At 36.7% G+C, this 144,179-nt stretch overlaps 3 protein-coding genes across 11 annotated transcripts in view; 1 reads left to right on the top strand and 2 right to left on the bottom strand.

Annotated features, from left to right (window-relative positions):
- The first annotated feature begins 22,585 nt into the window (after positions 1–22,585).
- Positions 22,586–84,910, top strand: LOC107499425 (integrator complex subunit 6-like). Of its 9 annotated transcripts, XM_016123560.2 has the most exons (18): positions 22,587–23,063; positions 23,199–23,276; positions 46,937–47,086; positions 47,874–47,963; positions 48,199–48,382; positions 48,633–48,761; positions 50,997–51,160; positions 53,298–53,450; positions 56,350–56,482; positions 70,017–70,111; positions 71,112–71,222; positions 73,466–73,684; positions 74,550–74,673; positions 75,663–75,805; positions 77,421–77,655; positions 82,249–82,620; positions 83,483–83,576; positions 83,952–84,910. In XM_016123560.2, exons 1-18 carry the CDS (start codon positions 22,953–22,955, stop codon positions 84,058–84,060), a joined length of 2,694 nt encoding a protein of 897 aa, XP_015979046.2. In that variant the 5' UTR covers positions 22,587–22,952; the 3' UTR covers positions 84,061–84,910. The 9 variants fall into 9 exon arrangements, with proteins under 9 accessions (XP_015979043.2, XP_015979050.2, XP_015979046.2 ...); XM_016123557.2 differs by having other exon boundaries at positions 22,586–23,276; XM_016123559.2 differs by having other exon boundaries at positions 22,587–23,276; positions 77,421–77,523.
- Positions 84,911–95,970: 11,060 nt separating this feature from the next.
- LOC118607752 (integrator complex subunit 6-like) lies at positions 95,971–98,466 on the bottom strand. Its single transcript, XM_036226563.1, has 4 exons — positions 98,296–98,466; positions 96,918–97,038; positions 96,449–96,542; positions 95,971–96,067 (listed from the first exon to the last, which is right to left on the bottom strand). Exons 1-4 carry the CDS (start codon positions 98,464–98,466, stop codon positions 95,971–95,973), a joined length of 483 nt encoding a protein of 160 aa, XP_036082456.1.
- Positions 98,467–137,604: 39,138 nt separating this feature from the next.
- Positions 137,605–144,179, bottom strand: part of MMGT1 (membrane magnesium transporter 1) — a 12,245-nt gene continuing 5,670 nt past the window's right edge. Inside the window, exons 3-4 of the mRNA XM_016127514.2 lie at positions 143,832–143,935; positions 137,605–142,111 (exon numbers count right to left, since the gene is read on the bottom strand). Of these exons, the coding sequence (XP_015983000.1) occupies positions 141,952–142,111; positions 143,832–143,935 (264 nt within the window). The 3' untranslated portion in view covers positions 137,605–141,951. The remainder of the gene's footprint in view (positions 142,112–143,831; positions 143,936–144,179) is intronic.

Here is a 144,179-nt window from a genome sequence, read left to right on the forward strand (position 1 = left end):
CCTCTGAAAGAGAAACTAATAGGTGGGAAGAAATGTTTCCTAGTTACAAGGAATAACTGCTTTAACTTTTAGCTGAACCAATGACATTAATGAATCTAAAGAAGTAATACCTATAGAAGACAATGGGTTAGGGGTGAGGGAGGGAGATAGGGAGAGGGAGAGGAAGAGGGAGAGGGGGAGGTACACATATGACAAACTCACACAAATCTGAAATAAAGCCTTCACAAACAATATTTTATAATCAGGGCCATTTTCCTAGGCATGTGACCTGTATGGTAGCACAGGGCTTTGTCTCTGGGCCTCTCGTTGTCTTGAAATTCTTAATAATTTTATCTTAGAACTTGTGTTTTATAAGTGAAGTCAGATGAAACAGTGGCACATGCTGTAGCAGATGAGATTGGGGCAATATATGTGTCTGCTGCCATTTTTTGCTGCTTCATTTGTATATATCATTTGTGATACCCCATGAACACAGGACTCCAACTCCAGTGGACTCACAATGTCTGGGCGTTCAACAAGACTCAAAGGGAGGACAAGGTCTGTGTGTGGCATTTACAATCGAGTGAGGTGGGGGTGGAGTTGGGGAGTGGTGGTGACAAACCAAAGAGGCTACACCTTTCCTTTCCAACCAGAACTTATTTCCAGTGCAGAAAGAATGCAATAGAGTTCTGAGAAACACGAAGACCACAGAACCCTATAATATCCTATTTTGTTACTTTCCTGTATTAGCTAACCACTTATGCTGAAAATGATGACATAGAAAGAAAGAGAATGATAAGCCAACTCTTTCCATTTTTTCTTTCCTTAATCATCAGTAAGCTAAAGGTAGAGAGTATTGATAGATTGCACATGTATGAAGAACAGAAATAAAAACAATTGAATCAGTTTTTGTGCAAAATGCTCACTGTTCTAGTAAAGAATTAAATATATAATATACATGCATGTATGAATTGCAAAATATGAATTATGTAATTTTGGTGATTTTGCATGTAAGTTAAATGCTGTTACATTTGCATTTCAAACTGGCATTGCAAAATATAAAGATGTATAGTAAATTCCTGCTAATTATCAATTTTTTTATTTAGGATGATAATAAATAGAAAATAAAAAATACTATGACAAATCAAGAGAGGAACTGCAGAAGAAAAGAAAAGCTTTACATTTGAATACCTTTAACAATACTTTACTTTCTACCTGCTTTTTGATCAAGGAGTCCCACATTTCCATTTTTCACTAGGCCCTGCAAATTCTGCAGCCGGTTCTGCTTATGATGTGTGAAGCCCTGTGATGCTTTCTACTCTGGTATTCTCTATTTGTTTAAATGTTGCTCATGATCCGCTAAATTGATTTCACGATCCTTAAAGTGTTGTGATAGTTGGAAGAGCCCTCCCTGCCTTAGAGGTTAGAGTACGTGGTTAACATTCCCCCAAATATTTTTCTCAACTAAAGCCAAGAGTCTAACAGCCAGGCCTGGAGTCAATCAGAGGTGGTATTATTCCCCCTGAGGGAGATAATCAGAGGTATCAGAAAAGTCCTGCCAGCACCTTCACAAGACTGCTTGATTAATTATTGCCATGGCTTTTAAAACCAATGAGATGGGTAATTTGGCCCCTCAAGGCCTTATACATATGACTCTTTGATCTTAACTCAGAAGTCTCTGTAATCCATCAAAGTATTGCTTCAATTAAGTTTATCCCAGTGCTATTCCAGGTATTAGGTCAAAAAGTCATCACCTCTTCTATTTCCCATCTAAAATCATGCATGACTCTGTTATCCTAATAAGGTCATCAGACAAGATTATACAATGTGTGCCAAATATTAAAATTCTGCAGAAGGAACTACATTTCTAACAACATTAATACTATGGTGGTTCAGAGCATAAGCTCAAGAGTCAATTAGACATTGATACCAATCCCAGTTCTGCCCCTCTTGGACATGTGGCTTAATCTTTCTGAGTTTTAATTTCCTAATCCATAAAATGGGAATATTAATATCTATCTCATATTGTTTCTGTGAAGATTAAATTAATGTTTGCAAAGTGCCTAGTAGCACTTAGTAAATGACAACTGTTATTGTCATTCACATTTCCAACAGAGAAATTTAAGTAGTTATCTACAAATACATCTCCTTCACCCAACTTTCATCCTGAATCATTCAGTACAGCCAAACAAATTTTTCTTTAGTGCTTGTCAAGTGGATCATATTCATGGGTGATTTTGCCCCGCCAGGTAATAATTGGCAATATCTGGAGACATCATTGGTTGTCACAATTGTCAGGGAGATGATACTGACATGTAGTGGGTAGAGGCCAGAGATGCCGCTAAACTTTCTACAATGCAAGGTACATCTCCCCATATACAAAAGAGAATGATCCAATGCAAATATTGATAGAGCCAGGGTTGAAAAACCTGTTTCAGTTGAAGCCTAGACTAGCATCTATAGGAAAGTACATAGTTCTTTCGACACCTCCAAAACTGAATTACTCAAGATTTCTACCAAAGTTCCCAGAGCTATCGCATTACATGGCACATGATATAGTTCAAAGAAGAACATCCATAGCTATCTGAAAAAGTTATTAAAATACTCCTCTTTTTCCCAAATACATATCTATGAGCCCTCATTCTTTTTGGCATCCAACTGAACACAGAAGCAGATAGAGACTCTAGCTGTCTTTTATTTTAGTAGACATTAAAGAGATTTTCAAAAATACCAAACAATGCCAATTTTCTCACATTTTTTTATTTTGAAAAATGTAAGGATTTTTAAAAAAATTACTTTACCAGTTTTGAGAAATGCCTATACTTAATATGAAATTAAAATTGCAAATAGGACACAGCCCTCACTACCTACCTGGATTACTATCACATCTGTGAATCATTGTTCCAGAAAGAAATATATTCTAAATAAAAATCTAACTGACTTTATCATCTGTTTTCTATGATTGGCAAAACTGGAATGAGATTATGAAGATTCCTGGAAAATGTATAACTGGAACTGTTTTGGATAAAAACAGAACAGTATACACATAGAAAAGGTTAAAAGATTCTAAGGAAGGGAGTTGATACATTGAAGGTAAATATGTAAGGCTGGGTGGAAATTTGAAGTAGAAAATGACAGGATAGGTCTAAAAAGTGAAAAGTGAACTGAAGCTGTATCTTAGCCTACTAATGAAACAGGAGTCATAGTGAAACTTAACCGAAGAGAAATTATTCAATGTCTACTAACAAGAGGCTAGATCAACAAATTGTGGTGTATTCATATAATGAAATGCTATTCAGCGATAGAAAGGAATGTGCTGCTAATACACACAACATCGGATGAATCTCAAGAACATTATGAATGAAAAAAGCCAGACACAAAAGAACATATACAGTATGATTGCATTTATGTAAAGTTAAAGAACAGGCAAAATAATTAATGGTGATATAATTCAGAACAGTGGATACCTATGAGGGTGAAGGGATTGACTGGAAGCAGACACAAGGAGACTTTCTGGGGTTACTTAGGTAATAGTAACATGGGTGTGTACATTTTTCAAAGATAAAATTGTACACTCAAGCTGTGTGCCTTTAACTGAATTAAGTTGTACCTCAATAAAAAATAAAAATAAGTTAGTGAACCAGTGGATCAATTGTGCTTTAAAAAAATCTGTCACTGATTTCACCTAAGATGCTTGGTTGTTTTCAATTGAAATGACTGAAGCAAGGCTGTCATCACCTGTGGTCTGTTCTGGTGTACTTGAGATAACCCCTCCCATCCCAGAGTATTTCTAGCCTTCTGTGTATGTGCCCCTGTGTCCTGACATAGTTCCTCATATGATTTCTCACTCTCAGAGTACAGACAAGGCCAGGATAGGAAAAAAGACTTGTTTTTCAGCAAAAACATCCTGAAACATCTACTTATCCCCACCCCCACTACTCTGCCAGGAGTACACGAGGAGCCTCCCATGTGGACTCCCTGCTTCCCATCCTGCCCTGCTACAACCCTTTTTCTACTTGGCAACTACGTCAATCAGATGATGCCATTTCCCTACAAAACGCGTCCAATGGCTTCCCACCACATTCAGTAAGAAATTCAAGCTCCTTCTTCTCTACTATAAAGCCTCACATAATCTGGTCCTGCCCTCCTCACCAGCCACTCTGCCATTAATTACTGTGTTCTGGCTACCCTGGCTTACTTTCAGCTCAAAAGCATCAAGTTCTTTCCTGGCTATGGACACTCATGCTGGCTGTTTCTTCTGCCTAGAAAGCTCTTCTCTGCCCCCTCTTCCACTGAAAAAGTCTCACACATTCTACAAATCTGTTGGAATGCCACTTTCTCAAGAGGCCTTCCCTGATTCTCCAGTCTGTTAGGTTCTCTTGTTATTCATTCTTTATAGCATATCCTGTATTTTTTTCATGAAACTTCTCAGGATTTATAGTTATATACTTATTAGTTTGTTCATTTTTTTTAATTGTCTGTTCCCCACTAGAATGGTGTTTCTCCAGGGTCTAGTGCTTATTCACCAATAAATATCTGGTGAATGAATGACTGAATGCTTTAATCCTGCTAACTGCCTTGAAAGGTTTTTATAATGATATAATGATAATATTTGGGGAAATGCTATGAAGACTGGCCTAACTAAAAATACAAGGGGACATTAGAACTACTCTGAACAGAATAAAGAGCAATAGTGCAATAACGAAGAGCGTTTGTTGTTTTAGAGTGTCCCAGGTAATTCTGAGACAGATGGTCCTCACGTGGGACTCATGCTTTAGTTGGTGCCACAAATATTTAATTAGCACTGGGTGCTGGTGATAAAGCAGAGGACGGGACAAGATAAACAGTTCTGCACTCACAGAGTTCACATTCTAGTGAAGCAAACCTTTAGCAGTGGCTCTACCTACTCTATCTCCACCCCCACAATTAGAAGCCTAGCAAGTACCAAAATGTACCACTCTGGCCTGATCATGTTGCTCCTCTTGCCTTTTCACTATTTAAAACTAAATCCCAATCAGGTCACTGCCGTTTCTATTTTCACCGTGTTTCCAATCTATAGTTTCACAATTGAATTGTCTGGAGAGTTTTAAAAAATATTGATACCCTGCGCTTCCTTCCCCTAGACATTTGGTTTTAATTGTGTTCTGGGCATATGGATTATTTAAAATTCCTAAAGTGATTCTAATGTGTAGACAAAGTTGAGATATTGCATTAGAAAGAATACTGCCAGACACACTAAGGCTTGGACACCTGTAATTTTCAACAAGTCTTTACCCTTGCCTAAATGCTTTGACCCTAACCATAGGTTCTCAATGTGTGGTCCTCTGAGTGCCTAAATCTGCTGGGGAGCTTGTGAAATGCAGACTTCTGGACTCTATCCCCAATTTTAAGATGAGGCCCATGGATCTGCATTGAAACAAGCATCCTTCATGGCTCTTAGTCACACTAAAGATCTGTGTATCCTAGAGATTGGACACTCCCATCAACTGGGGGATGCAAAGCCCTCTTCTAGGTGATGTGGTAGGTTACAAAAAGACCTCACAGCCTAGTAGACTACTTGGATATCAACAATTTTATATTTTCTACCTAAATATCTCTGCTATGTCATTTCCCTTACTTTCAGTTATTCATGTCCAGCTTTTCCCTCCCCTATGATGTTGTAATGCAAAAATACTCAAGAACATACTAGCAAGTAGAATCCAGCAATATATAACAATTCTATATCATAACCAAATGTGTTTTATTCCAGAGATGCAAAGCTAGTTTAGCAGTTTTTAAAAATGAATCAATAAAATCCACTTTAACAATCAAAACACCTATTTGTGATTATTATTTTATTGGGTATTTTTGCATCAAGTTCATGAAGGATATTAGTCTATAGTTGTCTTTTTTTGTAATGTCTTTCTTTGTCTGGTTTTGATGCCAGAGTAAAACTGGCCTCATAAAATGAATTTAAAAAGTGTTCCCTTCTATTTTCTGGAAAATATGGTAGATTATTAGTGTTAATTATTCATTAAATGTTTGGTGAAATTCTTTAGTGAAACCATCTAGGCCCATAGAGTCTTTTTAAGGATATTTAAAGTTATAAATTCAATTTTCTTTATTGTTACAGTGCTATTCAAATTATTCATTTCATATAGGATGAGTTTTGGTAGTTGGTACTTTTCAAGAATTGGTCCATTTTATCTCAGTTCTCAAATTTATGTGTGTAAAGTTGTTTGAACAATTTTCTTATTATCTTTTTAATGGTTATAGTCTGTAGTGATATCCTATTTCATTCCTGATATTAGTCATTTGTGTCATTTCTCTTTTTTCAGTCTGGTTAGAGGTTTGTTAATTCTATATACTTTTTCAAAGAACTGGCTTATTGTTTCATTGATTTTCTGTAATTTTTTTTCTATTCTCAATTTCATCTCTTTATTGTTTTCCATTCTTCTCCTTTCTTTGAGTTTACTTTGCTCTTTTTTTTCTGGGTTCTTAAAGTAGGAGCTTGGATTATTGATTTGATACTTTTATTAAAAAAACAAGAAACATAAACACTTTTGAAAAGATATAAGCACCTCTATGTTCATTGCAGCATTATTTACAATACTTTTCATCTTTTCTAATGTAAGCATTTAGTGCCATAAATTTACCCTTTAACACTGCTTGAGCTGGGTCTCTCAAATGATCATATGTTGTTTTTTTTTTCATTTTCACTCAGTTCAATGCATTTTTAAAAATTCCCTTGAGGCTTCTTTGATCTATGGATTATTTAGAAGTGTGCTCTGTAGTCGTCAAGTGTCTAGAAATTTTCCTGTTATCTTTCTCTTATTAATTTCCGGTTTGATCCCATTGTGATCAGAGAACAAATCCTGTATGCTTTCAATTCTTTTAATAGTTAAGGTTTGCTTTCTGTCCCAAGGAATGGTCTATCTTAGTGTTATGTTCTATGAGTGCTTAAAAAGTATGTGCATTCAGCTGTCACTTAATAGAGTATTCAATAAATGTTGATTAGATCCTTGGGTTGATGATATTGAATTCTTCTATATCTTTGCTGATTTCCTTCCTGGGAGTTGTTGACATTTCAACTATAAATATAGATCTATTTTTCCTTTCCATTCTATCAGATTTTGCTTCACAATTTCTCAGCTCTGCCATTTGGTGCATACACATTTAGGATTGTTATCAGATTGGCTCTTTTGTCATTATGTAATAGTCCTCCAGACCTGATACTTTTCTTTGTTTTACTGTTCTAATCTTCCTGCAAGTCATTTGAACATTTTTTAGAATTCTATTTTGAGTTATATAAATTGTTTTTATTGTATATATTCAGACAGCTTTTTAGTAGCTGTTCTAGCTGTTACATTACATATACGAACATAACTTATCACAGTCTACTGGCATCATCATTTTACCAGTTCAGGTGAATGTAGAAACTCTGTCTCCCTTTATGACCTTTGTACCTTCTCCCATTTATTATATAATTGTCTTAAATAATTGACCACCAGGTCAAAGTAGTGTTATAGTTCTTGCTTCAACCTTCAAACAATTTAGAAAACACAAAAAGAGACAAAAAGCTTCTTGTATTTATCCATATATTTGTTCATTCTGTTATTCTTCCTTCTTGATAATCTGAGACCCCTTTTATTATTTCCTGACTGTTTATAGAAGTCCCTGTAGTCATTGTTTTCTGCTGCCATCACATTCTATTACTTTGTTTCTATCTGAAAATGTCTTGCTTTCCCTGTCACTCCTGGAACATTTTTGCAGGATATAGAATTTTGGAGTGTGAGGTTTTTTCCAATAGTTGAAAATGTTGTCTCTTCTTTATGTCCACCATGGTTTTCGATGAGAAATCTTCTATTATTTGAATTGCTTTTTTCCCTATTAGTAAGGTATCATTTTATCTTTTTGATTTTAAGATTTTCTTTTTTATTTATTTTTCAGATTTTTTTTGGTGACTTATCTTGGCCTGAATTTCTTTGTATTTATCTTATTTGGAGTTTGTGCAACTTCTTGGAGTTGTAGGGTATTTTTTGCCAAATTTTGGGGATTTCACCCCCTTTTCTGAACACTTTTCAACCCCTCTTTCTTTCTCCTCTGCTGGAATTCTTTGGCATTACTGTTAGATCTTACGTTATAGTCCCCCATGTCTCTGTTATACAACTTTGTTTAAAAGGAAATTTTTATTGCTTAGTTTTTAACTTCAATGCTTCATTTCTATTTCCTGTCCATTCTGCTGACAGACCATCCATTGAATTTTTTATATTTGTTTTTGATTTTTCAATTTTAAAATTTCAATTTGCTGTTTTATATCTTTCATTTCTTTTCTTGGATTTTCTATTTTTATATATTTCAAATGTGTCCATAATTGCTCCTTAAAAAATTTTTATGACTCCTTTAAAGTTTTGTCAGCTTATTCTAACATCTCTATGATTTTTATGTTGGCGTCTACTCATTGTCTTTTTTATTGTTAAAGATCTCCCTGGTTCTTTGTATAACAAATGATTTTTATTGATACCTGGACATTTTTGTATGATGTTGCAAGACTCTGGCTCTTAGTTAAACCTTCTGGTATAGGTGATTTCTTCTGATACTGATTTAGCAGGGGAAGAGGAGACATCACCTCTTTACTGACCGGAGGAGGTAGAAGTTCCGGTTCTCTACTTGGGCTCCATTGACACCTGTGGTGGCTCATTACTATTATGCAGGGATGGTAGTTATGGCTACTCATATGGTTTCAGTGATATCTACTTAGCTAGGAGAGGTTGGAGCGTGTTATTTACTGCTCTCCCATGGCCTTCATTGGTGTTAGTCAAGTGTGGGTAGTGTGAGGTGTCCTATTTTTCACTGGGCAATGGTAAAGTCCTGACTCTTCACTAGGCATCCTCTGACCTCACCCTAGCAGGGGCATCAGGAAACCTAGTTACAACTTGTTGAGGGTGGAAGTCTAGGTTCCACAGTAGGACTTCACTACTGTGGACTTCAGTAGCATGGGTATGTTGTAGCCACAGTATTTTATGTGGGGTTTGGCTGGAGTACAGTAGTTATTATTTAAAAGGTTTCTATCTTGCTAAGCTTCTCCTCTCTGTCCTTTGACTAGAGAGAGCAGGCTTCCCTTGGGGGCTCTTCTCTCTGTGCCTTTTGACATTTTAGGTGCCAGCTTGTCCAGCACATAAGAGGCAAAAATAAAACAGAGAATTTACCATTGTTTATTCCCTTGTAGTCCTGAAGTTCCTACTCCAACTGCCTTCTCTCCACTCTTCAGTGTATTCTGGGCTTGTTTTATAAATAATATCCAGAGTTTTTAGCTTTACTTAGTGGGAGGAATAGGGGAGAGCACATCTACTCCATCTTTCTGAAAAAGGAAGTTCCCAAACATGTTTTGAAATTGAGAATTTGGGGGATTCTAAGATGATAATGTGATAGACAGTGGTTCTCAAACTTGAGTATGCGTCAGAATTGCCTGGAGAACTTGTTAAAGTACAGTTTGTTGGGTGCATCCCTCAGATATTATGATTGGGTATATGTGGGATGGGACTTGGAAATTTCTATTTCCAATATTGCTGGTTCAGGGACCACATTTTAAGATCGCTCCTTTAGAGATGTATAGCCCAGTGATTCTGAACTCTGGCTGTTCATTAGAACCACTTGGTAAAATTAATTTTAAAAAAGAATGTTTCATACCTATGGAACCCATAGCAATAATACATGTTCATTGTTATTTAAAGCCCTTAAGTTTTGGAATAACTTACTTTGTAGCAATAGATAACTAACAAATCTGTCTAGACACTGAGGTTATGATTTACCCTTCAAAATCAGCTCCTCTAGCTTCCCTATAAAGGTGAAAGGTATCTACAAGTTTTTTTTTTTCAGTGACCAAAGCTATTTTTACTCACCTTTATCACTCCACTTACATATAATTAGCTGTTAAGTCTTAAACAGTGTCTCTGCCATCTATCCTATTCTTTGGTGCTTGTCTCTTTCCACATCGAACTGGAAAAAGCCTAGCTCTAATCATTTTTATACTTCTGCTCTAAAACCATCAAATTTCACAAAAACACAATTTGCAGATGGAATTATATGTATGAATATATATATTCTAAATATGTACATATTTTAAATATATATATATTCACAGATTAATAGAACAATGAATTGCTTGTTCACTGTAATATAGATGGATAAAAAAAGTGAATGTCTCCCTCACCAGAAATAATCACTGTTAACATTTGTTACATCATATTTCAGGACTTTTTCTAGGTGTGTGTCTGTGTGTTTGTGATATCACACACAGAGCTACATATTATAGACACATATACAATAGATCAGAAGTCTCCAACCCCTGGGCCATGGACCGGCACAGGTCTGTGGCTTGTTAGTAACTGGGCCGCATGGTAGGAGGTGAGTGGCAGGCAAACAATGTTTCATCTCTATTTGCAGCTGTTCCTCAGCGTTAGCATCACCATCTTGGCTCTACCTCAGATTATCAGGCATCAGATTCTCATAGGAGTGTGAGCCCTACTGTGAACCGTGCATGCAAGGGATCTAGGTTGTGTGGTCCTTATGAGAATCTAATGCCTGATGATCCGAGGTGGAACCGAGGTGGTGATGCTAGTTCTGGGGAGTAGCTGCAAATACAGATTAACATTATCAGAGAGGTTTGACTACACAGAAGCCATAATAAATCAATTGATTACACACTCATATCAAAATCCTATCAGTTACAAAGAAGTGGAAAGATATTCCGTGTTCTTGGATTGGAACAATCAGCATAGTTAGAATGACCATATTACCTAAAGCATTATACAGATTTAATGCAATCCCTATCAAAATCTCATTGGCATATTTTAAGGAAATAGAATAAAAAATCATCAGATATTTATGGATGCACAAAAGATGCCAAATCGTCAAAGCCATCCTGAGAAAAAAGAACAAGGCTGGAGGCATCGCTCTGGCTGACTTCAAATTATTCTACAAAGCGACAGTAATCAAAACAGCATGGTATTGTCAGCAAAACAGACACATGAACCAGTGGAACAGAATCAAGAGTCCAGAAGTAAACCCATATTTATATGGGCAAATAATTTTTGACAAAAAGCCAAAAACATACAATGAATCCTCTTCAATAAATGGTGCTGGGAAAACTGGAAAGCCACTGGCAAAAGAATGAAACTAGATTGTTGTCTATCACCGCACACCAACATTAACTCAAAATGGATTAAGAACCTGAGTATAACACTTGAAACAATAAAAAGCATAGAAGAAAATATAGAAACTAAACTCAAGGACCTTGGACTTAAAGAGGATTTTATGAATTTGACCTCAAAGGCAAGGGAAATCAAAGCAAAAATAAATTAATGGGACTACATGAAACTAAAAAGCTTCTGTACAGCAAAAAGATACCATCAACAAGGTAAGAGACAACCATTTGAATGGGAAAATATATTTGCAAACAATGTCTACGATAAGGGTGTAATATCCAAAATATACAAAGAACTCATATGACTCAATAACAACAAAAAACCAAACGATCCAATCAAAAAATGAGCAGAGGACCTGAGCAGACACTTCTCCCTAGAGGACATACGAATGGCCAACAAATACATGAAAAAATACTCAACATCGCTAGCTATTAGGGAAATGCAAATCAAAACCATGAGATACCATGTCACACCTGTTAGAATAGCTATCATCAACAGGACAAGTAATAACAAATGTTGGAGAGGATGCGGAGAAAAAGCAACCCTCATACACTGCTGGTGGGACTGTAAATTGGTATAGCCACTATGGAAAACAATATGGAGGTTCCTCAAAAAACTAAGAATTGATCTACCATATGATCCAGCAATCCCTCTACTGGATATTTATACCAAAAAGACATCTGCACACTGATGTTCATAGCAGCATTATTCACAGTGGCAAGAGTATGGAAGCAACGGAAGTGTCCTACAATAGATGATTGGATACAGAAGCTGTGGTACATATATACAATGGGTTATTACTCAGCCATAAGAAGAGATGAAGTACTACCATTTGTGACAACATGAATGGACCTCAAGATAATCACGCTAAGCAAAATAAGCCAGACTGAAAAAGTAGAAAATCACATGATATCACTTATATGTGGGATATAAACCTAAAAGCAACAAATGAACAAGACAAACAGAGACTCAGGGACATTGGCAATGGACTAGTGGTTACTAGAGGGTAGGTGGTGGGAAAGGAGGGGAGAGGATGATGGGATAAATGGGGTCAAATATAGAGGGTAGTGTTAGGGTGAAGTGGGTAAAGGGGATCGAATATTTGGTAGCTGATGGAAACTGGACTTTGGGTGGTAATCACACAATAGAATATATAGATGTCAAATTATAATGTACACCTGAAAATTTTATAATTGTGTTAACCAATGTTATCCCAATAAACTTAATAAAAAAATAAAAATAAATAAAATAAAATAAAACCTAACCAAAAAACAAAAAAGAAAGAAAAAAATCCTATCGGTGAATAGCAAGTGACAATTAAGCTACATCTAGTGGCAGGCTTTATAGTGGAAAGTGAGTTGATGTACTTCAATTGTACAGCCGCAGCTGGTGGCAGGTTTTAAGTCAGAACACAACACTTATTTTAGTCTGTATTTGGCCCACCCATTATTTTATTTACCACTTCCATCCATGCCTTTTCCCCCACACTGTGCACTGTCTCAGGCACAGTTTTTGATAAGCCCACCAGCTAACCCTTGCCAAATGAGTAAAAAACAAACATCATCAGAGAGCTTCTTTGAAAAGGAGGAAAGACCCACTGATGAGACAGCAGAAGACTCTAAGACTTCCAACAAAAAGAAAGTTGCATTTAAAAGAAAATACCGAGTCCTACTTAAATTACAGATTCATTGCAATAGGTGATTCACATTCTCCAAGCCTGCTTTGTGGCGACCAGCTATCCAACAAAGCCATGAAACCTTCAAAATTGCCTCGCCACATGGAGACCAAAAACACTGCATTAAAACACAAGGTTTTAGAGTTTTTCAAAGGAAAAAAAATGTGAACACGAAGAACAGAAGCAATTATTGAAGGCCACCACTTCATCCAACATGTCTACACTAAGAGCATCATTCTTAGGGGCTAACTGCATTGCTAAACCTTAGAAGCCCTTTACTATTGGTGAAGAGTTGATCCTGCCCGCTGCTATGGACATTTGTTATGAACTTTTAGGAGAGGCTGCAGTTCCAAAGGTGGCACGTGTTCCTCTATCAGCTAGCACCATTACTAGATGAATTATTGAAATAGCAGAAGATATTGAAGCACAATTGTTAGAAAGGATTAGTGAGTCACTGAGTTATACAATCTAGGTTGATGAGGCTACTGATGTTTAAAACAAAGCAACAGCACTTGTTTTTGTGTGATCTATTTTTCAGGAGGATGTGCATGAGGATCTCATGTGCATTTTTGTTGCAATCCAACACCACGGCTGCAGAACTATTCACGTCTTTGAATGATTACATATCAGGAAAAGTTAATTGGTCACTTTGTGTCAGTATGGGCACGGACAGAGCAGCTGCCATGACTGGATGGCTTTCTGGTTACACTACTCAGATCAAAGAGGTCACTTCTGACTGTGAGTCTATGCACTGTGCCATCTATAGAGAAATGCCAGTTAGGCAGAAAATGTCACCTGAACTTAACAGTGTTTTGCAGGATGTGATTAAAATTATCAACCACATTAAAGTACATGTTCTTAACTCAGGTCTGTTCATGCACCACTGTGAGATGGACACAGAGCACACGCATCTTCTTTTATATACAGAAGTGAGAGGGCTTTCTACAGGTAGGTTGCTGGACAGCATTTTTGAGTTACGGGAGCTGCTCCAGAGATTTCTTTTAGAAAAACAGTCACCACTGGCAACACATTTCAGTGACACAGAATGGGTCACAAAACTTGCTTACTCGTGTGACATATTCAACTCAATCTGTCACTTCAGGGGAGAATGACAACTATGTTCAAGTCAGCAGATAAAGTGGCTGCATTCAAAGCCAAACAGGAATTATGGGGGCGATGAGTGAACATTGGGATCTTTGATATGTTTCAAAGAGTAGCAGAGATTTTGAAAGAGACTGAGCCAGGCCTTCTTTCTCCAAGCTGGTGCATCACCATCTATATCTGCTTTCAAAAGAGGTTAAGCATTACTTCCCAAGCAGAAAAGACACCCCAACCTGGGAAGGAATGGATCCATGACCCATTTGTGAATAAGCCAGGTGAATCAGCTTTGTTCATGCTAGAAGAGGATCAACAGCTTGAGATCTCAAATGATGGTGGCCTTAAAGTATGTTTTAGACAAATTTAAATCTCCCTATATCCTGGATTAAAGACAAAGTGGAATATCCTGAGATTGCCACAAAAGCACTGAAAAGTCTGTTTCCATTTCCAACATCCTATCTTTGGGAAGCAGGGTTTTCTGCAGTGACAGCAACCAAAATGAGATTACGGAGTAGACTGGGCATAAGCAACACCCTTTGGGTGTCACTGTCTCCCATCACCCCCAGATGGGACTGTCCAGTTGCAGGAAAACAAGCTCAGGGCTCTCACTAATTCTGTATTACGGTTAGCTGTATAATTATTTCATTATATGTTACAATGTAATAATAATAGAAATAATGTACACAATGTCATGTACTTGCATCATCCCAAAACCATCCCCTCGCCACACCAGTCCATGAAAAAATTGTCTTCCAAGAAACCAGTCCCTGGTGCCAAAAAGGTTGAGGACTGCTATAATACATACAAGAAACAATTTTTGTATTTTGTATATATATTAAGAACCAATTTTGTATTTTACCAAACATTAGTTCTTGGTTCTCTTTTCATGACAGCGATGCAGATCTACTTCGCTCATTTTAAAAGTTGCACAGTATGCGCCATAATTCGTTGAGCCATTTTCTTATTGAAAAACAGTTGGGTATTTCTACATCTTTGCTATCAAATAGTGCTGTGATGAGTGCTGTTGTACAAATGTTGTTATGCACTTATGTCACTTCTGTAGCTTAGAGTCCTAGAAATGTAACCTCTGGGTCATAGGGTGCAGACAATTTAAATGTTGATAGGGAATGCAAACTTGTTCTTCTAATGCGGTTGTACCAATTTTCACCTTCATGACAGTGTGTCACTGCCCATTTTCCCAAACTCTAGCCATAAGAGGGTACTGTTAACCTTTTTTAATTTTTGCAAAACTACTGGGCAAAAATGCTACTGCACTGTTGTTTTAATTTTCATTTTTTAATTAGTACAGTTACATAGCTTTTCATAAGTTTATACACCACTTATATTTCCATTCCCATGAATTGACTCAGGTCTTTCATTCATCTTCTTATTGAATTTTGAATGTTTATTAGTGTTTTCTATGTGCTTTTTATACAGTATGACTATTAATTCTATCGTGTATCGTACCTATTTAATCTAACCTGTTAATATGTGTTTTAACTTTGTTAATGGTGTCAGTTAAAAGTTTTCACTTTTCTACCCAGACAAGAAAAGGCTAAGGGAGTTCATTATTACCAACCAGACATGTTAAAGAGACTTCTTTAAGAAGAAAAAGATTAAAAAATATGAATAACAAAATGGCAATAACTACATATATATCAATTACTTTAAATGTAAATGGATTAAATGTTCCAATCAAAAGACATAGGATGCTGAATAAATAAGAAAATAAAATCCTTACATATGCTGCCTACAAGAGACTTACTTCAGATCAAAAGACACAAACAACTAAAGGTAAAAGGATAGAAAATAATATTTCATGAAAATGGAAACAAACAAACAAAACCTAGTGTAGCAATACTTACACCAGATAAAATAGACTTTTAAAAAAAGGCTATAAAAAGAGACAAAGAAGGACCCAGCAATTCCACTTCTGGGTATTTAAACAAAGAAATGCAAAACACGAATTTGAAAAGACATATGCCTCCATATGTTCATTCCATAACCAAGGTATGGAAGAAATCTAAGTGTCCATCAACAGATGAATGGATAAAGAAGAAGTGGTACTTGTATACAATGAAGTATTACTTGGCCATAAAACAGAATGAAATCTTACCATTTGCAACGACATGGATGAACCTAGAAGGTATTATGCTAAGTGAAATAAGTCAGACAAAGACAAATACCATATAATTTCACTTATGTGTGGAATCTAAAGAATGAAATAAATGAACAAACAAAACAGAAACAGACTCATAGGTACAGAGAAGAAACTGATGGTTGCCAGATGGGAGGGGCTTTGGAGGCCTGGGTGAATAAGTTGGAGGGATTACAAAATATAAATTGAAAATTATTAAATAGTCATGGAAACGTAAAGTACAGCATAGGAAATATAATATAGTCAAAAATATCATAATAATTTTGTATGATGTTAAGTGGATACTAGACTTATCAGGAGGATCACTTCATAAGTTATATAAATATCTCACCAGCACACTGTACACTTGAAACTAATATAGTATTAGATGTCAACTATAATTGAAAAAGAAAACTTTTTTTTAAAAAAAGAAGCCAGAATTATGAAATTGATACATTAGCAGTAATAGAAATCTTTCTTTTTTATTAGTGGAAATGGCTTGGTGTAAGAGCTGATGAAGAATTTTTCACAGCACTTCCTCCAAGAAGTTAAAAGGGAAACTAAAGGTAAGTCAGTATTATGGGCTAATTAAGATGCAAAGGGCCTACACCAAGAGAAAACGAGGGAGATTAATTTAAGTAAAATTTACTGGGTAAAACTCACCATCACTTGATGGTGGGTATGGAGGAGAATAGAGGCAAAGCATTCCAGATAGCTCGAGGCAGAAGTTCTGGTTATGGCCAGCACTGACTTCCCCACCACTGTGCTTGGAATCACTCTGTCAATGATGTGCACCTCTGGAGTTCCACAGAAGAGTGAGGATGCTTTTGCCTGGTCAGTTCCTGCCTGAAGGTCCATACCACAGGGGACATGGGGCAGTGACCTCAGGGCAGTGAAGTTGGAGGAGGGGAACAGTACAGAAAATATGGAAGGGAAAGATCAAGATTCCAAGACCTCAGTCCAGAGGCTCTTATGCCCTGACTGGTGACAGGAAGTTACCCAAGTGGCAAAACCCACCAGGGAGCTTGTCTGAGGGCGGCTCTGGGCCCAAGTTTCATCATCAGCTCTTTTTATTTTTAGCCTTTGCCACCTCTCAGAGTAACCAGTTCTATTAATGTCCATGCAGCTTAGTGCCTGGGCCCAGGGCAGAAGTGAGCAGCTAAAAAGGACTCTGTTAGGCCTTGCACTGGGCAATTTGCTGCACTTGATTGGCAGTTGCCTGGATCTCAGGTGCCCCAGGTTACCTGCTGGGGCACTTACCTCAATTATCCGGGGCATCGAATCATCGCCACCACCGTCACCAGCCCTCCTCCCATCATGTTTCAGAAAGAGGGGTTCCTAAGCACAGGTAAATCAACAGGTGTCTGTAGGCAGATCACAGCAGACCCAAGTCCCACACAACCCCACAAGGTGCACTATCCGAGGCCAATCTTTTAGGGAATGAGAGAGCAATATCCAGGCCTGTGGTACTGCTGTGGGCTGGTGGACTCACTCACATGCTTCTCTCTATTCTGGCCCCTCTACAGCCTGCTGGCGAGCTGGTTCCATGCTGACTACTTCTAATATGTGTTTGGGCTCTCAGGTACCAAGTATACACCCTGTCATTCTGGTATCGATCTTACAGAGTGGGGATGGAGAGGCTGGGCTCTGGCTTCATGCAGCTGATCAGCTGAAAAACAATTTTGTCCTGTGGCAAAATGGGAAGAAAAGTATTAGGCCTTACTTCATAGGACTGTTGCCCTGAGATAAGGTGTTCAACGTGCCAAGCCCCTTACCTTTCACATAGTGCTTAAGAAATGAAGCGTTCAAAACTTTAGTGTATTTCCCCAAAATCTGCCAGAGAGGGCAGATTCTCCCTACTCTGAGAGTTATTTTTATACTTCACCAAGCCAGCTTGTTCCTTATTACCACTATACAGATGATGGAGCGAAGCAGAGAGAGGTTAGGTAACTTGCCCAAGGTCACACAGCTAGTAAACTGCAGAGTTGGGATTTGAACCCCAAATTCAAACTCTTAATTGGTATTGTTTCTCTTGTTCACAAATGTATTCTCATTGCCTGTTATATAGAAGGTCCACCCAAGAAATGCTTGAATAAAAGAAAGAATGACTAAATGAATAAAGACAGTGAAAATAACAAAGTCATTTGTGGCAGCAGTGGGAAGAAAAGTGATAGCCACAGACTGAGACAGAGATTGAGTTTAGGAGTCAGAGAAGTTGAAAGCAAATAGTCCAAGGGATAAGGAAGATGCCAGAGGAAGTGGCAGGTAATGAAAGGCAAAATGGCAAGGGCAAGGGGAGCTCAGAAAGGCAAATGACAAATAACTCTGTAGCCAATAAAGGAAAATACAGACCATTGGATTTGGCCAGGAGCTGGCCCCTGGGGACCTTAGAGTAGTTTCCAGCAAGTGCTGGGGAACCCAGATTGCATGAGCTTGGGGAGGGAATCAGTGGTAGAAAGACCATACAGGGAGATTTTGGGAAGGGATAGTAATTAGGTTAAGTAAGGATTTTTGTCAAGATGTGGTGATTAGGCCCTGCTTGAAGGCAAGAGGTAACAAATCTTTGGATAATAAGAAGTCAAACCAGCTCTTACTAAAACAAAGAGTCTGCTGTATGGTGGTGGACTACGCCATGACCAACTACATGAAATGTAAACATGGACAAAGTATGTTAGTTTGTTGTGAAGGGAATGAAAGCCAGGAGAGCAGTACTTGGTAAGAATTCTTTCCTGAGAGATGTCTGCTAACCCTAGACATGAGATAGAAAAGTCTGGTATGTGGGAGTATGGTGACTTATTTAAAGGCTACTAGTTAAAGAAAAGCAGATAAATAGCAGAGACATGAAGAGGAAAAAGGAACTATTTTCAAGAGTTCAAAAAGCATGAGAAAGCCAGAAAGAAGACAGGATAGTTAGTGAAAGCCATAAAGCTACAATGAAAAAGAAAATTCTGTTAACTGACCAGAAGCCTGGTAGTTAAAATGGGCCTGACATTTGTGAGCAGTTGGGAAGAGGATTTGGCTGAGGAAGCCAAATAGTGAGCAATGGCCTAAAGAAGAGTCCTTTCAAAAGTAAAGTACAGGGATTCTGGAGGGGATCGTCAGCTAACTTGGCCTGAAGGAGCCTGCGAGGGCCCAAATCCAAAAGGCCCTGCATCCATAGAGGAAGGGAACTGAGCCTACTGCTCTCTTGGGTAGGGGATGGCAACATGGCCAACAGACAGGGCTGGGCAACCCGAGGAAAGGAGCACCTGGAAAGACAATGAAAGAATAGCAACCACAGCATACCTAATAATTGCTTTCAACAACTATTTATTGAGTGTGTACTTCATACCAGGCATTGGTTATAGGCTCTGCTTGCTCTCCAGGAGTTTACATTTCAGTAAGCAATACACCAAAAGCACTCTATTACACCAGGGAGCCGATGTTCTATAGGGCAGACAGATGTAGAAAGGGCTGTGGGGATTTTAACATTGATACATGCCAAGGAAACGCAATAAAGATGTCTGTACATGGTCTAGTTAATACAGGTTCTGCTTTCCTCCAGGAAGTAAAGAAGAGAGGATTCATGCTGAGGTCTTAGTGTTTGGTTTAATCTGAATAAACTCATAAATCCACCAGATGGTTGCTTTTTTATATTGTAATCTTTGTTGTTTTATGAGACAGATATTTTTCAGTTTATCTTTATATAATTTCAGTTCTATTTAAATTATGCCAAAAAGGAACAATAACATGTCCTGTTAGGAAAAAAAAATAAACAAATGCATTAAAAGGCATTCACCTGTCTGGGGAGCACATTCTAAGAGTGACCCTGTGAGGCCTGCATGCCCTCAACTTCTGGAGCACTGTGTGACTGAAATCATTTGTACTTCCTTAATACTAGTAAATCAGTTTTGAGAGCTTTTTCAATAGTATTGGCCTTGGAATAATTTTTTAATACTTTGTATGTATTTTTTAACATAACCTTTTTCCTGATTATAAAAGTAAGGCACACTCATTGTAGAAAAGTTTGGGAGAAAGTATATAGAAGATTTTTTATGTCATCTTAAAATACCATTCATGAACTGGGGCATATTACTGTCTATATATAAATACAATATACAATAGATAAAAAATAAATATATATTTCTTGACATATATTATGTCATAATTATAAACATAAATATATATTTATATTATCTATAATATGCTATATATCAATAAATATATTATATATAATGTTATGGATAAATTATGTATAAGCAAATATATTTATATTTATAATTATAAATATATATTTATATATTTAAATATACAAATAAGGACCATGATATGCCCTAGTTAATGTATAATAGTGTATATATAGAATAAGCTAATAGGAACTCTCATACTTCTTCAACCAAAGGATAGTCTAAGCTACCAGTCAACCCCATGCATTTAACTGGTAGGCTGAACGTGGAGTATAATTACTTGGAGTTGACTTTAGCGAGAACTATGAACTAGGCAAAGTTTGTTTCCAGGTATTAACCCCATCCCCACCTAATGTTAGGCAGAATTTTTAGACGGCTTTCATGATCTCCACCCTATAGTGTTATCTCTTTTAAAAACCTCTCTTCTAAGTGTGGATGAGACCTGTGATTTGTTTCTAGTCAATAGAATATGGCAAAGGTGATAACCGGCACTCTCATAATTAAGTTACATTACATAAGGCTTTGTCTTAGCAGATTGGAGTGAGCAAGTTCCCTGCTAACCCTGAAGAAACAAACAGCCATGCTATGAACAGCTTTTGAAGAGGGCCACAAGTGCAGGTAGACCTGAAGGTGTCCTCCAGCCAGCAGACAGCCACGGGAAGTAAATTCTGCCAGCACCCTGAATGAGCTTGGAAGATGATTGTTTCCCAGTCAAACCTCCAGATGAAAACACATCCTGGCCAACACCTTGATTATAGTCTTGTGTGACTGAGCAAAGAATCCAGCTACACCACACTCAGACCCTGACTCATGGTAACTGTGAAGTAATAAATGTGTTTATGTTGTTTTGAGCTGCTGAGTTTATGGTAATTTGTTACACAGAAACAGATAACTAACTAACATATCAGCCCCCGCCAGTCCTGTACTTTTTAGCACTGAAACCCATATAGGCATCTCCCTTTTCCAATAATATTTGTGTCAGAATGGAAATGGAGACATGTAGTGCCTTTTTAATACTTATTTCCCCATTAATTCCCACCAGGTGTATCTCGCCAGACTGACCTGAAATGCACCATGAATATTGCTATCACTGGCTGCATTTTCGTTTACACCATCCTTCCAACCCAGAATCCCTCCCCTCCTTCTTTTTGTCTTATCCATCTCATCCATGAAACCTTCTCAACTTCTAGACCATTGGACTATTTCTTCCATTGCACTTTTTATTTGCATCACTTCTTTGTTCTTGATTCATATACTGCCATATGGCCTCTTCTGTAATCTTATTTGTCTGAAAATGTTATTGAATGTGTATGTGTGTGTGTGTGTGTGTGTGTGTATCACAAAGAACATATAAAGGAGTATATAAAGTTATATATATGTATCTTTTGTCCTCAAAGAAATTATAAACTCATAGAAGTTCAAGATTCTACTTTGTGTATATCATACTGCTAAGAATACACAACTTCATATTTAAAAATTGTTACATAAAGTAGTCAGCCAAGCCTGGTTGGCCACTTACTGAGCCTCTCCATAGAGCCAGCCAGACTTGAGAGCATCCCTCATTGGTATCCTAATCTCGCTGAGCTGCATTTCCCTTTACTGAAAAACGCCGACTACTGTAATTATTTTAAGGATTAAATGAGGCTAACGCGGGTGCCTGGCACGTCATAGGTGTTCAACAAATGTGAATTGAATTAGAATCTAGGTTGACAAAACTCCCATGTGCAAAGGCTTCATAGACACAAGAGTGGGTGGAATTATCACAGGCGGGCCAATACTTCAAAGAGCACAGTGAAACTGAAGAAGCCTGTGCACACAAAAGGCCAGTTTAGGTAACTGTTTAAGCTTTAGTTTCCTTTCTAAGTAGATATATGTGGAATGCGAGGCCAGCAACTGACTTATAAATACTGATCAAGAGTGGGGAGAAATCTAAAGGAATGCGAGTAGGTCTTGCCAGGAAAGAAGTTTGCTGCTTCTGAAATGTTTTGGTCTTAACCACTGGCAGGATTGATGGATTGCAGTTAGAAAAGCATTTTCTGTGCAGCCTGTCCAAGCATCTGCTTCTGTACTTCTGTACAACTGTTGCTCAAATTCACTCTTCCTTTCGAAGAGCAACAGAAAAAAAATCCAGTCAATCACCCTAAGTATCCTAATACCTTCCAAGTCTTTTAAAGGAGGGTCTTTAACACTTTCCCTTACCCTGCCTGGGTTCAAACTTCAACTCCCAGGGTTCGGCCGAATCCCTCCCCTTGCCCTATGATCTAATTAATATGCAAATATCACATAATTGGCAGCCAATGGCGTGGGTTCTGGTCACATGGTGCCGGCGGTAGGTGAACGGACAGAAGTTGTGTGTCGGTGAACAGAGAGACAGCAATCAGTCTGGGGCTAGCGCTTTAGAGAGCGTGGACGGATGCTTGGGCAGTAGTTTCTGTGGCAGGGGCGGCGGCAGTAGTGGTGGCAGAAGAGAGGAAGGGGGAGGGCCCAAGGGCTACACACGCTCACACTTTCAAGTTCCCTTGGAGGGACAAGAGGTGGGGCTGCAGAGAGGGGAGACCAGGAGCAGTTCCATCCGTCCTGTCCCACCTTCCCCTCTACTCTGGCTCCCTGCACCTTGGCTCTGCGAGAGTTGGGGGTTCGGGTGGCAATACGCGGCATTGAGGGCAAGAGAGCTAGGAGAGTGGGGAGCAGACCCAGGGGTTCGGGGGAAGATGCCCATCTTGCTGTTCCTCATAGACACATCCGCCTCTATGAACCAGCGCACTGACCTGGGCACCTCCTATTTGGATATTGCCAAAGGCGCTGTGGAATTATTCTTGAAGGTAAAGACAGGGGAGAGAAGAGATGGCGAGAACTCCCAAGGGATGGGGGTGGATTTAGGTGTTTCTGTAACGTTTGTGTCGCCCCCTCCTCCCTTCTTCCCTTCGCGGCCCCCTCCATCATCCCTCGTCCCGCAGCTGCGCGCCCGGGACCCGGCCAGCCGCGGAGACAGGTACATGCTGGTCACCTATGACGAACACCCATACTGCATCAAGGTAAAGGGGCCATCAAGGAGGTGGGGAGGGAGGGAAGTGGGAGCCAGTCTGCTGGGGTGGCTTCCCCTATTTGCCCCCGTTAGAGAGGTCCTGTGTCGCCTGGTGGGGCATGAAGGGCGAGGAGGGGCACAGGGGGCGGGCAGAGCGGTGCGGTCCGCGGCTTCCGAGTCTCTGCGGCGCCCAGGGTCGGGGGTGGGGCAGCCCCGGGAAGAAACCGCACGGAAGCCGGGCTGGTGGCGGTGGCGACCGCAACAACTTAAGAAGATGGCGGACATTTTGCTTTTGTATAAGCCAGAGAGGGAGACTGAGGGCGCTGCTGAGATGGAAAGGAGGGAGGGAGGGGAGGGGAGGGGAAGAGGACTGAGACCCGCCCCTTTGGGGCACACCCCGCGTGGTTGCGACTGGCGGAGGGGCAGGGCGAGCCGGCGACTCCGCCCTAGGTGCTCTGGGCCCGACGCGGGCTTCGCTGGAGCCCCAGCTTCTCCTCTGGCCCCTCCTTCCTCCCCCTCCCGCTCCATGCTGCTTCTCCTTCCCCCCTCTTCCTCTCGCTCCCCTCCCCTTCCTGCTGAGAGCGTGGCAGCACCAGCCACCGGCCTTCAAAGATTAGACTACTGCTTTTGCACTTTTGCAGTCTTTAACCCACCCCCTCCCAAAGGGAAATCTGTGGGCTGAGAAAGTCTCCCAACCCCCAGACTGGAGAAACTTCGTTTCTTCTCCGGAATTGGTCCGACTAAACCCAGCTCTCGGTTACCTTAGCTACTGTTAGTGTTTCATTGGAGACATACCGAAGCTGCGATGGGGTAGGGCGGGGAGATGTCCCAGTTGGAACCCATAAGGGGTAGAGCTTTTTGGGACTTGGCCTACCTGTTTACATCATAAATTAGGATTGTTTTAGACATGTAGGGATTTATACAAGGCAAAGAAAGGAAGGAAGTGGAGGACTCGACTGCGCGCAATTACAGTAATCAAATTGGATGATTTGATCCACAGGATTCTGACCTACAAGAGAAAAGTAGGGAGGACTTCACCTCCGTGTGGTAGTTAATATATGTTACTAATGACGAGGAGATAAAGAACCGCTTTGTCTGCAGTGACTCGATAAAATAGAACTTAGAATATTAAATCAACCTGCATAAGAATCCTGCTTGCATATTGAACCTTACAAAATATAACCATAATCCTTGAGATCTTTCACTAGATGCCTTCTGTTTCTCGGAATTATCTTAATAGTGCTGGGGAGGCGCCGGCTGGATATGTTGTAATTTCAGCCAAGTGAGGTATTTGAAAGAATGGAACCTGCCAAACCGAATAGTTGGCTAAAGAGAGTGTTCCTTCAGAAAGAAAACCAAAGGGGGAAAAAAAGGAGGTTTTAATTCTGTAGCTTGTAGGTTTGGTGAACAGGTTGATTAGTAGGTTCCCCCTAAAACATCTGGTTTTGATATTTTGTTTTCGGTTTTTGGTTATCTAGAAAAATAGAGCGAGAAGACATCTTTCAAAGTGCTGTAATCTTTTTTAAAATGTCAGTTTCCCAAAAGGGTGTGACTATTTCTTCCACCTAGAAAGACAGATGTTTGTACATCCTAAGTCTGAAGGTCTACACCCTTTGAGTACTAATACAGATAAGAACCCACCATTTGTAATGTGGCCATTTGAAGTACTCCTTAACTGAAGTAGTAAGAAAAAGATAAACTCTAAAGCACTGTGACTTTTTTTAAAGGAATCACTTATTTAGCATTTTTTCTGAATGCCGTGACTCATAATTTAAAAATGGGTTTTGAACAAACAAACTCATACAGACTACAGAAAAATAATTATTAAAATATTAGTTTAAAAAAAGAACAAAAGAAAGATAACTGGTTAATTTATCATAGTTTCCCCATTTGATAAACTACAATAAGAATAAGTAAAAAAAATGGTTTTGATTTATAAAACTTCCATGGCAATATTTACAGAATCTTTGGAAAGGAAAAAGAAAGTCTCATTGTCCTTTTAACAACCATCGTTACATCTTTTTACCTAGCATCGTCATCACAGTGTCCATATTGCTTTGTATTCTGCTTGTTACACCTATAGTGTCTCATGAATTATTACACCCTGCCACATAGTCCCCACACTTAAAATTTTTAGTAGCTGTGTCACTTATCCATAGTATTTTAGAGGTTTGAGATAGTTATATGAAAAGAGGGGGAAAGTTAGATTTTGTATTTAGTGAAAATATAATCTGTTAGCACTTTTTATCCTGTCATCTTATATACTACATTTTTTCCCCTAAAGTAAAAAACAGTCTTCCAAGTTGAGTTTGATACTTATTCCTTGTGTAGGTCAGGTATGAAAAGATACTTTCTGTAATTTCTTTAACTACTAATCATTAGTTGTCTTCTTATTTAGTCTTATGCTTTTCCAGGTTATTCAGGTTTTTTATTTTAATCTTATATGATGACTACATGTGCTGGGAAATGGTTAATAATCTTAATGATGTTTTTGTATTGCTATCTGTACCTGAATTACTAATGATATGCCATAGTTTGGTAGCACTTTCTTTTTCTGAGTCTCTTTCAGCCACTCCCTCCTGCCTACTCCCAACCCTGTTCTCAGCATGTGGTAACTATTTGTTCTTTTGCTGTTAGGATCTAGCCATTTTGGAAGGTCTGAAATTTTAGAACAGCTGGTGAATTTTTCTTTAAATTTAGTTGAGTCTTTCACTTGCTAATAGCTGAGAGCCATAAATGTCTGTTTTTTTTGTCACACTGATTATCAAATAGGTCTTTCTTTGATTGTCAGCAGACATCTTAGTTCCTACTTAAAATTTCACTCTTCATTAGCAGTCTGAGGTCCTTTCAGCAAAGTGATGTTAGATAGAGTTTGATTTGTAGCTTATTTTTCTGCAGAGTAATGGGAAGTGTATTTTTCAATTCTGCTGTGGTTGGAGGGCCATTGTTCATCTCTTCTTAAAATAACTGCTTATTTCTCAGGTCTTCGTTATATCCAACTTTAAATACTACAAAACAATCTCTTTTTTTCCTACTAGAAGATTCTGTTCTATTGGTGTTATAATAGTCTTAAGTTGTGTATTTGATTGGGAGGTTTTTTTCCCATAATAGGCATGGAAATATTCCCAGTATATCCACTTACAAGCTCTGACAATAAATCTTGTTGTGAAAAGGTACTGTGACGAAACTTTTCACTAATGTATACTGTTGAGTATGTGAATATAGTATTTCACCTAAGACTTAGTAACTTACTGCACACTCCTTAGGACATGGCTATGTGTTCTTTTAAAATTAGTCATACCTGTTACTAGCACTCAGCTTTGCATGCATGGAATTAAGTTTGATTTGGGGACCATATAAAAAGCATATGAAATGCAAGCATTTTGTGCTACATTTGTTTCAAGTGTTGCTTTGCAGACAAGTTTTATACATCATGTCATAAGTGTTAACATTACATTTATACAATGGTATCTTTAGTGTACACAGCTAGGATGAAACACTAATATTTTAAAATTCCAAGTGCATTCTTATAAGACTAATACATGGTTTTTAAAGGTGTTTTTTTTGTATAGTTCTTAATAGTTTAGTCTGTGATTCTGCTGTCTTGTTTTGTTTAGCTACGAATCATAATTTCCTTTTATTCAGTGAATAGTAGAGGCAAGCTCGTCACAACTAGTAACTGAGAAAATTGAAGGCATCAAGAAGAAAATGAGCCAGGAGACTGGGGTATATAATCATAAAAAGATTCAAAATAGTTTGAGGTTTTAAGCTTTCTTAAAATGATTTTTTATTGAAGGAAATACTTTTAAATATAAAACCGAGTCACTTTTCTATAAATAGCCAAAATACATGTATAAATAGTGGACAGGTTTTTTTTATTATTAATTTTATTTATATATATATATATATATATATATATATATATATATATGAAGAGTTGTTTCAACAAAACATCCTGAGTCTGTAATTTGAGAACACAGAACATTTGAAAAAGTGAAATTTTCCCTTGAGTGTTGTGTTTTCACATCCCGTAGCTCCGTAGCTTAATTTTGCTTACTGGTATCTGCATACCTTTGTCAATGTGTATCAGTAAAAAACATTTTTTGGATTACAGATTTAAGAAGTAAACTTATGCTTTTTTAATGATCTGTTCCAAACATTTATTAGTATTTTAACTAAGGGAAAAATTTTTCATATGCCCATGAGTATATGTTATAAGCCTTATTTATTGGGAAAAGAAGCAATTTTTAGGGAAGCCTTTTAGGTCTGAAGATAAGTAAGAGCTTTTAGGTGAAACAGTTGCAACGTGACCTGTGAGAGCAACGTGAGACAATAGAAGGTGCATTTAAAACTCAAAAAGGCCACAAGGTGGTACATCAACTTTTATTATGAATTGTTTCTCCCCTGATATTGGACCCTTTTCATCTTTCCCATTGGCCACTTGAAATATGTGATGATAGTTATTTTGAGGTAATAAAAGGGGAGAGAAAATATCAACAAAATAAAAAGGCAACCTCCCTAATGGGAGAAAATATTTACAAATCATTTATCTGATAAGGTATTAATATCCAAAATATATAAAGAACTCATACAACTCAATAACGAAAAAATCTGATCAAAAAATGAGCAGAGAATCTGAATAGAAATTTTTCCAAAGAAGCATAGAGATGCCCAACAAGTACATGAAAAGATGCTCAACATCATTAATCATCAGAGAGGTGCAAATCAAAACCACAATGAGATATCACCACATACTTGTTAGAATGACTGTCATCAAAAAGACAAGAGATAAGTGTTGGCAAGGAAGTAGAGAAAAGGGAACCCTTGTGCACCGTTGGTGGAAATGTAAATTGTTCAGCACTATGGAAAACAGTATGGAGGTTCCTCAGAAAATTAAAAGTAGAACTACCATACAACCCAGCAATTCCACTTCTAGGTATTTATCTGAAGAAAACGAAGACGTTAACTTGAAAGAGACATGTACCCTTATGTTCACTGCATTATTTACAAAAGCCAAGATATGGAAAGAAGCTAAGTGTCCATTGACGGATGAGTCAATAAAGAAAATGTGTGTATAGCCACACACACACACACACACACACACACACACACACACACATGCACACACACACAATGGAATATTATTTGGCCATAAAAAAAGAAAATCTTGCTATTTGTGACAACGTGAATGGACCTTGAGGACACTATGCTAAGTGAAATAAGTCAGATGAAGAAAGAAAATATGATCGCACTTAAATGTGGAATCTAAAAATAATACTCATAGGTACAGAGAACAGGTTGGTGATTGCTAGAGGTGAGGGTTGGGGGTGGACAAAATTAATGAAGGAGTCAAAAGGTATAAACTTCCAGTTATAAAATAAATGTCACGGGGATATAATGTACAACATGGTGACTATAGTTAATAATGCTGTATTGCATATTTGAAAGTTTCTAAGAGAGTAAAAAAGGTCTCATAAAAATTTTGTTGCAAGTACGTACAGTGACAAATGTTAATTAGACTTATTGTGATGATCATTTTGCAATACGTAGAAATATCAAATCTATGTGTTGTACACTTGAAACTAATATATGTCAGTTATACCTAAATAAGTAAGTAAATGCTTACAGACATTTATCTAACCTATGAATTAAATATAGTTTACTAGAAAGAATTTTAGGAATGAGGTACTCTGACTAGTAGCTCTTTTCCTTTATATAGGAGTAGAATGTGGAGGAACTTTAGTGAAAGCTTAATACAAATAACCCTTCATCCCTCATGTATATACCACTCTCTCTGTGCTTTTGTTTGTTGTTTTGTTTTGCAGTGAATAAAATATTCCTGGTTTTATTATAAAAAAGAAAGAAAAGGGGAGATTTATTGTTAGAAGACTAGATCTTTGGACAAGAGAGTAATTACTATCTTCAGAATAGGTACCCACTGCAAGGTGATTGGGGAGCGCTGGCAAAATTATGGAGTCCTGTCTGTTCTGTACCCTAACCAGGGGTCCCCAACCTGGTACCAGTTCACGGCCAGTTAGGAACAGGGCTGCACAGCAGGAGGTGAGCAGCAGGCGAGCAAGCGAAGCTTCATCTGTATTTGCAGACACTTCCCAGTGCTGACATCATTGCCTGAGCTCCACCTCAGATCATCAGACATTAGAGTCTCATGGGAACACTGGTCCCTGGTGCCAAAAAGGCCCCCGCTGCCCTAAACTTCTCTTGTATCCATTCATTCTTTTTCCTCCCTTGCTTCAACCTACATCATTCCTCACTTGGACCATTGTTGCAACAACCAATCAGTTGGTCTCCCTACTTCAGATCTTGCTCTTCACTGATTTTTGCCCCTTATTGCCACTAGATTGATCATTCTTAAAATACAATAAAACAAAATAGAAAGTCATTCCCCTACAAAAAAAAAATCCTTCAGTGGCTCTCCATTACATTTCAGAATAAAATCCAACTCCTTAGCCTGGCCCCCATGGCCTTCATCATCTTCTGTCTTACCTTTCCAATACTGTCTCTCCATTCTCTTCTTTTCTGGATTTCAGGCTTCAACCACAGTGAGAAGGAATGAAGCCGTCTTCTCCAAACACTCTGTTTCTTGCTCCTGTATTGTTGCTTGCAGCTTGCTTCTTGTAGATATTGTTCCCTCTTCCCAGGACACATCAGTTGGCCTGATGTGCCTCAGCTCCTCTCTTTACATTCTCAGAAGTCATCCTCCTCCTCTGGCCTACGTCTACTCCAAACAGTGTAACAACTCCGACTGTGATCCCTTAACACTTTGTCAGATCTGAACTATAGCACTTAGTATGCTATATGGTGATTATCAGTGTTCATGTTGGCCTCCTTAATGTGAGCTCTTTAAGAGCACACATTTGAACTTCTGTATATTTGTACCCCACGTACACAAGGGAATGCTTAGATTTTAGTAGACATTTGATAAATGGAAAAAAGTATTTCAAGCAATATGTAAGTGTGAAACTACCCAGTCTCCTCCCCCCTCCCATTTCCACTACTCTTCTCCAGGGGTTGAAATCATTAACAATTTGATATGTTTAATGTTTATTACAGCTAGCATTTTCATTTAGATTCAGGTTTATAATATGGTAGAATCCTGTTTTTACAAGATCAATGTATATGTATCCCCTTTCTTTTGTTTATTGAAGTATAACTTATGTACAGTAAAATACATAAATCTTAATGACTCAATGCATTTTTACATCTTGATACATTCATGTAACCACTACCACAGGCCAAGATACAGAACATTTCCCTCAAGCCAGAAACTGCCTCTTGCTTATTTGTGCAGTCCCTTTCTCCCCTGCTGGTAACTGTTGGTCTTACTTTTATGACCAATGTAGTGATTTGATAAAAATGCTGTTTCTGGAAAATAAGTCTGACAGTGGATTGCTACTACAGCGCTTTACACATTCATTTACCATGTATTCAATGAGTACCCTCTCTGGACCAATCTTCGTTATATGTGGTGACACCAAGAAAGATCATCCCAAGGGGAGATCAGAATAGTAGACTGGTTCTACATTTCAAGGGACTTGAGTATAGTCATTGGAGAAAGGTGACTTGAGAATGTGGATTAAAGTGAGAGGTGTCAAGAACAGTGGACTCTTAACCAACAGATTGAAGGGCGTATGGGCAGGACATAGGGAAGAGTCAGCTTATCCAGTCCAGATTGTAACTAGTTGAGATTGGATCACAAAAGGGCTTTGAAACCTACAAGCTAGAGTTTATACATCTCTCCCGGGATAAAGAGCTATGATGTGGATTTGAAGAGAAATAGGTCAAGTCTTGTTGTCTGTGTGCTTGTTTGGTTATTATTACATAGAAGCATATGTTGAGGTGGGCTGGGGAGAGGGAAGAGTGAAAGGTGGGGGAGACCCAAAAGATGTAGTTGAAATTGCCTAGTTTTGCATTAGTGCTAGCCGCTTGAGAGCTTTTGGCCTTGAGTTTGAGATTGGGGTGGAAGGGATGACAGAAGGGCGGGTCACACATAAGGAAAGAACAAATATTGTCCTTTTCCATTTGCCTTTGCTTCAGAAAGATAATTAGAACTGCTCAGGAGACAGAGCGCTTTATTTCAGGGTGGCCAAACATGGCATCTATTCTACACACCAGGGAGAAATGTACTTTCCAGGGAAGGGCAGGATTGAAGGACCCTCTGTATGGGGAATAGGGAACAGGGATGAAGAAGGGAATCCAGTGATTTAAGTCCTTTAATGAAAAACTCTTAGTAAACATGGCCTCTAGTTCCCTTTCACTGAGAGTTTAAGTAAGAGATCCAGGCAGTCCCTTTGGGTGCCTGTTGGAACCTTGGAACACATTCTCTCCTGAGTACAATTTTCTAAACAATGATTAGGTTTCCAGACCTTCCTCCCCAGGAAAGTCTTTTAACCCTTAATGTCACTCATCCTTAGAACCATTGCGTTTGTGATTGTTTCTGCTGGGAAGTAAATTTGTTTTTAAGGTGATTTGTTAAAACCACATCCTTCCCCCCTTCTTGCTCACAGCTAGGGTGGGCTAGTGGTCCCAGTGAGCGGTAGGGATGTTATAAGGGCTCCATCCAAGAGTCAGAAGGGGTGAGGTGGAAATGAGGGTAGGCATGGCTCTTTAAATATACCAGTCATTCATATTTCAGATTTGCTGTATTTCTTCTGATTAGTACAGCATCCACTAGCCACATGTGATTATTGAGCACTTGAAAGGCAGCTAGTCTGAATCAAGATGTGCTGTAAGTGTAAATTAAACACTAAAGTTTGAAGACTTGGTACAAACATTTATAAAATGTCTCATTAACAATTTTTTATATCGATCACGAGTCTAAACAATATTTTTATATATTGAGCTAAATAAAATATATTATTAATTTTACCTTTTTTTAATGTGGCTACTTGAAAATATAAAATAACATGTGTGGCCTGCATTATATTTCTCTTTGACAGCAATGTTGGCCTGTATCCTTCCTTCAGATATTTATGAGGGTCATATCCTAGAAATTGCCTCTAAAGGAGGATCCTTTTTCTTGAAGTTCTATTTAAAATGAACATCACCATAATGGACTCATTTATGCATGAAAGGTTGTAACACAGTTCAGAGTTGATGGGTTGATAACCCTTGGTCCTAGAGCAAAATATGAAAGCATCTCATTCTTGTTTGTATTAAAAGGCAGTTTGGTTGCTTAGACTTTTGGATGTAATTGGTGATCCAACTGGTTGGGTTAGAAGATTTTTCCTGGGCTAAGTATAATAGAAGATATATATGAACTCCTAATATAACTACAGTAATTCAGAATTCTGTTTGTAATAGTTACTGACTAAATGGTCCATGCTTTTAGTGTTAATAGAAATATGTAATATATCCCTTATTAGATTTACAAAGCTACTTGGCTCAAGAATTCCCAGGAAGAGTATTCATCAAGACAAGGATAAAGGATAAATTCTCAAGCTTGGCATAATGTAAAACCTAGGAAACAAAGGGGAGTTTGTATCACTGCTCTTATTAAATGCTTTCTTGATATTCCATAGCAGAGCACTTGTCTTATATCATGGGAACTCATCAGTAGCATTAAAAGAAGGGAGAGGTCCAGGTCCACAGGACAGGAGGGCTCTCATGATTATTACTTTCTCTAAGCTCCGTTCTCCTAATGAGGATTACAGAAGTGACTGTGTTATTTTCTGTTACTGTAATGGCTTCCATTTAAGGAATAATACCAATGTTAAATTCTGAGGCTAAGTGAAAGTAGAAATGTGCTACTAAATAGCATATATAGGAATTGGAACCATTTTATAGCTCTAGTTTTGGATCCTCCTAAAACCCATCTTATAGTAAAGGTGTTATTTGGATTTTACAGATATGATTTATATCTACTTCTTTGTAGTAATGAACAATAATATAATAGCTTTCTAATGATAGCAGCTGATATTATTGAGTAATGCTTATGCACAGGGCAATGAATATAAAGTGCTTATTTCATTTATCTTTCCAACCAGCCTAAGTCTTATTATTATCCCCATTTAACAGATAAGGAAACCAGGAACCAGAGAAGTTAAGCAACACAGCTGAATAGTAACCCAGGTCTTTCTCTGTTCCAGAGCCTTAAGTAATGAGCCACTTCGTTTTTCCTATCAATCATAGTAGAACATTACTTTTAATAACTTCTCACTGGTATTTTCTCATTATGACATATGCCCTGGAGCCATGGTTTTTAGAACTGTCGTGCTGTTGTTTATCGTTGCTTTTGATATAACAGTGCTTGGTATTATAGCAGGCACTCAGTGAATGAAAATTATTACCTCCAGTGTTACCATTTTTATTATTTCTCTATTTCTAGGTGAATATCATGGTGCATTTGTTTGTGAAATACTTTGACCTTTGATGTCCCACAGTTATGTCCTTACTCAGGGACAGGTGTGGAGTTGCTGGGACTCTAAACTGATGGAACTTGAAATGGTATTTTTATGTTGGGGGTAGAGTTTGAGCACTGGGGATCTAAGCTGAGTGGGCCCTATAAGTTTAGTAGTAGGCTTGAAAGAGCAACAGGGTAGTCTTTGGCTATCTAGTAGTCTCCACAAACTGATTTGCCATCTTCACTTTATCAGTCTCCTGATAAATGTTTTTCTTATAAGGAAAAGACTTTCAATGAACTCCACAGTAATCATTTAGTTTCTCCTAATCCATGACCTGCAGGGGAGGCAGAAGTGGTTTTCTAAAAAGGCCTGAATGTACCATACCACCTTTGCAGAGTTTTATGTATCAGCCTCCCTTAACAGTGCAGTCTTTATTTCATCCAGATCTCCCATTCTTCTTGAGCCATACCACTGCCATAACCAGATAGCTTTTTTTTTTCTTCTTGCTTAGGTTGGTAAGGGATGGATTTCAGAGATGGAATGGAGATTCCACCAAATCAGCCACTAGGGGCTTAACCAGAAGAAGTTAGATATAAGACTTTTGTGTTGATGTGCCAGGTATTTGTAGAAAAAATAGAGTTCTATATTTTAAACCATATTCACCTGATTAGTTGTACCCTGCCCTGTAGATTGAGTAGTTTAGTAATACTCAATAGTACCAAAAGCCAAACTCAACTTGAATGCTATTGAACAAGAGACTTGAAACATTTACGTGTGTACAAGTAAGGGATAGTACTAGTAAGAAAAATATGATTTATTAAGGTCTTAGGATTTACTATATAGCTACTTGGGCCAATTTACTAATGTTTATTTTCTTTTCCCTTGACTATATTTGAAACCGTTAATACTCATTCCTTCCAGAAACTCATTACCTCCTCTATTCTGTTTCTCCACTCCTCTCTGTGATAATTTTTCCCTGTCTTTAAAATTCTTTCCCTTCACGAATACTCCTACCTCATTCATGGTTTCAAATAGTCCTCTTACACTGATGCCTGTCCATCTTCAGCTTCTCATCCAGGCATCTCTAGCTGACTATAAAACATCTTTCCCTGACTATCCGTCCTGACATCAGCTCATAGATAGCATGTCAAGACATCCTTATGGCTCTAAAGCTTATCACCTTTTCCATATTCCCCATCTTTTCATCACCCAGTATTGAAAACTAGGCATTATATAGCATTGATCCTGTCCTTTCATATTCTTTTAAAGGCCCATCTCTCATCCCTTTGAAATGTCTCTTACATATGTTCCTTCAACTCAATTTCTGCTGTCATCACTTGAGTCCAGGTCCTGACCTTTTATGCTTTGACCACTATAACAACCTTCTATGTGGGCTCCCAAGTGCCTCCCAAATTTCGACTCTTTTCCCATACCAACTGTTAATTTTCTTAAAAGAAACCTGATTTCATCATATTACTCCCCCTTCCCAAACCTTCAAAGACTCTCCATGCCGATGAATGCTATTCCGAGTTCTCTGGGATCTGTTCCTTGTATCTATATAAACTTATTTCCCATTATTTCTTCATAGGAGCCCTGAGCTTCACCCAGACCTGTCTCTTCCACCCCGAGTTTGTCTTTCCATTTTTCTTGCCTGCCCTCAGAACATCAGTTGACCAAAGGAAGGGGAGATATAGAGCCAAGAGAGCTGGGGGCCCTGGGGAAGGAGGGCAAGGGAACTGAAAGCATTCCGTTAATGGTGTGATTTGAGAGGAAGGCTGCCACAGAAGGTGCTTTAGAGTGCTATGTTAACGATGAGAAGTTGCAGAAGGAAGGGGGAGGGAGGTGCAATGTAACTTTGAGTGGTTGATTAGCCTGAACTAGACCAAACGTATTGATTTAGATTGGCCTGGAGTTGCTATTTAATCAGAAGCCCCAGTCTCTCTTTGCATTTGTTTCTGCAGAAGTAAGCTCACATAACTAGACAGTAGAAAGAAGATTCTAAGAAGAATAACTAGGCTTTAATACAGCAATGGCATTGGAAAGTTAGGAGTCTCTCTTGTTTTATTTCTTGTAGGAGAATGCTGAAGATATGTGGAGCAATGCTCTCCATTTTTCTTAAAAGCTTATATATGTATAGACATTGTTAACTCCATTTCATAATGATGTTTGTGAGCTGTACATTAGAAGTCTAAGTCTAGGTACTTTTATAAAAATCAGATTTTAAAAATTTATTTACTTTCGTATTCACGAATATTTATTTTTATAAATTATAAGTATCACTATCCTAATATAATTTTTAATTTTTTTATTTAAAAAATTTTTATTGTGGTGACATTAGTTAATGAAATCCAGTAAGTTTCCAGTGTACAATTCAACAGTAAGGCATATGTGTGTGTGTGTGTGTGTGTGTGTTGCATTGTGTGTTCACCACCCATAGTTAGATTTCTTTCTGTTACCACATGTTTGACCCCTTTTACCCCATCTACCTCCCTCCTCCCCCCACCCTCTGGTAACCACTGGTCTATCGTCCATGTCCATGAGTCTCTGCTTGTTTGTCTTATTCATTTGTTGCTTTTAGGTTTATTTCCCACATATAAGTGATATCATGTGATTTTCAACTTTTTCTGTCTGGCTTATTTCACTTTGTATGATTATCTCGAGGTCCATCCATGTTGTTGCAAATGGCAGTATTTCATCTCTTCTTATGGCTGAGTAATACTATATTGTATATATGTACCACAGCTTCTGTATCCAATCATCTATTGTAGGACACTTCCGTTGCTTCCATATTCTTGCCACTGTGAATAATGCTGCTATGAACGTCAGTGTGCAAATATCTTTTCAGATATATGTTTTCAAGTCTTTGGGGTAAATACCCAGTAGAAGGATTGCTGGATCATATGGTAGATCAATTCTTAGTTTTTTGAGGAACCTCCATACTGATTTTAAAAAGCGGTTATAGTACAGCTTGTCTGGTAGATCACACCATCCACTGTCATGTAAATCTTGCAAGATTTGTCACTTCAGCAGGTCTGTAAAGAGCGCTGGGCTAGAAAGCAGGAGACCAATGTTCTTAGCCACAATCTGCTACTGATCAAGTAGATACATGACCCTGGGCAAGTCACTTAACACTTCTCAGATGTCAGTTTTCTTATCTATAAAATGAAGGAATTAGACTATATTATTAACGTTGTTTCTTCTGAAAAAGTACAAAGGAAAATTGTGTAACCAAAAGGCAAGCAGTGGAATAATTGAGGCATGGAATTCAGGGTGATTTCAAAATTGCTTTAAATTTTAGAAAAAACAGTTCCTGTACATGCTTAATGTGCTATATCACACACTTATTGGTTAAATCAGTAAATGCCACTCCAATTTATTGGTGTTGTTTCTTTTTACTGCCAACAGTTCAGGACAGAGTCCTAGCAATGTTTGTTTACCTCTGAAGAGTGGAACTGAGAGTTTGGTGAAGAGAGACCAAACTTGTATTTTTGTTGAGATTTTTAACAATGAATGTGTGCTACTTTTATGATTTTTTGAGAGAATTGTTTTTAAAAATTCGTTGGGAGGAAAGAGATGCTATATAATCTTTAGAAAGTAATAAATGGCCTTTCTTTTACCTATCCACTTCAATGCTTTCTGTAATATTTGAGTGGCTTAATCTCACTCCTATCCTTGTATATTTTTCCAAGGCCACGTTTTAAAATTTTTATTTTGTGTATGTGCTCATAAAAAATGTCTCCTATCTAAATAATTGAACATGTTATCTGCACAATAGCATTTCTGGTCGTAGGTATTGGTCAATAGCTACCATTGAAATGGTCTGAAAATGAGAGAGAAAACAACATTTTTATCTGAGCAAGTTTCTCAAATTCTTTGCAACTCTAAGATGGTGTTTCTTCAGTAGCAGTGCAATTGATTCCTGAACAAAGGAGAAGAGTTTCTAAAATTCAGTTTCCACAATATATTTTGATCTTATGTTTCCAACTGAACTCTTGGAGGTTTGCTACTTCATAATTTTATCCTAATTCCCTAGGGTAGGAATTGAAAGCTCATAAATGCATTTTGCAGATATTTTAGACTAATTCTTACAATTGTTTATCCACAAAAAAAATCATATTAGGTATTCTAAAGAAACTGGTAACACAAAATGGTGAACTTTGTGTAAGTAGAATTAAACTTTGAATCATTTATTTGCCTAGTTTATATTATTTTTAAATTTATTTTTCAATTACAGTTGACATAAAATATTATATTAGTTTCAGGTTGCCCAGTTTATTTTAAAATACGTGGTCATGAGAATCTTTAGCCATCTGCTGAAGAAACAATTCACCAGGCCACAGACTGTCAAATAAGTTTTTGCAATATATTAGGGGATCAATTTCTTAAGAACTTTTTTAAAAAGTAAAAGACTCAAGTAGGTTAGAATTCTTTCATGGGTTTTGATTGGTAGCATTTCCCAAAGTGTGTTCATGAAAATTGGTGGACCGAACCACAGAATGGTAGCAGTTCATGACACTAAAAATTACCCTTGAGAAAGTAACTTTGACAAAAAGAAATCCAAGATAATTGAATAGTCTCTTTTTTTTTCATTTTTTTTCCAATTACAGTTGACATTCAATATTATATTGCATAATATTCAATATCATATAATGTAGTGGTCGGACATTTATACAACATACAAAGTGATCCCTCCTCCATTAGTCTAGTGCCACCTGGCAGTATACATAGTTTTGAAACTGGCAATTTGTACTCCTTAATCCCTTCACCCTTTTCACCCAGCTCCCCGACACTCCTCCCATCTGACAACCATCATATTGTTCTCTGTATCTGTGAGTCTGTTTCTGATTTGTTTGTTCATTTATTTTGTTTTTTAGAGTCCATGCATAAGTGAAATCATATGGTATTTGTCTCTCTCTGTCTGACTTTTTTAACTTAGCATAGTACCCTCTAGGTCCATGGAAACTGTTGCAAATGGTAAGATTTTATTCTTTTTTAGGGCTGAGTAATATTCTATTGTTTATATGTACCATCTCTTCTTTATCCAGTTAGCTACTGATGGACATTTAGGTTGCTTTCATATTCGGCTACTGTAAATAATGTTGAGGTGAACATAGGGATGCATATATCTTTGAATTAGTGTTTTGGATTTCTTTGGTATAAATACCCAGAGGTGGAATTGCTGGGTCATAAGGTAGTTCTGTTTTTAATGTTTTGAGGAATCTCCATAGTGGCTACACCAATTTGCAATCTCACCAACAGTGCACAAGAGTTCTCTTTTCTCCACATCCTCACCAACGCTTGTTGTTTATTGATTTGTCGATGATGGCCATTTGGACAAGTATAAGGTAATACCTCATTATGGTCTTAATTTGCCTTTCTCTGATGATTAGTGACAGTGAGCATCTTTTCATATGTCTATTAGCCATCTGTATGTCCTCTTTGTAGAAATGTCTATTTAGGTCCTCTGCCCATTTTTTAATCAGATTGTTTTTTCTGGTGTTAAGTTGTGTGAACTCTTTATCAGTTTTGGATATTAACCCCTTATCAAATGTATCTTTGGTGAACATCTTCTACCACTCAGTAGGTTGTTTTTTAATTTTGCTAATGATTTCCTTTGCTGCATAAAAACTTTTTAGTTAGATGTATTCTCATTTGTTTACTTTTGTTTCCTTTTTTTGGGATATTCTTAAAATAAGTAGTTTTATAAGTAAAAGCTATGTTAGTATTCATAAAACACAGAATAATAGAATGCCTCTTTTGAACCTAGAAGTATATCAGTACTTTGAGTCAAGTGAGAAAACCACCAAAAAAAGTGAAATCAGGCCAAAACACTAGAGTATTAAGGGAAAAAAATTGCATCTGATAGAGTCAGAAAATATAATGCAAGAAGAAAGTTTTAAAAGAAGATACAAGTCTAAAACCAAAAATACTTTACCCAGTAAAGGTATCATTTAGAGTGGAAGGACAGATAAAGAGCTTCCCAGACAAAAATAAGCTAAAGGAATTTATCAACACCAAACCAGAATTACAGGAAATGTTAACGGGACTTCTTTAAGAAGAAAAAACATGTATCGAAATCATGAATAAAAAATGGTAATATCTACATATCTATCAACGAGTACATCAAATGGTAGAGAATTAAGTGCTCTAACCAAAGGACAGGGTGGCTGAATGGATAAAAAAATAAGACCTCTACATATGCTGCCTACAAGAGATTCACTTCATATTAACAGACACACATAGATTAAAAGGAAGGGGATGGGAAAAGATATTGCCTTGATGGACCCAGAGGGTATTGCACTGAATGAAATAAATCAGAGAGAGAAAGACAACACATGATTTCACATACATACAGAATCTAAAGATCAAAAAAACAACAATAACAACAAAAATGGAAACTCATAGATACAGAGAATATTTTGAGGGGTACTAGACAGGATGGAAGTTGGGGGGATGGTGAAAAAGGGCAAAGGGATTAAGAAATACAAATGGCTACTTACCAAATAGTCATGGAGATATAAAGTATAGCATAAGGAAAATAGTCAATGATATTGTAATAAATATGTAAGAGGGAAGAGGGATACTAGATTTAGTGAGATGATCACTTGAGGTCTAATTAGTTTGTTGTACAACTGAGACTAATATATTATTATATGCCAACTATAATGAAAAAACTCATTGAATTGTACAATGTAAATATGAGCAACCTATTGTCTATTTCAATAAAGCTGGGAAAAAATTTTAAATAAAAATAAAGTTAAAGAAATATCTTTAGTAAACAGTAGTAGTAATCAAAAACAATTTCAGTTGTATTAAAAACAATTCTTTTAGTTTAATCAAAAAAGGGAGATACAATAAACAAGAAAATTCCAATCTTTTAATGATAAAACATCTTCCTAATGTGCACTTCACAATTTTAACAATCTACTTTATAGGTAAGCTAGCTGTAAACATAATTTAAAAGACATTTGAACATTTTAAGGTGATTCGGCTATCACAGTGTTCTGTTTACCCAAGGGGGCAAGAAAACCTTGTTTCTATCTATCAGAGTCGGGGTCCATTTTAGTTGTGAGAAAAAAATTCTTGAAGTTGAAAAGTTTTAACTTGTACAAATATTCCATATATAGCTAAGGGCAAAGACCAAGGGGAAAGTCATTTGTCTCCTCGGGAGACAGAGTTGATTAGAAAAGCAGGGCTTCTTATTTTTTGTGTTATTCTTTCTCACTGGTAAGTTTACCAACAAAAGAGCAGTTTGTGATAACAAAGATGATAGAATGTTAAGTTGGAGAAGAAAAGTTGGTTGAAAAATGCTGTTGAAAATGATTTATTCAAATTGTCTGGGTTGTTGCAGAACAAGTTTCCCCCAAACATGTAGAGAGCAGATGGAAAAAGGAAAATAGTTTATCTTTCAACAAGAGAAATTATGGTGCTACTAAATTTAGACTCTTTGGCTTTAACTTGTGACATCTGGGAAAATATTCAAATCCGTTAATCATCTAGTATGTAACCACCTAAAAGAGCCCAATGTCCGGGATAGCCCTCTCTGTAGGATAACAAAGGGCAAATATTACAAGGATGATTTCATTTCCTTTCATAAAAGATAAAACATTTTGTCAAGGAGAGGGAACATGTATTGTATCTCCAGATTCCAGCAAGACTTTCGGGTGTGTATGCCTCACATGTGTCAATTCAGTGGCTCAGCACCAAGTCAGAGGGACATAGTGAGTGTTGCTTTCTAGTGAGAGGTTCTCTCGCTGTGGTGTGAGAGAGACTGGCTGGTGACAATCTATAAAATAGAAGAATTAGTTTGCTCTTTGAAAAGATTCACTGCCATTCCCTTTCAAGAGCTATCACCCTAGAGAATTTTATTTTTTTTATTTTTTTTTTTGATTTACAAATATTCAATTGACATAGTTGTTATGGGGTACTTCTCTTGTGGAAAGTTAGATGCAGCTGCCTTAAAAATGTTTTCCAGTTACTTTAGATGGAAAAATTAATAACATGTCTATTACATTAAATTAAATTTACACATTATATGAAGTCTGACCAGGTCATCTATGTTTTGGAAAAGGATTATAAGTGACTTTTAGAGATAGAACAAGGGCTTTCTGAAAGGGATCTAACATCACTCCCACATCCCCTTTCAAGGACAGTTGATCCACTTTTATCTCTTTTACTTGCTTATACTTCCTGGCAAGATTTTGTTGGAGGAAAGGGTTCTTCTGTTTTAAAAAAATAAAAATAAATGAATCAGAGAAATGGTCTGGCCAAAATGGGATGAACTTCGGGAAGGACATGGGTTAGGATGCTGAGGTTTGGGAGAGCCAGTAAATAACACCCCTACTGAAACCAATGGAGAAATAAGACACAGGAGCCAGCCAGACTTCTAAATAGCAGCTTTATTCCTGTTAAAGGCTAGACTGGATGATATAACCTAGATATGTGTTCACAAAAAGCTTCCAAATAGTTCACGCGTTGACAGACCTCCCCTATAGGTCTGTTGTAGGAGCAGAGCCTAGCCCTTAAGTACCATATGTCAGGGAGCATGCCAGAAAGTTGCAAAGAGCTCAGCAACAGGTTTAGAGGAAGCATGCCAGTTTCCTGTTACCAAAACCACCAGTCAGATAAGAAGATGGAAATAAGGGTGCAGAGGGTCATAAATAGACTCAGTAAGGGGTAAAGGACTTACTCTAGACCACTTGGCTTTGCTAGTTAGTTACAGCCAGAAATAGAATAGAGTCTTCCAAGTCCTAATCCACTGCTGCAATTCCCAAATTGGTCTGAATTTAGACATCAGGGAAAATAGGCTTACATTAAATGAAATTTGGAAATTCTTTTAAACGTATGAACTTCTAAGCTAATATAACAAGACATGTCTATAAGGTGAATATGCAGAATATGTAGAAGGATCTCTAGTATAGTGATATAAATTGGTGGGTTCTCACATTGGGTTACTTGGATTCAAATCCTGGCTGTATCATTTACTAGTTGTTTGACCTGAGCAAGTTTCTTATCCTCTCTGAGCCTCAGTGTGCTCATCTATAAAATGGAAATAGTAATAGTACCTACTTCATGGTTATGAGGCTCAAATGAGAAGGATAAACATAAATGTCATGCTTAGTATAAATGAATTACTGACACATACTCACTGATAAATATTACTTATGTTTATTGTTTGTCATCATCCATAGTCGTCGTCATTTTACTTCTGGGAGACTTAAAACTTGATCTGTGAAGACAATAAACTCTTACTTTTGGATTTCACCCATCCAAGGTTACTCCTTTGTCCTAAACTTCTATTTTTTTTGGTCTCCCAGGCTAGAAGTTTTGTAAACATCTTTTACTCTTTCTCCTTTAGGCCAATGGTCTGTCTGTCACCAAGTCCTACCTCGTTTGTTTAAAATGTTTCTCGATTAACCTCTACCTCTTCATTCCTATCCTAATTAAAGCCCTGATTCCCACTGGTCCGGAATACTATTCAAGCCTCAAAGCTCCTTTTTCCTGACTAGTTTCTTCTCCAGTCTGTCCCATATGTCACTGCCAGACTGACCTTCCTGAAACACTGCTTTGATCCTGTTTTTCCCCCCTGTCTTGAAATCTATAATGAGTTTATTGTGTGCTGAAGCAAGGCCCAGGTCTCCTGCCTGACCTTCAGGTCCTTCTAGAACATCTCCGTCCAATAGATATATGATGCCAGCCAGACACAAAATTGAAAATTTTCTAGTAGCCACATTAAGAAGTAAAAAGAAACAAGTGTAACTTATAGTAATATATTTTATTTAACTGAACATATTAAAAATGTTATCATTTCAACATGTAGTCAATATAAAAATAAATGAGATATTTTCATTTTTTTTCTTTTGTTCCAAGTTCTCAAAGTCTTATGTGAATTTTACACTTATATCACATCTCAAGTCAGACTAGCTATGTTTCAAGTGCTCAATAGCCATATGTGACTAAGGACTACTGTATTATTGCAACTGTAGAGTGTGACTCACTACCACTGTCACCCCCACACACAAGACATACCTAAATCTTACTTCTTCCTGGTTTGTTAAAACAAAATAGGGATGGTAATACCATGCCTATTTTATAGGATTGTTCTAAGCAAATAGAATTGTGGAAGTGCTTTGTAAGCTGTAAAGCTCCATGGGAATATAGGGAAGCTACTATCAGGAGTAAAGGTTTTACTGATATATGACAGTAGAATATCTTTGGAGTGATCTGAAAGAAGAGACAGTATTAAGAAGGTAAATGAACTGTCCTGAATTCATTTATGAAAAAAAAAATCAACTTCAAGCAATGAAGGGAAAAATATAAACATATTCTTTTCCCCATAGATCTTCATAATTATCTTTTTGAAAGGAATTTGTTACATTAATAAGGTTCTCTAAATATTTAAATTAATCTGTAGGTCTTTTTTCCCCTTCAGAATTCTGAGAAATAGATTTAGGCGCATTTAGTTCTTCTCTTGAAGGAACTATACTGCTACCAAGAAGCTTATTGCTTTGGGTAGTAAACGTATCTCATAACCTTTGTAGTACTGAGGTAGGAGAAGCATTCAACTTCTTTGTACAGTCCACTTCATTGCAAACAATTGGAATTGATCAAAAAAACAGAACACCAGTGATTCAGGTACAGAAACAATTTGTAAAATGTTTTCAGTTTATATCATAAGGGAAATTTTAGACTATTCTGATAGGTTGATTAGTAAGACTACTAACAATCATAAGACACATTATTTTAAACATCTTGTGGCTTTCAGGAGTTCAACACCTACTGTAGATATAACTGTGAGTTTACAGTGTGGGAAGTAAGATTGCAAATGAAGTAACTCCATAAAAAGTCAACTTTGTAAAGTAGCTTCTGGATGAGTGATCCCACTGTTTAAAGGTTTGCCCAAGCCAGAAACCTCAACCTAATGTATCACCCTTTCTCCCTCACCCATCCCTAATTAGCTACTAAGTCCTTATGACTCCATCTCTAAAATACTTCTTTTATCTTTAACCTCCTGTTCATCCCCATTGCAGGCTTTCATCACTTTTCTTATAAGTTATTGCAACAATCTTCAAACCAGTTTCCCTGCCTCAAACTTCAGCCTTCCCTCTACCCCACAATTTATTCTCCAACTCTCAGCAGAATGATCTTGCTAAAATACAGATCTGATCATGCCACTCCCCTAATTAAAAATCTGAAGTTATTCCAGGGCCGACAGATAAAATCAAAACTCCTAAGCACAATGTACAAAGCACATTAATTACCCTCAGAGCCTGACTATCAGCTTTGCTTCCTGCCGTGTACCCAGAAAAATGATAATCAATTTTCTTGTGGTTCCCCAGGAAGCCCTATCCTCTTATGAACTCTGTTCTCTTCTTTTGGACCATCCAATCCTCACTTTGGTGTGGGGAGTTCCATGATCTTCATGTCCTCCAGCATCCTCAAATGAATGCCCCATCTTCTGTGAGAAGCCTTCCCTAATCTCTGATCATTTGTTCTTTCAGTCTCCATAACTGCATTCTTTATTCCTTTGTGGCATGAACTTCTTAAATTTAATTCCTCTCTGTATCTCCAGCATGTAACATTCTTCCCAGTATAGCATAGTTAGTCCATACAAATTGTTGAATAAGTAAAGGAAAGAATTGATGTTATCCCTCCCAAATGTACATCTTTCCCATCTACTCCAAAGAAGAAAGCTAATTTTTGAATTCACTGTGATGTGCAATTATCTGCTGATATTTCTAGGTATCTGATGAGGACAATTAAAATCATAATCCTTCCTTTTAGCTCAAATCTAGATTGTCTAGTCCAGTAAGATTTTGCTTTGGCCACAAGGAATTATTCTAATGCCCTACTTTCTCCAGGTACTAAAAGTCATATAATCTAGCCAGAAGAACACATGGAAAGCTTTTATATTTAGATCCTTTGATCTATAAGATATTTTAGGAATATATAAAAAAAACTAAGCACATGTTTAATTTCACAGAATCCCAAACTATTGGACTGGAATGGATTTTAGCCAGGAGCACCTTCACCTCGTATGATTATGTGGACACCATTCTCATGAATTACAATGTGAATGACTTTCCTCCAGGATTGTATCATGCACAGCCTTACCCAGTGTCCCTTATTATCTAATCATCTTCATTTTCAGATAATGAAATTTAAGTTCTAAGAACCAACAGTTTTGCTCAAGGTCACATAGTACTTCATGGTATGGTGCAGTCAATAATCTTCCTCCCTTCTGCCTCTCAGTCATTCTGATCCAAATTGCTTCAGAAAACTGAAACCAAAAAGATAATGTTTGCTATCATTGTGTGGATAATGGACAGTATGGTTTATCTCTGTATTTTCTCTTACTTTCTCCTTCCAGCTATACTGACCTGGTCAGCATGACTTCAGCATTCAGAATGTCACTGCTGCCTTGAAGGCCACTAAGATTCAAGTGGCTATTTGTCCCACCAAGTTGCCAAGATATGCTGTCTACCTTCTCCCTTGCTGGCCTACTCTACTGTGACCTACTGTTAGCTACCATCTTCTTTTGGCTTCTTTTCTTGGCATTTTGTGCTGCTTTGTTAATATAGCCATCACTGACCAGTTGACACAATTCTTTCCTTCTGTTCTACAAATCATTGAATCACAGCATGTTGGCTGTTGACCTTGGGTCTTTGGTTCTTTACTGCCATTTATAGATGCTGGAGGTGCCTAGAGGGATGTTGCTTCTTTGCCAAATTTTTTAGTTTCTTTTGTTTTCTCCCCTTATTCTAGATTTGGGGTCTTCTGAATGCTTGAAGATGCCTAAAGGGTTGTTCCAAATAGTTGTGGCTCTATTTCTATAATTCCCCCTTTACTCTTGTTCCAAGTGAAAATATTGTTTGGGAGGAAAAAATTTAGTTAGAAAAGTTCCTGTAGATCAACTACTCACTAGCTAATTGTTTCTATCAAGGACAGTGCATTTTAAAAAGTACTCCTTACTCCATAATCATTATCATTGTCAAACTAAGGTACATACTGAGGTATTTTGTTAGGTTTGACTGAGCCTGAATAGAAAACTGGACGTCTTGAGCCAAAGCCCTCCAGCCATAATGGATGGATACATTGTTTGCATCTTTGCTTTTGATCATTAATGCTAACAGATCTTTCTGAAACTGATTGCCTTAGTTCCACATGATGAGTCAAAATATAGACTAGAATTAAATTAAGGAACTGGTAATGTGTTAGAGGTTTGATGTTTGCTGATTAGTGATTGTTTGCACTTTATATATTGTTCATTGTATAATCGGGAATTTCTTTGTAAATGTTTGGTTTTCAGGCTGGTTGGAAGGAAAATCACGCAACATTCATGAGTGAACTAAAAAATCTTCAGGCTTCTGGACTGACTACTCTTGGTCAGGCTCTAAGATCCTCATTTGATTTATTAAATCTCAATAGATTAATATCTGGAATAGACAATTATGGACAGGTAAAAAAAATTTTGAGTGAGTACAGCTAATTTATTTTGGTGACTTGGGGTAAGAATTTAAAATTGGGTATAGTTACCAAGTTTTCTGCTACTTTTCATAACTTCCAAAAAGAGGCCAATGTATCTTTTAAATACACACACACACACACACACACACACACACACACACACATAAATTCCCTCTTTTTAGGTCTTGTATGTGGCTTGATCATAAAATAATTAAAATGCCTACCCATCATATCATCAGATATCTGAGAATGAGATGAATAAATTGCTGAGAAATATTGGAACAAGACAATTGAAGAGAAACTTTCAATGTCTATAACTCCCTCATCCCTCCCAATTCTATGAAAAAGTTCTAAAATGAGAGGAATGCTGCTACCATTGTCCTTTCCTATCGTAAAATATCTGCTCACAATAACCAGAGTCACTAATGTCCCCATCTGTGCCAGGATTTTGACTCAGGTGAATGGATTCACGAGTGTGGATGATGCAGCCATTATAATCTCTTTATTATGTTTCTTTTATGATTAATTGGAAAGCAGAGGGAGAGGATGTTATAGTTTGGGAGTTCCTGAATTATGAGAATTCCTCAGTTTATTCTGAATGTTACCTCTTCAGGGGTTATTATTTTGATTCCCACCCACTCAGTCCCTAATCTTTTCCTTCTTATTTATCCAGGCAAATTTTATCACACACTTGGGATATCACTGGCAAGCCAAATGTAAAAGTTTAAATACAATTTTATTACTTTATATGGCTCTAATACTTTTTAAATGTATTGTAGGGGAGAAATCCATTTTTTTTAGAACCTTCTATTTTAATTACCATCACAGATGGAAACAAGTTAACAAGTACGGCTGGTGTTCAAGAAGAGGTGAGATTTCATTTACAGTTCTTTCATTTAAATGGCAGAGAACATGCAGCTATTTCTGTGGGAGGCATAAATTTCTAGTTAAGAATAAGTTTAATCAAACCTTCCATCTTGGTAATCTTTGAAAGATTGCTTCATTTTCTTGAGTACATGAAAGAAAAGAGAACCCTTTAATTCATTAACTCTCCATTTTTGTATGGGTTGTTATGATGAAACTTTTCACATATTGCCTCATCAGCTTCACCTTCCTTTGAATTCTCCTCTGCCTGGAAGTGAACTAACCAAAGAACCTTTTCGTTGGGATCAAAGATTATTTGCTCTGGTGTTGCGTTTGCCAGGATTGGCTTCTACTGAACCAGAGCAATTAGGGAGTGTACCAACTGATGAATCTGCCATCACACAAATGTGTGAAGTCACTGGAGGTATTGGCAATATTTAATATTTCTAAAGGAAGAATTCAGGGCAGCAGGGTATAGTTCTTTTTTAAATGCCATATCCAGTCTTTACTTCAGAATCTTTTAATTCTGCTGCTTAAGCTTATTATTAGTGTGATGTTTGCTGCCAATGTAGTTATAATTATTTCAAGTTATATTTTAGGATTTCAAATGCTTGTATTTTAATGTGGTATTTTATTTGATCAAATTCGTACTATTTGTTTTCCCTTTGGTATAGGTCGTTCCTACTGTGTTAGAACACAAAGAATGTTGAATCAGTGTTTAGAATCTCTAGTTCAAAAAGTTCAGAGTGGTGTAGTTATTAACTTTGAGAAAACGGGACCAGATCCACCTCCTATTGGAGAAGGTATAGTAGATAACTTTATTTTTATCTTATGGTGTTATATAAGAGAATTATCTGCAATTGGGAAGATATTAAACTAATCATAACAGACACAGTCTTCACTGTCCACATGCATTCAAATGGTTACAAACACTCATCCAAACCACTACCATTTATATAGAGGTGTCAGGTGGCCAAATTCTAGAAATTTTAATTCATTGTCAAATCTTCTTAAGAAAATTCTTTCTTTTCTCTACCCATTTCATATTCCGTGGTCCCAGTCTTAGGATGACACTGATTTATTCACCTCTCTATTCATGAAATATCTGGAGATTCACTATGGAGTGTTACCTAATTAGCAACCTGGTTTTGGTCTTGTGAGTGCCAGCTGTCCCAGGCTATCTCTATGAAAGCTTGTGTTTGTTCCTGCTTGTCAGCAAGTGATTGTGAATGTTTATGCAGGAACTGCTAGCACTCTGTAAGATCCTACACAAGTATTTTCCACTTTTTAACTGCAGAACTTTTTCTCTTCAAATGAGGTTTTACTGAAAGTTCAACATCTTAAAATAGATGAAAGAAGAGCTACTTTTGTATAGAGGAAGGGACTTCTCCCTCAAATCATACTTGCATCACAGGGCCCTCAGAGCACTGTTATAGGCTATTGGTTCTCCTCATTCCTGTTCAGTTCACACACATAAACACATGTGTGTACCTGGACTCCATCATTACCACAGTCTTATCTGATCCATACATTTTAATTGCTGCAGCCATAATCCGTGGTAGCTGCCTAGAGAAGCAAAGGAGGTAAGTGCACAGGCACAGAAAGACACATGTTCTTGTTTGAAGCAGTGAATTCTGTGGTTCCTGATCTTTTTGCTATTTACTCCCTGGAACCCTTTGAGAGACTGTCAGAAAAATAGAGATCTCTCTTCCTCTAAAAATGGACATAGGCCATACACACAATTTTATATTTAATTTCAGGGATTTCTTAGACTCCACTTTAAGAACACCTGCCATAGAAGACTGAGGCCTCACAGCCTATTTTAAATTAAGTTAATCATAAAGAAAGGACATATTATATTGCTAACAATTGACTGCTCAATCCGTAATTTTGTGTTTATTACCTTAACATGAACTGAGAACTTTTGTACTGAAAACTTATTGGATTTGGTATCATGTAAATAGCTCATATTTTCTTTATAGCTCCATTTCCCCTTTTTCCAGAGTTGTTAACCTTTGAGATTCTAATGAAAGCCAAGAACTTTCTCCTCAGAAAAATGCACATCCCTAGAATTGTGAGCTCGATTTCAGGGGCATCGCTTGTTCTCCTGAGGCCATTACGTGTATTCCCTAGAGCTCCATAGACCCCAATAAATCTCCCAGTCTAAAGTACTTACTTGTTTAAAAGAATATTTAATAAATAAATCAAATGACCTATAATTTAGAAAAAATGAACCTCGAATCATTAAAACATATTTTACAAATATAATTTAAACTAATGAATGATCTCATTAAACATTATGTAACTCTGCCTTGCCCCCTTTTGGGGGACAAATAAAATATGCTATTCTAAATAATTAAAATGCAGTTAGGATACATTATGCAGCATATACAGTGTTCAGTTTCCCTGGAATTTTCATTGTGATGGGGAAACTATAATGAATTAGTCCACGAACAACTTGATACATTTGCTTTGTGTTCCCTCTCCTAACTATACACATAGATTATATTGTCAGCATCGCTTCTGTTTTTGAGTGAATTTGAACAGTTTTTATTTTGCCTTCGTGGTTATCGGTTCTAACTCTTTAGTAAAGAATACTTTTGTCATCTAATTGAGAATAGAAAGAAAATCTAAATGGAATATGTGATCTATTTTGTCAGATTCCAAAAATGTAAAACTATACCAGGGAATGCCTAATTTTGAAAAATAACTGTAGTGGTTCGATGTGTTTAATTTATGTGTCCAAATATCAGAAAATTTAAATCTAATTTTATGATAGTTTTCCATAGTCTACATATTGTGGTCATAATTAAGGATGGGATGGGTGGGATGTTGGATTAGAAGGGGTGAATTAGATGAAAGAGTTGTAAGAGAGAACATTCAGTAATCTTAGTAGAGTTGCTTTTATTCTTCCATTTTTCATGAATCACTGTTTTGGTTTTGTTTTGTACTTTGCTTTTAGCTGAATAAAAATTGTACAAGATCCGCAGCTGTAAAAAGCAATTCATGCCTTAGTCTGTCTTTTGTTTAACTTTTAGGTGGACTTATGGATTCATCTAGGCCAAGTAATTCATTTGCTGCTCAACCATGGCATAGTTGTCATAAGCTCATTTATGTACGACCTAACTCTAAAACTGGTGTTCCTGTTGGACATTGGCCAATTCCAGAATCTTTTTGGCCAGATCAGAATTTACCTTCTCTAGTAAGTATCATAATATAAAAGATAAACAACATTCTAGATTTTGAATTTGCTGATTACAGTGAGCCTTTGAAAATAACTTTGAGGCTTTTAAGCCATTCCTTCTGTCTCTTACTGGAAGTCTAGCTTGTACCTAAAAGCAAGAGAAAACTTTCTAGTCTGCATTCTTTTTTTCAGTTGCCTTTATCACTTGAACTGCCCTCTTTGGATGTTAAAACATTGTAATTTTTGATGCTGTTACAATCTGTGACTTGGTTTTTATTTCAGAGCAGCTGGCTTGATTTACATGATAAACAACATCTAAGAAGTGCTGGCATTGATTTTCATGTACATCCTCAGGAAATTCAAACTTACTCTGCACCTTGCATAAATAGGTTCTAGAAACATCAAAACAGAGGTCATTGTACTTCTTCCTAGGGTGTCATTAGACAACTAGTGGGATTTTGTGGACCTACTCTTCATATTTTTGCAATTAATAGACTTGTGTTCCTTGGCAATGTACCTTTAAATGATGGATAATTAAGCAATATTTTTTAAATGATCTCTATGCATGAGCTTGTCTTTTTGTTCACTGCATTTGGTAGAAGAGGGTTTGATATTGTAGTTCTTCCTAGTTCCAGATGAACTGGCCTTTTTGGGGGGAGGGGTGATATCTAGTAATTAGAGAAATCACATGAAACCCATTCTCCCTTTCATCTTCCTCCCACCCCCCAGGAGAGAGGGAGAGGTCCACAAAAGAGATCATGACTCCTTCAGTTTAGCAATGTCCTGGGTCAGCTAATCAGTAGTCTAAGTTTTAGAAATTTCTGACATGAGCTGCATTTTTTCCTGGATTACTATTTTTAGGCTCTTGCATTTTTTCAGGAATGGCCATGAAAGTCCTGAATATACAACTGAAGAACCATTTCAGACCCTGCTGTGGGTGAGGGTAGATCTTTTCCTCATTCCCTCAGGGCTCCAAGGTGGCACACTTGTCAAATTTCTGTGCACAGTTTCTCTCGGCCCCTTCAAATCCTAGAGCGAATGTTTTAATTACAAAGTTACTTCATTATTGACAGTGACAGGGCTTCACTCATGTCTTTATGGCTTTCTTATAGGTTTAAATCTAATAAGCCTAAAATAGTTTATTAGTTTAATTAAATTAAAATTAAAATTAGAAAAATAACTGGAATAAAGAAAGTAAAAGTAACTCACATATAGTTCATGTTACCATGCCTTTTAGGTTTAAAAACACATTTGAGGGCTATTTTTCTCAGCTTCTAAAACATCTTGTAGGTTTGCAAGTCATAAAGGCCATTTCTTTTTATAAAGGAAATGGAAATGTTTTGTCATATTCATATTAGTCTACGGATCTCTCATCAAGAATAGGCAGAGCCGTGTCTCATCTTTATCCCTGGTACTTATGTCAACAGATTGCCCTTGCTGCCACTATTTCTCTCTCTGATGATCTCCATTCCAACAAACTACACCTCTTAATAAAATCGCTGCTCTGTCAATCTGTTCTGGCACCCCAGGCACACAGGCCTTTGCAGCCCAGTCAAAAGCATCCCCAGCTCTAGCTGTTCAAGGCAAGCATGTGGGTGTGAGAAATGTTGTAAAAATTCACCTGGAAAAAATTCTACTGAGTTTTGGAGTTTTGATTGGCTCGTCAAAAACTCTTCACAGTTTTTCATCTTGCTTGTTAGTGGCTCTAGTTCTGTCATTACCTCGTTAGAAAGTTTCATAGATTTCTTCTTCCCCAGCAGTGTCTGGACTATCTGTAACCTCATGGTACAAAGGAATGAAGGGTGGGTGATGCTTGGAGGTGGCAAAGCATATCTGAAATCCAAGGTTCATCCTACTCATTGTAATGACTTCTTAAATGTATTCAAAGCAGTTTTATTTTTTACTTCACTAAGTTGTAGTTATGAGTATTATTACCTTTCCTCTTCCTATTGCCAAGTAGATGGTAGATGTAAAGAAACTGAGTGCCCTCCCCACATCAAAGCCATTGGTGATGCCGAGAGATCAGAAGCACTGTTTCTTGAAACACTAGTCTGATTCTCGGTGATGGTTTATAAAAACATAAATAGGATTGCGGAATTGTTAGAAATGTAAGCTCGGTTGGTAACAAACCATATTTTCCCCTCTTGTTTTTTAGCCTCCACGAACATCTCATCCTGTTGTAAGGTTCTCCTGTGTGGACTGTGAACCAATGGTAATAGACAAACTTCCCTTTGACAAATACGAACTTGAACCTTCACCCTTAACTCAGTACATCCTGGAACGAAAGTCTCCCCATACCTGCTGGCAGGTACTTTTCCTTACCTGTTAGACAAATATCTGTAACCATCCTGGGATCTGGAAGTTGTTTTAAGAAGTTTCAGAGGTTAATCTGGGAATAATTAGGCTGAGTCTGTTAATAATGTTTCTCAAAAATGCTATCAAATAAACAACAAAGCCAAGCAAATAATTTCACACTGATATGTGTGAAATTAGCCTACTGTACCTTACCATTTAAGGTACTCAAATCTGATGAAACCTATATATTTGAGGATTTGGAGGATTCCTCTGAGGCCTATCCAGGGACCCCAGGTTAAGAATTCCTAACTTAAGGGATTCAGTTCTATTCAGCTATGGCATCTGCAGCTGAAACAAGGTTCTCAGCCTTTAGTGTGAACTTGACAGATTGGAAGTACAAAATATTTTTGACAAAAAGCCATAAGCCCTGAAACTACTTTCTGTATTAGTAATCAAACTCTTCTTGTAGCACCAAGCACATTGTTGTCTATAGTGTGGATTTTACTTGGACAAAGCAAATGCATAACCACTGGTTCTTCCAAGTGTGATCCTTCAGCCAGAAAGATTTGCTGACTTGTTACTAGACTCACCTTTAGATTTTAATATATAAAAATCTAGACGTGGCAGTCACAGCTTTTTTATTTGGATGTAATAAGGAAGTCCTATGCTATTTGGATGTTTGTTCTTCTTCCAAACTATAGTACCATATAGCAATCAGTAATTTTTAGCTTCTATTTATGCGAAGAACACTTTGAGACTGTCATCTGTTTTATCCTAAAATGTGAGATGATTGCTACTAGTTGTCTTTAAGCTACTTGAATTTTTCAAAGATGCTAAAAACTGGTAGAAAAAAATGAACAGGCTTAAAATAAGAAATTGAAAGTGTGATAAAGAGAAAAATCTTGTAAATATAATATTGAATGAGAGAAGCAGACATAAAAGATCGCATATCATATGATTTTACTCTATATACATTTAAAAGAGGTAAAACTGACCTACTCTGTTAGAAGTTAGGATAGTAGTTTCTCTTAGGTGCAGAGTAGTGACCACAGAAGAACGTAAGGGGTTTTCTGTTCATGTTCTGTTTCTTGATCTGGGTGCTGGTTACTCATGTGCATTCACTTTGTGATATTCTTTTGAGCTATATACTTATAATTCACGTACTTTTTTCATTGTATGTTTATATTTCAATAAAATACAACCAAATGTGCTAGAAATGTAGAGATATGGGTAATAGAATGATAACTTAAAGTCAAGATAGGAGGTTTAAATTTATGGGCTGAAAAATTTTTGCACTAAAAGCAAATAGAATTACAAATTATACTTTTTTCCCTAAAATAAACCTTCTTTACTACATAGCACATTCCTTGTAAATCTCCAAAGAAACATAAGTTATCCTGATCTTGCTCCCTACACCTTTCCTCAAAAATGTCTTTCTCCTGTACCTTCTGTTACTTTGGTTTAGAGTAGTTTTAATACAGCGAATTAGTGGGAGTGCAAAAGAATAAGATGAACCAGGAGTCAGGAAATTTGGCAAAATCATAATGGAGACTGGATTCTAACTGTAGCTCTGCCACCAACTATGTGGTCTTGAACCAGACACTAACTTTTTCCAGAGTAGATGGTCTCTAATGATTGCTTTGGACCCTTAAATTCTATGAATCTGCAGGTGATGAGGAATTTAGAAAAACTCAAGAGACTTATAGGAAAGAAGGAATAGTGGAAGAGAAGGAAGAAAGAAAGGGGAAGGGAGTAAGAGAGGAACAGAACCAGTGCTTTTCCTTTCATGGAAATCATAGTCCTGACCCTTGTTGACTGTGTGTAACTTTTTTTTATCCTTTATGATGATTTCCCCCACTCTTCTATCATACACACTTAGGAAATGGGAAATCTAATATGTTTCATTAGTTATCTGCTTCTGTTAAGGTTCAAATTAAGACATTAAATCTAGTAGATAAGTCATGTTTTAGCACAACTCATTGTTTTGTGGAGTCGTAAATTACATAAGAAAGATTTATTCTTAGCTATAACTAAATATAGCAAGAATTTAGTGACTGATAGATGATATTGCTGGTACCAAGAATTAACAAAGTAAATGGATTCTGTTCACTATCAGGGTTTGTTTGACTTTTGTTTTAAATGATCCCATCGAAGGACTCATGAAATACAGAGAAAACATGGTAGCTCGAGGACTCCAGTATGAGACCTGACAATATAATATATATCAAATCAGGAATATTGATAAGGAATAAAGATTAATGTTTTGTTATTGAATGTTTGCTCTATCAGCATAATTTACAAGATATATGCCTTCCAGAATAATCTAAAGCATCTCTTTGCTGCCTGAAAATAATTAGCACCAGTGCTCGGCTTATAATAGGCTATCCAGTAAATACTTATTAGACGACAATTGAATAAGTGGATAGGGGAATAGGGTATCAAAAGGAAGTAGAGCAAGATTTAATAGTAGTACACATGAAGAGTGTTAGCAGGATCCTTTAAATGGGCTTTGTTTTTGTTACTGCATGCTTTAGGATTGAGCCATGTCCCATTTTCCTAAAAGTCTTTATTTACCATGGTCACTTGTCTTTTGAGAAATCGATTTGTTTTAACGGCTGATATTACTTGTGCTAACCAAGTAAATATTTGTATATCACTGATGTAGCCTGTGGTCTCTGAATGGTTATCGCATAGTACAGTTTCGTTTCTTAATATAATTTATAAAAGAACTACAATCTGAATATTCTTATTTAGTGTGATATATTTTACATAACAATAGGCTGAAAGCATTATTCCCATCTTAAATTACAATTAAATAATGCTATAGATGTGCCTATGGAATGTTGCTGTGAGTTTGGTTTTACATAAAATCCATATTGTCATAACTGTTTATTACTTCATATTCTTCACAGGTGTTTGTTACTAGCAGTGGAAAATACAATGAACTTGGATATCCATTTGGTTATTTAAAAGCCAGCACGACTTTAACTTGTGTAAACCTCTTTGTGATGCCATATAACTACCCAGTTTTACTCCCTCTTTTAGGTACGTAAAGTATGTGCTATTTAATCATCTTTAAGATAGAACAACAACAACAAAAACATGATGCACTAGGCACTTTAAATGTAGCCAAAGAGTAATCGATATCAGAATATATAAAAGTCTAAACACTGATTTGGAAAGATAGAATTTACTGTTTTGTTTTCTTCTTGTTGTTTTTACATCAAATAGAAGAGACACTTCACCTCTGATATGAGATTCCTATGCTGTTCTTTAGGTTACAAGTTCCATTGCTGCCACCTCTCTTCCCCAACCCTTCAGTTTCGAATGCACTTGGCTTTTTTATAGACTTGTTTGGATCAAAAGTACCATTGATTGGGATTAATGCTACAAAATTCTGATGATTTTCTCCAGAAAATAGGGCTTCTATGGGGGTTTTGGCTCACACTTATTCCTCCACTAGAGAATATTCAATGATCTTGAGACATCTGTTTTAGGCAGAGTAGCAAGTAAAGGTAATAGATGCAAGAGTAAATTCTGCAATAGCTGTAGTTGTAGAAACTGTGTTTTCCATGGCAAAATTCTAAAGGGAACAACTCCAGAAGCCATTGCTCAGATAGCACGGAAAATGTGTATAAAGATTTTTTCTCTTTAAATGAGAAATAGAATACCATATGTTATCCTTCTAGTTGTAAAGTTGTGAACATTTTTATTTGGTAGCTTAATTTTTGCCAAAAAGAAAAAAGAAAAAAGAAAAAAAAACCTTTACAGAGTTTTTTTTTTAATTTTAATATTTACTTTTTAAATTATAGTTGACATTCAATATTATATTAGTTTCAAGTTACAGCATGGTGTGGGCAGACATTTATTTAACTTATAAAGTGATCCACCAGGTAAGTCTAGTACCTGGTACCACACATAGTTATTATAATAATATTGACTATATTCCTATGCTATCCTTTATGTCCCCATAAGTATTTCATAACTGCCAATTTGCACTTCTTGATCCCTTCAACTTTTTCACCCAATCCCCTAAACTCCCTCCCATCTGGCAACTATCAGCTTGTTTTTTGTATCTGTGAGTCTATTTCTGCTTTGTTTGTTCATTTATTTTGATTTTTAGATTCCACATATAAGTGAAATCATATGGTATTTGTCTTTCTCTGTCTGACTTATTTCACTTAGCATAATACCCTTTAGGTCCATCCATATTGTTGCAAACATTAAGATTTCATTCTTTTTATGGCCAAGTAATATTCCATTATGTATATGTACCACTCTTTCTTTGTCCAATCATCTATCAACGGACACTTTTGATTCTATGTCTTGGCTATTGTCAATAATGCTGCAACGAACATAGGGATGTATATATTTTTTTGAATTAGTATTTTGGGTTTCTTTGAACACCCAGAAGTGAAATTGCTGGGTCATAAAGTAATTCTATTTTTTTGTTTTTTAAAAAAATTATTTTATTATTAGTTTTAAATATATACTATATTTGTTAGACATTTGTATAGTTTATAAAATGATCCCCATAATTGCTCTTTCTCTTCTCTGGCTCTCCATGTAGCCATTACATTAATGCTAACTGCATTCTCTATGCCATGCTGCACATCCCCATGACCATCTATCAACTACTAATTTTTTCTTCTTTAACCCTTCACTCCATTCTACCAGTCCCTCAATCCCCCTCCCCTCTGGCCATCACCAGATTGTCCTCTATATTTGGTGATTTGTTTTTGATTAGATTGTTCTTTTTGTTTCTAAGTTTCACATGTAAGTGAAATCAAACGGTATTTATCTTTCTCTGTCTGACTTATTTAACTCAGAATAATAACCCTAGGACCATACATGTTGCAAATGTAGGATTTCATTTTTTTTAGTGGCTGAGTAATATTCCATTGTATATATGAACCATAACTTCTTTATCCAATCGTTTGTTGATGGGCATGTAGGTTGCTTCCATATCTTGGCTATTGTAAATTGTGCTGCCATGAATATAGGGGTGCATAGATCTTTACGAATTATTGTTTTGGTTTTCTTTGGATAATTACCCAGAAGTGCAATTGCTTGGTTAAAAGGTATATCCATTTTTAATTTTTTGAGAAACCTCTAGACTGTTTTCCACGGTGGCTGTACCAATTTGCAATCTTACCAACAGTGCATGAGAGTTCCCTTTTCTTCACATCCTCACCAACACTTATTGTTTGTTGAATTATTGATGGTAGCCATTTTGACAGGTGTGAGGTGATACCTCATTGTGGTTTTAATTTGCATTTTTTGATGCAAATTAGTGACCTTGAGCATCTTTTCATATGTCTATTGGCCATCTGTACTTCCTCTTTGGAGAAGTATCTGTTCAGATCTTCTGCCTATTTTTTAATTGGATTGTTTGTTTTTTGTCATTGTTGAGTTATATTAGTACTTTATATATTTTGGATGTTAACCCCTTATTAGATGTGTCCTTTGTGAACATCTCCTAATCAGTAGGTTGTCTTTTGTCTATCTCGTTGTAGTTTTAATCTGCATTTCTCTGATGATTAGCGATGTTGAGCACCTTTTCACAAGTATATTGGCTACCTGTATGTCCTCTTTGGAGAAATGTGTATTCAGGTGTTCTGCCTATTTTTTAATTGGATTGTTTGGGGGTTTTTTAGTGTTAAGTTATATGAGTTCTTTATAAATTTTGGGTATTAATCCTTTGTCGTGTATATTGCCTTTCATTTGGTAGGCTGTCTTTTCATTTCGTTGATGGTTTTCTTTGCTGTGCAAAAACTTTTTAGTTTGATGAAGTGCTATTTGTTTAGTCTTTCTTTTGTTTCCCTTGCCCACAGAGATATATTCCAAAAATATTACTGAGAGCAATATCAAAGAGTTTACTGCCTATATTTTCTTCTAGAAGTTTTATGGTTTCAGGTCTTACATTTAGAGAACACTAAGGATTCCACCAAAAAACTATTAGAACTGAAAAATATATTCAGTATAGTAGCAGGATATAAATTAATATTCAGATATCGGTTGCATTTTTATACACCAATAGCCAACAATCAGAAAGAAATTTAAAAATAATTCCATTTACAATTGCATCAAAAAAAATGAAATACCTAGGAACAAATGTAACCAAAGAATTAAAATACCTGTACTTGGAAAATTATAAAACATTGAAGAAGGAAACTGAAGAAGATACAAATAAATGGAAGCATATGTATGCTCATGGATAGGAAGAATTAACATCATTAAAATGGCCATAATACCCAAAACAATATATAGATTCAGTGTAATCCCTATAAAATACCAATTGCATTTTTCAGAGAGCTAGAACAAATAATCATAAAATTTACATGGAACCACAAAAGACCCAGAATAGCCACAGCAATCCTGAGAAAGAACAAAGTTGGAGGTATTACGCTGCTTAATATCAAACTATACTGCAAGGCTATAGTAATCAAAACAGCATGGCACTAGCATAAAAACAGACACATAGATCAATGGAACAGAATAGAAAGCCCAGAAATAAACTCATGCATATATGGTCAATTAATCTATGACAAAGTTGGTAAGAATATGTTGTGGGGTAAAGACAGTTTTTAAAATAAATGGTGTTGGGAAAACTAGACAGATAAATGCAAAATAAATGAAACTCAAACACTTTCTTACACTATATACAAGAATAAATTTAAATGGATTAAGGACTTAAATGTAAGACCAAAAAAATACTAGAAGAAAATAGGCAGCAAACTCCTTGACCTTGCTCTTAGTCATTTTTTTTTTGAAATATCTTTTTGGGCAAGGGAAACATAAGAAAAACAAATGGGACTATATACATCATACTGAGTTCTAATATAGTCATTAAAAGTATAAGTTTTTTAGTGTTATTTACATTATATGTATTAAATGTACCAAGAAAGCAATACTTTTAAATGTTGCATTTAAAGTTAAGAATGAGTCATCAGAAATATATCAGCACAATTGTTCTGTATAACCTATCTACTTTATTTCTTAGTCTAATCTAGAAATATCCTCCAAAAGGTGATTGTCACTGATATAAAATATAAGCTATGTCTTTGAGATTAATAAGACTACCAAGAAAAAGTACCTGTATGTTGTGGATTTATTTACCCCTTTTTCTTAAATATACCTTTATGAACATAATTTTTCACAACTATATAGTGAAGGATTAGACTAGATAATTATAGAGTATGAATAGTATTTTTCTACTTTAAGTACACTTTTTATTTTGAAATTATTATAGATTCACATACAGTTGTAAGAAATAAAAATAGAAATATGACACCGAAAGTGCAGACAACAGAAGCAAAAATAAACACATGGGACTACTTCAAACTTAAAAACTTTTGTACATCAAAGTACGCAGTCAACAGACTGAAAAGGCAACTAACGTAATGGGGAAAATTTGCAAATCTTGTATCTGGTCATTTGGGGGGATCTATTTTCTGTTATTCAGATTAGGTGGTTTCTATTATTCTGTTTTCCAGTTCACTATTTCCTCTGTCCCATCCATTCTGCTTTTGAGCCCACCCATTAAGCTTTTTATTTTGCTTGTTGTATTTTTCAGTTCTAAGATTTACATTCGGTTCTTTATGTCTTCTACTTCTCACTTTCTATTTCCTTGCTGAGGCTTTCTACTTTTTCCTTTGTTTCAAGCCTGTGTATAATTGCTTGTTGAAATATTTTTTAAAAGTATGATGGATCCTTTAAAATTTATTGAACATTTTTAACATCTCTCTTATTTCAGTGTTGATATCTCTTGGTTGTCATTTTGAGTTTGTTTTGGGATCTTCGTGGTTCTTGTTATGATGAGTGATTTTCAATTGAAACCTGTACATTTTCAGTATTATGAGTCTCCGGATCTTATATAAACCTACTGTTTGAGCTTGCTTCCTCTCTCACTGCTCTGGCAGATATAATGAGGTACTGCCTCATTAGTACCAGGTCGGGTAGAAGTCCATGTTCCCCCCTTGTCCTCTGTTGCTGTGCAGGGATAGAAGTTCTGGATCCTCACTAGAATGATAACTCCCTGTCTGGAAGAGGTAGAACTCCCTCATTACTCTTCCCCACATGATCTCCATAGACATCATAGGGGTTGAGGTGGCCTCATTACCGTAGGACAGTGGAAAAGTTTTCTAGAACTAGTATGGGCTGAATGTCAGTATGTCATCTTTGGTATAAACTCAGCCTGCCTTCCAAATTGTCATTGGAAAATGCCCCTAACTAGAGTAGTTGGTCCCCCATTACAAATTGAGATGTATAGAACTTTACAGTACTAATTCCCACTCTCTAAACCTGGCCTTTTCTGGTCTTGCAGGTCATGTAGGTCATGACATAATGGATATGATGTAATGTGGACATGACATAATGGTTAAGAAAAAGCATTCAGTTTTTCCTTTGCCTAAAACCTTCTGTACCTAAGTTACCATGCTCCTAGAATCCCTAGTACTATGTAAGGTAAAATTCTGACACTGCCTTACTGGTCACCTCTGAGTCTGTATCACTCTATTCCTTAAATGCCAAGTTTCCCTTCTCTCTGAAACATCTATGTCACCAGAGAGACATATGTGGCATTTGTTTCTGGTCCCCTTTAACCTACAACACTAAGAATCTAACTCTGCCTAGACCATCACCATCCCTTTACAGACATCTCAAACCAGGAACCCCAGAGGCATCTTTGATTCCTTCTCCTTCCCTAACTCCACACATTCATTTCAGGTCCATCCCATCCTTGACTTATTCTGCACTTTGACTTCAAATACCTATTTCCAGACTGGTTTATAACCTGTGTCTTCTAAGGAACAAAGGGTTTTTTAATACCCTTTGAGTCTGGAGGTTCTTGTGCCCCTGAATCCCAAACTTGAGTTTCATGCTGAGATTCTGAAATAGTCACTCTTAACATTTCCACTATTACTTCACTTTCTGAGTTATGTAGCTTCCATAGTGCTAAAGAGTATGGACTGTAGAGCGTAACTGTCCTAGTATGAATCCTTGCTCTGCTGTTTCCTAACCTTGTGACCTTGGATAAGACACTTAACCTCTCTGTGCCTCAGTTATTTCATTTGTAAAATGGGAATAATGATAGTACCTACCTCAAAGGGATTTAGTTGAGATTAAATGACTACAGTTAATTGCACAGAAGTCACCTGGCAAATAGTAAGTGCTCCATAATGCTAGTAGCATTATTATTACTATCATCATTATTAATGACTATGTTCTCTTAGTAGCTCTTGAAGGCATCATTTCATACTGAAGATGTAAAGATATAGGATGGTTTTACAGTTTTAGTAGGCAAAACATTTAGTAAAAGGGCAAGTTGTTGACCAGACAAAATGGCGTAGATGATAGAGGCTTTGTTCATCTGCTCTTGCAACCCCATCAAAGTTGTGATGGAAACATGGAGCAAACAGCAAGCAGAGTTGTCTGGGGTTTGGATGAAAAGAAGCCTTACAACTAGGGAAAGAAATAAGAAATCGCCCTGCAATGGTAAGAGGTAGGAGGGAGCAAAGATGCAAAACTGCCCAGTCCCAGCACTAGCTGGCAGCTGCAGATGCCTCTTAAAGGGTCCGTGTCTGTGACTGAACTTTCTTAGTGATGGACTTGCTCTCTCTGAGCACTAGCATTGGGTGAACTGCATAGGAGACACCAGGTACTTACAGGGGGAACCCTGAGTTGTCGGAGTGAGGGCCGTAAGCCAGGCTTTCTCCTAGGCAGAAGTGCTGGCGGTAGCCATTCTTCATCTATTGAGCCCTTTCCCCTCCCAGTGTGTGGATGTAGTGCCGCCATAACTGAGACTTCATAAAACTGGATAAAAGGTCGCTTGGCCCAGAGGATTCCCTGAAACTCCACCTCCCCCAACTCTGGCCCTACCTAAGCCACATCCAGTTGTGTCCTCAGCAAGTACTATGCCACTTGCTGAGCAACTCCGAGACTCACACTGGTAGAAGCTGGCCTTGTTTTCTGGTGTGGTTTCTTGAAGCAACTATAAGCACAGCATCCATGGATTGCTTGCTGAATCTTAGCAGGTGGCCCCCAGCAGAGCACAGGCTGGGGATAAACTTGTCTTGCAGCTGAACCCCTCTCGGGACTGTGTCACTGGACACCTACCACACAAAGCCACGCTAATAAGACTGGGAGATTTAGGAGCTCTGCCTAGCACATAGAAATAGACACAGAAAGGCAGCCAAAATGGGAAGACAAAGAAGCAGAAACCATATGAAAGAACAGAACAGAACAGAGATCCAGGAATAATACAGTCAAGCAATCTCACAGATGCAGAGTTCAAAACACTGGTTATAAAGATGCTCAATGAAATTAAGGGAAGTGTAGGTGGATTCAGTGAGAACTTCAATAAAGAGATAAAAACATAAAAATGGAAATGGAAATTATAAAAGGGAACCAGTCAAAGATGAAGAATACATTATCTAAGATGAAGAGTACATTAGAGAGGATCAACAAAGTGGATAAATAAGAGGATTGAACCATCGATATGGAGAATGGGGAAGCCAAGGGCATTCAATCAGAATGGTGAGAAAAAAAAGAAGTCAAGACTATAATAACAATTTAAGGAGCCTATGGAACAAAATTAAAAGTAAAAAACATCAGTGTCATAGGGGTACCTGAAAGACAAGAGGGAGAACAAGAAGTTGAAAACCTATTTGAAGAAATAATGATGGAAAACTTACCTCACTTGGTGAAGAAAATAAACATAAAACCCCAGGAAATTCAGAGAGTCTCCCAAAAAATGAACCCAAAGAGGCCCACACCAAGACACATTATAATTAAAATGCCAAAGGTTAAATACAAAGAGAGAATCTTATGAAATACAAAGAGAGAATCTTAGAAATAGCAAGAGAAAAGCAGTTGGTTACCTACAAGGGAGCACCCGTAAGACTGGCAGCTGCTTTCTCAAAAGAAATTATGCAGGACAGAAGGCTTGGCACAAAATATTCAAAGTGATGAAAACCCAGGATCTACAAGCAAGAGCTCTTTATCCAGCAAAGCTATCATTTAGATTTGGAGGACAGATAAAGAGCTTCCCAGACAAAAATAAGCTAAAGGAGTTTATCAATACCAAGCCAGTATTACAGGAAATGTTGGAGGGACTTGCCCCGCCCCCATCTTTACTGAAATATAATAGACAATTAGTTGCTTGTATTTACATTGTACAAGTCAATGAGTTATTTTTTTAGTTATAGTTGGCATACAATAATACACCAATTTCTGTTGTATAACATAGTGAACAGAGATCCACATAAATCGCAAAGCAATCAGCCCACTAAATCTAGTAACCTCTTCCTCCTTACATATTAATACATTATTAACCCTCTTTCCCATGCTATACTCTACATCTCCATGTCTATTCTGCAACTATCCATTTGTACCTCTTAATGGAGGGACTTCTTTAAGAAGAAAAAACATGGATCAAAATCATGAATAAAAAATGGTAATATAAACTCATATTTATATGGGCAAATAATTTTCAACAAAAAAGCCAAAACATACAGTGCAGAAAGGAAAGCCTCTTCAATAAATGGTGCTGGGAAAACTGGAAAGCTACCTGCAAAAGAATGAAACTATATTGTTGTCTATGACCACAAACCAAAATTTACTCAGAATGGATTAAGGACCTGAATATAAGAACTGAAATAATAAAAAGCTTAGAAAAATACATAGGAACTAAATTCAAGGACCTTGAACTTAAAGAGGATTTTAGGAATTTGACCTCAAAGCAAGGGAAGTAAAAGCTAAAATAAATGAATGGGACTACATCAAACTAAAAAGCTTCCACTCAGCAAAAGAAATTATCAGCAAGGTAAAGATACAACCATCTGAATGGGAAAATATATTTGCAAACAATGCCTCCAATAAGGGTGTAATATCCAAAATAGACAAAGAACTCATACAACTCAATAACAACAACAACAACAACAAAAATGATCCAATCAAAAAATGGGCAGAGGACCTGAACAGACACTTTTCTCTAGATGACATACAAATGGCTAACAAATATTTGAAAAGATGCTCAACATCACTAGCTATTAGGGAAATGCAAATCAAAACCACAATGAGATACCGTCTTACATCTGTCAGAATAGCTATAATCAACAGGACAAGTAACAACAAACGTTGGAGAGGATGCAGAGAAAAAGGAACCCTCATGCACTGCTGGTGGGACTGCAAATTGGTACAGTATGGAGGTTCCTCAAAAAACTAAGAATTGATCTACCATATGATCCAGCAATCCTTCTACTGGGTATTTACCCTCAAAACTTGAAAATCCATATCCGAAATGATATTTGCACACCGATGTTCATAGCAGCATTATTCATAGTGTCCAGGACATGGAAGCAACTGAAGTGTCCTACAATAGATGATTGGCTAAATAAGCTGTGGTACATATATACAATGGAATATTACTCAGCCATAAGAAGAGACGAAAAACTGCCATTTGTGACAACATGGATAGACCTCGAGCTAATCATGCTAAGCAAAATAAGCCAGACTGAAAAAGTAGAAAATCACATGATGTCACTTATATGTGGGATATAAACCTAAAAGCAACAAATGAGCAGGAAAAACAAACAGAGACTCATGGACATGGACTAGTGGTAACCAGCAGGTAGGGGGTAGAGGAGTAGGGGGTAGGTAGATGATTAAAGGGGGTCAAATATAGGGGGATAGGGGAAGTGTGAAGTGGGTAAAGAGGATTAAATATATGGTAGCTGAAGAAAACTGGAGTTTGGGTGGTAAACACACAGTAGAATATACATATGTCAAATTATAATGTACACTTGAAAATTCTATAATTGTATTAACTAATGTTACCCCGATAAACTTAATAAAAACATGTTAAAAATGGTAATAACTACATATCTATCAACGAATACATCAAATGGAAAAGAATTATGTACTCCAACCAAAAGACAGGGTGGCTTAATTGATAAGAAAACAAGACTCCTACATATGCTGCCTACAAGAGACTCACTTCAGATTAAAAGACATACAGACTAAAAGGAAGAGGATGGAAAAAGATATTGCCTTGATGGACCTAGAAGGTATCATGCTGAATGAAGTAAGTCAGATAGAGAAAGACAAATACCACATGATTTCATATACAGGTAAAATCTAAAGAACAAAATAAACCACAACAGCAATAACAAAAATGGAAACAAACTCATAGATATAGAGAATACTTTGAGGGCTACTAGACAGGAGGGGGTTTGGGGGGGGATGGTGAAAAATGATAAAGGGATTAAGAAGCACAAATGGCTTGTTACAAAATAGTCATGGAGATATAAAATGTAGTATAAGGAAAATTGTCAACAATGTTATAATAAATATGTAAGGGGGAAGAGAGGTACTAGATTTAGTAGGGTGGTCACTTGGTAAGTTATATAGACCTCTAATCACTATGCTGTAAAACTGAAAGTAATATATTATTGTATGCCAAATACATTTGAAAAAAACCTCATTGAATAGTATAATGTAAATATGAGCAAATAATTGCCTATTATATTTCAGTAACTTGCCAGGGAGAAAAAGGCAAGTTAAGCATCATATACTTCATAATGCCCAGAAACATCACTGTATTACTGCATGGTACAATAACTATCCATAAAGGTGACCTTTATTTATTTTATTAATCGAAGATTTCCATCAAAAGTAGTTAACAAAGGTTTAACTATTTAAGCAGTAAAACTTACCTGGGATAGATAAGTGAGGCTTAATTGAATCAATCAACTACCATAAGAATCGTTAGTAGAGCAGTAACCAGATTATTATAGTTGGCAAGAGGACTATCTCTCAATTAAGAAATTAGGAATTTTTTTTTCTGTTGAGGGCCAATATCTACAGAAATTAAGGCATTTAATTTTTCTTTTTTTCAACTTTTCTTTTTTTCTTCTCGTAAATATACCACATTCAATTCACCTTTTTTTTTTTAAATTAAGAACTAGAGGCTTGTGTAAAAAATAAAATTCAGCTCCATAATCAGACCGAGAGGAGGAAAAGAGAATAATGGAAGGAGGATAATTTGATGTATATTAATCATTATATATTTGGTGCTTTATACCTTTCACTTTTTTTTTTTCATTTTATGGAGTGTTTTCATGTATGTAATCTAGTCAGAACAATCTTATGTGGTAAAGCAGTTATCATTAAACCAATTTTATAGATGAATTGGAGGCACAAAAAGTTAAAATGATTTCTCAAAGCTCACTCACCTAAGAATGAAGCCGAGCTTGTATTCAAGCCCACATCTTCCTCCTCTTTGAAGCAGGAAATGGGAGAAAAGAACTGGAAGAGAAAAATGTCAGTAGTTTTTGAGGTGTTGGCAGTATCATTTTACTCTGGTTCTACACTCTCATTTCCTTGTCTTTCAAATGTTGATTAACTAATTGATTATGACATCTTAACTATACCATCCTAGAGACTCCATGTGAATGGAAATTTATTACCATGGAAATAATTTTCTGAGCTACAGAGATAGTGTCACCCTAATAGTTCCCTACCATTAATTTAGACTGTGGAAGTTTTTCTTTCTCCCTCCCACCTCTGTTAAAAAAATCCGACAAGAAATAATTAGTCTAAATTGGCTCCTCGGTTGAATCATTGCAATCAGCCTTGTTAGAAATATTAAGACTATTATCGACTCTCATTATGTAATCTATTTATATCTAAATGTCTCATCAGTCTTGTGGTATTTAAATTTGTCAGTTAGTTTCCAAAATCTGCCAAATTCCCAACAGACTTCCCATAAAGAAAGAAACAGGGTAACAGGATATTTCCATGGTCTCTCCTTCCTTTTTGGCAAGATTTGAATGGCCTTTAAAGGACCTACATGCTACAATGAGCCGGCAGTCTTTTCAGATCTCATTTCTTTGTTCTTTCTACCTTGTTTGAAAAGAACAACAACAACAAAAAAACCCTACATTTTATGACTTCGTAAATTCATTTACATTAGTTTCAGCAGGAGTGAATAATTTATTATAGCAGTAAAAGGAAAAAAATATGTAGTTGCCTTTCGTAACTAAAACAATTCAGAATTTCAAAGAATAGCCCTATTTGTAGAGAGATTATGCATATGGCATAGGAATGGTCTTGTCCTAGGAAGTAAAGCATTTGTTTTTGGATAAAAGCCAATAAAACCTGAAGAAATAAAATAGAGGATGAATCTAAAATACCTGTGATATTTATAGTAAGTGTGGCAGGTTAATTTTGATGTCAGGAGATAGCAATTTTGAATTATTATGTTAGAAACAAATATATTTTTTTACCCTTGGAAGGAAATAATGAGATGTTTTAAAAATTTTCATGTGGTATATATAATGCATTTGGATTATTAAAAATAATTAAATTTGAATGTGAAAAGATAGGGGATATCTGCTTATTAAGGAAAATATCTTTAGTTGTATTAATGCACATGGTATTCAAGAGACATATTTAGTTGTACACAATTTTAAACTTCAACCTAACATCTCTATTTATTTTTACCCAACTGTTAACTAATATTTGAGAGACCCAAAGTTTGGATCAAAATATCTGACCACTGAAATCAAAGAAATGATGAGGGGGGAAAATATGGTTAAACAGAGTATAGTAGGCTAATTTGGGGGAATCCAAAACAGAATTTAGAGATAGCCATCATTATCTAGAAATCAGAGACTTAGCTTTTGTTCTCATATACTTTATAAAGTCTCTTACCTTGGACTTTTCAGCAAAAAGTATAACACTATGTATGTATGTATGTATGTATGTATGTATGTAGTGTGTATGTATGTGTATGTATGTATTTATTACTAAGATATAATTGACTTATGACATTTTAATTTTGGATGTTCAACATAATGATGCAATATTTGTATATATTGCAAAATGACTATCTCTATAAGTCTAGTTAGCATCCATCACCACACATAGTTACAAATATTTTTCTTTTGATGAGAACTTTTAAGATCTACCCTCTTAGCAACTTTCAAATGTGAATACAGTATTATTAACAATAGTCACCGTACTGTACATTATATCCCCATGACTTATTTATTTTATAATTGGAAGTTTGTACCATTTGACCACCTTCACTCATTTCACCCACCCCTCAACTCCTTCCCACCTCTGGCAACAAATCCATTTTCTATATCTATGAGTTCAGTGTTATTGTTGTTGTTTTCACATCCTCTATTTAAATAAACAAAATATTTCATCAACCAGTGACTATGGATTCCCCCTCAGCTGACAATTACTACAGTAGAGTTACCAATATGTAACAGGTCAGAAAAAATATTTCACACAGATCTCAGTCAGTGTTTTATTTAATATTTTATGTAACTTCACAGATGAAAGAAAAATCTGTAACTTGAAAATTTATTTCACTTTCTAGAAAAATACTATAAATAATTTTGGTAAATAGTACCAAAATCAAATAAACTCCAATGAAAGGTTCATCTAATATAATTAAAACTTGAGATTTCTAGGAAATGATAATAATAGATGTGAGTTGCTTGATTTAGATCTTGGAGTTTAGGAGTGAAATAATGTAATGTTTTATTTATTTATTCTTCCCTTACAGATGACTTGTTTAAAGTTCACAAGCTTAAGCCAAATCTGAAGTGGCGACAGGCTTTTGACAGCTACTTAAAAACTCTGCCTCCATACTACCTATTAGTATGTATTTATGTGTATATACGTATTAACTGTATCAATGATGATTCTTGTCACAAGAAATGCCAATGAACCAAAAACTTTACCCCTGAAATAAGATATATTTTTTAAATTTATAAATATATGTGTTGCCATTGTCTTCTCAAATTATGCATAAGAGCTTGGAGATATCATGGTGATACAAAAAGAATGGTTTATTTTATTTTCTCTAACTGCCATGGTTATTTTTATAAAACACATCTATGTTTCTCTTATTAAAACTAACCTTATGAAATTATCATTTGGAATTTAAGAAGAATAGGTCTAGATTCATGTATTTTATCAACTTCCCTTTTTAACTCTAGAAATTCTCAGTATGGGGTTTCCCTCTGAAAAAGAATTCTAAAGACATCATATTTACTTATCACCTGTTAAATGTGTCCTAGACACAGCATGAAATAAGGGCACCGGCGTGTGGAGGGGGGCTCCAAAAAGAATACAAAACTACTTTGCCTCACTTGGGTTTTTACAATTTGAGAAATGTATTCATGATGATTTGGAACTAGTCACATAATCCAAATCAAGATTTATTAAAATCACTTCAGAGGCGGATGTGGTAAACTTTAAGCTAAGTTTCTAGAGATGAAAAGGCAGAACCATTGGTGTTTGGTGTCACTGGGAGGAGAAATTGGGGTGTGTTAGTATTTACCATGGCAGGAATGGGGTGCACAATAAAATGCAATGTGAAATAATGTCATGACTCGGGAATTAAGACTGAAAGCAATTTACCTGTTTGAATTTGCTGTTACTTGCTCTTCTTATCCCACTCTCTTCTGATTTTTTTTTTACTTTCTGCTCCTTCTCTGCTATTTTCATTGCCACTTTTTAATGTTCCATGTTTGGTTTTATGTGCAGCACCTTGACTTCTAAGAAATGAATCATGTCCCTTTGCCCCTTATAACTGAACTTTGAGTATTTTAAGATTTATTCTATTCTTACTGTTGTGTATTTTGTTTCCTTATAGCCATTAAAGAAAGCACTAAGGATGATGGGAGCTCCAAATCTGATATCAGATAATTTAGATTGTGGACTTAGTTACAGTGTTATCTCTTACCTTAAAAAACTCAGCCAACAGGTAGTATTGGTAAAAACGAACAAACAAAAATCCTTTGCCCTCAGAAGTGCATTTCCTTATTCTCTAGTGTAATTGTAATTTTTCAAATTAAATGTGTATATATTTCTACACCTTATTGATTAGTACTAATGTGATTCTCTATGGCTTCCGGCTTCACCATTAAACTGCAGTTAAGGGTCTGTCAGTATCATCTGATGCTGTGCCATTTCTCCTTTTGTTTGCCAGTTTGTCCTACCCATAAACTGGTTGATATTTTGTGGCCTAAGAGGGGCAGAGGCTTAATAGAGTTATTTCATGGGTCACATTTTGTCTTATCCTCAACCTAGTTTATACTTGAATTACATTGGACTAGAGCATCCCCCCTTTTTAGGTCAGCACACTGAGGCATGGTGTGATAAAATGACTTGTCTAAAATTAGTTTTTAGGCAATAAATATCCATATGCTTTTCCTTGGAGAGGGGGAGATGAGACTAGTGTTCCTCATACTGGAGGTGATAGGCCCTAAGGGGACCTGAAGAGTGGAGTTCAACCTCCTCTCTTCTTGCCCTCCATCTGTTACTTTATAACCACAACTCATTTGCCATTATTCACCTTGTCCCTTGCCTGCCCCTCTCTATTAGTACCTCATTCTCCACTCACCCCTACTTATCATATTTCTCACCTCTACCTAGCCCATTCTTACAGGATGGATATGTTTGAGAACTACTGAGTTAGAGCTTTACTGTCATACAAATGTGTTATGTTATATGACAAATTCATGTAGCAGCTTTACTTTCTAATGCACAAGTGTATTCCCAGGTAGGGAACAGTTGTAGCATTTGCAATGACTACAGTACTTTAAGTTGGATATGTTTGCAAGTTAGGCCTTTAAAAAACAGAGAGTAGTAAGCAAAAAAGTGGCAGATTTCACTAAAGACCCAAAATGCCTCCACAATTTGGGATGCTGAAACACCTTGCTAGAACTTAAAGTACGGTCTGGAGTTTACCAGCACCTACCAGTCCAGTGTGCTCATAACTGCAAAAGAAAGGAAAGACAAACCCAAATTTCTGGTCTACAAAATGTCCCCTTAACTTCTGTTCCTCTCTGCTGATAGATTTTTGTTGTTAATGTTTTGTTTTGGTTATTGATTGATTGATCCATTGATTTTTATATTTTTTATTTGACATTTACCTTAGGCCTTTAAGGCTGTGTCAGCAGGGTGTGTCCACAAGGAAGAATAGTGAACAGAGTTGAAAGTCATGCAAGTTCTGGGACCTTCTGGGACACATTGCTTGTATGGTTTTATAAATGAGCTTTTGGGACCATTTATGGAAACAGATCCTTCATTTGCTCTTATCCCTTATTTCATGACATAATTTTTTTAAAAAGATAATAAACGTACTTAATTCTAATGATGAGGGAAAATTAATGACTATCTCTAACCAAACCACAAAAAATTCAAAATTATTTTGGGCTTACAGGACATTGGTGGAATTCTACCTTTTAGAGAAAAAGAAAAGATCATTACTAATTACTAATTTAAAATAGCTCTAATTACTAATTGAATAACTCTGTCACTAGTGTTCCTTGAACTATCTCAGATGTATGTAAATCACAAAATATGCCCAATATATTGCTACAATACACTCTCAAGATCTATTTATCATTATGGTATATTAGTGTCTATTAAGAGAATTTTCAGTTTTAAGTTAGTAAGAAATTTATTTGTATTTATTACAAATTATTTACTGATAATATTTGTTAAATTAAGCTTTACTTTTTTTGGATGGTTTAATATTAGAAATAAACAGTTTAATTTTTTCAGAAATTATGCCAATCTATGTAATCTGAATTTTAATTCTAGTTTACATTTATAAATACAGAGTCTAAAACCTTTATGTCTGGGTTTGAAATTAGTATGTTGACTTAGACTAGATTTTACAATAACAAAATGAGATTTTAAATGTCTATGAATGTAATTTCTATCCATGGTTTCCATTCCCTCATGATTCAATCATAATTTTGACACTAGACAAGATAAAAAAAAATATATATATATATATATATATTATTTGTCTTTCTAGCCCCCTCTCTATTTGCTTTGGTAATTCACAGAAGCACAGGAAAATGTTTAATTACCCGTTTTTCTGTGATGTCCAATTGAAAATTGTTCTCTTGTGTTCTTAAAGTATCTTTCTTAAGTAGTAAAAATGACAGTGATAATATAGATCTTTTCATAACATACTATGTACTTTGATTTTAGACAAAACTAGAGTCAGAACGAATACTAGCATCAGTGGGGAAGAAACCTCCCCAGGAAATTGGAATCAAAGTGAAAAATCATTCTGGAGGTGGTGTGTTCTTGACTCACAGTAAAAATTTTAGAAAACTTTTGAAAGAAATTATAGGGGAAACTTCACTGAGACTGACAGAAATGAATACGAAAGAATTTACTGGCTTCCAAGTAGGGCTTTTAAACAAGGTAAATTGTGACATAAATAATTTACATTTGCATGTTTTTCATATTTAGTTTTGAAATAATTACAATCCTGTATTGGACTTTATAGTTATTGATGGACCAGTTTAGGAATTATCCTGCCAGTATGGAATGAAATGTACAAAATATGTTTAGCGGGTAATGTCTGTGAAAGATAAAGGGTAGAGGGAATAGAAGTGAGCAGGGTGAGCCTTCAGGCCTCAGTGCTGATCTAGCACCTGTGAGGGGAAAGGAGGAAGGAGGAATGGCTATGAGCAGCCTCAGACATCGGCGTAGCTGGGAGAAAGTCTTGGCCAGCCCAGCGGGGACCTCTGGCACCAGGATTCCCCATAGGGGAGCTCTATGTTGGGCAGAACTGGCCAGGCCCTAACACCCCCACCATTCTCAGTCACTGGCTGAGGGCGGCCTGGGAAGAGCATGGCCTCAGCTCAAATGCTACAGCAGATCCCTAAGGCACCACAGCTGGAGGCACTCAGCTAGCTGCACTCCTTCAGGAGCAGGCTTTCCTTCTGTGGGGAGATCCCAGCAACTCACCTCCAGGGCTGCCAGAGGAATACATCTGATTACAAGCAGCAGGCCTGCAAGGCTGCCACAACCATAAACCCCAGGATTTGATGTTTTAAATGACATACTTGAAAAAGGCTATTCCTAGTGGTGTATTTAATGCTTTGTGGGTGTATTAGAATTCAGAACAAGGCCAGCAAGTGAGAATTTTCCACCGGGAAAATTCTGCCATAATCAATTATATTGAATATAGAGTCCTTCGCTTAGATTTTAAGAGAGTTAAGAATTATATTTCTACATTAAAAGACTCAGGAGTAACTGAAAATATTTGTTTCATTTCTAATAGGATTTGAAACCTCAGACATATAGAAATGCTTATGATATTTCACGTAGAGGTCTTTTAGACCAGTTAACCAGAATGAGATCCAATTTGCTGAAAACACACAAATTTATTGTGGGACAAGATGAAGGTAAGTGATCGCAGAAGTTGTTTTTCTTGATTAGGAAATGACAAGCTGGACATACAAAAGAAGTGTTTATTACATAACAAGTAGGTTATTTTGTAATACTTTAATGCTTAGAATGGCTATTTTCACTAAATCCCTATATCTACCCAGGCACAAGTTTTTTGTTTAAAGGGAAGTATGCATTAATCAATGCATATATTATACTATCATGCTTTAACTCTTATGAGCCGCAAGATAACCCCATGAAATAGATACTATTTCATAGATATGGGAACTGAGAGTGACATTTTAGTAATTTTCCCAGGTTTAGCAAGTTGGAAAGTGGCAGAACCTTGGTCTGTCATATTTCAGGAATTGTATGCCCCAACACTATACCACCCAGCCTATTCAATCCAGAACTCCTCATGAAAAGAGAAAAACTGATAGTGTCCAGGATAATTGGTGATAGTGTAAAATTCCCCTAGACTCTGTTTTGTTCAGTTTATACAAGGTCATTTGTCCATTAAAGTGTGCAAATAAGCCTGGTCAACCTCCTGAAATTATACACCAATTTTTATGGGAAGGGGGGCTTTTCTATGAAGAGTGCCTGTAGATTTAGTCAAATTCTCCAAGAAGGTTAGGCCCACTAATCAATGTTCTCTGATGATAAGATAAAACCATGAGGCCTAAGCTCTTTAAAATGCAGAATAAATTTAGTGTTTTGAGTTGAGATGGTGTCAGTCCAATGAGAAGTCAGCTAATTCTCAAACTTGGTTTGAAGGGTTAGAGAGTTGTTCCTGGCCTAATGATTTGAGCTTGGAGGCAGTAGTGATGATAGACTGGCAATGAGTGGGATGAAGAGAGATGATTTGAGGTCCTAGAATGCTAGATTTGACATTTTAGGTTATTGGATGCCAACATGCATATTACTAAGCCAGACTATGAACATGTTCTCTCAAAAGGACTGTACACTTCAGCTGTATAACATCTGTTTCTTTTCTGGTGACTTGCAGATTCTCTTCATAGTGTTCCAGTAGCACAAATGGGTAATTATCAGGAATATTTAAAGACACTGGCTTCTCCACTTCGAGAGATCGATCCAGATCAACCCAAAAGACTGCATACTTTTGGCAACCCATTTAAACAAGATAAGAAGGTAGGATACCTATTTCTGTTTCTGCCCAAATTGTGCTATTCTTGCTATAATTCATTCTTCTTGGCAAGATGAATATAAATCAGAGGTTCTCATTCTGTTTATTTAAAAGATAAAATATTACTCTAGGGTTATTTGTTTATGGAAAGTGGGGGCCTCCTGATGCAAGAGTGTCTTGGTTAAAGAAAATAACAGCTGGCATTTATTGAGTACTTAGTAGGAGCTGGTATTTGAACTGATCACATTTAATTCTCACAACCATTCCACATATGAGTATTACTGTCTGCCCTTTAATAAGAAGAAATGAAGGCTCGCAGTGATAAAATGACACAACTGATAAGAGCCAGGATTTAAACTTACATCTTTCCAGATTCAGAGTTTATATTCATTCCCACCTCCACACATTAATTTATATAATATTAAAATCACTATTTATTTCCTCAGTTTCCATTTTTCAGATGTCTAGTGCTTTATCTAGATAGTGGCAAAGTGTCAAAGTGTTTCTCTTGAAATTTGAAGTACTAGGTGATGTTGCTTTATTTGAATTGTCCTACTAGAGATCTAAATGTGAGGGGTATGTGTATGTGTGTGTGTGTGTGTGTGTGTGTGTGTTTGTGTATGAGAGAGAGAGAGAGAGAGATTGACCATTTAAGCATGAAGACAAAAGATTATATCTGCACTCACGGAGGAGACCATTGTTATTAAGGTGAAGACCAGGCAGTAATCTGTTCTGTAACAAAACTAGACTGAATAGTATTCCACTTCACCCCAATCCTCAATTAATTGGAGTTTTCCTGACTCTTTCTGTGTCTTGGATTCCTCGTTTGAAGTACTAGAGATATTGTTACACCTATCTCATAAAGCTGTGGAGGATTGAGTTAGCACATCTATACTGTTTAGAATATTACTGGACATGTAATAGATGCTAGCAAATATGTTTTCCCCTTTCTGTTGTGTTTTCCTTTAGAAAATGCTTTGTAAGTCATTTATCATGATTTTCTTCAAATAATGGGAGCACATATTCTTGGGCTATCCTTGGATGAGAACGGCTTTTAGCTGACCTTCTATACTGCTGGTTCTCATCTTTTATATATCCCCAATAATGAAAAGCCCCTCATTTCTGTACAGCACCAAAGTGGATATATTTGAATCTCTTTGAGGTAATTACATTTTCCATCTACCTGTTCTTTGCCATGTACATGCAGCATTCTGTACAGTGTTACTCAGTATTGCTTAATGATGAGTTTGAGCACACAAAAAGGGATGATTTCTCTTACCAAGTGTTGATTCAAAATGGTTTATACTTCTTCAGAAAGGTAACTGTGGGTTTATTCCCATTTTGGTTGCTGAGAGTTGCTCATTCCTCAAGCCTTCTGGTTAATCAGGATTGGGTTATGCTTGACCTTGGCCAACACCTTATGTTTTAGTTTCCTACTTGTTCCACTTAGACTGGATTAAAATTGAGTAGCATTTTCTAAGAACAGAGTCTATGTGGGATATGATAAATCTTTGGCCCATGATTAAGACCTGTACTGGTGATGTAATACATAATCGTGTAGCATATGAAGAATGCTTGCAGTATTGTTTTTAATGGAATATGTTCAATGATGTTTTTTAGGGAATGATGATTGATGAAGCAGATGAGTTTGTAGCAGGGCCACAAAACAAAGTGAAACGTCCTGGAGAACACAACAGCCCTCTGTCATCTAAGAGAAGGCGGAGTATGTCCCTGCTGTTGAGGAAACCACAAACACCACCTACTGTAACTAACCATGTGGGCGGAAAGGGACCACCCTCAGCCTCGTGGTTCCCATCTTATCCAAACCTCATAAAACCCACCCTTGTACATACAGGTATAGAGTAGTGGTTGTGATTTCCTTATGGCTCCTAGAGGACTAAAACACTATAAACAATTTTTTCCTTTGCATTAATCTATTTTGTATTCAGTTTAGTTTATTAAGTAAACCATTATGAAATCATCAATGTGGTAGGTACAGAGGGCCCTGGGGGAAGCAGAGACCCCGTTTCAAGGATCTCAATTTCAGTGAGGGGGAAAATATCCATACTTACATAGTAATTAACACAAGATAGAAAAATGGAAAGATATGAGCATGATTGCCTTGCTGTGGCAAGGCATAATGAGGTACAAACATTTGGAGGTGTGCACAAGTCAGAATGATAGAGCAGGCTTCCAAGGCAGTAGAAGAAATGGGCTCAATAAGAAGATGGGTCTATACTTGCTCTTTGTGTCCTCATCTCTTTATGCTATAACGCAGTGCAGTTTGGCTCTCCCTTCTCCACTTCACTGAAACAGATCTCCTCAAGGTCCCCAGTGTCTGGCATGTGTTGCCATTACTTCTTAGCATCATTTGACACAGTTTTTCACTACCTCCCCTACGGAAATTTTCTCAGGGTTCCCAGATACTACAAACTCCTGTTCTTTTTTTCCCCTTTAATAGTGACACTTTTTCATCCTCTTTTTCTGGTTTCTCCCCTTCTTTCCCACCTCTAAATAGTGTAGGGACACAAAGCTCAATTTTGGACCCTCCTCTTCACTGCAGTCTCTCTATAGGTGATCCCATGTAGACTTGGGGCTTTAAATAAGATATACATTTCAACAATTCAGATATTTATACCTCTAGACTACAACTTACTCTAAACTTCAGATTCAGATTTAACCATGGACATGGTATCTTCACTTAGGTGACTAATAGACATAAAACTCAGTAGGTTTCATTTGTTTCTACTGAACTCCTAGAGACCTTTCCTCTCTCCAACACAGGTCTACTTGCAGCCTTCCCCAGTGCAGGTAATGACACCATCTACCAGTGTGCTGGTAAAGCTGTGACAGACGACTATCCATGGGTGAGGGGATTGGAAGGGTGGAGAAGTCCTAGATTGTAGTGTTTGCAGATTTCCACAGTATAATGCCAACATTATCAATGTCAAGTTATCAGTATGAGGTCACTGAACCAAATCAGGGAGAGTTGGGCACAATTCACTCTTGTGGGCAGTTGTGCACTAGCACCTGCACACCCCTGGCACTATTTACCAAGCAGTTCAGGTGAAAGACTATAGAATCATCATGACTTCTCTTTTGTTCTTCTCTCACTTCGATCCATTATTAAGTCCAGACAACTTGATGACAAATATAATTATTTTATCCTAGTTTCTCTCTATTCCTCAATCTGTGCTGCCATCATCTGTCACAAGGCTACTATAGTAGCTTCTTCTTTTTTTCTTTATGTATTAATTTATTTAATCCTTACAACATTTCCATTTTCTTATGAGAAAACTGAGGCACTAAGATGTTAACTTAGCCAAAGTTATACTTAAAGCACGCTTCCATCTTTATAATCACCAAAAATAACAAAATGTAACAGTTATTTTTTATTTTTTTTGATTAGTTTGTTCTTTTTATTGCTTAAATTCTACACATAAGTGAAATCGTATATTGTTTATCTTTCTCTACCTGACTTAAATACCTTCTAGGTCCATCAAAGCAATATATTTTTCCATTCCCTTCCTTTTCATATATAGGGGTCTTGTTTTCTTATGCTTTCAGCCAGTCTATATTTTGGTTGGAGCACTTAATTCTTTTCCATTTAAGGTACTTTTTGATAGGAATGTAGTTGTTACCATTCTTTATTCCTGTTTTTGATACATGTTTTTAATTCTTAAAGAAGTCCCTCCAACATTTCCTGTAATACTGGCTTACTGGTGATAAATTCCTTTAGCTTATTTTTGTCTGGGAAGCTCTTTATCTGTCCTTCAACTCTAAATGATAGCTTTGCTGGATAAAATATTCTTGGTTGTATATCCTGGGTCTTCGTCCTGTTGAATATTTTTTGTCAAGCCCTTCTGTCCTGCATAGTTTCTTTTGAGAAATCAGCCGTCAGTCTTATGGATGTTCCCTTATAAGTAATTATTTCTTTTTCTCTTGCTGCTTTTAATATTCTTTCTTTGTATTTAACCTATGGCATTTTAATTATGATGTGTCTTGGTGTGGGCCTCTTTGGATCCCTGATTTTTGGAATTCTCTGAGTTTCCTGGGGTTTTATGTCCATTTCCTTCACTGAGTTAGGGAAGTTTTCTATTATTATTTCTTCAAACAGCTGTTCAACATCTTAATTTTCTTCTGTTACGCCGATCAGACAACTATTTGAAGCCTTAATAGTGTCCCATATCCCCCTTAAATTATTTTTGTAGTCTTGCCATTTTTTTCTTGCTGTTCTGATTGAGTGCCCTGATTGACTTTCCTGTCCTCTAGATAAATTTGATCCTCTTCTTTATTCACTTTATTTATTCCTTTGTTTATTCCATGTAATATACTTCTCATCTCAGATAATGTGTTCTCCATTTCAGACTGGTTCCCTTTCAGAATTTCCATTTCCATTTTTATATTTTTTATCTCTTTGTTGAAGTTCTCTACATTTCCCAAAAGTTCATTGAATATCCTTATAACTAGTGTTTTGAACTCTGCATCTGTTAGATTACTTGACTCCACCATTTCTGGATCTTTATTCTGTTTTCTCATGGTTTCTGCTTCTTTGCCTTCCCATTTTGGCTGCCTTCTCATGTCTGTTTCTATGTACTAAGTAAAGCTCCTAAGTCTCCCGCTCTTTTTAGTGTGGATTTGTGAAGTGGGTGTCCAGTGGCACAGTCCTGAGAGGGGTTCAGCTACAGGCCATATTTAGCCCCAGCCTGTGCCCCTCCAGGGCCACCTGTTAAGATTCAGCAAGCAATCCACAGGTGCTGTACTTATAGGCCACACCAGAAACTGAAGCCAGCTGCCTCCACCAGTGTGAGTCTCAGCAAGGAGCCCCTGACTCGCTGAGGATACACCTGGATGTGTCTTGGGTGGGGCTTCGAGTTGGGGGGGTGGGATTTCAGGGAGTCCTCTGGGCGGAATGACCTCTGTTATCCAGTTCGATGGCATCGCAGCTATGGCGGCGCTGTGTCAGGTGCACTGGTAGGGGGAGGGCTCAACAGGGAACAGTGGATGCAATTGGCGCTTCTGTACCAAGCAAGTCTCACCTCAGCCCTCACTCCGACAATGTCTCCCTTAAGTCCCTGGTGCCCCCCACGCACAGCCAAATGAGCACTGGTGCTCAGAGCAAGCAGATCCGTCACTGTGGAAGTCTGCTTACAGATGTGGCCCCTTTAAGAGGCATCTGCCCCTGCTGCAACCTCCATCTTACGCAGCCGCTCTGGACCGGGCTGCCCCGTGTCCTCGCCGCATCCTACCTTCTGCTGTTGCAGGGTGATTTCATAGTTCTCTCACTAGTTGTAGGGCTTGTTCATCTAGATCCCAGGCAATTTTTCCTTGCTGCTGCTCCTTGTCTCCATCACAACTTTGATTTGGATGCCAGAGGGATGAACAGAGCCTCTATCATCTACACAATTTTTTTCTCTCCCCCCTAGTAGCTTCTTATTTGATTACCAGGCTGCCCATCATCTCATCTAACCCATTTTCTGCTCTGCCATGTCCATCCTAAAAACCCATTATCAACTTCCCTATATACTCACAACAGAATCTGAACTTCCAACTCTAGCTTCAAGCTCTGCACAACGTGGCTCTGCCATCCTCTCCTAACACATATCCTATCCATGTCCCCCTCATTCTCTCTGCCTCTGTCCTTTATGGTTACAACTGAGACCCTCATAGGGGTCCTGTGCTTGCTCTTATCACAGCCTGGAATTCTTTCTCTGCGTGTGCTCAGAGCCAGCTCTTTCTCCTCCTCCAGGATCTGCCCCAGGGACATCTCTTCAGAAAATCCTGCCTGACCACCCCATCTCCTGAGGCTGCCCCTGCTGTTCTCTGTTACATCCCTGCTTACTTCTCCCTAACAGACATGCGAATTGTCATTATTTTATTTGCTCATTGTGCACTTAAAAGTTTGACTTCCCCATAAGATATAAGTTCTATAAGGGTATGGGTTGTTTCTGTCTGTCTTATTCCAACTGCTATTCCCCATCTCCTGCCATGGTTCTTGGCACAGAAAGGATGAGAAAATGAAGTAGGGGTGTCAGATTAAGAACTTTTGAGGCAGAGAGGAGGAAAGTTGAAGGGGGCCCACATAGTCTTTGTATCAAGCTCAGTAAAACATGACATTTTATAGGTAAATTACAGAAATCATAACACTAAGTAAGACTTGCTGCTTTTCAGCTAGTAAAGCACTAAATCATGAGTGCCAGAGACCTCAGAATATTTATTAGTTATACTATCTTAGTTTCCATGTGTATTCATAGTGCTATTAAGAGAAGAAAATGGTTTTGTTATTTATCTTCCTGAGCTCAAGTTGAGAGGTCTCAGACTCCATCTGGTACATTCTCTTGCTTTATGAAACAAACACTTTTCTCAAAACTGAGGAGCACTGGGATCTACCTATGGGACTGGTATGATGCACCTACCTCACAGCTCAACTTCTTAATTTGGTTTCCAGATGCTACTGTCACTCATGATGTCTTTGAAGAGAAGATGGAAAATGTTCAAATTCTATCTGACGGCTTCTTGTCGAAATCTGCACCAGAGCTTATGAATAGGGCAGGAGATGGTATTCCAAACAACCAATTAGATTCTCTCTCTGATGACTTCATTAGTCTACGGAAAGATGGCCTGATTCACAAACCTGGTAGTAATGCAGTTACAGGAGAAAACAAAAACTTCAGTGTCTCTGCAGATGATCAAAAAGTCTCAGTAACATCTACTTTGGGAACTGTGCCAAATACATTGCAAATAACTCCTGCTATGGCACAAGGAATCAATGCTGACATAAAACATCAATTAATGAAGGAAGTGCGAAAATTTGGACGAAGTAAGTAGTGATGAAAGAATATCTATCAATAATGTAATGGAAGGTTCTTCTCACTGTATAATAATTCAGGATAGATTCAAGCTATCTCTTGAGGTGCATCTTTGGGAAGCATAATTTAAAGTGATTCCCCTTGCTTTAACTGAAAAGATCCAATATACCTTTTGCTCTTTTTCCCCTTACTTATTGTAATTGTTTTCTTTTGCTGCTCTAACAAATTACCACAAACTTGTTGGCTCAAAACTGTATTATCTTAATCTTGTGGAAATTAGAATTCTGAAATAATTTTCACTGGGCTAACATGAAGGTGTTGGAAGGCCAGCAGTCCTTCTGGAGGGTCTGGGGAGAATCTATTTCCTTGCCTTTCCCAACTTCTGTAGGCTACATGTGCTCCTTAGAGCATGGCCCCTTTCTCTATCTTCAAACCAGCAATATCAGCACCTTCTCTCTTCTCTAATCTCTGTTCCCATCCTTACATCTTTTGTCTAACTCTAATTCTACTGCCTCTGTCTTATTATTTGGGCCTACATGCTCAAACCTGGGTAATCTCCCCATCTCAAGATCCATAACTTAATTACATCATCAAAGTAAAGTCCTTTTTTCCATATAAGGTAACATATCCACAGGTTCGGGGATTAGGACATGGACAACTTTAGGGACCATTATTCAACCTACTACATTTGATTTGTGTTTACGAGCATTTCCTTAGTAGATATGTGCAGATGTTTTGATCTGAGTGTTTAAAATACAAACTATATCTAACTTTTCACCCATGAAGAATAATTACTCAGGATGTGTAAAGACTGAATTTTATTCTCATTCATATTTTTTAAATATTGAAGTGTGTTTTTTTTAATATCTTCAGAGTATGAAAGAATTTTCCTTTTGCTCGAAGGAGTGCAAGGACCTCTTGCAGTCAAGAAACAATTTGTTGAATTTACCATCAAGGAAGCTGCAAGGTGAGTATAAAGAGGAACTTTGTTCTTTTTAAACAGTAGGGCCCAGTGCAGGACAGGAGAAGGAACAGGCTTTGCCTTGCTGTTCTCAAACTTTGGCCCTCACACATAGCTAAAACAGTCTCCAGAGGCCTCTAGACTGATATTATCTGAGTCCAACTCATTTACCCAACTCCGGAGCCTTGAGGGCTCATCTCAGTCTGAGGTGAGCTTGGGCCCACAATTGGCACTGTTAGTATTTGCTGAACCCTATCTTTACATGAGGAAACATTGTTATTCTATGTAGATTATCAGTTCCATTTGTACTTCATACAGTGCCTTGCACATCACAAGTGCTTTAAGTATCTTTTGGTTAATGAAATTTATCTTTATTTTTAGGTTTAAAAGACGAGTCTTAATTCAGCACCTTGAGAAGGTACTAGAAAAAATAGATTCCTACCACCTTCTCAACAACGTTAATCACATCAACAACAGATCATCATGTTAATGCAAAGACCAAGGAGAAAAAAGGACACGTTTTTGTGCTATAAGATGGAACAAGATAATGTTGAAGCTTCTTGGAATGTTTTAGTCAATTGCCTTCTAGCAGCTAAGAGAAAGCAGTGGAGATTTTTTTATCTTATGAGTCTCTGGCAGTAAAAGCTGGCTTTACCCTAAGAATTTTCTCTGAAAGTATTAGTTCGTTGTTTTGTCGTTTCTCTTACCAAGTGAGGAAAGTAATGTTATTAATGCAGCAAGTTAAATTAAGTAAACACTGTCACCCTTACCACAGGTAATAAGGGTTCACTCATTTGAATTTTGCTCTTCTGGGCATTTCCAGAGTGACTAAGGGCCACCTCCAAGTGGAGCACTGTTTTGTGCACTTACCTTTTAGAAAGAATGGCTGTTCAGAATACAACTGGTAATCTTGTGTGTGCCGAACAGAGTTTTCAACAATTCCTAGTTGTGCCTTTTAAAGCATGCAATATTTAGGACAGTTTGAATCAAAGAATAAGAAAGCTGCTACTTGGGTAACTTATTTCTCTGTGGGAGGGGACAGGGAAAGTCACCAAACAATCTACCTCCAAATCTCTTCTATTTTGTCTAGAGACATTACAAAGTGCACCTGAGGCAGCCCTAACTCCTGACATTTGTTCTTTCATGTGATGACTGAATGTCTTCAGGTGGACTTGAACATTCTGTGCTTTGAAAGCACTAAAAGAAAAAATAATGTATATATTTCATTTAATGTTTATACAAAGGTTTATATGGAACAGTTTGCATTAATATGAAAAAATTATGTGTACAAAGATATTTTGACTTTGCATATATAAAATAAATCATTTTATTGATTTTCACAAGTTTATCAATGCTACAGAAATTTCTAATTTTGTCTTTCTTGTAATTTATTGTTCCTTTAAGAAAATAAGTACATACTCTGCATTAAGATGTTAACATATGGATTTAAATTTTAAAATGTCAGTCACAGAACTGAGCGATGGTGGTGAAAATGATGGAGTAAGGTACTTTAGGGGTCACTCTCTCATCAGAAACACTGAAAACACTAGAAAAACCTATCAGAGTCAAGTTTATTGGAATTCTGAAAGATAGTCAAAGATTTGCGACAACCAAATAAATGCTGAATCAGGAGAAAAGCATTGAATCATGATAGTAGAGTTCATGGCATTTTAATTTATTCTTTACCAATCCCCCTCCCTTGCATAGCAATGGTTTTGAAGATGACAACCTGCATTCCATTGTGGGTTCCTGATTCTGGAAGGAGAAAAGTGGGCCTGATTCCCAAGGAGCTGTGTTTGTTTGTTTGAACCTGTGGGGGAGGGGTGGTGCTCCCTGAAGGACTGACACAAGAGAATTATTTTTGTTTCACCTAACACCAAATTCTCTTAAGGTAGAAAATGGCTTTGTGGAGGATGGTCCTCAAAAACATTGAAATATTTCGTAGCTGAAGGAAACTGGACTCTGGGGGGTAATCACACAATAGCATATATAGATGTCAAATTATAATATACACTTGAAAATTATATAATTGTATTAACCAATGTTACCCCAATAAACTTTAAAAAATGAAATAAAAATTGTTAACATAAAAACAAACATTGAAAAGCAAGAGAATAAGCTGCTGCTGTGTATGACAAACAATAGACATGTCAAAATCCTGAAAGGAAAAACTGGGGAGTGAGATACTTTGGAGATATTTTGAAATGCTTCCATATATACTTGGGTATCTAGAAAACCATGTGCATTCCTTGGGCAGAACTCAGAGTAAGAAAAGACCTGAGAAGACATATTAGTATTTCACTTCTGATAATCTTTAGGCTCAGCACAATAATAGAACAACTAGTTAAAAGATCAATAAGGAAATAGAGAACTTGAACAACACCATAAACCAATTAGATCTAATAGACACCTGTAAAACCAATTAGATCTAATAGACACCTGTAAAACACCACCACACCCAACAACAGCTGAGTACATAGTTTTCTCAAGTACTCATGTAGTATTCTCAAGTACTGATCATATATTAATCCACAAAACAAATCTTAATACATTTTAAAAGATTGAAGTCGTGTAAAGTAACTTCTTTGCCATAGTGGAGTCAAACTAGAAACCAACAGAAACTGGACCCTCGCCTCATATCATATATAAAAATTAACTAAAAATAAACCAATACCTAAGTATAGGAGGAGGTAAAATCATAAAACTAGTAGAAGGGAACTTTGGAGTAAACCTTCATGACCTTGGATTAGGCAATAGTTTCTTAAATGTAACACAGAAGCACAAGCGACAAAAGAAAATATAGATAATTTAATTTCATCATAATTAAAAGCTTTCGTTTGTCAAAAATCTCTATCAGAACATGAAAAAACAACCCATAGGGATGGGAGAACGTATTTGGAAAGCATACTTCTGATAAGAGTCTAGTATCCAAAATATAAAATAATTCTTTTGACTGCAACAAAAAGACAATCTAAGAAAATGGGCAAACGATGTAAAAGATATCTTCAAAGAACATATATGAATGGCCAACAAGCATGTGAAAAGTTGTTCCACTTCATTAGTCATTTGAGACATGCAAATCAAAACCATAATAACAACTATACGTTTGTTCTCTATGAACTTGTTTCTGTTTTGCTTGTTCACTTGTCTTGTTTTTTAATTTCACATGTAAGTTAAATCATATAGTACTTTTCTTTCTCTGTCTGACTTATTTCACTTAGTATAACACCCTCAGGTTCATTCATGTTGTCACAGACAGTCAGATTTCATTTTTTCATGGCCAAGTAATATTCCATTGTATAAATGTGCCACTCCTTTATCCAGTCCTTTATCAATGAACACTTAGGTTGCTTCCATATCTCATCTATTGTAAATAATGCTGCAATAAACATAGGGGTGCATATAGCTTTTCAAATTGTTGTTTCGGATTTCTTCAGATAAATACCCAAAAGTAGAATTGCTGGGTCATAACATATTTCTACTTTTAATCTTTCGAGGATCCTCCATACTGTTTTCCATAGTGTATTCACCAATTTGCAATACTACCAACAGTGCATGAGGGTTCCCTTTTCTCCACATCCTCGCCAATACTTACTGTTTGTTAATTTATTGATGATAGCCATTCTGGCAGATGTGAGGTGATATCTCACTGAGGTTTTCATTTGCATTTCTCTGGTGATTAACGACGTTGAGCATTTTTTCATATGTCTATTGGCGATCTGTATGTCTTCTTTGGAGAAATGTCTGTTCAGGTTTTCTGCTGATTTTTTAATCAAATTGTTTTTGGTGTCTAATTGTATGACTTTCTTATATATTTTGAATATTAACCCTTTATCAGATATATCATTGGTGAATATCTTTCATTCGGTAGGTTGTCTTTTCATTTTGTTGATGGTTTTCTTTGCTGGGCAAAACATTTTTAGTTTGATGTAATCCTATTTGTTTAGTTTTTCTTGTGTTTTCTTTGCCCTAGGAGAATCATCAGAAAAAAAATTACTAAGAGCAATGTCAACAAGTTAACTGCCTATGTTTTCTTCTAGGAGTTTTATGGTTTCAGGTCTTATATTTACGTTTTTACTCCACTTTGTGTTTATTCTTGTATATGGTATAAGAAAGTGGTGTAGTATCATTTTTTTTGCATGCCCAGTTTCCCAACACCATTTACTGAAGAGACTGTCTTTGCTTCATTGTATATTCTTGCCTCTTTTGTCATAGATTAATTGACCATACTGGCATTGGTTTATTTCTGGGCTCTCTATTCTGTTCCATTGATCTATGTGTCTCTTTCAATGCCAGTACCATTCTGTTTTGATTACTATACCCAGGTAGTATAGTTTGATATCAGGTAGTAGATACCTCCAACTTTGTTCTTTCACAAGATTACTGTGGTTATTTGTGGTTAATTTGGGGTCTTCCATATAGATTTTAAGATTATTCATTCATTTGATAGACATTGCACTGAATCTATAGATTGCTTTGGGTAGTATGGACATTTTAATGATGTTAATTCTCCCTATCCATGAGCATGGTATATGCTTCCATTTATTTGTGTCTTTTCAATTCCTTTTTTAAATGTCATAATTTTCTTTGTACAGGTCTTTTACCACCTTGGTTAAATTTATTCCTAGGTATTTTGTTTTTTTTCTTGATGCAATCATATATGGGATTGTTTTCCATATTTCTCTTTCTGACAGTTCATTATCGGTGTATAAAAGTATAAAAATTTAAATATTAATATCTGAATATTAATTTGTATCCTACTCCTTTACTGGATTTATTTATCAATTCTAATAGTTTTTGGAAGACTCTTTAGAAGTCTTTCTATATAGTATCATGCCATCTACAAACATAGAAGACATTTGTTCACTGCTGGTCCTTTACACTAGCTCTTTCCTCTGCAGGAATCACTGTATCTTATGTCTTTTCATCCTTCTCCTCTCCTCAAATGCTACCTCCACAAGGAAGCCTTTTGCCACCTTATGTAAACTAGAACCCTTAGTAATGTTCTCTTTCAGCCCCTCGTTTCCATCGTAGCACTATGATTTGTGGCCACTTGGTTTGTTTCTTGGTTCGGTGTCTGTTCTGTGTGCACAAGTACTGCTACCTGTCTACTTGATATTCATTCCTCTTTCTTTCTCATTACTGGAACCCTGATTTTGCCTTGGATGGCCATGTGTCCTTTAAAAAATATTACCATCCCTTGCAGTGAGGGATAGTCCTTTGACACAGTTTTGACAGCGAGATGTTAGCTGAGAGTGTCAGGGAAAACCTTTCTTTTTGGAACCACTTTTTCCTATTTCCACTTTTCTCTCCTTCTTGTATTCCCAGGGCACTCATGATGCCTTGAAGTGGAGAGCTTAAATCCCCTGCCTTAGTGTTGTGCTGATTCATATTGGAGTGTTTGATGAAATTATGTAATGGGCTTTTTCCCTGGAACATCTAAGTCATTGAAAAGATAATTGAAAAATTGAAAAGTAGGTGTACCAAAACTCACAATATTATTTTCAATTTGAATATTTTTTATATCCCAAACAGAATGTATTATAATTTTACATTTTGGCTTTAATAGAAGTAAACTCGACAATCATATTTTTAAAGTATACTTTGCCAATCTCATTTTTGAGTAGAGAATTGCCATGTGCAACAATTTCTCTTGCCAAGTGATGATATATAATGCTTTTTATTTAACTTTAGCTTACTGAAAGTTCTTCCGTAGGTTGCCACTGTGACTAGTGTTCAATAAAAACCTCAAGACTACTTGTAAATGTGAGTAAGACTGCATAAAGGAAAATTAATGACTTAGTTTTAAGAGGTTCAAACATAATTCTGATGCATTACAAAATACTGATATTGCTTCTGCTTTAAACCGATTATTTTAGATAAAATTTCTACAGAACATATAATCTCAGATGTACTGGAAGTGGTACTAAAGAACATGAGTTCTCTGAGATTGTCCTGAGTTTTTGGAATTCCTTCTTTAATCTGATTAAATTTAAAGCCATTAGTGACATTTATTCAAATTTTTAAAGGGGACTTGTAGTTCTTCACAAGAAGTAGAAGGAAGTTTCTCAAATTATCACGTTTGATACTTACAACCAACTTCCTATAAAAAGCATGGACGAGCAAGTATATGCCACCTGTGAACATGTCAGTCAAAATTAGAAGTATAATAGAAATGATTGTTTGTCCTAAATGTGCTGGAGAACTTAAAAAAATGTGCTCAGGTCCTTAAAGTCCAATCTCATGGTCTACACAAAGGACCTAAAAGATATCTATGAACTAGCTATAGCTATCTCCCAGAGCCGCAAGGCCAAGATTTGGGGAAACTAGGCTAATCCTGTGATTGGCAGAATTACAACACAAGCTGAATTCACACATTCTCAAGGTCTCTTCAGTTATCTTGAGGGCACTGATTAGGAATGAACAGGATCCTGAAAATTATAATGGGACGTAGATGCAGACTCTGATGGAGCTGGGTACTTTGAACCCCTACATTCTGTGAAATGATTTTCCAGTAGAAGCAAAACTCCCTTTTGTCTGAAGAGGTTATTTCCTCTTTGCCTGAAGAATGTGTAATAGTCTCACCTGAAGTATCAACCTTGTAAGACACAATTGATCTTTCTCAGAAGCTGCATCCACCACCTCTCTTTCCCTCAAAATCTTATAATGAGCCTCAAGTTCTCATATGCCAAAAAGTAAGTGGTAAAGTGTGACTCTGCAGAGGTACAGAAGTTATCATAAAGAACTACATAATTTTTAAATCTATATGCACAAAATCCTGTGCATACATGTGGAAATAGTTCTTTAGGGTGAGGCATGAAGGTAGAAGAAAAATACAGTTGAATCAAACCAAATTTGTTGATATTGAGTCTCTGGATTCAATGTTTTTGCTTCATGGGACTAGGGAAGTCTCTTATAGTTACTTGGTCGATGTCTTAGTTCATTCAGGCTGCTGCTCTAGCAAAAAAAAATACCATAGACTGGTAGCTTGAACAACATTTATTTCTCACAGTTCTGGAGATCGGGAAGTCCAAATCAAGGCACTGGAAGATTTAGTGTCTGGTGAAGGCCTTCTTCCTTGTTCATAGATAGCTGTCTTCTTGCTGTGTCCTCATGTGGTGGAAGGGGGAAGGGAGCTCTCTGGGGTGTCTTTTATAAGGGCACTAAACCCATTCATGAGGGCTCCTATTTCATGACCTAATCACATTCCAAAGTTCCCACATTCTAATAATATCACATTAAGCATTAGGATTTGGACATGAATATTGAGGGTACATACACATTTTAATTTACTGCAGTTGGTCAACTGAAAAATATCCCAAAGGACTTACTTAAGGAAAAGTGCAAGAACTTCTTTGGCGCACTGCAGAGGAAGAAATCCAAAGGCTTAAGAAGATTGGAACGTTAGAGTGAAATTATCATATAAGATTTGTTCACTCACCTCAGTTTAGAGGATAAAACTTTCACCAAAGCTGTGATACATTGCTTTCTAGAGGGAGCCCAGGCATCCTTGAAGAGCTTTGTATTGACTCTTCTCTATTAGTCAGAAATTATTGTTAGTTTGCCCTCTAGGAAGGGCCATGGTACACTGCTAAATATTTATGTTGTTAATCATTATCCCAATCTGTAGCCAATTACTAGGGTGATGTGCAATGACAAAAAGTTAAGTAATCAGAATTCTAAGAGATTATTTGATGCTGGCTCTGAAATGACACTAATGTTTGGAGAAGGAAAACTCTGTGGTTCACAGGTCAGAGAAGTGGCTTATGGAAGTCATGGAACCAATGTGGTTTTACCTCATGTCCATTCAGTGGTTAGTCCCTGAATTTAGCCTCTGGTTATTTCCTAGAGTAGACATATTCAGAATGACAGAATTCTCACTTTGTTTTTATAATCCATCAAATGAGGGCTCCTATGATAGGAAAAGCCAAGCAGAAGCCACTAGAACTATCTACCTATAAAGAAAGTAAACCAAAACCAACATTTCATCCTAGAGGGACTAGAGTAATTGTGGCACCATTAAGGATGAAAGGTGCGGGGTGGTTACTTTATGACATCCCTTTCAATATACCTATTCTTCCTATACAGGAAGAGACGGATCTTGGAGAATGACAGCTGATTATAATAATCCAACTGAAGCTGCTTTTCTACATGTTGTTTTGTTGTTTTAACAATCAATACATTCTCCGGCACCTGGTATACAATATTGATTGCACACATGCTTTTTCCCTTATCAATAAATATCACCAGAAAGAGTTTGGCTTTAACTGAAAAGGTCAACAATGCACCATCACTTATCTCAGGCTTATATCAACTCTCTTAGGCTTGTGTCATATTATAGTCCTTGGAGACTTTGATCACCTTCTCCTTTACATTAGACATGACACTCTTTTTTTTTCTTTTTGCATTAATGGTATTATTCTATTTGAGAAAGAAGTAACAACTAATGTAGACACATTGACAACACACTTGAAAGACAGAATGTGTTAAATATTTCACACAAAATCTGGGGCCTTCCAAATTAGTGAAATTTGCAGTGATCTAGTAGTCTGTGAAATGTCAAGATTGTGCTCATAAGTAAACAGCAAGTTTCAACATCCTGATTTTCTTACTACTGAAAAAGGTCACAACAATGAATTGGGCCTACTAGGTGCTGATCTTAACATATAACTCATTGCCATGTGGTACTCATAGACAAGTGACCTGAAAATCTTATAGCTTGCTGTGTGACCCAGAAAAAGAGAAAGTTCTATGACCCTGAACCTATGGCCTCATGGGGAGCCCCCTGTGACCAGTTGACTAGGAAAAAAACATCATGCCTGATTTCCAGTTGTTACTTCACAATATGCAGGTGATGCAGGACAAAGTAAATCCCTCCTGAGCAGATTACAGTCCTGCATTAAGAGAGAATGGGTTCTTGATGGAGCACAGGAAAAAACTCAAGGGCACACCAGAATTAGAGTCAAAAGGAAAGTTTATTAGATGCTCTGTAGACAGAGCATAATCTCCTCTCAGATACAAAGAGTGAGAGAGCCAAGGGGCAGAGAGACACAGAGAAAAGACAATGGGAAGGACAGAGACAAAGCCTTTGAGTGTTCAGGGATTTCAGTTTATATATCATTCTTAGTTTCTATGAATCACAGTTTAAAGACTTTGTTGACCCATTTTCCTTTGATGGTATGGGTATAGAATTAAAAGTAAAGATATGTAGCCTGAAGAGTGTGCTAGCCTTTGATCCACAGCTCCCCCTGGTTTTAGCCTAGAGAATGAATGATTGTGTTTATTGTGTCTAGGTCAAGACTTAAGGACTCTATTTATCTGTTTTCCCTTCATGGTATGGGTAAATGGTTTGTTAATAATTCCAGCAGGAATCTTCCTCTGTTCTAAAGATTTCCCAGAGTCTGGCAGCAACACATTGCAGGCTCTGAATATAGCTTGATTTGACATTTCATTCTCTCACCCCCTCCATACATTATCACCTGTATTAGAGTTTTATTGCTGCATACCAATCAACACAAATATAACAGTGTAAAAAAATACAAGTATATTATCAGACAGTTCTTTGGGTCAGAAGCCCAGGATGGTTTGATTGGTTTCTCTGCTTAAGGTCTCATGACATCAAAATCTCGGTGTCACTCATTAAGTGGAGACTCAGAGAAACTGCTTCCGAGCTCTTTAAGGTTATTGGCAAGCCTAGTTTCTCAAGATTGTGTGACTGAGTTCCCCATTTTCTTGCTGTCTCAGCTGAGGCCACTCTGAGCTCCTAGGACTACCCTCATACTTCTTTAGGTACACCCCTCCATCTTCCAAGCAGCAATGGTGCATCATGATCATGAAGGGAGGAATGTGGATTATGCATGGGCTGCCAACATGAACTTGCACTCGCCAAGACTGATTTTGATATACACACTACTGACTGCTCAATCAGCCAGCAGCAGAGACCAGCAGTGAGCACCCAATATGGCACCATATCCCAGAGTGGTTAGTCAGCTAGCAAGTGGCTGGTTGATTATTTTGGTCTGTTTCCAGTGGAGAAAGACAGCTTCTGTTTGTACTCAAATAGACATTTATTCTGGATATGTATCTTCCTCTCCAACTTTCTTAAAACCAGTATTTGTGGACTTAGAAAATTACATATCTACCATCATGGTATTCCACACAGCATCACTTATAAACAAGGAACTTATCCTCAGGGCACATGCTCATGGAATTTACTAGTTGTATCATCTACCCTATCATCCTGAAGTGGTAGTTTCAAAGAAACAATTGAATGATCTTTTGAAGCCAGAGTTGTGGTTCTAACTTGGCAGTAGTACCCTGTGGGGCTGGGGCAGTATAATTTAGGAGGTGGCAATGCTCTGTCTCCACATCCAGGATATGGAGCCGATTTACATCTTCATAAATGAATGGTGGCAAGGTGAGGTCTTCCTCTCACTATTACTTCTGAGTATCATGTATCAAAATTTTGTTTCATTTCTCCACAACTATAGACTCTACTGTATTTGAAGTCTTCATTCCAAAGGAGAACTATTTTCAACAAGAGCCCTAAGAATGACTAAACTGGAAGAAGACACTGCCAGCTGGTCACATTGGGTTGCTCATCTTTCTCAATCGACAGGCAAAAATGGGGTTCCTGTACAGTTGGGGAGATGGAACCTAACTATCAAAGGAAATCGAATTACAACTATACGAGACACTAGGGAGGGATATGTCTGAAATGTTTGGACCTTTTCTAGTATTTTCATGTTTTGTAATTAAAATCAAAGTTAAAATTATTACAATTCAATTTAGATAGCTAATGGTCCAGATCGATTTAATTAAGGTTTGAATCATGCCCCCAGGCCAGACAACTTAGATGTTGTTTCAAAAAGTAAGAAATGGGTAGTATAGAAAATAGTTATAAATGCCAGCTAGAACCCTGTGACCTGCTACAGAACTAGGGCTACAGTGTAACCTGATTGTAGCCAAACTCCTTATCATTTTAATGCCCCTAGTATTTTTGGCAGCTGGAATTTAGTAATTTAATTCTTAATTAGGCCTTTGTTCACATGTTAACTACTCTTCATGCTCAACTCTTTTTGTCTTCATGGTATAATTCTGAGTTGCTGATATGCTGTTTCTTTGTCAAGCTGGAGGCAATAACTTCATGGTCTTGGGGAAAATTTGAGTTTGTTTTGCAGAAGGAGAGAATATCTCCAAGGTAACTGCAACCAGCTGTTGGCACCCAGGAGTCTGGTGTGAAAAAATGTTATCTATAACTAAAGAAACAAAGACTTCTCTCCCAGTTCCTTAGAATCCCCCCTCCCCTTCTTCCCCTTTAAAACTCTTCTGTTTGGTCAGAACTTCAGAGATGGTCTTTGGACATTAGTCCACAGTCTTCCCAAACTGCTGGATTCCTGAACAAAGCAAACTTTCCTTTCTACCAAACACCTGTCTTTTGAGTGTTGGCTTTTGAGTGGCCAGCAGCTAAACTTGTATTTTTTTCCATAACACAATGAGTTAATAATATTCCCTTGTTAGGTAGCTAGTGAGATATGAGCAACAAGGGAACAAAGGAATAGGGTCCCAGCCTAGAGGTCACCCAAAGAACACCCTATTGGTAGTTAGAGAATCCGTCCTGCATCTCCAGAGACAAAGGACAAGATGGCCACAATCTTACTTGGTCTAATTTGGCCACAGACACCTGTGCAGAAGGTACTACCCTAACCTGCCCACAACTTCAGCCTCATTATACTGTCATTATAATACCATTTTTATGCCCGGAAGTTCATGAATCTAATTATAATAGACTGAATTCAGGGTAAAGCTCATGTGCAATAGGCAAAGTATTTTATAGAGCATCCAAGTATCAATCAAAATTACCTCATGTGCTAATCACCCAGGAATGCCTTATTAATCACCCATCACAGTCCAAATATAATTCATACATTCCCACTGCTGGGTTGTTACAGGTATCTTAACTAAAACTATGTTCCTCCTTGGAGTGTGCTTTGTCTTTCTAAAATATACCTTTAATAAATCTTCTAAATTTAACTGACCTGTGATTCTTCACTGTTTCAATGAGGAAGGACTGAGGAAAAATGCTAATTACACTTCTGTGCCATTATCCCACCCCTGCCATTGGGGCGACACAGAAGTTCAAATTGCCCCAAAGGTAACACACCCACTTCAGGTGGGAAAACAAGTAAGCAAACAAACAGTCCTTTCAGATGCATCATTAGGGCAAATGCAGACCTTTTACTAACAGAAATTTATAACATTAAAGTTTCAATGCTTTTCCTTAGCTTCTGACACAAAATTTTCTTAACTGACACATGATAGGAAGCTTCAATAATATCCTATTCCATTCTACAACACAGCAATCAATTCTTGTTTCTCATGGGTTGTTTTGATAATAGAATTATATGTTTAGGATCTGATTATCTGTTGAAAACTGGTCATAATATATTTCTTCTAGTATCTTCTCAAGGTACTGAATTAAGTGTCTTCTTTTAAATCTAAAAATAAACAGACAAGTCATTAGCCAAAAGATAGATATAAAACAATGACGCGGGATGCACTGTAGTAAATGGAAAGAGGAGCTTCCAATTTACATGGGAGTAGAAAATGTATCTTCGAGGTAAGAGATAATTTGGCAAATATAAAGTGTGTTGACTCAGGGTCAACAACAACCTCAACCTCTGGTGTGCACAGAAATCACCTTGAACTTGGAAAAATGAGACTTAGATATTATCAACCTAAATAACTGTGGCAACAACATTAACTCTGAGTAAGGACAAGGGTTTGAGAAAAGCACGTCAAGGCCTGTACCCACCCCTCACCCTAGGACTGCATAGGGCCCAGCTATTAAAAATTGGAGATATCCTCTTTACACTCACCTTGCTGCTTCCTTGATGGCAAATTCAACCATTTCTTTCCTTTCTTTTAGAGGGCTTTGCATTCCTTCAAGCAATTTGAAGATTCTTTCATATTCTGAAGATATTTTTAAAAATAAAATGTATTATGTCTCAAATATGAAGAGGAGATAAACTCAATCTTGGTGTATCCACTACCTCAGTAATCACTCAAGGGCTAGAATGTTATATAGTGCATGTGTTTTAAATATTTAAATCAAGACACCTGAACATATCTACCAATGTAACTTTTGTACATAATCAAGTAAGAAAAAAAGGAGGGAGGGTGTATATCGTGACATTTTAGTCAAAGAGAAATCATCTTAAATTATGTGAAAAACCTATTTCTGTTGACAGATGAGCCTCAAGAGGTAAATAGGTTGAATCTATCCTAAACCATAGAATGAGAAAGACTTTCCATGGTTTAATTGATAAAAATTGCTATACTACTTACTTCGTCCAAACTGTCGAATTTCCTTCCTTAATTGCTGTTTTATATCAACACTGGTTTCATTGGATCTTAATGGCAACTTTGTCGACATCATTTCCAATGCAGACATTTCTGTGACTTTTGGGTCAACTGCAGAGAGATAGATGGCAATGATTCCTTCTCTAAGTGCATTACTACCAGGTTTGTAAATCAGCCCACCCTTGCTGAGACTAACTAAGACATCAGATAGAGAATCTAATTGGTTTTGTGGAATACTATCTCCCATCATATTCATAAGCTCCAGTGGAACAGATTTTGATAAGAAGCCATCAGGTGGGGTTTAATCATTTTCTCCCACCTTCTCATAAATATTGCGAATGTTGGGAGCCTCTGGAAACCAATTTAGAGATTAAGCTGCAATTAGGGGTGTTACATCGACCCCACAGGAATATCCATGTTCTCCTCAGCATCAATTATTATTTTTTATTTCATAGTAGGAGGACATGCCAGAAAGAAATCTCAGGCCTGACAAACTCTAATGGAGAAGTCAAATGGTAAGTGCAAAACAAACAAAATAATTACAATTTGAATGTATGTTAGGAAAGAAGTAAGCAGGGATATAACGGAAATGGGGGAAGCCTCAATGGACAGGGTGGTCAGGCAGGGTTTTTTGAAGAGGTGTCCTTGGGGCAGATACTGGAGGAGGAGAAAGAGCTAGCCCCATACACATGCAGAGGAAGAGTTCCAGGGTGCATTAAGGGCAAGCATAGGAAATCTAAAAGGGTCTCAGCTGGAGCCATAGAATAAAGGATAGGGGCAGAGAGAATGAGGAGGAAATGTCATAGGACATGTGTTAGGAGAGGATGGCAGGGCCAGGTCGAGCAGAGCTTGAGGCTAAAGTTGGGAGTTCAAATTCTGTTGTGAGTATATAGGAAAGTTGATAACGGGTTTTCAGGATGGACTTAGCATGACCTGATTTCCATATTGACATGATCCGTCTGACTCCAGGGCAGAAAATGGGTTAGGGAGGGACAATTTCGAAAGCAGAGATATAAGCTAAAAAGATATTGTAGTAGCTTGGTAAGCAATTCAGAGGTATGGATTAGAGGGATAGAGTGATGGTAGAATTCAGGAATGATTGTGGTATTTAGAGGAGAGGGGGAAAACAGAAAAAAAAAGAATGAAATGTCACCAATAAGGAGAAGAAAATGAGTAGACTGTGGAGTATGGGAATCCAAGAAAGTTTTCATGAAGGACAGAATGAACAACTGTGTCAAATGTAGCTGAGAAATTAATAGCAGTGTCAGCCAAAACTGGTCACCTTGATGAGAATAGTTCCAATGGACTAAATGAGGCAGAAGCCAGACTGTACTGGGTAAGATCAGGAGGCAAGGACAGATATTTTTATGTCCTCCATTGACATGGCTGTGGCCCCAACATAGAATTCTTCCTCTTTCATTGACAGCATGGCCTTGCTCTGGCTTCTCTTAGACGAAGGTGGACTCTTGTGTTCTCTATGACATTTCATTTTGTTTTTAGGCCCTACAGCAAACTCTTCTTCATTATTCATCATTTCTTGAGAAACATCAATAAATAAATTCCATTAATGACAAAAATGCAACCATTACAAAATTGCATTCTCCTTGTGTATATATAATATGCATTTTCATCATTAATATGAGTTTTAATCATGAGCCAAGGATTACCATGTCCCAACAAACACCATTCTCAAAAATAATCACCCTAATTTTAATCAAGTAGAAGTGAAAAAAGGAAGGTAACATATAAGTGTAGTCCAAAGCCAAACAGAGTACATAATTATTCAGAATGCTTGCAGAATTGGTGAATCTCATCAGCTAAAAATTAATAAACACATGATTACCTCTTTGAGGGAATGTAAACCATTCCATGGCAATCCTTATTAAGATAAATGATTCCTTTTCTTGGGCTTATTTAAATTACACTCATCATTAACAAATATTGACTGGCACTTTATAGAATGCTAGTTGTAGATAGTGAAGGTCAGAGTATTTAGAAATCTTTAATAAGCACGCTTGCAATCTCACAGAAGTTCACTTATGTCAATCCAGGAGCCATGTCATGTACACTCTTCAGTGCTGGTGGTAGAAAATGATGTATTGGTATGAAAACCTAGCTTAAAATTTTTATCATCTAAGAATAACCCGGGAATTTTCCATACCAATATTTGAATAAAATGATCTTAAACAACTTTTGTGAATAATTTGCATTACCCACTAAAGAGGAGTTCAAAGGCGGGAAATTATGTTTATGGAGCATTTAATACCAGCCAGGTCTTCTAAATGCTTTACATGCACTAACACTTAATCTTCCACAAAGCCATAATTCTGGAAAAACTCAAGGACGACTTTGGGAAGAAAAGATTTGGGAAGAGGAATCAGTGTTTGCAAAGTTTCTCATAATCAGTGGAATGCTTTGACAGTAGGAGTGTCTTCTGCCAAGTCAAAAGCAGTCAGCCTTAAATATAACCTGTTAATCATACCTTCTTTACCTGGAAGAATCAGGTTTTATGAAAGCATGGAAATGAATAAAGGAGGTGGTCAGCATTAACATTAGCCATAAAGAAAACCTGAAGGTAACTGAAATCTGTAGATGAGGCCTCATGTGCTATATTCAACAATGTTTGAAAGGAAAATATGTAACCTAAATGCCCATCAAAAACAATTGGATAAAGAAGGTATAGTTCATATATACAATTGACTATTACTCAGCCATTAAAAAATAAAATCCACTGAGGGACACTTTATAATGATAAAGGGAATCATGCACTAGGAAGACATAACTTATTACTATCTAGGCTCCCAATCGGGGAGCCCCAAAATGTGTAAAGCAATTACTAACAGAACTAAAGGGAGAAACAGACCAAAATACTATCACAGTAGGGAACCGAAATACCACACTGTCGAATATGGACAGATCATCCAAACAGAAAATCAATACGGAAATGACAACCTTAAATGACACGTTAGACCAACTGGACATCATTGACATTTAAAGAGCCTTCCATCCCAAAGCAACTGTTTATACATTATTCTCTAATGCACGTGGAACATTCTCAAGAATCAACCACATACTGGGACACAGAGATAGCCTCAACAAATATAAGAGGGTTGAAATCATATCAACCATATTCTCTGATCATAATGCTTTGAAACTAGAGATCAACTGCAAAAAGAAATCAGGAAGAACCACAAATACATGGAGATTAAACAACATGCTACTTAAGAATAACTGAGTCAAAGAAGAAATAAAAAGATCAAGAGATACATAGAAACGAATGATAACAACAGTGCAACATATCAAAACTCTTGGGACATGGCAAAAGTGGTCATAAGAAGAAAGTTTATATCATTACAGACCTATCTCCAAAAACAAGAATGTGCCCAAATAAATACCCAAACGCTTCATCTTAAAAAAAACCAGAAAAGGAAGAACAAATGAAGCCTAGAGTCAGCAGAAGAAAAGAAATAATCAAAATTAGAGCAGAAATAAAAGTAACTGAAAACAAACAAACAAAAACAATAGAAAATATAAATGCAACAAAGATCTGGTTCTTTGAGAAGGTTAATAAAATCGACAAACCCCTGGCTAGACTCACTAAAGAAAAAAAGAGAAGAGGTACAAATAAACAAAATCATGGATGAACAGGGAAATTACAAGTGATATCGCAGAAACGCAAAGGATCATACAAGAGTACTATGAAAAAGTATATAACACAAAATTTAATAACCTAGAAGAAATGGACCAGTACTCGGAAAAATACAACCTTCCTAGACTGAATCGAGAAGAACTGGGAAATCTAAATAGACCAATCAACAGTATGGAAATTGAAACAATCGTTAAAAACCTACCGAGAAGTAAAAGTCCAGAACCAGCTGGCTTCACCAGTGAATTCTACCAAACATGCAAAAAAGATTTAAAACCTATGCTCCTCAAACTCTTCCAAAAAATCAAACAGGAGGCAATACTTTCCAACTCATTTTATGAGGCCAATATTACTCTAATACCAAAACCTGGTAAAGAAAGCACACACAAAAAGATAACTACAGACCAATCTCTCTCATGAACACACACGTAAAAATCCTAAATAAGATACTAGTGAACCGAATACAGCAACATATTTAAAAGATTACACACCTCCATCAAGCAGGCTTCATCCCAGGGGCACAAGGATGGTTCAACATATGTAAATTGATTGATGGGATACACCACATAAAAAAAAAAAAAAAATAAGAACCATATGGTCATATCAATAGATGCAGAAAAAGCTTTCGACAAGATACAGCATCCATTTATGATCAAAAGACTTCACAAAATCGGTATAGAAGAAAAGTACCTTAACATAATAAAGGCCATACATGACAAGCTCTCGGCCAACATTATACCTAATGGTGAAAAACTAAAAACCTTCCCTCTAAGATCAGGAATAAGGCAAGGCTGTTCACTATCGTCACTGGTATTCAATATAACATTGGAGGTCCTAGTGAGTGCAATCAGGCAAGAGAACGATATAAAAGGCATCCAAACAGGAAAAGAAGTCAAACTGTCACTACTTGTGGATGACATGATTCTCTATATAGAAAACCCTAAAGACTCCCCAAGAACACTACTAGAAACAATGAGCAAATACGATAAAGTCTCTGGATACGAAATCAATGTTCAAAAATACATAGTGTTCCTATACTCTGATAATGAAGTGTCAGAAAAAGAAGTGGAAAAAATAAATCATTTTGCAATTGTAATAAAAAGAATAAAATACCTAGGACTAAATCTAACGAGATATGTGAAGGACCTATATAATGAAAACTACAAGACCCTATTAAAAGAAATCAAAGAAGATGAAAAGAAATGGAAAGAATTCCGTGTTCTTGGATTGGAAGAATCAACATAGTTAAAATGGCCATATTACCTAAAGCGTTATACAGATTTAGTGCAATCCCCATCAAAATCTCATCGGAATTTTTTTTTTAAAAAAAAAGAACAAAAAAAATCATCAGATTTGTATGGAAGCACAATGACCCCGAATTGCCAAAGCCGTTCTGAGAAAGAAGAACGAGGCTGGAGGCATCACTCAGCCTGACTTCAAATTATACTACAAAACGACAGTAATAAAAATGGCATGATATTGGCAGGAAAACAGACACACAGACCAGTGGAGCAGAATCAAGAGTCCAGAAGTAAACCCATATTTATATGGGCAAATAATTTTTGACAAAGAGCCAAAAACATACAGTGCAGAAAGGAAAGCCTCTTCAATAAATGGTGCTGGGGAAACTGGAAAGCCACCTACTAAAGAATGAAACTAGACTGTTGTCGGTCTCCACACACCAAAATGAACTCAAAATGGATTAAGACCCTGAATATAAGACCAGAAACAATAAAAAGCATAAAAGAAAACATAAGAACTAAACTCAAGGACCTTGGACTTAAAGAGGATTTTAGGAATTTGACCTCAAAAGCAAGGGAAGTAAAAGCTAAAATAAATGAATGGGACTACGTCAAACTAAAAAAACTTCTGTTCAGCAAAATAAATCGTCAACGAGGTAAAGAGAGAACCATCCGAATGGGAAATATACTTGCAAGGACCACCTCTGATAAGGGCCTCATATCCAAAATATAAAAAACTCATACAACTCAATAACAACAAAAAACCAAATGATCCAATCAAAAAAATGGGCAGAGGACCTGAACAGACACTTCTCCCTAGAGGACACACAAATAACCAACAAATATTTGAAAAAATACTCAACATCGTTAGCTATTAGGGAAATGCAAATCAAAACCACAACGAGATACCATCTCACACCTGTTAGAATGGCTATAATCAACAGAACAAATAATAACAAATGTTGAAGAAGATGCAGAGAAAAAGGAACCCTCATACACTGCTGGTGGGACTGCAAATTGGTACAGCCACTGTGGAAAACAGTATGGATGTTCCTCAAAAAACTAAGAATAGATTTACCATATGATCCAGCAATCCTTCTACTAGGTATTTACCCCAAAGATTTGAGAACCCGTATCCAAAATGATATTTGTACATCGATGTTCATAGCAGCATTATTTAGAGTGGCCAGGACATGGAAGCAACCGAAGTGTCCTACGATAGATGATTGGATACAGAAGCTGTGGTACATATATACAATGGAATATTACTCAGCCATAAGAAGAGACGAAAAACTGCCATTTGCAACAGCATGCATAGACCTTGAGATAATCATGCTAAGTGAAATAAGCCAGATAGAAAAAGTTGAAAATCACAAGATATCACCTATATGTGGGATATAAACCTAAAGGCAAGAAATGAACAGGACAAAGAGACTCATGCACATAGTCTGTAGACTAGTGGTTATCAGAGAGTAGGAGGTGGTGGAGGAATGGGTAGGTAGATAGTTAAATTGGGTCAAATATAGGGCGATAGGAGGAGGGTGAAGTGGGTAAAGGGGATCAAATATATGGTAGCTGAAGGAAACTGGAGTTTGGGTGGTAAACACCCAATAGAATATACAGATGTCAAATTACAATGTACACCTGAAAATTATATAATTATATTAACCAACATTAACTCAATAAACTTAATTAAAAAATACAAAACAGGAATAATAAAAACATCTTTTCTAAAACATCAAAAAAAATGAAATACTACCATTTGCAACTATATGGATGAATCTAGAGGTTATTATGCTGAATGAAATAAATCACACAGAGAAAGATAAATACCATACTATTCAGTTATATGCAGAACCTAAGGAACAAATGAACAAACTAATCAAAAACAGACTCACAAATATAGAGGACAATCTTGGTGATGGCTAAAGGGGAGGGGAGTTGGGGGGCTGGGAAAATGGAGTAAAAGGTCAAATAAGTACAAATTAATAGTTGATAGATTGTCACAGGGATGGGGAGCATGGCATATGGAATGCAGCTAACATTAATGTAATGGCTAAATGGAGAGCCAGAAGAGAGAAAGAGCAATTAGAAGGATTATTTTATAAATTATATAATTGTCTAACCAATGTACTGTATACTTGAAACTAGTGATAAAATAAAAATAAAAGAACCTAGGAAAACAGGAATGAAAGTGAAAAGACATTTCCGTCTACCTAGCACTACATTTCTCAACTCTGATATTTTGTTTATTAATCTCTTGTGAGGTTTCTGAGTGTGAATCCCTCCTTCTGAGAATTATCATCCCCTAGGAAACTACTCAAATGGCATTTTGGACCCAAAATATTGATGATCAGTGCTTGGATAAAAGTTACCATTTGTAGGTTGAGCAGCACAGGGGGCTTAACCATACTCAAACATGACTCCAGCACCAACAGAGGAACCCATCACTCCTTTGGTTTCTTAATGCTCCCCGCTGAGACCTCACATTGGATCTGCCTATGTGAATGCAGAAGAGAAGTCTTCTCCCACAGAGAGCTAGCTGCACTCCGGTCTCTGAATTAATAAAAAGTGGAGTTTCAACACCAAGGGGAAATTTTGGTACACAGAATTTCTTCATACTATGATAAATATATTTTTAAAAAATGTCTCTAGGCTTTCATGATACTAAATGTGAAAAGTGGTTGTTGCTGAGTGGAAGAATGACTGGTGGTTTTTAAATGTATCTTTTTTTCCTTTTAACTTTCCACAATAAACACTGTTTTGCACAAGGTGCTTTCAATTGCAGGAGCAGAAAACACCACTCATTTTGGCTAAATGATACAAGAAGTCAACACCCAACTGAAAACTAATTTTAGATGAGGCTTAATGCACTGGAACAATAATATCACCAAGAGTCTAGTTTCATTCCATTATTCTCTTCTGCTTTCTTTGATGTCACTTTCATTCTATTTCTGGCTCCTCCTCATGATTCCATGATGGCTATCAGAGCTCCTGAGCAGGAAAAAAGTAGTCATGTCTCTGTCCTAGAATTCCCAGAAGTCTTAAGATTTACTGTGATTGTACTCTTGAGTTCACATTCTCATACTTGAACCAATTATTGTGGTAAAAGGAGCATTAGAATGTGCTGATTTGTTTAAGCCAGGCCAAAAAATAGTAAGTTTATAGATTGAAAGATACAATTAATGTTTGATTTATGCCCATAAATCAAAACCTATATTCAACAATCAGAATAAAAATTCCTCTCGAGCATACATGGTCACATTCTGAAAAAAAAATGTAATGTTAATTTCATGACAGCAATGTTTTCTAAGCAGTTCAAGTGGAACATAGTGGGAGAGGTATAATTTTGCATGCTTATATTAGGCAAGAAAAAAGTCTGAAAATGAATGATCTGTGTCAACTTAAGTAGAAGAGTACAACAAATACAAAGAAAGTAGAAAGAAGGAGCTTTATTTTAAAGTAAAACTAATAACAGAAAAAGAAGACGACAATACTGATAGTCAATAAAAGCAGAAGTAGGTCATATGAAAACATTAAAAACAACACAGACAAACCTCAGGTGCAATTGCTCAGGATAAAGTTTACCCACAAAAATAAACTATCAAGAATAAAAAGGAGGCATAACCACAGATCCAAAAGAGGTTTAAAAAATGGAGGGACTATTATGAAAGACTTTATTTTAGAGAAGAAAATTGAAATGAAATAGACATGCTTATAGAAAAATAAAGCTTACTGAAATTTATCACAGAAGAAACAAAAAATTTGTGTATTTCTGTATCTGGTAAAACAATTAACAAAAAATTAGTAACCACCCTATCCAGAAGGCTTCCCTGATGGGTCCACCAAACATTTAAGGGGAAATAACCCAAACTCTTTTGGAAAATAGAAAACAGAGGACTAGTTCCCAACTCATTTTGTAAGGATAATATAAATCTGATATAATCTAAACCAACATCTAACAAGAAGAGAAGATAGAAAAACTATAAGCCAAGATCTCTCTCCTGAAAATAAACACAAAAATCCTGAACAGAGATAGCATACTTCAAGAAGGCAAGGTTTGTTTAAATGCAAAAATCAGTCAATGTTAACCACATTTGAAAAAAAAACAAGAAAAAATTTATAATAATTTTTACAGATGGGTCTAATTCAACATCTACTCATGATTAAAAGTTATCAGCCACTTAGTATAGAAGGTGGTTTTCTAAACCTAATAGAGAGCATCTACCTAAAAAAATCTATAGAAAACATTATAATTAATAATAATATCAAACAATTTCTCCCTGTGTTTGTAAACAAGACAAGGATGGTCAATATGTGTCAACAATGTATGGAGGTATAGAGGTCCCACCAAGAAAATAAAATGGTATAAAGTTTGAGAAGGAAGAAGTAAAATTGTCATTATTCACAGATGACGTTTTTCTGTACATAGAATATACAGAAGGATATAAAATGATTAATAAATGAATGTAGCAAAGTCACTTGGTATAGGAGCAATAATAAAATAAATCAATTGCATTTCTTTATAATAAAAATAATTAGAAAAAGATATTTTAAATGAAATTGAAAATCAAATCAAGAATATGGAATACTGAGGAATAAATCTAGTGAAAGATGTGCTAGAGCACTACATGTAAAACTATAAACCAGCACTGAAAAAATTAAAAGCCTCAGTAACTGGAGAGAAACAATTTTTGCAAAGATTGGAAATCTTGTTACTAAGTCATTACTGTCATTTCTCCTCAGGATGATTATAGCAATCATATTTAAAATCTACCATTTTAATTTTTGGTAAAATTTCAAGCTGATAATAAAAAAGTATTTGGATATCAAAAGGCTTAGAATAGCCAAGACAAATTCTAAGGAAAAACAAAATGTTGGTTGACACACACAATCAAATATGAGACTTACTGTGAAAAATATGTGGTATTGGAGCAAAGGTAGACAAATACACAACTATAAGAGGACAGAAAGCCTAGAGATCAATATGGATTTATGCCAACGGGGCCTACAAATCATTGTGGAAATGATAGTCCTTTTAATTAGTCAACGTGATAACTAGGGGGTAGGGGAGAATAAACCTTAACTCTTACCTCAACCCATTCTGTAAAAAAAAATTATTTGAGATGAATAGGAGATCTAGAAGACAACTTAGGATATTATCTTCATTGTTTTAGGGTAGGCGAAGATTCTTAAAAGAGAAAAAGTACATAAAGAGTAAATTTAGACTTAATTAAAGTTTTTCATTCATCAGAAGACACTACTGCATTAAGCAAAAACAGATCTATAGAAGATACTCAAAATTATATATTTAGATATAAGAATCAAAATGAATGGAATCCAGAATATGTGTAAAACCACAAAACAATTTTTAAAATAAAATATATCAGTAAAATATGAGTAAAAGATCTGAAAAATCATTTCATAAAAGACATGTGAATGGTAAATCAACTGCATTAATCAGCAGAAAATGCAAGTTTAGACATATGAGAGATGACTGCACACTCACCAGAGTGGCTGAAATTACAGACTGACTATATAGCAAGTGTTTGTGGGTATATGGTACAACTAGAGCTCTCATACATTTTTGGACCCAGATTCCCAGATAAATGCCCAAGGCATTTAGTTGAAAGGTTAGGAAGAACTCCCTCAAGGGTGAGACAGAAATCAAGGAAAATACTCCACTCTAGGACTGATACAGAGCATCTGAGGAGAATCCACCCCCTAAGGCAGAGACGGAGCCCCAAAGAAGAGTTCCCAGCCATAGTAGAGATAGAGGACCCAAGGAAGAGTAGCCATCCTTACATAAATGAGATCAAGTGCCCAAAGAAACATCCTGAATTAGGGCTGTGAAAGAGTCTCCAAGGCAGAATCCTCATCCTGTGCAGAGACTGACCTTCCAAGAAATAGCCTCAGCCACCCCAGCTCTCAGAGGGAACACTGAAAAAGAGCCCAAACTCCCAGGGCTGAGAAAGAACCCAAGGTAAAGTTCTACCTCACCCACGGCTGAGACAGAACTCTCAAGGGAGAGATCTACCTTAGTCTTAAAGAATCCAAGGAGCACCCCCACAGGACTGTGACAGAACACCAAAAGATAAGTCTCCTCGGGACTGGGATAGCTCACCCACTAAAAGTCCCTACCAGGGATTAGCAGAACACAAGGAAAACCTGCCCTCATCATAGCTGAGATAGAGTGCCCAGGGAAAAGTGTCCCCTAGTGCTAAGCTACGCATCAAGGAGAGTCCTTCACAGGCAGAGATGGAACCTCCAAGGAGGAGAAACCAAAGGGCTGAGGTAATAAACCCAGGGAAGAGCAATAACCTCAAGGCAGAAATAGAGCACCCAAAGAAAAGTTCTCTTCACAGGGCATGGATAGAGAGCCAAGAAACACTCCCATCACTGATGCTGAGACAAGAACCCAAGAAGACTCCTCTCACCAGCGTGAGGGACAAATTCCTCACAGAACTAAGAGCAACAAGGACATTCCTCTCCCCAACATGGTTGAGATAAAGTACCGTATGAAATGTTTCCACAGAGCTAAGGTAGATCATCCAGAAATAGAAGCATACCTCAGACTGAGAACACAAGAGGGAGAAACATCCTCTGGGACAGAAATATAGCACCCAGGGCAAAAAATCCACACTTCAAGTATTAAAATCCTAAACTTGTTGGAAAAGCCTGGAAGTAACTCAGAAAATGGCAGTAAAGTCATGATGTTTCACAGGTTCCTCTCTTGATATGTACCCTTTTGGAGTTGCTGGAAGTACTCCCCCTAGGGCGTCTGAATGACACGCATGAGGAAGTGTCTCTTCAGAAGCAATCTGATGTATCAATGTCTAAGAGGGGTTTCAGAGAAGCCGATGGCCATGGTGTGCTACTGACCATACTGCCCTGCACCAGCCGGATGCTGGAGAAGTCATGAGAGCTGCAGAGCCTGGTACTACAGAAGGCAGCAACCCAGAATCAAGAAGCGAACTTTCCTAATATCTCTGGCGCCCTCTGCAGACTCTTTTATGTCAAATTCCACAAGGAAAAATAAAGGAACCATAACCATTTTCACAGAGCAGGCTAGAAGAGAGATTTTAGAGCTGAGAGGGTATAAATCAAATTCGGCACACGATGTTAACGGGAAAGGAGGAAGATTATATGATCATAGTAATTAATACAGAAAAGTCGTGTGATAAAATGCAACAAATGTTCATGATGAAAAATTAAAAAACATTTGTTAGGAATTAAAAGCATTTCTTACCAAAAATCTGCAATACACACATTATTCTAGTAGTGAAAAATTGAAACCATTCCTCGCAAAATCAAAACAATATAAGATTCTCACTTTCATCACTTTTGTTCAGCACTGCACTGCAGGAATTCCTGCCTTGCACCTTAAGATAGTAAATAGGCTGTTCACACAGAGCAAACTCTGGGACTGTTAAATTATGGACAAGCCCTGAGAATGGTGCTTTTCAGGGAGTTGCCAGGCATGTTAAATAGTAACAATTTTCTCAGAACGCAGCTTTTGGGAAAGCTACAAAATTATTTCATTCACCCCCTTCAGTGGCTGATAGGTTGCTGCTTTTCAGAGCACCCATAGTTGTGTCTTGATTTTCAAGGCTACCATGGAGCAGAAGAGAGAAGGATGAGAAGAGGCCAATTTAAAACACCACAAAGCTTCCTGTTATTATTATGATTTAGCCATTTTTCTGAATAAACCCTGTTCAGATTTTTTGCAACACTTTGGTTAATTCCAGAGTTCTGAAAATGTTTATTTTAACATTTGTCAGTGTTCTTGTATTATTTACAGTCTCTTTTCCTTCTGAGAAAAAAAAACTAATATGTGGTGCCTATATATTGTGCACAACCATCTATGACCAGAACTTGGTTCTTCAGTCAACTGGTTATAGTGAATTTGACATAAAATATGGTTGTAGAATCAGAGAGTATATTAGTTTTTATTGCTGCATATAAATTAATTAAAACTTAATGGATTAAAACACCACATCTATGTTATTTATTGTCTCACAATTTTGCAGCTCTGGACATGCTTGACTTGGTTTCCCGCTTCAAGTCTTAAAAGGCTGAAATCAAAGTTTTGGTCAAGCTGCATTCTTACCTGGAAGATCTTGGGTGGAATTTGCTTTAAAATTCATTCAAAATGTTGGCAGAATTCATTTCCTTGACATGTGGAACTAAAATCTTTGATTTTTTGTTGGCTGTTGGATGGCGGTCACTGTCAACTCATAGAGGCTGCTACTAGGTCCTTTTATTATACCCTTTTTCATCTTCAAGCTAGCAATAGCACATCAGTTCTTATTATGTTTCACATTCCTTTGTCCTCTTGTGTTACCAACTAGGGAGATGCTCTGCTTTTGAAAGGCTTATGAAAGTAGGTTAAGCCCACCCAAATAATCCCACTATATTAGAGAGTCAACTGATCACCAGCTGTAATTACATCTGTAAAATTATTTTTGTTGTGTTATGAATATAATCAAGTGATGACGAAGATTGTAGGAGGACCATCTTAAAATACTGCCAAGGATAGATGAATAAGGTTATGTAGCAAAAGTAGAATCCATGGACATTTTGTCCACATCTTCACAGAACTTACTTTTGGTTTCAGCACCTGCTTTAGTCCAATCCCGAACATACATTCTATCTGGTAATGGGGTGCTTCTATGCATACTGAATGCTATGACTTCGTAGGTCAGACAATTCCCCAATCATACTGGGCAGCTCGGGTGGTGAGGGAACTTGGTGTCCCATGGTCAAGCATTCAGTGACTACTAAGGCCCAGCAGCAAGTCAAATGTTTCTTCAAAGGACCAGAATGGCATTTACTTCTCTAGTACATTAATGCTTGTGGAAAGCTTGGGTCCCGTGATTATTGGGAAACTGATCATTTATTTCTCTTTACACAATGCACCAACATCCTAAAAAAATGGATGCAGGTCCCCTTGGGTATGACTAGGAGAAAAATAGGCAGTATAAATTTTTGCTCTGCCACATGGTTTTTCCTCAAGAGGCTTCTTCTTCATTCATGAGGAGAATGAATGGGTCTGTAAACTCAGTCAAGCCTGGGATTTGATTGAGTCAAGACCCCTCAATCATAATGGGAATAACGACGAATATGTTTGAAGTGCAGTAGATTGTATAAGCACCTCTTAATATTCCTACATCCAGTGATTAAAGGAAACTGGAACAACCTAATTCATTCAGGACTGCTAATGGTCATGAACCACAGAAACGAAATTTCGGGTAACCCCATCAGGAAAATTATCACCTCCAGGGAAGATGATTGCTGAGGACAAAATGAATATGAAATGAGTAATGGAAGACATGACCAAAGGACCATTTGCAGAAATAAGGACTGTAATAATTATGACTATTACCTTCTTATTTTGATGTGAATATATTTACATACACGTTGAGCAAATATCTTTGATTTTATCATCTCATACACTTACCTGGTAACTAAGATATGTCAATTAAAGTTAACTTTATCTCTCCATACTTAAGATACAGGGTATTAACAGGATGTGAATCAGAGTGCAGCCAAATAAATAAGACTTACGGACTTCATATCTTCTTATGGAAAAACTACATTAATCAGTTGTAAGCAGGGAAACTTGTAGTATCATGTTAGGCAGAAGTACAACTGTTATATTCGCTACTCAGAGACTAAGTATTTTTAAAATTTTTTATTAAGTTTATTGGGGTAACATTGGTAAATACAATTATATAATTTTCAGGTGTACATTATAATTTGACATCTGTATATTCTATTGGGTGTTTACCACCCAAACTCCAGTTTCCTTCAGCTACCATATATTTGATCCCCTTTACCCACTTCACTCTACCTACATCCCCTTATACTTGACCCCTTGTCCTCATCTACTTCCCCTCTCTTCTGACCCCTCCTCCACTCTGGTAACCACTGGTCTATAGTCCATATACATCAGTCTCTTTTGTTTGTCCTCTTCATTTCTTGCCTTTAGGTTTATATCCCACATATAGGTGATATCTTGTGATTTTCAACTTTTTCTATCTGGCTTATTTCACTTAGCATGATTATCTCAAGGTCTATGCATGCTGTTGCAAATGGCAGTTTTTCGTCTCTTCTTATGGCTGAGTAATATTCCATTGTATATATGTACCACAGCTTCTGTATCCAATCATCTATCGTAGGACACTTCGGTTGCTTCCATGTCCTGGCCACTCTAAATAATGCTGCTATGAACATCGATGTACAAATATCATTTTGGATACGGGTTCTCAAATCTTTGGGGTAAATACCTAGTAGAAGGATTGCTGGATCATATGGTAAATCTATTCTTAGTTTTTTGAGGAACATCCATACTGTTTTCCACAGTGGCTGTACCAATTTGCAGTCCCACCAGCAGTGTATGAGGGTTCCTTTTTCTCTGCATCTTCTTCAACATTTGTTATTATTTGTTCTGTTGATTATAGCCATTCTAACAGGTGTGAGATGGTATCTCGTTGTGGTTTTGATTTGCATTTCCCTAATAGCTAACGATGTTGAGTATTTTTTCAAATATTTGTTGGTTATTTGTGTGTCCTCTAGGGAGAAGTGTCTGTTCAGGTCCTCTGCCCATTTTTTTGATTGGATCATTTGGTTTTTTGTTGTTATTGAGTTGTATGAGTTTTTTATATTTTGGATATGAGGCCCTTATCAGAGGTGGTCCTTGCAAGTATATTTCCCATTCGGATGGTTCTCTCTTTACCTCGTTGACGATTTATTTTGCTGAACAGAAGTTTTTTTAGTTTGACGTAGTCCCATTCATTTATTTTAGCTTTTACTTCCCTTGCTTTTGAGGTCAAATTCCTAAAATCCTCTTTAAGTCCAAGGTCCTTGAGTTTAGTTCTTATGTTTTCTTTTATGCTTTTTATTGTTTCTGGTCTTATATTCAGGGTCTTAATCCATTTTGAGTTCATTTTGGTGTGTGGAGACCGACAACAGTCTAGTTTCATTCTTTAGTAGGTGGCTTTCCAGTTTCCCCAGCACCATTTATTGAAGAGGCTTTCCTTTCTGCACTGTATGTTTTTGGCTCTTTGTCAAAAATTATTTGCCCATATAAATATGGGTTTACTTCTGGACTCTTGATTCTGCTCCACTGGTCTGTGTGTCTGTTTTCCTGCCAATATCATGCCATTTTTATTACTGTCGTTTTGTAGTATAATTTGAAGTCAGGCTGAGTGATGCCTCCAGCCTCGTTCTTCTTTCTCAGAACGGCTTTGGCAATTCGGGGTCATTGTGCTTCCATACAAATCTGATGATTTTTTTTGTTCTTTTTTTTTAAAAAAAAAAATTCCGATGAGATTTTGATGGGGATTGCACTAAATCTGTATAACGCTTTAGGTAATATGGCCATTTTAACTATGTTGATTCTTCCAATCCAAGAACACGGAATTCTTTCCATTTCTTTTCATCTTCTTTGATTTCTTTTAATAGGGTCTTGTAGTTTTCATTATATAGGTCCTTCACATATCTCGTTAGATTTAGTCCTAGGTATTTTATTCTTTTTATTACAATTGCAAAATGATTTATTTTTTCCACTTCTTTTTCTGACACTTCATTATCAGAGTATAGGAACACTATGTATTTTTGAACATTGATTTCGTATCCAGAGACTTTATCGTATTTGCTCATTGTTTCTAGTAGTGTTCTTGGGGAGTCTTTAGGGTTTTCTATATAGAGAATCATGTCATCCACAAGTAGTGACAGTTTGACTTCTTTTCCTGTTTGGATGCCTTTTATATCGTTCTCTTGCCTGATTGCACTCACTAGGACCTCCAATGTTATATTGAATACCAGTGACGATAGTGAACAGCCTTGCCTTATTCCTGATCTTAGAGGGAAGGTTTTTAGTTTTTCACCATTAGGTATAATGTTGGCCGAGAGCTTGTCATGTATGGCCTTTATTATGTTAAGGTACTTTTCTTCTATACTGATTTTGTGAAGTCTTTTGATCATAAATGGATGCTGTATCTTGTCGAAAGCTTTTTCTGCATCTATTGATATGACCATATGGTTCTTATTTTTTATTTTTTTTATGTGGTGTATCCCATCAATCAATTTACATATGTTGAACCATCCTTGTGCCCCTGGGATGAAGCCTGCTTGATGGAGGTGTGTAATCTTTTAAATATGTTGCTGTATTCGGTTCACTAGTATCTTATTTAGGATTTTTACGTGTGTGTTCATGAGAGAGATTGGTCTGTAGTTATCTTTTTGTGTGTGCTTTCTTTACCAGGTTTTGGTATTAGAGTAATATTGGCCTCATAAAATGAGTTGGAAAGTATTGCCTCCTGTTTGATTTTTTGGAAGAGTTTGAGGAGCATAGGTATTAAATCTTTTTTGCATGTTTGGTAGAATTCACTGGTGAAGCCAGCTGGTTCTGGACTTTTACTTCTCGGTAGGTTTTTAACGATTGTTTCAATTTCCATACTGTTGATTGGTCTATTTAGATTTCCCAGTTCTTCTCGATTCAGTCTAGGAAGGTTGTATTTTTCCGAGTACTGGTCCATTTCTTCTAGGTTATTAAATTTTGTGTTATATACTTTTTCATAGTACTCTTGTATGATCCTTTGCGTTTCTGCGATATCACTTGTAATTTCCCTGTTCATCCATGATTTTGTTTATTTGTACCTCTTCTCTTTTTTTCTTTAGTGAGTCTAGCCAGGGGTTTGTCGATTTTATTAACCTTCTCAAAGAACCAGATCTTTGTTGCATTTATATTTTCTATTGTTTTTGTTTGTTTGTTTTCAGTTACTTTTATTTCTGCTCTAATTTTGATTATTTCTTTTCTTCTGCTGACTCTAGGCTTCATTTGTTCTTCCTTTTCTGGTTTTTTTAAGATGAAGCGTTTGGGTATTTATTTGGGCACATTCTTGTTTTTGGAGATAGGTCTGTAATGATATAAACTTTCTTCTTATGACCACTTTTGCCATGTCCCAAGAGTTTTGATATGTTGCACTGTTGTTATCATTCGTTTCTATGTATCTCTTGATCTTTTTATTTCTTCTTTGACTCAGTTATTCTTAAGTAGCATGTTGTTTAATCTCCATGTATTTGTGGTTCTTCCTGATTTCTTTTTGCAGTTGATCTCTAGTTTCAAAGCATTATGATCAGAGAATATGGTTGATATGATTTCAACCCTCTTATATTTGTTGAGGCTATCTCTGTGTCCCAGTATGTGGTTGATTCTTGAGAATGTTCCACGTGCATTAGAGAATAATGTATAAACAGTTGCTTTGGGATGGAAGGCTCTTTAAATGTCAATGATGTCCAGTTGGTCTAACGTGTCATTTAAGGTTGTCATTTCCGTATTGATTTTCTGTTTGGATGATCTGTCCATATTCGACAGTGTGGTATTTCGGTTCCCTACTGTGATAGTATTTTGGTCTGTTTCTCCCTTTAGTTCTGTTAGTAATTGCTTTACACATTTTGGGGCTCCCCGATTGGGAGCCTAGATAGTAATAAGTTATGTCTTCCTAGTGCATGATTCCCTTTATCATTATAAAGTGTCCCTCAGTATCTTTCTTTACCTTTTTTATTTTGAAGTCTATCTCATCTGATATTAGTACCGCTACTCCTGCTGTTCTCTGAATGCTATTTGCTTGAAATTTCTTTTTCAACCCTTTCACCTCGAGTCTATATTTGTCTTTGCAGCTGAGATGTGTGTCCTGGAGGCAGCATATGGTTGGATTTTGTTTTGTGATCCATTCTGCAACTCCATGCCTTTTTATTGGTGAGTTCGATACATTTAAATTTAGGGTGATTATTGAAATATAGGTCTTGTTATAGCCATTTTATCTTTTGTTTTCTGGTAGGTCGATGTTCCATTGCTTCCTTGTCCTTGTGTTTCTTTTTTTTTTTTATTTTGGTTGGCTTTTGTGGGTTTTGCCTCTGGTTCGTCTTGTTTTATGTTATATACTTCAGTTCTGAATCATTGGTGTGTTGTTACCATTGTGAATATCTAAAGGAAAGTAATATATATATATATATATATATATATATTTGTCCATTTTCTTCTCTGCGTGCCTCATCTCTATTCCCCTTTGTGAATTTGGGTCTTTAACTGCCCCCCCCTTTTCAGTCATTGTTATCTCAATTTGTCCCTATGTATGCCGAATATTCATTACTATTTGCTATAGCAATTCTCTTCTTATTGTTTAAGCTTATAATGGTCTGGTCTTAGTAAGGGTTGCACTCCTCTGCTTCTTTGACTGAGTCACTTTACTCCCAATTATGATTTTTTTTTGGTCGTTATGTTTTAGGTGAACTGACGCCTTTCAGTATTTCCTATAGTGCAGGGCTCATAGTGGAGAATTCCGTCAATTTTTTTTATGTCTGGAAAAGTCTTAATTTCTCCTTCGTATCTAAAGGAGAGCTTAGCTGAATACATTATTCTAGGCTTGTAGTTCCTTTCACTTAATAGCTTAAATATTTGATTCCATTCCTTTCTGGCTTGTAAGGTTTGTGCTGAGAAGTCCGAGGATAATCTAATGGGTTTACCCTTATGAGTTACCATTTTCTTCTCCCTGGCTGCCCTGAGAATTCTGTCTTTGTCATTGATTTTTGATAACTTTAATACAATATGTCTTGGTAAAGGTCTTTTGGGGTTGAGATAATTGGTTCTTCTGTTGACTTCTTGAATTCTGAGCTCTAGCTCATTGCTTAGGTTTGGAAAATTCTTGTCAACTATTTGTCCGAAAATGCTTTCTAGTTCCTGTTCCTTTTCCTCGCCTTTGATAATGCCCATTATTTTTGTTTCCTCTCCTGATGTTATCAGCTAGTTCTTGAACTTCTCTTTCATTATTTTTCATTCTTCAGTTTCTCTCTTCTTCCTTATGATTTATTTCTAGATTTCTGTCTTCAACATCACTGATCCTTTCCTCCATTTGGTCAACTCTATTTCCCGAGCTTGCTATTTCATTTTTCAACTCTTGCAGAGTTTTTTTTAATCTCCAGAAGATCTATTCTGTTCTTTTTGAGAGTTACAATCTCCTTGTTCTGCTCATCTAGTTGTTTTTTCAATTCCTGAAATTGTTGATGTGACTCGTTTCAGAATTCACTGAGTTTTTTTCAAAAGTATTATCCTGAATTCTCTGTATTTAAGTCGCTTATTTCTATGTCTGTAAGCTTATTTTCTGGAGATTTTCTCTTTCTTTCTGAGATGCCTTGTTACCTTGGTTGTTCATGATGTTTAATGGGCTATTTCTATGCCTGGGCATTAATGTAAATGTATTCTGATTTTTTTTTTCAGAAAGATTTATTTTATAAAGGTCTCTCTTTAGCCTGCTGTAAATAAAGTGCTTTTCTTTTGGTTCCCAGTAGGTGGCGTGTAAGCCTCTTGGATCCCTGATTTATATAAAACTTTAAAAATGTCTTTTTATTTTCTGATAGATATTTAATCATACTCACTACCCTAAGTTTCAGTCCCTGTCAGTGTTAGCAACAGTTTTGATAGTGTTTGCTCAAATTCCCTTGTGGCTCCGTGGTGTTTGGTCTCAGAGGGTGTGGTGGGAGGGGCCCTCTGGGTAGGGGGATGGGGGTTGTGGCTCAGCCTCGGTTCTGCAACCGCGGTTGGTAAAAATCAACTGTTGTTTCTCTGCTGTTTCTCCTTTTCTGCCTTTTTTACTTTTCTGCCGTTCCCATTTCTTTGCCTTCTGCCCTGATAACTGGCTGGCCGTGGGGAGCTCACAGCTCTCCCAGGCACGGCTGTTCAGGAAACTCGCCACACCTTCTCCCCTCCCCCTCCTCCTACAGGGAGGTCTGGCAGCGAGAGACAGCTTATTTATTTCTCCCAGTCCCCCACCCAACACCCGGGGTTCTGACCTGTGGTAGTCTTATGCGCAGATCCCACGCTGACCCGTGCCGGTGCGCAGTTTGGGTGTATTTTGTTGAGTTTTAGATGCTCAGCTTATTGTTGTTTCAAAGAGAGAGACCTGGGGACGTCTCTCACTCCGCCATGTTTCCAAAGATCGAGACTAAGTAATTTTTAAAGAGATATGCCTGTTGTAATTTGACAAGAGGTATCCTTTGTAATGTGCCATCAAGGCTAGGTGAATTACATTACCCACAATTCCCTTTCCGGTATATATCTGGTTAGAATATACCACAGGGAGATTCCTTGAAGATTGAGGATGGTGGTTGAAGGGAAGCAGCAGCTATTCTGTAGCTCCCAAACATTATTGTTGATCACCTGGTTCACCTTTATCTTCGGGGCCAGATATGTCTGTTTAGCTCCATGTAAAGGGCTCTCTCTGACTTCTGCAGGATATCCTCATCGCCCAAGTCAGAGGTAACAAGAACAAATGCATACCTCAATCTATCCTTATAGGGTTCTAGATCATGTTTATGGGATCCAACCTGTTTGTTACCTCCCCATCCTCTGTTTAACCACTTTCCACAATTGTGTTTGGCCAATTTCCTTGAACAAATTTATCTATTTTCTACTTTTATTAAGGCTTATTAGACCATGTGCTAATAGAGTTGTGCCACTTTCCTCTCTGCTAATAGCTCGTACATGGGGCTTCTTTTGAACTCCATATGCAAAACTTTCTTGCCATTAAGTTCTATATTTTTGAACCAAACATAAACAAATATCATTGTTGATACTGAGTGATGTTTCAGATTTAAGTCCTTACATTCTCATCTTAAATTATTTCTTTTTAATGGTACAACTTTTGGAAAGCAACTGGCTTCTGTTCAAGCTGGCAGAGTGGGTGGACACTGTGCTTGCCTCCTCTCACAGCTGCGTTAAGGTTGCAGCTGAACTGCAGGGTGACCATCATTGGGGTCACCTGAGGTCTGGCGGAGCAGAGGATCCTGCAGCTGGGGTCACATAGAGGAGGTTACATCGAGACTGGTGGGAGCGGTGGAGGCACTAGGCAGGCTGGTCCCACAACCACGTGCAGAGGTTGGGAGTCAGGAGAGGTATCTCAGCTGTGGAACTACCCCTAGAGGAGCGGGGTATCTTAGCTCGTGCCAGGATCCCCAGCCCAGGGTTCTAGTTCTGGGGGGGAGGGAGGTCCTTATAGATTCTGGCTGTGAACGCCAGTGGAAATTGTGGCTAGGTGGAATGGAGAGCTGAGGGAGTTGCGGATTTTCCTCTTTAGGTGTCCACAGGTGAACTTGCTAGCTGATGGACTCACTCACTCTGAACTCCAGCTCTGGAGTGGCTGTTTGGGAGGTATCCAAAACATGCAGAGAGGAGCTAATTTGTCTGACTTTGGGGTGAGAGCTGAAGGGGTGGCTTTCTCCCAAACAGGTGTGTTGGCAGAGGGTGTTGTTCTTTCGTTGAGCCCTCCCTCTCCTGGCTTCTGAACCCAGGTGGGCACCATATCTGAGTGTCCATATCTGAGTGTCCATCATGGTAGCTAAAAATGGTTGCCCTGGTGATTCCCTGAGACCCCACCCCTCTCAATCTGCAGGTCCACGCAAGCTTCCAGTGTTTTATTTCATTCAGCCTGTCTTGGTTCATGCTGTGGACTTCCTAAAATCTCTCAAAAGTTCATAAAATCTAAAGAAGCAGCACCCGGCCTCAGCATACTCCATACTTCTTGTTGAGCAACCTCAAGCCTGGCACTAGTGACAGCCAGCCTCTGTTTTTGGCTTCGCCTCTCAAAGCTCAGTGTGGGTGGTGGCCATCTGCAGATTGCTTGTTGGCTCATGCAAGGTGGTCCTGGGTAGGGTACAGGCTGCGGCTGAACTTGGCCTGTGTCAGAGCCCGTCCCAAGAGGCTCTGGCCTGCATGCTTGGTGGCCAGCTTCAGTCCAAGTTGGAGCACCACCTGGAGTCACATCTGAGGATGGCACATGCAAAGGGCAGGCAGGGAAGGCCCCAGAAACCTGCTAAAGTGAATCTTGTTTTGTAGGGTCAGCTGCTGAACAACAGCTCCTCTCCTGGTCATGGCCAGTCATCACAACCAATCAGACCAAGAGTCAATGCCTCCCGTTGATGAGCAAACAGCAATCAAGGCTCAATTACATCAGAAGGGCATACACAACCCATAGAAGGGACATACCTGGAGCACCCAGCTAAGGTGACCAGGGAAGGTGATCCACAGAACATCTACTACATAGGGTCACTCTATTAAGAGCAGGAGACATAGCAGCCCTACCTAATACATAGTAACAAACATCAGTAGGCAGCCAACATGGGAAGACAAAAAAATATGTCCCACATGAAAGAACTGGACAAAGCTCAAGAAAAATAACTTAACAAAATGGAGATGAGCAATCTACCAGATGCTGAGTTCAAAATACTGTTTATAGGGAAGAGTACATGAACTCAATGAGAACATTAATAAAGAGATAGAAAACATAAAAGAACCAATCAGAAATGAAGACTATAATAGCTAAAATAAAGAACACCTTAGGAAGAATTAACAGTAGATGAGGTGAAGCAGAAGACTGAATTAGTGATTTAGAAGAGAAGGTTGCAAAAAACACCCAGTCAGAACAGCAACAAGAAAAAATGAAGAAAGTTTAAAGGGCCTCTGGGACAACATGAAGCATGTCAACATTCACATCATAGGGGTACCAGAAGGAGAAAAGAGAGAGCAAGAAATTGAAAACCCATTTGAAGAAATAACGACTGAAAACTTTCCTAACCTGGTGAAGGAAACAGACATACAAGCTCAGGAAGCACAGAGAGTCCCAAACAAGATGAACACAAAGAAGCCCACACCAAGACACATCCTAATTAAAATGCCAAAAGTTAAAGACAAAGAGAGAATCTTAAAAGCAGCAAGAGAAAAGCAGTAAGTTACCTCCAAGAGAGCTCCCATAAGACTGTCAGCTGATTTTTCAACAGAAACTTTGCAGGCCAGAAGGGATTCGCATGAAATATTTAAAATGATGAAAAGTGGGAACCTACAACCAATATCACTCTACTCAGCAATATCACTACTCATTTCTATCATAGAAATGAAGGACAGATAAAGAGCTTCCCAGACAAACAAACAAACAAATAAAAAAGCTAAAAGAGTTCATCATCACCAAGCCAATATTACAGGAAATGTCAGAGGGACTTCTTTAAGAAAAAGAAGTGAAAAGAAAAAAAGAAGTTTAAAAAAATGAATAATGGATTAAATGCTCCAGTCAAAAGAGTTGCTGAATGGATAAGAAAACAAGACCCTTACATATGCTGCCTACGAGAGACTCATATCAGATTGAAAGACACATACAGAATAAAAGTAAAGGGATGGAAAAGATATTTCATGAAAATAGAAACAAACAAAGAAAAAAAGCTGGTGTAACAATACTGCTACCAGACAAAATAGACTTTAAAACAAAGTTTGCAACAAAAGACAAAGAAAGACCCAGTTATACCATCTCTAGGTATTTATATGAAGAAACCCAGAACACTACTTTGAAGGGATATTAGAATCCATATGTTCATTGTAGCATTATTTACAGTAGCCAAGATATGGAGGCATCCTGGGTGTCCATCAATGGATGAATGGATAAAGAGGTGGTATATGTACATAATGGAATATTATTTGGTCACAAAAAAAAGAATGAAATCTTGCCATCTGTAGCATGGGTGGACCTAGAGGGTATTGTGCTGATTGGAGTAAGTCAGACAGAGAAAGACAAATGTCATATGTGGAATCTAGAGAACAGATAAACAACAGAAAAAAAGCTCATACAGAGAGCATTTTGATGGTTGTCAGATTGGAGAGTTGGGGAATGGGCAAAAAGAGAAAGGGATTAAGAGGTAAAAATTGTAAGTACAAAATAGTCATGGGGATGTAGCATGAGAAATATAGTCAGTAGTATTGTAATAATTATGCACGGTGTCAGATGGCTACTGGATTTATCTGGGTGATCACTTTATAAGTTATATAAATGTCTAATTGCTGTGTTGTATACCTGAAATTAATACAATATTATATGCCAACTATAATTGAAAAAGTAAAAAATATAAAGATTAAAAAAAATAAAACTGAAAGCAACAAACAAGATAAATAGAGACTCATGGACATGAAAAACAGTTTAGTGGTTACCAGAGGGAAGTAGGGTCAGGGGAGGTACATAAGGGTAAAGGAGATCAAATATATGGTGATGGAAAGAGATTTAACTTTGGGTGGTGAGCACGCAATGCAATATACCTATGATGTATTATTAAACTGCACACTCGAAACTTATATAATTTTATTAACCAACGTCATCCCCAATAAATTTAACTAAGAAAAATTAAAAATAAAAATAAATGGTACAACTTTTTTCTGTAAGGAATAAGAAAGCACAAGAAAGGCATAACTAGAGAGTTCTCCAGCATTAAGGAACTTGTGATAATAAAAAAATGTATACAGTCAATGTCATTATCTTTTTGTATACTAAAGGGGGCATATTTAGGATCCTACATACAACACAGGCCAAAAATGAGCATCTATAGCACTACAGTCTCACTCTGGGACATAGGCTTCCACTCACCAAGACCAATCTCACTATAGCCATTGCTGACTATATGATCTTGCAGCAGCACAGACAAACACTGAGCCCCCAGTATAGCACCAGTATCCAGAGTGATCAACAAGCTACAGGTGGCAGAGAAAGTACATTGAACCAATTCCAGCTGAAGCGCATGGTTCTTTTGAGAGAATGATTGTACAATGTGTTTCTCCACACCAAATACAGTCTAAAATCTTACATCATTAGGTTCTAGGATCTAGAATAATCTCCCTTTATCTCAGTTATTACTACAGGCTCAGATCACTCAGCCTAAAACAACTCCTATGCCCTTTAAACCAGGATTGAGAATGGGCTGATCTCCCTTATACAAAAATATCAACTCAAAAAAAATCCTTCAAATAATAACAAATGTTAGAGAGGATATGTAGAAAAAAGACCCCTCATACATTGCTGGTGGGACTGCAAATTGGTACAGCCACTATGGAAAACAGTATGGAGGTTCCTGAAAAAACTAAGAATTGATCTACCACATGATATAGCAATCCCTCTACTGGGTATTTACCCCAAAGACTTGAAAACACATATCCAAAAAGATATTTTTATACTGATGTTCATAGCAGCATTATTTATAGTGTCCAGGACATGGAAGCAACTGAAGTGTCCTACAATAGATTGGCTAAAGAAGCTGTGGTACATATATACAATGGAATATTACTCAGCCATAAGAAGAGATGAAATACTGCCATTTGCAACAACCTGGATGGACCTTGAGATAATCATGCTAAGCGAAATAAGCCAGACAGAAAAAGTTGAAAATTACATGATATCACTTAAATGTGGGATATAAACCTAAAAGCAACAAATGAGCAGGACAACCAAACAGAGACTCATGGTTATGCACAATAGACTAGTGGTTAACAGAGGGTAGAGGGGGAAGGTGGAGAGATGAGGTAGATGGGGTAAAGGGGGTCAAATATGTGGTGACAGAAAGAAATCTAACTATAGGAGATGAATATACAGTGTAAATATATATATATATATATATATATATATATATATATATATATATACACCTTACTGTTAAAGTGTACAGCTAAAACTTATTGGATTTTGTTAACCAATGTCATCATAAAAAATAAATTAATTTAAAAAAATCTTTATTCTGGGTTTAGAAGAACCTAAGTTCTATGGTTGTCTCTTATCATCCAGAGGACCTTATCCTCTTTGAGAATTTATCTACTGACTCTTCTCACAGAAAAATACTCTTACAAACAACACTTAGTACACAATTTCAGGGGGGTGTCCTGGCTTCAATTTGCTCATTTTAGTGGACAGATAAGGCCACTTAAAATCAACAGCAGAACAGAGTAAGTGGAGACATTTAGAGCAGACACAAATTATCCTGAGTACTATCAGGTCTCATTATTTTCCTGTAAATTTGAAAAATTCTCTAGTGGACTCACAAAAGGTACTATAGAATGGTGTTCGGGTATGTGGTCTCCAGAATCTTACAGACCTAGCTTCAGCTTCTTTACTTCTGACTAAGCTGGGCAAACTATCTAAATTCCCATTCTCAGTTTTCATGTCTATGAAATGTACATATAAATAGCATCTACTTCCTGTGGCTGTTTTGAGGATAAAAAGACATAGCATGGGAATTGGACTATATGTGATGATTAACTCTCTCTTCTCTAATAGATATAAACTCATGCATGAATAGATATAATGATTCAGTAAAAATTGGCATTCTGTATATTAAAGTACTACCAAATAATCTACTCATTGCATGCAATAAACATCTTTGTGAAAGTCAGCCTTGAGATTTTAATAATCGACAAAAGTCCGTCATGAAAACTTTTCTATTCTTAGACTGGATCTCTTTCTACTTAACTGATGTAAAAGACTACTGTATGGTATATCAAAAACATTTGAATATGTCTGAGGTTTCAAATACTGCTTTACATAAAGCCAACAATTTTAGTTACTCCTGAGGTTTTTAATTTACATACTTAAGTAGTAACCCTCTTAAAATCCTACAATTGACGATGACAGAATTTTTTCAGTGGAAAATTCTCACTTGCTGGCCTTGTTCTGAATTCTAATACACCCACAAAGCATTAAATACACCACTAGGAATAACTTTTTTCAAGTACGTCATTTAAAATATCGAATCCTGAGGTTTATGGTTGTGGCAGACTTGCAGGCCTGCTGCTTATAATCAGATGTATTCCTCTGGCAGCCCTGGAGGTGAGTTGCTGGGATCTCCCCACAGAAGGAAAGCCTGCTCCTGAAGGAGTGCAGCTAGCTGAGTGCCTCCAGCTGTGGTGCCTTAGGGACCTGCTGTAGCATTTGAGCTGAGGCCATGCTCTTCCCAGGCCGCCCTCAGCCAGTGACTGAGAATGGTGGGGGTGTTAGGGCCTGGCCAGTTCTGCCCAACATAGAGCTCCCCTATGGGGAATCCTGGTGCCAGAGGTCCCCGCTGGGCTGGCCAAGACTTTCTCCCAGCTACGCCGATGTCTGAGGCTACTCATAGCCATTCCTCCTTCCTCCTTTCCCCTCACAGGTGCTAGATCAGCACTGTGGCCTGAAGGCTCACCCTGCTCACTTCTATTCCCTCTACCCTTTATCTTTCACAGACATTACCCGCTAAACATATCTTGTACATTTCATTCCATATTGATGTCTGCTGGCAGGAGAGTCCATCTGGTACGATTCTTAAGCTGATTAATATTACTAAATTCTAAATAGAATGCTTACTATTATAAGCTAAAGTAATATAAAAGACATAAATGTATCAGACAGAAAATATCAACTATGCATGTAAAAATTTATCTTGTAAATTTGCCTTTGATTTAGGGGCTATGCCTCTCTGTTTCAGGGATTAAACTCACATCTCTGTTCCTAAGTGTAGAATATTTCCACTTAAATAGATAAAGTAAGGATTTAGTATACTGCACATCTATTTCTTTTTTAGGAATTCCATCATCAACTATCAATGCCAAGAGTCCCTGGGAGTCAAACTACTCCGATTATCATCCTGGCTCTGCTTTCATTATGAGAACCATGCCTGCTTTGTCTTTGGCTGATAACTGCTGCCACTTGATCCTGATTCCTCAGATTTCCAATCTCTATTGTTATGTTTATGGATGTCAGACACTTCTGTAGTAATTTCTGTCCAACAGACATGACCTACCACGGAGCTATTCAAAGATGTTGGGGGTCCCGTTATAAATTAATTTTTCACTGTCTTGGTGAAAGGTGTTTCTTCTGGAACCTCCAGAGGTAAGTGAGCAGGTCTTACATGAAAAAATACACTTTAACACAATCTCCCAAAGCCTTTGGCTATCTCCCACTACAGTACACCAAGGAAGTTTCTGCATTTCTTCTTATTTTAGAGTAGGCCACCATTGGTGTTTATTTCAGTCAACCAACTAAGCAAACTACTAGAGCCAGCCTGAAAAGCAAAAAGCTTGATTTTAATAGGCCCAAATTAAGAAATTTGGCTTGATTGAACTTTATGCTTCTTTAACCTTTATACTCCATCCCTAAGGGCCATTCTCAAATAAATAACCTGGGTTTTTAGCTATATATATTAGGAAAAAGCACGCAGTTCTGTTATATCACAGCTCCTACTAGGCTCTTTGGGCCTTTGGGGACTTAAGTCTAGTTATAGCTCTAGAAGCAAAGAGGAGTGGAAGGTGCAGGTCCTGGGGAAAATCTATAGTGCCCTGAAAATCAAATAGCTCAGACAAACCAGTTCTGGTTCTTCAGGAAAAAAAAGATGAAATTAAGAGAGTGGGAGGATGTTTATGGGTAAAGAAAACACAGAACTTAGGGTGTCAAGGTAAACAGCTTCATCGGAATAGACCAATATAAATTTCAAGATTCTGTTCCTTCTTAATCAGTGTCCTAAAATTAATAGAAGATGCTCTGTGAATTTGGGATTCAATGTGCTGTAATTTTAGCGTTATGGACTGAATGTTTGCATCCCCTCAAAATTTGTATGTTGAAATCCCAGTGTAATGATATTAGGAGATGGGGCCTTTGGGAGGTGATTAGGTCATAAGAGTAGAGCCCTCATGAATAGGTTGCCAGGTGAGGAAATCAGGAAGAGTACCCTCATCAGAACCCAACGTTGCTGACATCTTAATCTTGAGTCCAAGAGAACTGTGAGAAATAAATGTCTGTTGTTCAAGCCACCCTGTCTTTGGTATTCTGTTATAGCAGCCAGACATACATATCTAGCCACTCACAGGATTATACTTTGGATTTGGTTTCCTCAAATCTCAGTACTGAAGGAGATTATGATTTATTTGAAGCCAAGTAAGGAATACTTCATATCTTTTTTTTGGTCTTTGAGCTGAGAATGTGAGAACTTAAACTCATCATTTTCTTTCCCTGGTCTCAAACACATTTAAGAAACATTGAACTAACAACTTCTTTATACTTGTTATTGTGACCAGAATATTCTAAACTGGCAAATACTTGGTGACCCAGAGCCTGTTTTTGATAGGTACATGAGGACAGAGAGATAAAATTTATGAATTAAATAACTCTATTTGCCACTTTCTTCCACACACTACGAGTAGTATCTTTAACACTGGAAACTAGGGCACTAATGCCTTTAAATCTAATGAGATTAGAATCAGATATTCCAGAAAATCTAGAACCAATCCAGAGAATCATACTTAAATTTAGATTCCTCTAGAACCATTCTCAGAACTAAAATCAGTATCAGCCACACTTCAATCAGAGAAAGCAGAACCAGTCAGGGATTTACATACATACATGCGCATGTGTACATATACATACATATACATATACATCTGTGTGTGCATAAACACATTTATATTTATAAGTAACATATAATTTTTAAAATTATATAAAATAAAAATATATAAAATATATATAATAAAAGGAGTCGTTACATGGAATTGGCCTTATAATTATTTGGAGGTAGTTATGTTGTCATTGTCTCTGTCTCTGTAAGGCTGTTGTCTCTTGTGTAATGCTGAAGCAGGGCAAACATTCAAGAGGATCATGAGTAGGTTGGCATCTATAAGCACCAGCAGGAGCTCCATGAGGACTGACTGAAACCCATGGCTACATAGCTGTTCTTGCCTCTGACCCTGGAGACAAAGGGTATCTTGCAGAAGCAGAGGCCCTTCAGAACAAAATTAAACACACATTCCTGCCCCCAGAGTCAGAGTTGCTGAAGGTAGATCCAAGGAAGGTAGAATTGCAGGCCAATGTGCTGCTTTACACCAATCAGGTGAGTCAGCAGATTAGCAATATGTATGAGCTTTTCTTCTCATGGTCACTGCTTTTCTTCTCCCCTGGACACATCCCAGAATCTCCTTTGCGGCCTCTATCCAGAAACATATAAGAATAAGGTTTGTGAAAATCATAGCTCAACCTACCTAGCCTCCTTGTCACATGACAAAGGCATTAAATGGCCATTATATGAAAGCAGACAAGTAGAATTCCTGCAGTAGAGAAGAAACTTTAGAGCAGGCAGTTAAACATGTAAGGGGGAGTATATTTGCTAATCATGTTGGGAACATACCCATCCTATGACTGGGTGGAATTGGCCATGGTGGGGATTTGAGGAAGGTGAACTGCTAATCTGGACACAGTTTTCTTTAATCTTCCTATTGTTTCTCCACTAGTACTAGGCAAGGCCTTGTAGCAGAATTTATTTTACATTCCTTAACATAAACTGACAAGATTATCTGAATTGTTGCATGAGGTGTCAAGCATGGTAGTTCAGTTTCCTATATTATAGAGTTAAAAATAGATCCTAACCTCTGACAGAACTCTTTATTGCAGAAAGATTTTTACATAGTGGTTTCATAGGTGTTTTTAAGATAGAACATGGATTGTAAGGTTCCTAAACAAACACACTGTTTATATTGTTTCTGTAGCAACCTTTATTAGAGCAGTTGGTGAAAACTTTCTGGGCTCACAGAACAATATTTTATACTAGAGGAATAGAGTGGAGGCACCAAATTAGAGTGCACTTACAGAAATACAGTTCCCAGTGAGCAGAGGGGAACTCGCTTCAAATGTGTGGTGCTCCTGGAGCTAGGCAAGAAGCAGCGCTGTGAGGTAGGTAGTTTGGAGACTTGGCTTCCAAGGGTCTGCTCGAGCACTAGCTGTCTATGACTTTGGATGGGTTCTTCCCTTCTTGGGGCCTCATTTGTCTCTTTAAAATGGCAGTCCTGGGATAGATGATGCCATAAGGTTCTTGTGATCTGGACATTCTTGTCTAGGGAGATGGCTTTCCCTAGCAACAAGAGTGGAGTGTCTCCATAATATTTTTATTCTAAAATCTAAAAATAACTTAGTTGGAAAACAAATCATTTCCCACAATGAATTTAAGGTAATTTAAAGACACTCATTATAATGTTTCCTTCATTAAACAAATGTTTGTTGAGAGATTTCTTGTGCTGGGTACTCTGATAGACTTTTGGAGAGACAGTGATGAAGAAGATCAGATGGTTTGGTACTTCACACATCTTAAACTTCAGGAGGTGAATGATTTAGGAGTGCATCTGGCTGCACTGGCATAAAATCTGCCTGAGCACAGGGATGGCTCAGGGTCTCATACAATTGGAAGTTTACAGGGGCAAGCAGAGCAGAATAGGACTAGGTTGAAGCAAGTGAAGCAGCTCCTCAGGTGCAAAATTTTAGGGGCTGCCAAAGGGTTTGGTAATCAAAATAAATAAGTTTATTGTCATTTTTGCAAAATTAAAAATTAATGAATTAATGCAAACTATCCATGATGAACACAATATAAAAATTTTAAGATAGGATTCAACCTTGCACTTGCATAAACCTGACAGCCATACACATGGAAAGAGCAGAGGGTGTCATAGGCCAACACTGAGGAGAAAGTCTCACTTTCAATTTCTTCCGAAGGCCATTGCTTCCTAATGAAGGAAGTTGCCAAGTTGTTTCCTTTATATATTCCTGCAATCCACAGTACCACAGGGTAAAAAGAATAGTTTGACTTCATTACAAATACCTGTTTGTATAATTTTTGGATATATTATTAAGAACATTCAGGAAAGTCATACTAATTTTATTAATTAATATATTTGATTTTTTAAAAAATGGAATTTGATTAAATATGAAAAATTTCTGAAAAATATTCTTTATCATGAAAATAAAAATTCACAAGAAAACTTTATACTTTAGTCACTTAAAACTACTGGTGTTATAAATAAATAAATTTAAGAAAGATATAGTGATGAAAAAATCCCACTGGTGTTCATTTTTTAGAAACTTATTTTTCACTAGTTTATTCGTCATAACTATCTAGAAATTTAGTGTGCAACTTTCTGTTTGTAATTATGGATTTTTACATTTTATACAAATTCTAAATGTACCTAAGTGATTATTTTATATTTTAATTTAGATGACTACAGTTAATACAAATACTTAAATATGTATTATATACTTAAGTATGCATTATATATTAAATGGATTATATTGATTTTAAATATATATATTTGAAATTTATACTACAATTATTTTATAAAAATAAGGCATCAAAAAGGAAAGTGGTACAATTTTCAGGAAAAGAAATAAAATGAATGTGGAAACCTGTAAAGATACAGTAGTCAGTCAGCTATGGGTTTTAATAGAAAAAAAAATTCCAGCTACTGAAAATGGATGAGTTCCTATCACTAACATTATTAGAACACAGTTACAATCAAATCCAGGGCAAACTAAATAATCTGCTTTGAATCGTAAAAAAAAATTAAGTATTAGATATTTCAGAAACTACTGAATATGAGTGCAAGGGAATAAGAAGGTGCTACTTAAATTGTAGAGACATCAGGTCAAGATGGCAGGGCAGGTAAATGTTATGCTAGCCTCCTCCTATGACCACATCAAAATTAAAACTAAATTATAGAATAAACATCCTTCAGAAATACCTGAAGACTAGATGAACTGAAGTCCTAGAACTAAGGATATAAACAATTCATACTGAGACTGGCATAGGGGCAGAGATGTGAAATAGTCTGGTCTCACACTCACCTGTGGCAGTTAAGAATAGAGAGGGATATCTTGGTGCTAAAGTCCCCCTTGAGAAGTAATGGGTCCCAGCCCCATACAGGGCTCCCCAGCCCAGAACATTAGTGCCAGGAAGAGGAGTCCTCATAATATCTGGCTGTGAAAATCAGCAGGAATTCTATCTGGGTGACACAGAAGGATGCTGTAGACCCAGGCATCCACTTAAAGGGCCCAAGCACAGACTCAAGTCATTCACAAACACTCCCCTAAGCTCTAGCAAAGGGACAGAAGCTCAAAAAATGCCAGGGACATACAGGGAGAAACTGCATTGTCTGGCTTGAGAGAGAGGGCTGGAGGGGCTGCTCTCTTTGGGACAGGAGTGCTGACAGGCACCAGTTTTTTGTTGAGCCCTGCCCCCATCCCAGCCTGCAGGTTCCTCAAAAAATTAAAGATAGAACTACCATATCACTCAGTGATTCCACTATTGGATATTTATCTGAAGAAATTCAAAACACTAGTTTGAAAAATATATGCATCCCTGTGTTCATTGTAGCATTATTTGCAATAGACAAGATATGGAATCAACCTAAGTGTCTATCGATAGATAATTGGATAAAGAAGTAGTACATAAATACAATGGAATATCACTCAGCCATAAAAAAGAATTAAATCCTACCATTTATGAGATTAATGGACCTACAGGGTATTATGCTAAGTGACGTAAGTCAGACAGAGAAAGACAAATGCCACATTTCACTTATATGTGGAATCTAAAAAACAAAGTAAATGCACAAACAAAACAGAAACAAACTCACAGAGACAGAGAAAAACTGATGGTTGCCAGATGGGAGAGGGGTTGGGAGGCTGGGTAAAAAAGGTGAAGAGATTAAGTACAAATTGGCAGTTACAAATCCGTTATAGGGATGTGAAGTGCAGCATAGGGAATATAGTCAATAATATTGTAATAACTACGTATGGTGCCAGGTAGGTGCTAGACTTACCAATGGTTTCACTTTGTAAGTTATATAAATATCTAACCACTATGCTGTACACCTGAAACTAATGTAATATTGAATATCAATTTTAATTGAAAAATAAAAAAAAAACTTTATGCAAAAATAAATAAAATTTTAAATGGCTAATGGTGGCTTGAAAATTCAAATTGTTTTTAATGTTATAACCTCTGATGTACAATATCTATGCCAGGCTCAATGTATTTCGTAGTATAAGATTTCAACAAACAACAAATTAAAAGCCACAGAACAGAATGACCATCCTTGTCATTGGAGTTCTGGCAGTATAAATTATACATATTTTAAAAATAAATGTTTAAAATGTAATTACAAAAAAAATTAAATTAAAAATAAATGGAAAAAACATTCCATCATAGCTTCCAATTTCCAATAAAACAAAAATTATTTTACTAGAATATGAAGTGGACCAAGAACAATATGCAGCTTTTAGAGAATCTATATCACATGATGACTGAAGATTTTAAAAACACTGATGTATTAGAAAATATTCTAATAGCAAGTTGGTTCGTTTCGTCTGGATCATTTATTCCAAAAAAAACTTGCCTTTATCTAATTTTACAGGCATACTTTTTAGTAGTAATATGATAGAATTAGATAGTTGAAACTCCAAAAAAGTTTTCAAAGATTGAAATAATTAAAACAATTTGGAATGATGAAAATCATCATGATGCTTTTCAAAAATAGAAGTGTATTAAGATATATATATATATATATATATATATATATATATATATATATATAGTATCAAAGGACCATCCTTCACTGCAAAGGACTCAGACAAAGGGAATATGTTTTGAAGGAAACATAGCCACCCAAGACTAACTCGAGGTTCCAATAATGAAGAAGAGAGGGGAATTAATATTAGGTAGAGAGGTAGCAGTACTTGCCCATGTAGGACAATGAACCAAGAAACAGACCAATTGCCTGCAAGTTGTGTTATGATGGAAACAAGGGACTAATAGAGAACATTACTGAGAATCTTAATTTTTTTCCACCCTCTCTTCTCTGGCAGCTGTCAGTTTGTTCTTTGTATCTATGGGTCAATTTCTGTTATGTTTTGTTTATTCTTTTTTTTTTAGGTCCCACAGGTGGAATCATACTGTATTTGTCTTTCTCTGTCTAACATTTCATTTAGCATAATATCCTCTAGATCCATCCATGTTGTTACAAATGGCATAAATTATTTCCTCTAAAAAAGGGTTGATAAAGAATGGGTTGTACTTCTTCAATGTGTAACCATGTGTTTGTCCCTTTTAGGTTGATGAGAGCAGCCCATTCCCCACACATTCTAATTAATCATGGTGGTACCATGTTTGGCTTTGGACAATACCTCATATTTTACCTTCTCTTTATTTTACTTAAACTAATATTTGTTTGCATATCCTGAGAACAGAGTGTATGTTGGGTGATGGTAAATCTTTGGCCCTTGATTAAATCTATTATTGATATAAATGTACGGCTGTATATATACATGAAGATTGCAATTTTCCAATGATTGGTTTTTGTCTTTAGTGAATGTCTTTACTGATGTTTTTCAGAAAACAAGGAATGATGCAGCAGATCAATTTGCAGCAGGGCATCAAGGAAGAAAAGAAAGGAAAAGACAAGAAAAAGGAAAGGAGAGGAGAGGAGAGGAGAGGGAGGGAGGGAGGGAGGGAGGAAGGAAGGAAGGGAGGGAGGGAGGGAGGGAGGAAGGAAGGGAGGGAGGGAGGGAGGAAGGAAGGAAGGAAGGAAGAAGAAAGGGAGGGAGGGGAGAGAGAGAAAAGAGAGAGAGAGAGAGAGAGAGAGAGAGAGAGAGAGAGAGAGAGAGAGAAAGGGAAACAGAAACATCCTGGCAAGTCAAATTGCCATTCATCATCTATGAGAAGGCAGAATATGTCACCATGGTTAAGCCAACAGGAAAGAGCGGGAGAATCCCAGCTCTAGGGCTCAGCCATGTATAACCAACTTTGTAGCTACATCCTTGAGGGTGGACAGATATGAGCATGTAAGCGAGTGAAGGGGCAAGGCCGTAGTTAGGGGCAACCATTTAGAGTTGCTGCAAGAGTTATAACAAATAAAGTAGGTTCCTGAGGCAGGAGGTGATCAGCTCAACAAGAGGATTCTGCCTGTCTCCATATTCCGTTCCTGCTCTGACCCAGTGCAGTATGGCTTCTTATTACTGTAGTTCAATAAACGGTCCATCAAGGTCACCCATATCTGCTGCACTTTGGCATTAGTTGCTCAGTAGCATGTGACACAGTTGTCTACTCTCTCCTCCATGGAAAATGTCTGTGGTTCCCACACTCCACATTCTCCTGGGTTCCTTACCCCGTTACTAGTGACTCCCTTTTCCTTCTCCCTCTTGTTTTTTTCCCTCCTTCTTTCTCACCTCTAAATGTTGCAGGGACTCAAAGCTAAATATTGGGCCACTTTCTCTTCTCTCCACAATCTCCTGAAGTGATCCAATGCCATCTTAGAGCTTTATATATGATTCATACTACAAGAACTCTCACCTTTACACCTCTAGACTAAAACTTGCTCCTGAACTTCAGACTCAAACACAACTGCTCACATGGTATCTCCAATGGGTATCTACTGCATATCTAAAATTTAATTGCTTCTCCATGTTTGAATTTCTAACCTTTCCCCTCTCCATAAATGCTCTACTTTCAATCTTCTCTATCTCAACTAATACCACCACCCATCAAGTGTAACATCCATAAAACTGTAACAACCTGCTGTCCACAGGTATGGGGGCATGGGAGGGTCCAGAAGCCCAAGTATTTGGAGTTTACAGATATCCAGAGTATAAACAGTGTCTCAGGGGAAGGGGAAAGAGGGTTGAATGGGTAAAGCTCAAGGGATATTTAGGGCTATAAAATTATTCTATATGATAATACAATTATAGATACATAACATTATGGATTTGTCAAAACCCATTAAACTTTAGAGCAGAAAAAGTGAACCATCACAGTTTTTGTCTTTTTCCATCTGACTGATTTCACTTAGCATAATACCCTCAAGATACACATACGTAGTCGAAAATGGCAATACTTCATCTTTTTTACGGCTGAATTCCAGTATTCCATTATATATACAGGATGTAGGATAGAATGTAGAATGTAGTATTCCATTATATATACTATATCTTCTTTATCCATTAATAAATGCTTAGTAGTTTCCATATCTTGGCTATTGTATATAATGCTGCAATGAACATAGGGGTACATATATTTTTTTGAATTAGTGTTTTCATATTCTTCATTTAAATACTCAGAAGAGTAATCACTGGATCATATGGTAATTCTCTCAATTTTTCAAGGAACCTCCAAACTGTTTTCCATAGTGGCTGCACCAATTTACATTCCCACCAATAGTACATGAGAGTTCCCTTTTCTCCATGTCCTCACTAACACTTGTTATCTCTTGGCTTTTTGATGATAGTCATTCTTACAGGTATGAAGTGATATTGCATTGTGGTTTTGATTCACATTTCTCTAATAATTAGTGATGTTGAACATCTTTTCATATGCCTATTGGCTATCTGTATGTCTTCCTTGGAAAAATGTCTATTTGGATCCTTTGCCCATTTCTTAATCAGGTTGTTTTTGTTATTATTGTTGCTGAGTTGAATAAAACCATATGATTTCACTCAGTGTACTATAAAACAAAAAAAATGACAAACAAAATAAGACAAAAACAAACTCATAGACACAGACAACATAATGGTGGTCACCAGAGGGGAAGAAGGGTGTGGGGGAGAACAAAATGAGTAAAAGAAGTCAAATATATGGTAACAGATATAAACTAAAATTTTGGTAGTGAGCATGCAATAAAGTATACAAATATCGAATTATAACGTTGTATACCTGAAAGTTATGTTATTAGCTAATGTTACCCTGATTTAAAAAATTTAATAAAAAAAAGTGAACCTTGATGTTTACAAAAAATTTATAAAGAATTTTTAAAAAATCATTTAGGTCAGGGGAATCCTAGGATAGAATGTAGAATGTAACAAAACAATTTAACTGTACTATAAATTTATGAAACAAACATACTAAAAAGGATGGGGGAGGGAGGCGCTGAGTTTAGTAAATTCAGATATTAATGGAGTTTGTAAGCTAATGGCAAAAAATAACCTACATAATCACTGTGCTCTGTGATTGAAAAAGTTGTTTTCCATGAGAGCAACAAATCTGAAACCACTTTACATATATTCTGGAATTAAACAATTCAAGTAAATGGGTAGCAGATGGTGGTAGCTAGGTTTCTCAAGTTGGAATGAGAGTTTACAGATAAGCAAGGGGAGTATAGAATGATTTATGTGGTGATAGATCAAGCATCAGTATGAATTAATGTTTACTTAATAGAAATATAGATGTTACATATAGAAATATTTATACATCTGTGTATGTGCACACGTTAGATACACATATTGCCTTGCTCTGTCAACTGAAAGAGCCTCAAAGCAACAAAACCCCGGCAGCATTGAGCACCAGCTAGGGCCCAGATCCTGATTTCTAATACCATTCTTCAATTAAAAAAACCAGGTTCCTTAGCTAAAAAGGTTGATTCTAGCACTGGGGAAGGAAATATACAATATGAGCCTGGAACATCTTGTGGTGCCAGAAAGTAAGGAAGTGGTCAAAAAAATCAACACTAGTGGGACTATGTCAAAGGGACACAAGAGACAAATGAAAAGAGCTACCGGTGTCCAAAAAGGGGGAAATTTCAACAAAATGAAGTAGTATTGGATAACCCAAAGTATAAAACAACCATGTGCCCAAACTCATATAAATAATTAAATAAATTAATAAGTGGGAGAGAAAAAACATATCCATGCAGAATTCCAAACAATTGATGTAGATACTCCATCCTCAAGGAGGTGGAGCATAATTCTTCACTCCCTGAGTGTATAGTGACTTCCTTCCAAAGAGTACAGTATGGAAAATGGGGAAAAAGAATAACTTTACAGTGGAGAAACCTGATAAACACCACTTTGGTCAGGTGATCAAGAATAACATCACCAGTGATAAGTCATGCTAATAAACATGTACCTTTGATATAGCAATGGCACATGTAATCTCAGTCTATTAATGGTAAAAACATCAGATAAATACCAATAGAGGAACATTTTACAAAAATACCTGACCAGTATTCCTCAAAACTGTCAAGGCTATCAGAAACAAGGAAAATCTAAGGAACTGTCACAACCAAGAGAAGCCTAAGACATCACGACTAAATGTACTACAGTATCCTGGATGGATTCCTGGAACACAGAAAGGATATTAGATAAAAACTAAGGAAATCTGAACATTAACTGTATTTAATAGTAATGCATTAATATTGGTTCATTGATTATATCAAATGTATCACTCTAACACGTTAATAATAGGGGAAACTGAGTGTGAAGTATGTGGGAACTCTGTTCTAGCTTCCCAACTTTTTCTGTAAATCTAAAAGTTCTAAAAATAATGTAGAAAATGCCATTTTAAAAAAGAGGTAGAGGAACTGTTTAAAACAGAATATAAAGACACATTAACCAATGTAATTTGTGAAGCTTGGTGGGGGCAGCTATAAAAGCCATTCTGGGGACACATGATGAAATATGAAATATTGGATGGTTCATCATTTTCTTAAGTGTGAGAATTGTGCTGTGGTTAAATGAGATGTCCTCACTCTTACAGGGGAGGCATACTGACGTATTTAGGGGTGTTATGATGTAAGAAAGTGATATTATGATGTGATGATAAAGCCTGCAACTTATGGTAAACAGTTTGGGAAAGAAAAAAAAATCACATTTGAGAGAACAGAAACAAAAGGGACAAAATGTTAGGAATGGTGACTCTAAATTAAAGTATATTGGCTCTTATCAAACCATTCTTTTTCATTTTCTGTAAGTTCGAAATTTTTCAATATAAAATTTTAGAAAAAAACATCAGTAGGATTTTAGAATTGGACAAAATGATAGAAAAGGTCATCTGGAAATATAAGCATGCAAGATTAGGAAAAATCCTTAAAATAATAATAGAGGTATGTACTAGCAATGCCAAATAATTAAAAGACTGGTAATTTTTTTGCAACAGATCTAAATATATATGGAAATTCAGTGTATGAATAAGTATGGCTTTTCCAATCATCATGTAACATAGTGTGTAAAAAAAGTTAATAAATGGGATCTGGATAACCAGATAGCTATTTGGGGGAGAAAAATGTTGAATCTTTACCTCATACCTTCTACCTAAATTAATTCCAAATGAATCAAAGATTAAAGGTTAAAAAGAAAACTTAAAAATACTGGGAAAATACATTAAGTTTAAATTTATTCTTAAATGTAAAGAAGGCCTTTCTAAGCAAGGCACAAATCCCAGAAGCCATAAAGACTGACAAGTTTAACTACATAAATGAATGAATGAATGAATGAATGAATAAAACTCAGGAAAATATTATTAAACATATAACAATGTACCAATTTTTATAGCTTACAAAGAGTTCATACAAATCAATAAAAAACAAATCATCTGATAGAAAACAGAACACAGTCATACAGTTCACAGAAAATGAAATATAAAAAACCAATATACATGAAAATGTGTTCCATCTCCTGTATTAAAATGCATTACAGCTTCATAAGATGCAAGATACCATTTATTCACTTTCAGATAACCAAATTTTAAAAAGTTTAGTACCTAGTATTGGCATGGGCCTCATAAAAAATTATTCTTATACATTATATGTGGAAGTGTAACTGGGCAAAGATTTCTGGAGAACAATTTGGCAGTAACTACCGAAATGAAATAAAAAATACCCTTTGACCCAGCAATTCTATTGCTAGGAATGAACCCTGTTGGTATAATCTCATTATATGTACAAGTATGTTCACTGCAATATGGTTTAACAATAGTAAAATGTTTAAACATTTATAACATTCATACATCGGAATACCACAGTCATTAAAAAGAATGAGGTATTTCTATACATACTGATACAGAAAGATCTTATAAGACAGCAAAAAAAGCAAGGTACAGATTGTATGCCATCTTATTCTATTAATGTAAACTTTGTTTAAAGTATATATTTGCTAGTAAATAATTTTTTTTTCCTGAAAGAATATACAAGACACTTTAAACTGGTTACCTTTGGAGAGAGATGTTAGGAATAGGAAGGAAGGGGGGCAATTTCATTTCATACCTTTCTGTACCATTTGATTTTTTTGCTAAGTGCATATATTATCTTTCTTTTTTCCTCTTTAAAGAATATTTGATTAGTAGATCATTTTGAGATATTCCTAGGCAGAATTAAATATCCGATAGTGCAATTTTTAAAAAATACTGCAGATAAGTGCCAAGTTGTGCAAACTAGAACTTCCCCTTGAATTTTCAAGAAACTTCAGATTTGCCTCCTAATGCTTTAACCATGATGTCCTGTTAAGTATAAAGTGGTATAAAGTGACATTTTGTAATGGCAGTTTGGCTATATAATAAATTTGTGATGGAAAGATTAGACACTGCTACTCAAGGACCAAAATTCTTATACCCTAAAGGTCATTTGATAATTTATAAATATAAACGAGATTACACATTATATTTCAACTCCAAAAAACATAAAATAAAATTGCAATAAGACTTTACATATACAGTAAAAAGTATAGTATCCATTGAATTTAGTAAAACAGCATCACATTGGAAAAAAACAGTCATAAAATTAGTTCTTACATTTTTCTGGGGACAGAGAAGCAGAAGAAAATGAGATTAACAGTAAAAAAGAAAAAAAACTACTAAAAACAGGGTGAGGGTAAGACAATCATTTATTTATTAGACAGGGCAAGATCATTTAAAGAGAGAAAACATATTCAAAAGAATGTGTTTAGCTTGGTGTTACAGGCATCAATGCTCACAACAAACAACACTACTGAATACATTGTGGAAATAGGCCACAAACAACCAGGAAGATGCTATCATGCCACTTAAAAAGAAGCTACAGTGCTTAGGAAATAATCATTAGGGAGTTACAGAGCATCAGTCTCCAATTCGCTGATCTGCATTTTCTGCAGCTCAGCCATTAGCCCATAGCATTTGGCTGGTTCCCTGATTATTAAGAAGTGATTCTCCCTATATTTTAGAGAGCCTTCAAACTTCTGCATGTCACTGAATTCACAGTCAACTTCAGGCTGAACTAGCTCACATCATTACATTTTTGGGACTACCCTAGGTAGTCATGGACTGTCTCATAAATAAATTCTGAACATAATTCATTTAGCACTGTTACAATGCACCCAAATCACCTTTAGCTCAATGATACATACTTTTAAAAGACAGCAGAAATTCATTGCAGAAAAGTAAAGAAGAAATTTGGGGAGCTTATTTGGTTCAAGGTACACAGCTGCTAGCGAAGTTAGACATGGCTGAAAACTGCTATGTCAATTGTTTGCCAAATTATTTGGCATCATTTTTAGCTGGACTTTCCTGACTAGGCAGGCAAAGATTTCAATTCTAGAAACTAGCCAAAATATTATAAGTAGTAGTATATCATGAATGCCTAGCTATGAGGAAAGACAATTCAGTATAAGATTAACTGAGAAACCTGTTAGGTATCTGACCTTCTGTCCTTACATCTACTAATTTTACCAACCACTTCCTTTCACAGCAGTCACAGTTCTCAAGATGATAAGTTCTTACTCCACATAGAACAAAACCATATTTGGAAAGCCAGTCATGAAAGACCGGATATTATATGAATCCCTTTATAGTAAATGACCAGAATAGGCAAATCATAGAGACTGAGAGTAGATTAACGGTTACTTGGGGCCAGGAAGCATTGTGGAGAAATGAGATGTGACTGCTAAAGGGTATAGGGATTCTTTTGCAGTGATGATAGTGTTCTCAAATTGGCTGCAGTCATGATTGCACAACTTGTGATGATATTGCAGAACCAGTGAATTGTACCTTTTAAATGAGTGAATTGTAAGGTATGTGAATTATATCTTAATAAAGTCATGAAAACACACCAGTAAAGAAAGACAGCCCCAAGCAAATCAAGTCATACCGAAGGAAATGGTCTACAAGTCTGGTGTAAGGAAATTGTTTCTTGCACACTATTTTGATATCATCATCATTTTAACCTCTGACCACATTTTTAACTCATTTCTAAATTATTTTAGTTAATCGAAAGATTTCTAACTTTGTTCTCCTTAGAGAGCAGAGTCAGTGTTCCACAAACAGACTAGGTTGGCAAAACAAAACAAAACTAAATCGCAATAAAAACCCAATGACAAAATAACCTCCGGCTTTGGTGCGGTGTGTTACTAGGCAGAATAGAAGAGCTGAGGTTCATTTCTAATGAAAAAAATGCTACCAAGCTTAAGGGCATCATATGACTCACCTAAAGCATATTTCCTTTTCAAATCTGCAGTTATTCCTTTTACATCTATACAATTCAACATAAGCAATGTTTTCATACCTGTAGAATTCAATAAAAGCAACGTTCTCTGCAAAGAAATGTTAAGCTTTCTGCAGATCAAAGAGCTAGCCAAATTTCCCTAAAAGTAAAATCACTGTTTCTAAAAAAATTCTACTCTTTATCCTCTTCCTCATCTTCAGCAACATATGATAAAGATGAAAAACTCTAAGCCTGCTACACATCAGAAGCTACAAAACAAACTTCTTAAATTACCTTGATTTTTTTTTAAATTAAAGATATTAGTTCCAAATATTTAGAACATATTTGGCCCAATTCCTTTGAAGTCTACCTTTAATGACAAGTTTATTTTTACTGATTCACTAGTATAGTACACAACAAAATAAGAGACTTTGAATAAATTAAACTGGCTAATGACAAGTAATCAGTTTTCCTCAGTGATTACTAGCCTTCTACATAGGCAGGATAATTAAATCACGAATGGTCTTTCTGGTCTATCTTCAACTATTATTACACTACATAACCAATTAGGGAATTTTTTACAGATAGATGAAGAATGCACAAGTAGCTTTACAGCATGTTGACTTCGTTAAAAATATTTGTTAGGATAAAGAATTCTGGATGCAAAAATTACTCACTGTACATAGAACCCCAGAGAAATGATGAAATAAGACAGCTGATGTTAGAAGGTATATGGGAGTTGGGTGGGGTGAGAAGTAATGGATAAATTAAAAACTGACAAGTATCTGCCGAAGCAGAGCTACTTTTTAGGAGGCATAAGAAAAATTGATGTCACTTTTTAAAAATTTCTTTAGAGAAGTCCATTTGTTGTTAAGAACTGAAGACCATTTTTCTATCATTCATGCTGCTAAATGCAGTAGTCACGCTTATTTCCAAAAGGATCCTAAAAACTGTAGTGCAAAAGAAATCTAAGAAAATAAATAATTACAAAACCATCAACATTTTCAAAAAATGTGTTCAAAACAGTGACTTTTACAAAAGATGTGAATTTGTTTCAAATGAAAAAAGGAATTCTCATTATGAAGATCAAAGACTCCTTTCACAGATAATTTATACTGCATCAATGATTTAAAGGTGTACAAACAATGGCCATAGACTTTTTAAATTATATCTAAAAGATCAATATAAATACTTATGGAGGGGGGAGTGTTTTATACCCCAAACTCCAATATCTCATCTCTGTGTCCTGTCCTGATATTATGATTTGTAAAAATCTTAACGACGCAATGATTCAAGTTTTCGTAACTTCAACGATGTGTTAGAGGACAATGCATCTTGGTTTGAAGAATTTGTTGTATCCGAAGGCCGGAACAGTACTCTACCACGATGATTAAATACATAAAATGAAGGGTGATTCCTTAATGTGTCAAATGTCCTTTAAAAAAAAGCATCAATTTTAGATAAACCATATAAAAGCCTATTTGAAAATAAGCAGGCTTCTGATGAATTATGAATTTACTATGGGTTATATTTTAAACTAAGTTTAAATCCATGAAATTATACTGTATCTCGTTTTTTCCATATAAGGAAAATAATAAACTTAGAAAAGCAACAGAGAGCCCTTGAATTTTTTTATTCGGCCATTCCTTCCAGTGTCTATGACTAACACAAATAATTGCTCAACTTTAATCACCTCTGTAGATCTAACACCAGCCCACGACAAACAGTCTTTTTTTTTAAAAAACCAACAGAGATTGTACCTTTGATTATTTTCATTTGACGCTCACTATTCAAGCCCTATGATCATTTCACAGATCTGTTTTCCAAGAATCTTTCAAGTACAATGAAAAAATTCCTTTGGCCCTTGTGTACCTGCTGTTGTCCAAACTCGTATATTTTGCTATCACCTACTAAATTAATATATTTTGCTACCACATACTTAATGTAATTCTGTTTTACTTCTTTCTTTACTGGCCCCTTGCCTGTAATTCTTAGTAGACTCTTTGTAAGAGCAGTAGTGGGTGGTGATAGTGGAGCATCCTTTCTTTTCCAGTGGGAGATAGTCTAAAAAAGTTCTTTTTAGACTACATGTACGTAGGTGTATGGCTTTTAGTTGGTGTGTTTTTAAATATTATTTTCCTGGAAAAAAGAATTCCTCCTCTGATAAAAACTCAAGTCTCAGAGTCGGCCCACCTAAAATTCCAAGCATTCTCCCACATAAAACAGGAAGCCTGAGATGCGTCTATCTACAATATAAACTAAAAAGTAAAAGTAAAAAGAGGGTATGTTTCCTCTAACACATAAATGTTTATTGTGAATCCTCATAAGGAAATACTGTAAAGGGTTAAATTTTCCAGGACCAAGAAAGTGGATAAAGTCCAGAGATGGAATTAAATAAAGCTAAAAGATGACTTTACGAAAGTAAGAAATATGGAAAATAAAAGCAAGCAAAGCTCAGAAAAATAGCTTAGAAAAAGTACAGGAGAAAAAAGAAAGCAGAGTAACAAATATATTTTAATTCAGGGGTAGAAAAGGACCTGAGAGTAGTTTATGTAATAGACTAGGTTCAAGTGATAGAGGAAACAGAAAACCCCTTATTCTTCCCAAGACTAAGCTGGAACAAGAGGATAAAAAGAATCAAAAGGAAGGGAGAGGGGAGGTAAGGAAAGAGAGGGAAGCAAAGAGAGTAAAAGAGAGGGAGGGAAGGAAAGGGAGGGAAGGAAAGGGAGGGGGGGGGAGGGAGGGAAGGAGGGAAGGAGGGAGGGAGGGAAGGAGGGAAGGAGGGAAGGAGGGAAGGAAGGAAGGAAGGAAGGAAGGAAGGAAGGAAGGAAGGAAGGAAGGAAGGAAGGAAGGAAGGAAGGAAAAACTTTCTGAGGGAATATCTTCCTATATATCTATTTCCATCCAACCAACCAATAATTTTAAGCAACCATAATACAACATCTTATTCTAATTTCGATGATCTATCGCTCAACATCCATTCTTCCTATCATATCAAACACCGTCTCAATATTTTTACTTCATTACTCATACTGTATAATCAAAATATAAAAACGAAACCAACTTTTCTGTACCAGAACACATACATTTAAAATTATGTAAATGAAGTAAAAACCCCTAAGAAATTAAATGCCTACAAAAAGGGAAAGACTTACTTATTTTTTAGTTCTGAAGTAGCATCCATGTCTTTAAATTCCCCTGCAATATGAACTATACCATAGCAGGTAACTGCAAAGGCCAGAAGTGTCTGAAGAACTATCTGTGAGTATAAAGATTGAGGTTACTAAATAACATACAAATATCATAAAAATATACAAATTTCTCTCCATCTCTTTTTAGCCTTTAACAGGTATTTCTTGCTGATCCTATCAAGGAATCAATTCTCATTTTAAATGATCTGAACTTCAACACAATAAAATCTATAAATTGGCTGCAAAAATAGTTGTGGGTTTTGTTCAAATAGCAGAAACAGGTACTGAGCCATTCAGCTTAAGAAACAGAAC

This window comes from Rousettus aegyptiacus, unplaced genomic scaffold (genome assembly GCF_014176215.1).
Source record: "Rousettus aegyptiacus isolate mRouAeg1 unplaced genomic scaffold, mRouAeg1.p scaffold_m13_p_9, whole genome shotgun sequence".
NCBI classification, from domain to species: domain Eukaryota; kingdom Metazoa; phylum Chordata; class Mammalia; order Chiroptera; family Pteropodidae; genus Rousettus; species Rousettus aegyptiacus.

Excerpts from the sequence above, each read along its gene's own strand:
- LOC118607752 (XM_036226563.1), bottom strand. The coding sequence starts at position 98,466 with ATGATGAATAATGAAGAAGAGTTTGCTGTAGGGCCTAAAAACAAAATG. Across the intron at positions 97,039-98,295 it reads TGTCAATGGAGGACATAAAA|CCAAAAGTCACAGAAATGTC; the intron begins ATATCTGTCCTT and ends TCTGCAGTTGAC. Across the intron at positions 96,543-96,917 it reads AATTCGACAGTTTGGACGAA|AATATGAAAGAATCTTCAAA; the intron begins GTAAGTAGTATA and ends AAATATCTTCAG.
- LOC107499425 (XM_016123557.2), top strand. The coding sequence starts at position 22,953 with ATGCCCATCTTGCTGTTCCTCATAGACACATCCGCCTCTATGAACCAG. Across the intron at positions 23,277-46,936 it reads AACACCCATACTGCATCAAG|GCTGGTTGGAAGGAAAATCA; the intron begins GTAAAGGGGCCA and ends TTTGGTTTTCAG. Across the intron at positions 51,161-53,297 it reads ATCAGAATTTACCTTCTCTA|CCTCCACGAACATCTCATCC; the intron begins GTAAGTATCATA and ends CTTGTTTTTTAG.